Source organism: Drosophila santomea, chromosome 2L, assembly GCF_016746245.2.
Source record: "Drosophila santomea strain STO CAGO 1482 chromosome 2L, Prin_Dsan_1.1, whole genome shotgun sequence".
NCBI classification, from domain to species: Eukaryota; Metazoa; Arthropoda; class Insecta; order Diptera; family Drosophilidae; genus Drosophila; species Drosophila santomea.
The window spans coordinates 15,902,838-16,038,203 of record NC_053016.2 but is presented as its reverse complement, the minus strand read 5'-3'; the positions used below and the strand labels follow the sequence as shown (position 1 = coordinate 16,038,203).

At 46.6% G+C, this 135,366-nt stretch overlaps 15 protein-coding genes across 19 annotated transcripts; 7 read left to right on the top strand and 8 right to left on the bottom strand.

Moving 5' to 3' along the window:
* Positions 1-8,020: 8,020 nt before the first annotated feature.
* LOC120458812 (growth arrest and DNA damage-inducible protein GADD45 alpha) lies at positions 8,021-9,463 on the bottom strand. The gene has a single exon (XM_039646610.2). The coding sequence runs from the start codon at positions 9,238-9,240 to the stop codon at positions 8,749-8,751; it is 492 nt and encodes a 163-aa protein (XP_039502544.1). The 5' UTR covers positions 9,241-9,463; the 3' UTR covers positions 8,021-8,748.
* Positions 9,464-12,921: 3,458 nt separating this feature from the next.
* Positions 12,922-15,019, top strand: LOC120458316 (adenosine kinase). Its single transcript, XM_039645922.2, has 3 exons — positions 12,922-13,477; positions 13,551-13,706; positions 13,974-15,019. Exons 1-3 carry the CDS (start codon positions 13,398-13,400, stop codon positions 14,836-14,838), a joined length of 1,101 nt encoding a protein of 366 aa, XP_039501856.1. The 5' UTR covers positions 12,922-13,397; the 3' UTR covers positions 14,839-15,019.
* A 3,969-nt stretch (positions 15,020-18,988) lies between these two features.
* Positions 18,989-20,653, top strand: LOC120452240 (odorant receptor 43a). Its single transcript, XM_039636369.1, has 6 exons — positions 18,989-19,433; positions 19,616-19,886; positions 19,959-20,058; positions 20,186-20,287; positions 20,353-20,460; positions 20,549-20,653. Exons 1-6 carry the CDS (start codon positions 18,989-18,991, stop codon positions 20,651-20,653), a joined length of 1,131 nt encoding a protein of 376 aa, XP_039492303.1.
* Positions 20,654-30,396: 9,743 nt separating this feature from the next.
* On the bottom strand, positions 30,397-91,146 carry LOC120443744 (protein prickle). 5 transcript variants are annotated; one of them, XM_039623001.2, is made up of 7 exons: positions 53,938-54,266; positions 47,481-48,840; positions 36,400-36,997; positions 34,607-34,720; positions 33,204-33,332; positions 32,933-33,136; positions 30,397-32,813 (listed from the first exon to the last, which is right to left on the bottom strand). In XM_039623001.2, exons 2-7 carry the CDS (start codon positions 48,533-48,535, stop codon positions 30,966-30,968), a joined length of 3,948 nt encoding a protein of 1,315 aa, XP_039478935.1. In that variant the 5' UTR covers positions 48,536-48,840; positions 53,938-54,266; the 3' UTR covers positions 30,397-30,965. The 5 variants fall into 5 exon arrangements, with proteins under 5 accessions (XP_039478935.1, XP_039478937.1, XP_039478940.1 ...); XM_039623003.2 differs by having other exon boundaries at positions 53,979-54,266; XM_039623006.1 differs by lacking the exons at positions 47,481-48,840; positions 53,938-54,266 and adding an exon at positions 90,316-91,146.
* On the bottom strand, positions 56,154-58,412 carry LOC120443746. The gene has a single exon (XM_039623008.2). It carries the CDS (start codon positions 58,410-58,412, stop codon positions 56,289-56,291), a length of 2,124 nt encoding a protein of 707 aa, XP_039478942.1. The 3' UTR covers positions 56,154-56,288.
* Positions 58,492-60,168, bottom strand: LOC120443748. The gene has a single exon (XM_039623010.2). The coding sequence runs from the start codon at positions 60,118-60,120 to the stop codon at positions 58,492-58,494; it is 1,629 nt and encodes a 542-aa protein (XP_039478944.1). The 5' UTR covers positions 60,121-60,168.
* LOC120443745 lies at positions 60,519-63,004 on the bottom strand. The gene has a single exon (XM_039623007.2). It carries the CDS (start codon positions 62,941-62,943, stop codon positions 60,700-60,702), a length of 2,244 nt encoding a protein of 747 aa, XP_039478941.1. The 5' UTR covers positions 62,944-63,004; the 3' UTR covers positions 60,519-60,699.
* Positions 63,103-65,570, bottom strand: LOC120443747. Its single transcript, XM_039623009.2, has 2 exons — positions 64,372-65,570; positions 63,103-64,231 (listed from the first exon to the last, which is right to left on the bottom strand). Exons 1-2 carry the CDS (start codon positions 65,476-65,478, stop codon positions 63,218-63,220), a joined length of 2,121 nt encoding a protein of 706 aa, XP_039478943.1. The 5' UTR covers positions 65,479-65,570; the 3' UTR covers positions 63,103-63,217.
* LOC120443749 (alaserpin) lies at positions 84,036-85,802 on the top strand. Its single transcript, XM_039623012.2, has 3 exons — positions 84,036-84,193; positions 84,260-85,477; positions 85,543-85,802. Exons 1-3 carry the CDS (start codon positions 84,178-84,180, stop codon positions 85,716-85,718), a joined length of 1,410 nt encoding a protein of 469 aa, XP_039478946.1. The 5' UTR covers positions 84,036-84,177; the 3' UTR covers positions 85,719-85,802.
* On the top strand, positions 86,600-88,359 carry LOC120443750 (serine protease inhibitor 42Dd). Its single transcript, XM_039623013.2, has 3 exons — positions 86,600-87,824; positions 87,906-88,056; positions 88,117-88,359. Exons 1-3 carry the CDS (start codon positions 86,865-86,867, stop codon positions 88,227-88,229), a joined length of 1,224 nt encoding a protein of 407 aa, XP_039478947.1. The 5' UTR covers positions 86,600-86,864; the 3' UTR covers positions 88,230-88,359.
* Positions 88,403-90,292, top strand: LOC120443751 (serine protease inhibitor 42Dd). Its single transcript, XM_039623014.2, has 4 exons — positions 88,403-88,559; positions 88,925-89,811; positions 89,890-90,034; positions 90,103-90,292. The coding sequence occupies exons 1-4, from the start codon at positions 88,532-88,534 to the stop codon at positions 90,222-90,224; spliced, it is 1,182 nt and encodes a 393-aa protein (XP_039478948.1). The 5' UTR covers positions 88,403-88,531; the 3' UTR covers positions 90,225-90,292.
* A 926-nt stretch (positions 91,147-92,072) lies between the features above and the next one.
* LOC120458748 lies at positions 92,073-92,657 on the top strand. The gene is made up of 3 exons (XM_039646509.1): positions 92,073-92,096; positions 92,155-92,401; positions 92,466-92,657. The coding sequence occupies exons 1-3, from the start codon at positions 92,088-92,090 to the stop codon at positions 92,534-92,536; spliced, it is 327 nt and encodes a 108-aa protein (XP_039502443.1). The 5' UTR covers positions 92,073-92,087; the 3' UTR covers positions 92,537-92,657.
* On the bottom strand, positions 92,531-94,220 carry LOC120458747 (serine protease inhibitor 42Dd). The gene is made up of 4 exons (XM_039646508.1): positions 94,092-94,220; positions 93,140-94,023; positions 92,813-92,957; positions 92,531-92,750 (listed from the first exon to the last, which is right to left on the bottom strand). The coding sequence occupies exons 1-4, from the start codon at positions 94,108-94,110 to the stop codon at positions 92,626-92,628; spliced, it is 1,173 nt and encodes a 390-aa protein (XP_039502442.1). The 5' UTR covers positions 94,111-94,220; the 3' UTR covers positions 92,531-92,625.
* Positions 94,221-109,338: 15,118 nt separating this feature from the next.
* LOC120457617 (cytochrome P450 9b2) lies at positions 109,339-111,243 on the top strand. Its single transcript, XM_039645127.2, has 4 exons — positions 109,339-109,603; positions 109,669-110,176; positions 110,240-110,876; positions 110,941-111,243. Exons 1-4 carry the CDS (start codon positions 109,398-109,400, stop codon positions 111,105-111,107), a joined length of 1,518 nt encoding a protein of 505 aa, XP_039501061.1. The 5' UTR covers positions 109,339-109,397; the 3' UTR covers positions 111,108-111,243.
* A 453-nt stretch (positions 111,244-111,696) lies between these two features.
* On the bottom strand, positions 111,697-132,521 carry LOC120457609 (protein espinas). Its single transcript, XM_039645120.2, has 6 exons — positions 131,234-132,521; positions 120,338-120,914; positions 119,435-119,548; positions 118,742-118,870; positions 114,291-114,494; positions 111,697-114,105 (listed from the first exon to the last, which is right to left on the bottom strand). The coding sequence occupies exons 1-6, from the start codon at positions 132,211-132,213 to the stop codon at positions 112,681-112,683; spliced, it is 3,429 nt and encodes a 1,142-aa protein (XP_039501054.1). The 5' UTR covers positions 132,214-132,521; the 3' UTR covers positions 111,697-112,680.
* Positions 132,522-135,366: the final 2,845 nt, after the last annotated feature.

Genomic DNA, 135,366 nt, shown 5'->3' with positions numbered 1-135,366 from the left:
AAAATGCTAAAATGCGCCGCAAACTGGCACAGATGAAGATGTTATCTGATCCGCTCAAATTCGCTTCTGATCGATTCAGATCTCGGCACTTGACGCATAAATAACAAGTTGGTGTTATAAGGAATGGGTTTGGGTTTGGATTTGGGATTGGGTTTGGGGGGAACTCCAGCGGGAGAATACTCTATTCTCGCATACTTGCATTCTAAAGATGAAAGAACGGATCAGATAATACGGGAGTTTCGAGTGCAGTCGCTATAAGTCGCGGATATTTAGGTAAAGGTAAGCCTAGAATTAGAATTTTCAATGCTGCAAATAGCAAGCGATATTTGCATTTCAGCACCAAGAAAGTGTAGCCATAATTTAAAATAAGGCCGACAGTTTTCCGATCTGCATAACAAATTTGGTAACTGAATGGTGTCACACTTCTACACTTCTAGCTGTTTATACAAACTCCGCTATTGACCCTGATCAGCGATCCATATGTATGCACCTTTACCACCTCTTTAGGCCCGTTACACAAATCTCCATAAATCCGCATAAATCCTTGCGGCTCGCGTAGCGGCTTATGAAAATGCTCCTCAAATCAATTCAGAACGCCATCCACTTAGCGTCCTTACCTTACCTTATCGCAAACCAGCAATCAGCGACCAGCACAGCCGACCGTTAATCGCTGTTGAAATTGATGAAATTACCGTTCGCCACCCCTTTCCAGTCCACCTGATTAGATTTCTCCAGCGATTACGTGGCGTATGAGTAATGGGAGCGTGGCGCAGCGAAAGTGACTAATGTGGAATCGAAGATGTTCCACCCATGGCCATATATGGCATCTGATATCTAGCATCTCGCTGCGGAAACACTTGATAAGACACTTACAGAAGATGCGGTTTCAGCCGAGTCCAAAGATCACATCACCCAATATGAATCACACTTGGGCGAGGGGAACGTGGCTGATTCTGCTACTGAATCGGTCACATGATTATTTGCTGGCGCGGTTCAAAGTCTGAGCGGGAGTTTTGTGTGCCCCATCCACCCCCCCTTTTTTTGGGGCTTATCTAATGTCAATCGAATCAATAGGACTGATGGAACCATATAGAGATTTGATATGGCTGATGCAACTTTTAGCTTTGTTGGCTTTGTCCCGACTAGACAGTGTAAACGATGGAGTTACGGCCACAGCCATTCGGGCTTTGTTCGGCGGATTTGGGCCATTCCAGTTCCATGGCTAACCAAATTAAATCTGGTCAATTGCGCAGTTTCTGGACCGGCTATGTGTGCAAATTATGTCTGCGTATTTATAGAAACCGCTAAGCAAATTGGGGCGTATGTTTACAATTTGGAATGGAACAATGTACGGGGAAGTGTTTGGCCGCAACACCTTTCGAATCGAATTCCCCGAAGCAGGAAATATTTCAAATAATAATGCTTGAGCAAATAAGTACAATCCAATAAATACAAAATCTCCTGGGATTCCCGCCGTTATATATGCATAATTTGGAACTGATAGGCAGTTCCGGGAATCATGCATTAGATTCATTAGATTAGATGCTTTGCCCTCGGAAAATGCTGTTACCAAATCTGAGAACCAGATGTTTTACCATTCTTTCTTTTAGGATAACTTTTTGAATTTGGACAATTAAGAATAACAATTTTACTCTACGAGTAACGATTATAATTAGCTGCTTATATTAAATTGGCTAGTTGTTAAATTGCATTGCAATACAATTCATTACTATGTAACAATTGGTATTAAGAGAAGTCACACATATTCCCATATATATATTCCCATATATATTTCAAATGCTTCAGCCAGTGACTTTATTATTATGTGTCTAAGATATAATAGAATAATTGATTTAATTGATTTAATATCTAAAAATGTGTTAATAATGTATTAATCACCCCGTGAATAGGTTCCCCATTCAATCGGCTCTGCCAGTGCCTAATTTCGCAAGAAATTCCTTTCAAATCTCACTCAACGACCTTACCATAAATATAGTATCAGCACCCCCATTTGAGCCGTCTGTCGCCTTGGCCATAAAAGGAAATGTCAGAAATGTCCGGTAGTTCCCCCATCAAGTCGTCAAGTGGCAAGCAAACAGCGAATGGAAGTCGCAGTCTCTGTCGCCTAAACTGTGTTTTCTTTGGAAGTACTGATAACGCGGAATATGAAAAGCCAGATAAACAAACAGAACTGCTGATACAAACTTTCCAACAGCTATTTGCCTTGATATTTATGCAGAATATGTGTTATTCTTATTGTCGCTGGCAATTTCAGCAGGGCGACAGCCGGGTTATTTTTAACATTGCGGGTTATTTTTGGTCTGCGGTTAGTGCGTCGCAAACGACAATGGCAAAGAAGCACTCGTGCTCCAAAGCCAAAACCGCTGGCAATAAGCCTGCAAATACCGGACTGAATACTAGAACATCCAATTAGCGATAAGTCAAATGGGAAGATAAGGCGCTATGGTGACCGAGAAAGTGTGTCTGCTCATCAGCGGAGTTGCTCGGCAGAAGGGTTCTCCTCGGCGGACCTTGGTTTATTTTCACCCCGACACCACAGGTTGTTTTCAATACGTAACCGATAAGATACGCGTAGTATGGAATAGTAAATCGCCGTATTTAATGATCACTTATTTTTAGGTTGTTTAGTTTCCCTTCCTGAAACCGTGGGCAATGCATTCGAGTGATATTGTTGTTCCCCATGCTCCATATGTTCAAGTTTTTTTTATTATTTCCTGGCACTAATGTTTGTTGCTAGGCCACAAATTTTTGGCCAGCCACTTAGTACGAGTGTAGGCTTGTGAAAGCAAAAACGTGACATGATTGTCACATGCGTGCGATTATCACGTTTTGCGATAAAGTATTCGTATCCCATATCAAACAACTGGAGCCGTTTGGCTTGCTTTTACTGCCTCTTCATGCTGCTGGCATGGATTTCGAACATGTCGCACTTCAAGTGCACCTAGTACAATAAAATTATTAAAAATATAGATTATATGTTCTATTTTAAAGCGTCTTTTCCAAAAAGATACATGGAAATACGATTGAAAAGTCTTATAAGCTTAGCTAACTCACTAACACTTCTAGCTGTCTTCAATCATTTTCGCTCGGATTGAAAAAATGCAGTATTTGAATCAAATATAAGATTTAACATTAAAAAAACATAAACAACATACCATTAATCAGATTCAACATTAAAGCAAGTTTGTGTTTTGGACTGTGTTGTTGACTCACTCGAAAGCAGAACTTTATAGCAGCATCCACGCGTAGGAAACAACAATCTCCCAATCTCCTATGGACCTTCCACATATTTATGCCAAATGGGATTGTTATTTGCTCAGTGGGTCAGTCCGAATTTGCAGCAACCGTGTGATTTCCCGAGATTGACGTCACAAAGACGTGCGCCTTCGTCACTATTGCGGCTGCACTGACAAACACGAGCATTATTATAAAACCCAATCCAATCCCCAATCCAAAACAATCCGCCGGGCACCTTTCCTTGTGTGGGCGGCAACTCCTCCTTGATCTTGGCGCGAATGTTTGGATGTTTCCGAGCGGCGATCAAGCGATAACTTCATTACGCCCGCCTGGTGGGGATCGTTAAGAATGATTTTTTATGCCGCCATAAACTTGTATTTATAATCTGTATATATCGCTGTTTGGGATCTGAGCCGCAGTTGCAACAAGGGATAAGCCCAGATTCGGCTGACAAGATAGCGGGACTCTGGGGTTTGACTTACGTGAGAAAGTTTTACGACTTTGACGCAACTCGAGCAGCTGCCCGACGGGCGGTGGGCGGTGGGTGGTGGATTGTGTTCCAAAGGGTGCTTGGTTATCGAATCGATGCTCTGGCACAATAACGGTACTGGAGACACGCTGAGCGACGGATTGCCGTCTTACTTACGTAAGCAGGTGAAAGGGAGACGGAGGACATGGAGACCCAGAGTTCGCCAGGCATGTGGCGCAACCGCAAACTCTCTCCGCTCTTATCAATCCGAAACGTGCTCGAACACGTCGACTGTGGAACCCTTTCACCAGAACCTTGGTCGGAGCGGAGATCCCCCGCAGCTTATCTAATCAGCTTCGTTCGGCACGCTTTAGGGGGATTGTGCACTGAAAGAAATCACTTAGTATCTGTAACAAAAAATAATATCTTGAGTTAATAAATATGATTCTTTTTGAGTAAGTGTTAATAATAATTACACTGGAAGAAATCACTTAATACGAGGACGTCTAGTATCTGTACTATAAAATGATATCTTGAGTTAATAAATATGATTCTTTTTGAGTAAGTGATAATAATAATTACACTGGAAGAAATCACTTAATAAGAGGAAATATCTGTACTAATAAATGATATCTTGATTTTATAAATATAACTCTTTTTGAGTAAGTGATAATAATAATTACACTGGAAGAAATCACTTAATAAGAGGAAGTATCTGTACTAATAAATAATATTTTGAGTTTATAAATATAACTCTTTTTGAGTAAGTGATAATAATAATTACACTGGAAGAAATCACTTAGTAAGAGGAAGTATCTGTACTAATAAATGATATCTTGAGTTTATAAAAATAAATCTTTTTGAGTAAGTGATAAAAATAATCCCTTCTGTTATTATTAAAACTTTTTTGGAGAGAGTCTTCAGCAAACGAAAGAATTCACGGCGGTCTGGGTTCTTGTGAAATTCACCAAGACCGCGCTAATTTTCCCACAAACAGTGGGAGCAAAGGGGAGAGCCAATCAGTGCGCGAAAGAGATAGCACAGGCTCTGTAAGGTGGGCGTCTTCTGATAGAGAGCGGTATCAAATTCGCTTTATGGCCGCGATAAACAGTAATTAAATATTGGCGTTCGACCGTACCTGTCTATGCCGCTCAATTATAATTGTGGCGCTAATTTCGCGCCAACTTGTTTGTGTAAATACTTAACCCATTTCGGGTTAAGGGGGATGATGGCTGATGGGGGTGTGGTGCATCGGAAAGTGCAATTGCGTTTTACTTAACTTACTTAACTGTTGAATCGAACTATGTTTGGCTATCCCATTAGTTTCGCTCCGAGAAGTGCGACGTGCTCCTGCTGAAAATCGCAGATCATGTGAGGAACCAGACTGAACTGGATCAGTGGAAAAAGTCGATTACTTTAGTGGGCCACATACTTATAGGTCAAGGTTATAAGTAGATCTAAAAGAAAGTCACTATGTTTGCTATATATTTATTACTTGGTTATCTACTTATTTAGAAATCATTTTATTTGTTTTCAGTTCAGCAAACATAATTATTCGGAAATTATAATGTCTGATAGCAATTTGCTTCTCCGGAACGCAATCATATAATCCTAGCTTGACTTTTACTCTCATTTGCGGAACGTCTTTCCCTGGAACGAGGCCATAACAATCTAGAGTGGTGCACGTGATTCCGGGAAACATTTAAATCCGAGTAAATTCAAATACTCAAAACTGTTAGAATCGCGAAAGTGGGCCCCACAATCTATACCTTCTTATCAGCCCAGCCCACCGAGCTCTGCCAGATTTTGCGACATCATGCTTGATACTCATACCGAGACTGTATGTCAAACATTGTGCAATAATCACAATCAAGTGTGTAAAGCGGTTAAAGTTTATGCTGAATAGCAGGCCCGGTATATCCCGAGCACTCACTCTCCCAGTGGGGTTATTTGAGAATTGAAAAACCCCGCCGGAAAACCCGTTTTTCCACTGCGAAACCCATTCATAAGCAGGCAAGAGCTGGGTTTTCTCCGCGCACCGCAATCTAATCGCTTGACGGTGGAAAAGTTCAATGCTTTGGCTGCAAAGTGAAACGCAGTAAACAAATGTGGTGCGATGGGTTTAATGGCTCCCGAAAATGTGGAAATTCTATCTACTTATCACTCGAGTGCCGGAGATTTCCACTGCCCCAGTTTGGCGACCAAATGCGAAATGCCACGTAGTAAAGGTAACCCATGCGCAGTTGATTCTGCGTAACGCCGGGCTGATAATTCTACGCCGCATAATCCGAGGGACTGAAACTCAAAACAGAGTGATAAGCCGCTGGGATTCCGTATAGCCACCGTGTTTAGGGGGAAATCCACGTCGCTTAAAGCGCGCTTAAATGCCAGCCAACGCGTAAATCGAATTCATAATAATAACAACACTTTGTTTTCGATTCGCCCGAAGACAACATGTTTGCTTCTGATCCAGGGCAGCTACTCGTACTCCCATTTAATCGCCCATTTAATTACCAAGAAGCAAAGGGGGCGGCGTTTTCACGCAGGGCGTTCAGCACGCGCTCATGACAATCACATGTGCAGAACTTTGGCCTGCCTCGCAATTCGCGAATCCGAGACTAGTTTGCCAACAGGTTGTAAGTTGAGTGCGAGTATCTGGGGGCATTCCGAATCGATTGAGAAGCATTGAGAATTGTGATAATTTTCTCGCGGCGGGGCTAGCACCGATATAAACCGATATGAATCATATTCACCTTCGACGACATCGCCGGTGGAGGTGAATCTCTGAAGCTTCCACTCCCCGCCCTCGGAATCCCGCCAAGTCACGCTCGCCGCTCGGTTACGTAGATGAGCATGCTGGCATGTCTCGGGTCCAAACTTCCCCTTTTCCAGTTGTTCAGCTGGGTCCAAAGCACACTTCAATTGGCTATTCATCCGACTTTTAATGATTTGGCCAAATCCGAACTGGCATTGAGCAATCGGACGTTCTTTGGAATTCACGCTCGATCCGCTGGGTCGGGGTAAAGTACACGCGGCGATGATTAAGTGGGGATAGCTTGTGTAAGTAGCGCTAACTGATCACCTGGATGTTGCCGAACACCCGGCTATTAGCCCAATTGAATTTCGCACCAGGCGGCTCTAATGCACTGAGACAATAGGTAAAGTGATAATTGGAACGGCATTATTGATCTAAAACCGCCTGAAACCGATGCATTTCACCAATTGTGCAATGCACTAGTTTAATAAACAATATTCGCTTAAGTGGAACAATAAACATCTAGTAGTTTTGTATTCCAAGTATGCAATTAAAAGAAAGACTTGTATAAGTATATAGCGCACTTTATTAACAAAGAAGACTGGAAGATAAATAATAGTAAGATTCTCCGTTTGGTTCTACTACCAAGATGATTAATACTATTAGTTTCACATTTAGGTCTTAAGCAAATTATAAAGCCCTATATTGACATCTTGTTTTGGAATGACGGAAAATTTGACTTCGAAATGATCACTCCCCGATCACATCATGTCCAGACGCTCCGCCGAACTGACCTATGTCTTGGCCACATGAATCAATGCTAATGGTCCTAATCAGTGGCAAACTCTTCTCGGTGATTTTCCCACGGCACGAGCCGCTCGCATGGCAGCTTTTCCCATCCCGAGCGATGGTCTATCTATTGTCTCTGCTGGCCAGTTCATCCATTAGGCCAACGGCGCGATGTCTGGCATTGATTACATTAACATCTGTCTGGTTGGCTAAGTCAATTGCCATGATTGCGAACGTGCTGCGATTATGAGCCTCAAATGAAACAAAGTGGGTCTTGTATGAAATTACAGAATTGTCGCGTACAAAGAATATTTATGATCTGATTAGCTCGAGTGTTTTACGGTTCTTTACTTTTTCCCCCCTATAAGCATGACAGATACTTCTACCTTTACAGACCTACTTCTGAACTTTGCAAGCTGACTATTCTCACACCAGATATCTGAGTTCATAAAACTGCATACTTCGATCGTTCAGACTCCTCTGAGGGCTTCTCCCAGTCTGCCAGATGGATGGCCCCGATTTCGGTGTTTACGCGAGGTTTCAGTTCCACTGAGTTCCGAGAATTCCATTGATAAGCGGCCCAATGGGGCTGTACGAGTATATGCAAGGCACGCTCGATGGGGAAACCCCGGTCAGTTATGCAAAGATTGATGAGTCGGCATGCCGTTCCAAATCCGACAGACTTGCACCCATTGACGTCGTTTGGCAAAAAAGAAGTCAGAGAAAGTTTGGTTTTTAAACAAGATTTTTATTTTGTTGCGTTTTTTCAAAACCGTTTTTAAATTTTTAAATTTTCTGTTTGTGCTTAAGCTACATAACATTATTTTTTTGTGTTTTCATCATCTCTTAAGGGAAAAGCTAACATAACAAAACTTTAATTTATACATGCAATTGCCTGATCTCCTTTTAAGTGTAATTCACAATTTGCGGCGTACAGAATAATGGTCATTATCAGTAAATTTGCTCGACGCTTAAGGCGAAAAATTATACAAAAACAAATTGGCTATATATATGTACGAGTATATGTGTGTATGTGTGGCTCGGCAGCTGGTCACGCGCTTCAGTGTGAGGCTGCGCTCCTTGGGTGTGTGCGTGAGTCTCTCTGTGCGACTTCCGCGGGTATCTCAGCTGCAGTTTCTACCGCCTCGAAGGTCGCCTTTCAGTTTCAATTATCCGGCAAGGCGATGGCTTATCGATCTCTGCTCCCCGCCTCCATCTCCTGCTTTCAGTAGGTTAGGGTATACAGTAAGTTAGGGTATATATCCTATGTAGGTGTACAAGTGCCGGTGTGCCGTCTGATAACAGCACCACGAAACGTCGGATTCCCTCGGGAACTCTCCATGACGTTCGGGGACATCAACCCCCCCAGCAACTGGTTTCCAGTTTGGTTTAGAGTTTGTTTGCGATTTGAACCGTGTGTGGCCCACTGTGCGGACCGTTCAATATTGTGACATCTGGCTGTCCCGCTCACACGCGCCTACACAGCCGGCAGCTGGACAATGGGCTGCTGGGGGGCGTCCCAGTGGGCCTCGCAGTAGTCGACTAGCTGGTTCTCGGCCTTGGTCAGCTGCTCCTCGGGGGCGTCGGCCCAGACCTTCTGGACCAGGCAGCACGACTCCACGGAGTCCTGGCCAAGGATGCGGCTAAGCTTGGTGGCGTCGTCCACCTTGATCACGTAGATGTCGTTTTCGTAGCAGAAGGCCTCCAGCAGCACCTCGTGCATGTGGGTGGCTGAGTCGCCGTCCTTGGGCTGGGCCATCAGGCAAAAGAGGGATCCCTCCGGCGACTTGGAGAGCACGTTGATGGCGGCGGACAGGCCCACGATCACCCGGGCCTCGCTCTGGGCCCTCAGGAGGGCCGACTTGATGGTGCGTCCGATGGGAGCGCACTCCATGGCCAGATCGATGTCCAGCTCCAGGTCCAGTTCACGCTCCAGGTGGTGCATGCTGCAGTTCTCCTCGACGACCATGTTGTGGGTGTAATCCGTTTGGTTGCGACTTTGCTTTTGGTTTTGGGTAATTTTCGAGCCGTTGGCTTCCACTTTTTGGGCACTGTTTGTTGTTGCTTTTGCTTTGCTTTCGAGTGTTTTTGTTTAGCACCCGATTAACTTTTGCTTATGAAATTCTTTTCGCACTGGGTTTCTGCGTTTCTTCAACCGTTTGTCCGCGTTGTTTCAATTTTGAGTGGCGATTTCACAATGAATGCTTTCGGTTGGCGAGCGAGCGCTTTTATAGCCGCGCTCTCCGCCGCCTAAGAATTCCACTGAATTTCATCAGAAATGCGAGAGCGGGAGCTTTTTGCGTGGCTTGCTCTCGCGCTCTTTTACCCAAATCGGGTTTTTTCATTACTTTTTCGGATCCCCAATCCGAAAGATTTCCGTTGATTTGGCGGCAATTAGCGGATTGGGGGTTTCTTTCCATCACAAGCAAACTGCAGTCTGCAGTTTGGTGCGCTCCAAATGGGGTCAGGAAACTTGGCTGCCCAGGAAACTCGGCTTTCCCACTCTCGAGGGAATAGAAAGTGCCTCCCTTAAGTAAGAGCATCGCTTTTATTATCTTTCACGGAAAAAAGTGATGTGTGAACATGTTTTGAGTGTATGTATCGCCATTTGCTCATCAAAATTCGAACAAAAATCCGTAAATAAATTTCACTTGAATGGTTTTCTTAATGTTGGTGCATACATTTCGCCAGAAACTCGTGAATGGACCACTTAATGATGGCTGCTGGCTGATGGCGAGCAACAGGTCCAAGTGTGTCGCATCTCGACGACCAACGCGGCGAATACGCAACTTACGTACACTAGGCGTATGATTAACGGATGACCTTACTTACCTAAGTTAACCCGAATTTTATTTCCGACCAAATTTTGCATTAGTGTCAGTTTGCGTATATTATTATTTTTGGATTTTGCCAGACGATTGGACAAACAGAATTGAATGGCCAAACACAATGGAGGCTGCTAATCAATTTATCGCGGCATTCCAATTTCAAATTCCCCCATTCACGCTGCACAATCGGCACGTGGGAACGTGTCGGAATCGCCAGTCGAGATCGGCACCGAGTTTTATCAATTGAACCCGGGAACTACGCCATTCGGCGGAATTTGCAGCTCAAAGCTCGCGAAGGGTTCAACTACCGCACGCCGTGCGGTACTTTACTTTACTTTAATCGCCGAATCAGCATAATTGCACAATTTGTTGTTTAAGCTATAAATAGCAGCTGCAAATCGATGCCTACATATGTTTTAGTGTTTTGCAGTTGAACAAACTGCTGAGAGTGCAGCGTAAAATTGAAAACAATTCCTGGGCAATTGTGGCATGCAGCAAGACTTACTGCTGCTGCGAAGAGCATAAAATCAGAAGATTGTATAACCTAAAGGGTGCATATCTGAGTTATGTGACATATGAGGAAATATGGGGGTCCCTTAACCAATTGGCAGAACTAGTCAGCATTCAACTGAACTCATTCCAGCTAAAAGCCAAGTCATGATCATAATAAAGTATGTATGAACATATGTAGATATAATCTTCCGTTTAAAGCAGCTCCTGGGTCTTTTTATAGAAGAGTGGGCTGATTCAAATTACTGACCTATGCATGTATTCAGACCCGAAAACATAAACAACTGTCGTGCTTACGAGGGGCTTACCTGTAGTAAGTGGATCAGCCACGGAAGTGCTGAAAGGTAGAATACGTCCCGAAGTAAAATACGCCGACTCAGCTCCGAATTTGCGCGCCAAATTCGCCTCGAAAGTGGGCAATGAACCGCGGTGAGCTGGATTCGGAAATGCAGTGGCAATATGGGGGTTTTCAAGCTAGATCGCCCAATATTTTACTTTTAATTACGAAAATAGTAATAGGCACCATTATAATCAGCATATATTAATGACCTTTTCAGACCAAATTTGTTATATTCAAAAATTCAACAGCTGCTCATGACATAAACTCCTTTTTCAAAATTAAAAGCATCAAAAACTTGTAGCTTATATCCCATTATTTTTAGGTTCCAAACCTACACAATATATTTAAAGATAATTATACCAGTTTAATTTAATTTGTTTAAAAAAAAATATTAATAGTGAATTTAATAAATATTGGTAATTACTACTGAAGTAAGTACGCATTTGCACTGGCTGAAATAAAACTTTTGCCATGTGATTTTAGCCAGGAATTCGAGTCGTCACAAGTGAATGAAAGGGCTCTACAGCATTTTCTTTCTATAACTGCGACGAACGTGCGAATTAGGAGTTTTGGTTCTCAATCCAGCTTGATCCGCACGTCACAATCGAACCCATTCCCATTCCCCTGGCCAGGAATTCAGATATGTATTTTTAGCCTTTTGTGTGCCACTCCAACCAAGGGCACCTCTGCCCGCTGCGTGTGTGCCATGCCACCGTGTGGTGTGTGCAACATGCGCTCAGCACATGTGATGGCAGCACATTGAATGGTTTTCATTGCTGGCTGATTCGGGGGAATCATGGAGGCCAGCGAGTGATTGGGCATGGATCGGAGGCACTTCGTTGGCGGATGCCCCACTGCTGAGTCACGCCGGCGCAGCACTAAACTGGGCCCAAACCCAACTGCCAAGCGAAGAGCCAAGTGAGTCAAAGCCAAACAAAAAAAAGAGAGTGCGAACTGGTTTTCAAGAGTTCCCCCAAATTCGGCATTCGGTCCAAAGTCTCCACCTGTCTGAGTACCTGCAACCGGTCACCAAGCCACTAAAACCGATGAATGCCGCCCGGATCCTCACGTGCACCAGCGTCACGTTGGATAACGAGATCTATGGAGCCGGCTTGGTGGTCTCCAAGGTGCCATTATGTACATATGCATGCAGTGCAGCTATGCTGGGGGATTTCCCAGTTGCGGCTGGCTGGCTGCTGGGAAAACCCAGTTTTCAACAGAGTTCTCTGCGAAAAAACCCCGATCCGTGGTTTTTCTCACTCCATATACCAGATTATAATGCATTCTTTTATTTATCGTTGGGCTTTTGGCAAGGGGATTTCGGTTATCCGAGCGAGGTCCTTCTGCACTAAATAGGTCTTGTCTTGCATTAAATAATATTGCGAAACATTTGTCATTGCATTTCAAATAATGGCGAAATAATTGAGTTTCTTTTTTTGGGCAGAAGTACCTACATAATTCAAAGGGTTGCGCGTTGGTAAACCGGTTTAAAGAACCTGGTGAAATTAAAGAAAAGGAGTTTAAACAAATACTTAACTGAAAAGAAAGCCATAACATTTCTGCAATACAATTTATATGTACTTCGTAATATTTTCCAATTTTGATTTTCTGTACTTGTCGCATTCGTGTAAGTTTAATTTTCATAGATTTGTAATTAAACTTCCTTTTAAATGTAAAAATTGGTTCTAGGCTGCACAAGTACTAAAGTTTCTTACAGATAATTACATTTTTAAATTAGTCGCCTTCATAATTATTTTCAAAAAAAAGTTTTTTAATTTGCGCTGGATGGCAACTCTGTGGCTTACCAATCTCTCCAATCTCTCCAATCTCTCTAAGCTCTTTTTCCGACGTGTGCTTTTTAGCCGGCTGAGCTTTTCTCGCGCTCTTGCACTCATTTCTGCTTCCTCTTCCCTGTAAACAAAACAAGCGCACAGCTGTTCCCTCCGCACTTAAGTGCTGGTAAACGCGTGAATATTACACGCAATTTATGTAATACGCTAAACAATAAAGTCGCATGAATTATAAAATATGGTTATTAGGTATAGCTCGATGGCATTTCATGAGCGACGTTGAGTATCGAGTAACATTAAAACGATAGCCACGTTCTCAGTGCCAAAAGCTCTGTGTTATCGAAAACCGCAGCAAAGTCAAAAAGGGCAAAAAGACGAGCGAAATGGAAATGATTGGCAGGAAAACAATAATGAGCTGTTCTTTGTAGGCCGCTCGTCAAACAGATAGAGAAAAGAAGTTGGCCCCAACTAATTGCCCAAAATGGGAAAAAACAAACACAGTTCGCTGGCGAGAGCGAGATAAAAACACCGGGACAAACCGGCCTGAGCGTTCAGTTCGACGCCGGACAACAGAAGCTGCGGATCGCTGTTGGATTTCATGCGGAGCACTTGTAAATAGAACGCGAAAGTGGCGAACAAGCGGTAATTTTTGCATACAATGGAGTACCTGAGCTACATGTACGAGAAAATCTTTGGAGGCAATCCTCCCACGGACGACACGCAAGGGGCATTCCACACGTGAGTTGCAGCAGCAGGCACGGAAAACCCCAGCAGAAAACATTTTCCCACTTTCGGGCTTTTCCACTTTCAGGCCCCGCAAGGTCATCTGCTTCGGCAACGTCCTGCTGGACCGACTGGTTCAGCTCGAGGACCCACAACTCCTGGAGCGGTTCGGCCTGGAACTGGGCTCCAAGGGCGAACTGGACATGGAGAAACTCAACCAGCTGGCAGTAGAGGCTTCCGAGAGGTGAGCATCTCTTCTATCTTGACCTTTTTTGAGGTACGGTTTCTTCTTCTATCTGTAATGAATGGTTACGCATTGTGCAGGTAGTCTCAAGTTTTCACACCAAGAGTTTTATAAAAAGTAATAGTAATGTAATACTATTATAATAACTACCTCCTTAAAAGTCTTTGAATTGTAAAAAGATAAAGTGGAATTTGTACACCAAGTCCTATTTGTATATAAAATCCTTTAAAAAGCTATTTGTTCTAATCCAATTTATCTCTAATTCAGCTCTCAGTGCCTTACAAATCCTGGTGGCTCTGCCCTCAACACTGCCCGCATCCTGAAGCAGCTGGGCACAGACGCCCTCTTCTTTGGCGCCGTAGGAGCCGACAAGCACGCCGAGGAACTGCGCCAGATCATCAGGGATCGCGGCATCGAGGCCAGGCTGCAGACCGTTGAGGATGCACACACGGGGCAGTGCGTGTGCCTCATGTATCAGGATAACCCCACGCTGTACGCCAACATCGGCGCTTCGGCTCAGTTCCAGGTGCAGACACTGAGCCACGCTGTCAGTCACGAAGGTCAGAGCTTCCTGCGACCCGTGGAGCGCAAACAAATCCTGTACGTGGAGGGCTTCTTTGTGCCCCAGAGGAGTGATGTGTGCGACTACATAGTGCAGCATCTGGTGCGGGAGCGGAGACGACTGGCCCTTAATCTCAGTGCCCCATACATCGTGAGGAAAAATCACCGAGCTATGATGCAACTGGCCCGGGCCGCATTCTTCCTGTTCGGAAACCGTCAGGAGTTCGAGGCGCTGGCCGAGGCTGCGGGAGGGTTCCGAAACGTCGATGAACTGGCGGATCATCTCCTGCAGTCCGGTGGCACCAAGGTCATCTTCGTCACTAACGGCAGTGCCGGCGTACAGGTAATCACCAACTACGTGGAAGAGCTGGCTCCACCGGGACCCGTCAGCTTTGAGGACTACAGGGCGCAGCGCGTAGATCAGCTGGTGGATGCCACAGGTGCCGGAGATGCCTTTGTGGCCGGATTTCTGCACGCCTGGTTGGAGAAGCGCTCGCTGGGCGAGTGCATCCGAATGGCCTCCAATGTGGCCGCCAAGGTCGTCACCCAGGTGGGCTGCAATTTGCCCTAGACCGACGCCATGCATCGTCAACTGAGATAGCGCACAACAAAGCACCAAAGTAGACTTTTAGCTCGTAATTATTCCGGTAATCTCCCAAACTTTAGGCTTAGTCAATCACTTATCTACTACTTCACACAAGCAATGAACTTTGTCGTAATGTGACTTAATAAAAACAAGAGAGAACGCTAAAGTATAGGTATAATTATTTATACATCCTCCTATGAAAGATAACCGAATTGATTTCCTTTTAATAATAAGTATATACTCTTCTCAGAAGTCCAGATACTAAATTTCATAATATATTCACAGCGATGGGAATTTTATATTGTTTCTTGAACACTAAAATTTCTTTCGAAAGTTCCAATTATATAATGCTGCTATATAAGCAGTTGCTTCTTGCTTAAAAGCCAAAACAGATTTATCTAAAAATGTAACAAATACATTTATTTGTGGCCCATTGCCATTAAACATTTGCGTTGACCTTCAGAAAAGCGCACAGATAAAAAGTGAAATAGTGAAAAATGTGCTCACGTCTAATCAAGCCATGGTATGAAATCACCGGAAGACTTTTTTAATGGTTAAATATAGACTCGAGAGAACTGTGTGCTGCACAGTGGGCTGAATGATTACTAATTAATAATTCGCTGTAATGGTTTCGTAGATATACCATTCTAATTGTGTATCATTGTATGGTTGAGTTCATTAGTTAAACAAACATAAATAAATCATTTTTGACACATGCCGCCGTTATTAAGGCATACCTTTACTTGTAAAATCACGTATTAAGTATTCGCCAGAGAAATCAGAGCTTATATATGTACAGCTGCTGATTGTTCAACCTCAATGGCTTTATTAAAACGACTGTGTAATTCACTCGATCGCCTTGTTGTGTGAATCGTCATCCGAATCCGTTATCACGCACTAAATTCCCCCAGAGATCCCCAAGTACACATCTTTGTGCACATTCCTTGGGATGCTTTATTATCCGCAAAGAAGCGAGTATCGTTTCCTACGCCGGCTTACTCATACATTTTATATGGACCGCGTACATCCCACACAAGTCAGTCAATAAGTGACGACTTGGCCCAAACAGAACTCGCATGCCCCGATGCCATCAAAGCGAATTCCGCCTTTGTGCTACGGCCGTAGGGGTAGGTTGGGGTTTGGCTTGGGGTTGGGGTTTAGCTTGGGGTTGGGGCCACATGTTTGCGAATCGTTAACAAAAACTAAGCCGCATTTAACATGCTTGTGTAAGCAGGCCAAGGTCTGGGCCTAAACCAGCTGCTGCCGTAGGAGAAGTTGTACAAAAGAGAAGCCCTCGAAACAATAAAGAAGTCCGGGCTTAGGCCGAAAGCAATTCCGCACTTTAAAGGCCAATTCCCGAATCAGCGTAGTGAGCTGGCTAATTGCAAGGAGACACTTAAGCGGGCCAAGTGCCAATGGCTCTGGAACTGGAACTGGAACTGGGACTGGGAATGTGGCAAAGTCAATATTGACACACCCACCCACCCAATCGAGTGTATAGGGGTTTTGGACTCCCAAATATACATAAGTCCCAGCCCTCGCCCCTGTTAATTACTCGATATTAATTTTATACCGCCAGTCGGGCATCCGGAGCACAACTACCAACCACTCCACTTCGATCGCCTTCTATGCTGTGGCCACTGGGTTTGTCCTTTGTCGGGTCCGTGTCCGTAATTAATGTCATCGTGTGGTTTACGGGTTTAGCAGCCACTCGGGCTCCCTCACTTTGATGTCTGCGTGTGGGTAATGGCCGATTGCGGACTATGCCAAGGCTCGACTGAGATCCTCACCAGTATGTGATAATTAAATGTCCTCTTTTGCCCTGTTTAGCATTTTAATTTACAATAAATTGTGCTTCGGAAGCGGCTGCTTTCTAGGTAATCACCAAGGCGGTGCACTAAGAAAGGAGTTATCTGAAATAGTTATATATAATATTATATATTCCAGAATTATATATTCTTGAATGTTTAATTATACTATGAGATTAGGTATCGATCTCATTATAGTTTGTGTTATAATGTGTTTTCGTCTTTTAAAATAGGCTTGGCTCAGCTGAACCGGTTTCTTTCAGTGCGGCAAGTGCACAAAAGGCTTTTGCGAGCCCTTTGATTTATGTGCAACGCTGCGTATGAGCAACCAAATGGGGCAGCTGTAACTGACATTGCATATTTGTCCTCCTACTGCCGTGCCCCCCGCATCCCCCGCTCCGTAGATGCTCCGTAGATTCTGTGTGGAGCATGTTTGCACAAAATATTGCGCATACGCCGCCAGTGGCGAACCTTCTTTGCCGCTCGGCTTTGTCCTTTTGCTTTTTGCCTTTTGCGGCATAACGCGCGGTTAAGTGGCCATAATGTGTGCCTTTATGGGCTTGGCATTGGCATTGGCATTGGCATCGGACTCCTTTTTGGCTTGGTGGCATCGTGGGCCCTTGCCCCATTTTAATTCCCTTGCATTATTTGCTGAGCCAGCATTGTTGCTGAATTATGTTATGCCAGTCGGTCCGGTCGCTTGTTGATTTTTATATTGTTTTTTTTTTGTTTTTTGTTTGTGTCTGAACTGGACTGGTTCCTGTGCAGATCCTGTTCCTGTGTCCCGGACTTTCTGTTGTTGTCCTCGTTCGCATGATAAGCGACCGACCAGAATATTTGGCTTCGGCGTGTTTGCTCAGTTGTTTGCGGATAATCCGGTTTTATTGTTTAATAAGTCATGCTGGCCTGTCCAGCCTGTCCAGCCCCCCGATTTTCACAGAGTGTCTGACCGAAAACGTTAGCGGCTCGTTGGCTTTTTGACTGTCTGTGCTGCGGAGCATGGAGGCCCCCTTTTTGGACGGGGATTTCTGGAACGGGGCTCAGGGGAGCGTGGCGAAATCGATGGTCAAATTAAATGGGGATTTACATATTCGCTCAGCGACAGCTTTAGTTTGAAGGGAACTCTCGGTTGACTCATTGGTATTTGGGAGCAATATTTGTTCTTTGCTGAGAACTTTTTCCAACTCCTTTAAAGAATATCGATGACGCCACCTAAATTATATACGTTACACCAAGAATACAACCATGTTCATCAGGGTAAGATAATGCATAATCAAATCTTATACATTCTAGATTTCGTTACTCTATAAGCAAGTCGAGCATCACTTTTATAAAATTTATATAAATTTATATGCAATTCAAAACCAGCAATATTTAAATGCTTGAAGAGATGGTTTTCCCACACCACAAGATCGCTGTGAAGAAAACCAACTTGCAACAGGTGCACTTAGTATCATTAAATGTCACCGGAGCACAGACTGCTCTATGATGCTCTAATGTTGTAAACATTCTATATTTAGAATGAAATTTAATTTTTCACTTACGCCCTTTTGAAAGTGTAGGTAGTACAACCTAAATTACAGTTTCTTTTAGACTCATTTGTATATAATTGGTTCATGTATACATAGTATTCCTTTAGTTTCCTTTTTTTAAATTTTTTAAATCTATTTATTCTAAATTAAGTTTGAAAATGCTTTAACACCTTTATATGAATATTTTTTTGTTTTTCTTATCATTTTTTAAATGATCTACAAACGTTACAATGTGGGTTGTAAAATAACTTTATGTTGTCAAATTTAATGTCCTTTAACAACATTATTGACAGTAAAGCACATGTATTGTGGGAATCTAGCTCTGGTGACATAATATAATTTCCAATAAAAACGATTTAATTTGGCTTCGAATATTAGATAACCCGATTGAAGGCATTAATGAAATTTGAAATGCAAATCTCTTCGGCTGAATTTCCATCAGCCCAGCTTTGTGCCCTATGGGATTGGCAATCGCAATCGCAGTAGCACTTCAATTACATTACACTCATCATTAGCCAATTAGCTAAATTATAGGCCGCGCGACGACAAATGCCAAATGGTCCCAGTTCCCAATCCCAATTCCAATGCCCATTTCCCACTTCCCATTCCACTTGCCACTTTCATTGCGATTCGCACTCCCATTTCCCCTTATAAGTGTGAAATGCTAGCCCGCAGATTGCCCTCCTCCATGGCGACAATTGTCGCAGGATAAAGATAAAAGACATTTGCTCAGCACTTTGCGGCACAGTTGGGGAGTGGATCTGCCGGATAGCAGGTTATAGAAAGTGCGCTGCAATGGCAATCGAGGATATTGGCCTGGTGGGCATCAATGTGAGGATGTGGCGCCACTTGGCCGTGCTGTATCCCACTCCGGGCTCCAGCTGGCGCAAGTTCGCCTTCGTGCTGCCGGTGACTGCGATGAATGTGATGCAGTTCGTCTACCTGCTGCGGATGTGGGGCGACCTGCCCGCCTTTATTCTGAACATGTTCTTCTTCTCGGCCATTTTCAACGCCCTGATGCGCACATGGCTGGTCATCATCAAGCGTGGTCAGTTCGAGGAGTTCCTCGACCAGTTGTCCACACTGTTCCACTCGCTTCTCGACTCCACCGACGAGTGGGGACGTGGCATCCTGCGGAGGGCGGAGCGAGAGGCTCGAAATCTGGCCATCCTTAATCTGAGTGCCTCCTTCCTGGACATTGTGGGGGCTCTGGTCTCGCCGCTTTTCAGGGAGGAGCGAGGTTAGTACACTCGCAAAACGGGTTTGAACTAACCGTCTATGGTACTTAAGGAGTAAGGTAAAATATCTAGAAGTTATGAGACAATATGAAAGTGAAGGCATTCGTATACTTCCTAGGTTCAAAAACGCTTAATAACATGTGTTAAGCTCTTATCAAGGAATAAGTGTTAACTTTTTTTCCAGCTCATCCCTTCGGCGTTGCACTGCCAGGAGTTAGCGTGACCAGCTCGCCCGTATACGAGGTCATCTACCTGGCCCAGCTGCCCACGCCCCTGCTCCTGTCCATGATGTACATGCCCTTCGTCAGCCTCTTCGCCGGCCTGGCCATCTTCGGAAAGGCCATGCTGCAGATCCTGGTGCACAGGCTGGGCCAGATTGGCGGAGCGGAGCAGCCGGAGGAGGAGCGCCTCCACAGGCTGGCCTCCTGCATTGCGTACCACACTCAGGTGATGAGGTGAGCTCCAAGGGAGGAAGTGGTCGTGGTCGGGGCTCGAGGGGATCTCTAAGCGGCTCATTTCCATTTCAGCTATGTGTGGCAGCTCAACAAACTGGTAGCCAACATTGTGGCGGTGGAAGCAATTATTTTCGGCTCGATAATCTGCTCACTGCTCTTCTGCCTGAATATTGTAGAATACCCATTTTGAGTTTCGGGTGTCACAGAAGACCCACAAAACCAAAACTTAGTGATGGTTGTCTTCTTTGGCACTCAAAGGTCTAGGACTTGAATCTCTCTGAAAATACCTCTACTTGCAGATAACCTCACCCACCCAAGTGACCTCGATAGTGATGTACATCCTGACCATGCTTTACGTTCTCTACACCTACTACAATCGCGCCAATGAAATATGCCTCGAGGTGATCCCTGCCAGTTCCATTCAATTTGTATCCTTTTCATGACTTCCTTATACACATCCATGCAGAACAACCGGGTGGCGGAGGCCGTTTACAATGTGCCGTGGTATGAAGCAGGAACTCGCTTTCGGAAAACCCTCCTGATCTTCTTGATGCAAACACAACACCCGTTGGAGGTGGGCGGTTGCATTTCATTTGCGGAGTCATTGCGAGACTATAAGCCATTTCCATTCCGGGTGCGGTGCGCTCCATTTCATCTTGCAGATAAGAGTCGGCAACGTTTACCCCATGACTTTGGCCATGTTCCAGAGTCTGTTGAATGCCTCCTACTCCTACTTCACCATGCTGCGTGGCGTCACCGGCAAATGAGCTGAAAGACCGAAAAAACCGGGGTATCCCCTATACTCCATACTCCATACTCCATACTCCTACTGCTACAGCTTTTCCCTTTTCACTCGCCCGGCAATCCGGTTAATGCAAAAAGTTGTTGCTGGCTGTGGTCCTGGCTGCTTGTTTGGCATTTGCATATGCTTGTCGTTTGAAAGGATTTAATCGGACTGCTGGCACGGAGTCGGCATCCTGGCGCCTGGCTCCTGCATCCTGGCATGCAAATAGTTGGCTTCTTAGATTGTTACACAAAATAGATTGTAGATTGCAGCAGAATGTTGAGCTTAGAATAAAGTCAAATGAATGTGGAGTAGGTCCAAGGCATCTATTCATCCTGTTTGCTCGGGCTGCCCAAAAGTATGATAGTATAGTTCACAAACATCAAAGCATTTTACTTTTTCGAATTTGGGCAAGAACGAGTTCCACAACGATATGAATAAGTAAATATTTGGTCTTTCAGGCAATTAGCATTGATATTGATTGAGTGAAATTAGTCCTTGCTTTATTACTTTAGCACTATGCATTTTTCATTGCTCAATTTTCACTGCATACTTTCAGGCGGGGCCATCGAATTTGAATATCTAAGGGTCGCCGCCTGTGCTTTTAATTAAAATGCCCAAAAACTAGTCGTTGTCTGCTGCAATTTAATTAACATTAGTCATGTCCTTTATTATGCAAATAAACTGCTGCTACTGCTCCAGCTCCTGCGAGCAGGATCGTTTAATACCGGCCCGACAGCAATAACAACTTAATTTAAAATTCATTATAACTGACACCAACTAGTTAAACAATTGCCAGCGGCAGCAGGAACAGCAGCATAAACAACAACATCAGCATGGGACAACTAAGCAGGAGCACAACAAGGACGAAGGACGACGGACGAAGGAGGAAGGCGCGCCTGGAAAATTGAAATGAGCGGTGGCAGGCGCTCTTGAAATACGCAAATAAACTTCAAAGAAGGACGACTGCACGCTGTGTTTTCCGCTGGATGTCCTGCCGAGCGCATAAATAACACTGGAGCACGGAGCAAGGGAAGAGGAGCTCCTGGGCTTCTCCTATCGCACGGCTCGAGTGGCGTATACTTAATTTTATTATGAGGTGTCAAGTGCGGACCAGTTGACTTGCCCAGCCGAACGCCTTTTGTGTTGTACTGTTGTGCTCTGCCCCGTTATTTGTGTTGCCTGCTGCCCGCCATTTGGTGGCAGGTGAACGCCTACGCGCCCCGCCCACTGGACAGCGAGAATGTGAACTTCCTCTGGGCTTCCACTTTTTCCTCCTGCACTGGAAGAAATATATCTAAAATCATTCTATTTCCCCGTATGCAGACAACTTTTAAGGGCTTTAATTCATAAAAAGATCTCTAGAGTAATACCGAATCAAGCTCTATACAGTAACATACTTACATTTAAATGTAAAGATGCCCCTCGCGAGTGCTCTATCTTCTATGTGGCTTTTTCTTTCTGTGTACAGCACCTATAGTTCCTTGGCTGCCGCTGGCAGCAGGTCTTTTGATTTTTATTCAGGCAATATGCAAATGCCGCCGGAAATGTAAATGCGCCACTACGAATGAAGGAGAGACACCCTGGCGTATCGTATCCTCGAGTCCTCATTGTCTGCCGCATAAAATTAACAAGTTGCGCTCTCGCTTTGGCAAAAAACTGTTTCATTGGAGAACAGTTCGCGGTAGCGGTCGCCTGCCACGCCCCCTTCGACGCCCCATAGAAAGGTTACGTTGTTTTATAATTGAATTCATATGCATCAATGAAGGCGGCTCAACAAACACAACACGAGACTCGGTGGTGGCAACCGCAACATGACAAACGGGCGGAATTGGGGTGCAATTGGAGGTGGAGCGGTTTTCCGGGTTGGGTGGCCGAGTTTTTCGGCGGCATTTTCAATTTGAAATCTATTTTCAATTCTCAATTGCGGTGGCAGCGTTTTGCATAAATTGCTATAATGAGTTTATTTCGGAGCCCGCCAAGTGGCTTCGTTGGCCAGTCTCCATGTGTATGCCAATCCGGATACCATGGAACTCTACGGCTCGTGCTCATTTGCAATTGTCAACTGGCTGTCAGAGGTGACAGTCGTATTGACAGTGTGCTTTCCCTGTTAATTTCCATTTTAATTGTGGCATTCGGTGACAGTTGATGGCTGGTGGGACTTTGTTGGGTGTTTTGCGGTCGATTAAGGGAACTGAATTCGGCATCCCTCCTGGGAGTTAGAGCGGGAGTTAACTTTAAGTGCCGGAAGTTGGGTGTTGGGCGCCAGTTAAAGAGAATTGGATGCACATCCGTCGAGTGTTGTTGGTCTAACCATCACTTATGCGCAGCCAGCAACCCGACTGTCCCATCAAATATTCCATCCATTGTCTGTCGGGTCATTTGCGAAATCTCTTATAAGCAAAGCATTCATTTTCCAATTATTTATTGATGCCACTGTGTCGAACTCCCCCGCTGCAGCAACTACAACTACAACGGCATCTGCTATAAATCTCTAGAGCCTCGTCCCACGTCCTTAGTCCTTCGCACTCCTCCTCCTGCGAGTCAATGGACAACCACATTGTCTAGCTTCCTGCAGGATGTTTGTCTGGCTGCTGGTGACCGTCTGCCTCCTGGTGCCTGGTGCATGGTGCCTGCTGCCTGGAAAATATTTGCATTTTCACTTTTGATTTATTATTGCCATTGCCATGTGTAAATTGCCAAAGCAAAGGTGCAAACAACAAGGTCTACGGCAAGTATCTTCCAGGACAGCACTGCAGCTGCAGCTGGAGCAGCAGGAGCCACAGACGCCACAGGAGGAGCAACCAGCGATGACAAGGACACATTATGTTTGGCCAAACGAATGGTAATTGCGGCACTGAAACAAGTAATTGAAGTGCAAGCCAAACAGATTGCCAACTTGCCCGGCGTCGACCACATTTCGATTGCACTTGCGGGGCTGGCCCAGAAAGAGGTCATTACAGTTTTGCTAATTACAAGACCAAATTAGAGAGGCTTCCCTGGTGCTCTGTGCTCCATCTCGATGCCACTGCCAATTACTTCCGCTGCTGTGCAATTTCCGCTTGCCCAGGTTGGTAGTTGGAAGTTGGAGTTGCCTAAGCAGCTTTGCTGGAAAACGTCAAAACAGCGACAACTTTATATGGCCACAAAGGCAACAGTAATGACGCTAAAAGGAAAAGGAAAGGGCATAAGCGGATAAATACACAGGCGAGCAACTATCTCCGTGCGCTTCCCTTTTCCCGCGGCCACAAAGTAGAAAATTACAAAAAATAAAAAACCACAAGCGGAAAATTAAGAGCCAAAGCCTGCGGTCCAGAATGGCAGACTGAAGGAGAAAATGGGGAGAAAACTCCATTTGTTTGCGGCAAAACTCGTCGAAAACTTTAAGTTCATCTTCGAGTGGCTGCCGTAGGCCTGGAACTTGATCGGCCCTTTGATTATCACTGCAAATGGGAAATTCCTGTTGCCGAAAATTCCACCCGACCGACCGAGCAGCTGGGAAACTGCGGAGACATTTTCCACATTTTTGACTGTCTGCCAGTGCCTGTAAGCGAAATGCAAACACGGAGCTCAGCCCCTGCTACTTCTAGCAACCCCATCACTCCTGCCCTTTTGTCTGCCCTGCAGCCACATTTAAATATGCCGCCAAGTTGTACCTTCGCTCCGACGCCCCCTGGAAAGCCCCAAGTCCCAGACCCTCGTTATCATCGTCGCATGGCGGTGGCTGGCACTGATTTCATGCTTTATAACTTTCGATATCCGAATGGCAAACAGCGTTTAGCGCTTTGCCACGCCACCTGAAACTGGCAGAAGTGTTGCTGCGCTGCCTGGGGGCCAACACGGCGTATGCGCAATGTTTACTTTGCATTTTTCTTCCTTTTTTTCGAGCTCAGTGGTTGTTTTTTCAGGGGCTTTGCATTACCCGTCGGATGGGCTTTATAGCAGGGCCCTCATGGCATATGCATGATACATCAAATATTTAAGCGATATTTTAGCTACGCCGACAATGAGTCAAATCGGATGGAATGTCTGGGGACTGCCGACTGTGCCGAATGCGATAATAAAGTTTACAGATAAGCGGCCTGGCAATCGAATTATGCTCCCCAGCCCAGGAGATTTGATTTTATTTATGCCTAAGAAATATATTTCCACTTTAAATTTGGAATATATTCATGCAGTCTCAACTCGGATTGATTTCGGTGTGTTAAAGCGGGAGAATGAGACATTGGGAAACTTTAGAACCTGGTCGATTCGGCCAGCAAGGACCACATGATATTGTTATTCTTGTCGTAATTAAAAACCCATGAAAGCAAGGACGAGGAGCCAACAACTGTCCGCAATCGCACAAGCAAAAACAGACAGACAGCAGGACCCTGGGGTTTGCATGTGTGTGGCAAAATAAACACGAAACGAAGCGTATTGAGCGTATTGCCAGGACTCCTGCTCCCCGTCGGAAGTGGGCAAAAAGTTTCATATCAATTTTAAGCCAAAGTAATGAAAAAGTAACAACAACAGTCAAAGGAACACGGAGAACAAGGAGCAAAAAAAATGGAAACGAATGCCATAGACAAAGCATATTTGCACGCAGCGGGAAGGTCTCCATACTCCATCCTCCATCCTCCAGCCTGCATCCTGCCATCCCACCATCCAGTCGATGATGAAAATGATGATGATATCGTTGACGACGCTGCACACAAAGCAACAGCAACGCTAACGCTTTATGACAGCCGCCCGATGGGCCGCAGGAGCATCAGGATCGGAGCAGAGGAGCAGAGGAGCCCGTTTCCTGGCGTCCCTTTTGGTGGCAGCTTCTAAGGACGCTGTTTACATTCGCTGGAAAAGGACAAGCAGCGGACCATGTCTGCAGCAGCGAAATTAAAAACCAATAAAAACGCTGCGGGCAACGAAATTAAAAATTATGTTTTCCCTCTTCCAACAACAAACGGAAACAAACATTCCGCGCGGGCAAAAAGTTGTAAAACACGAATAAAATTCCCGGCTTTAAAAGTGCTGCTCATAAAACTTTTACAATTAGGCAAAACGATGCGATGGCGGCCTATGCACCACTTCGATAATTGAATATTTTAGCGAGCGGATCAGCTGCCGCCACACCAAACGCCGAATGGAAACCTAGATGAACACCCCCATCCTGGCTTGGAAAAAAATCGTAGCATACATCTGAGCGTGGAGGGTCTTTAATTGCTGCAAAGTGCTGTTCAAACTTTACGCCGACAATTCGGCGGAGTCATTTACTTAATTTACTACCTGCTACAGTGGGGCTGAGAGTGGGGCGTATCCCCCGAGTCGAACTGCATTGCCATGAATAATTTAAGTAAATCGCTGGTTGTCTGAATGTCCTCGTGTCCATTCCCCAAATCGCTCCGCTTCAGAGGAACGGGTACTACGGGTCCGCCGTTTCGTTCCGGACTGTTGTGTCTGCGTGTACGTGTCACTGGTCAGGATTAGGCGGCATTTGCATATTTTAATTATTTAGATTGTTGTGCCGAGCTACTTAGGCGCAGAGGCAGCGAAACGGAAGCGAAAGTCCCGGCTTAATTAAAAGTTCCACTCCGCCAACTCCGCTTGTCTTTTTTCTATGGCAAATGCCTTTGAAACATTCGATATGAATAGTGAGAGCATATGTCAGTGATTTAAGGAATAGTGAGAGCATATGTCAGTGATTTAAGGAAAATTGTATCAAGCTTTAAGTTGTGCTCAATTTGGAGGGAGCTCAATTTGATCACTTCCATCGTTGAAATGCACCAACTGTTTCATTTAAAGTTGATCACCAGTTTACAAATCACCTCGTGCTTGGCCAATAAACACATTGCAGCCCCGCCGATCATAAATTCATTATGAATTATGGGGCTAACCCAGGCGAAGCCAAGGAAAAGCCACGACCGAAACCGAAACAGATACAACAGATTCTGTGGCCAGACCAAGACCAAATAAACTCCTGACAGTCGGAGGAGGAAAATACGAGTATAACCACAATAAATGCGTTACAAAGTAACAAACAGACAGACCCCGGTCTGGTTTTCGGCCAGTTCTCAGCGGAGGGAGGAGAGCTGGAGCGTCTGCAACATTAGTTTTATGATTATTTGTGGCATATATTGCGGACACACTGGCTAGTTACCAACCACCTCCGCCCGGCACGATTCACGGTCATCGAGTCACGCATGGGGTTCAAATTTTCCGCCCAGTGCAGCATTAATTAGATTTGCACATTAGCCAAAGACCAAGACAGTGCGGCTAATGATAGTCGGTCGGGGCAAGTCAGATTGACATTCCACACACGGCAGTGCTTGTACAGTGGGCTTAGGTAAGTAATTAACATATTTAATGGTTATTTTAATTAATTTATTGGTTAAATGAAATAGATTTTGCACGCAAAACCTTTTAGAGGTAAAGAAGTGAGGGTCAGTCACATTTTTTTAAGCTTTCCCTACAATTAATGACTTTGCCCCACTGTGCCGACTCGGCTGTCTCTTTATGGCTGACTTGTTGGACTCGCTGGCTGCAGGAACGGCGGTGCGATAAATACCAGACGGATACAGTTGCTCGGAGAGCTCGACCAGGACATGTGTCCCACCATCCACCATCAATAACGCTTAATTTAATTCGAGCCGAGCGCAGTTAGTCCCACTTTCGCAGGACGACTGCCGCTATCTCTTTAAGTCGAGCGAGCCACTGCGTCCGCACATGATTATTATTAGTTATGATGATGTATCCCTTTAATGCCGCCGAATGGGGAGTGTGGACGTGACCGGAGGATTGGCTGCAGGGGCGGGGACTTTGGGCCAGGCGAATATTAATAATTGTTTCTTTTTTGCTGCCTGCTTTTGGGGGCTGCGAAACACGCTAAAAATTAATTAAACGTTCTAGGCGAAGGGCATAAAAATATATATACATATGTATGTATGTGTGATGTATATATTTTTTTTATTTCTGTTTTTGCCGGCCATTTCGTGGTTATTTATGCGCCAGGCCGGACCAAACCCCCGCTCTCCGGACGCACTTCACCGGACCGGATCCGGGCCTACACTTGATTCATTGTTTTTGCTGCCGGTGCTGTGTGGACCTGCTGTTTGAGTGTGAGCAGCACGCACTCATATTGCCAATTTATATTTGTATTAATTAATGGGCCAGTAAACAATTGCTGAAAGCTGCGCCATTAGTCCGTTCCAGTCGATAGTGAGTGGTGGTCCGTTGGGGGATTGGAGTTCTGCTGCCATAATAAGCTCCGACTCTGGCCACATAAATTACATATTTTTTTTATTCCATACGTTCTGCAGAAGTTAATAACATTTTCATAATCGAACTGTGCGAAACTGACGTTGGTTACTAGTAAAGTATTTCTGTATGGTGTCAGACACCATAAATTTCACTGTAAACTACGTTCTAAGCAAATCTTTTTTGGGTTTAAAAAGTAAAAGCTAAATGAAGTAGTGATATATGAGTAATAAAGTAATAATATGTGTACTCTACATTACAGTACTAGGAAGAGCTGAGAACTTACAATCATAACCATTATGTTACGCACTTCTCTGGCTTTAACTGTTAGTCCGCATAAATAAAACTTTCTTGAATCACCAACTTCAAATAATTTTATATCTCGAACACTTTCGAATTTCAGATTCTTGCTCCCATCGAATGCGATTAAAGCTGGCAATGCAAACCGCAGTTGAAAATTCGGGAAAACACGTCTGAAAAGCGCAACAAAATGCCACGAGCAGATTGTCCCATGTAGTCACGGCCCCAATAAAAGTCGCCCCACTCTCTCTCGCCCTGACTCTCGGTTGTTTCTCCACCCGGATGCTCCACTCCAAGGGAAACCTCCACTCCTGGGCAGGGGCATAAGTGCGGCAGCTGCACATTTACAATTTGCTGGCGGAGTGTATGGGCCCCAGTTTTCGTTCATGATAAAAATGAGCGTCGGAAATGCGAATATAAATTCAGCCATATCTGATGTACAAGTGTACATCTGACCGGGGGATTGGGATTGGGAATGGGAATGGGATTGGGATTGTGTAGTGTGCCCGGCAGATGGCAGTATGTGTGGCAGGATAAACATAATGGCTGCACTGCATTTGCCAGAGGCAGTGGCACTGGCGGTGGCGGTGGCAGGATGCCCGCCAGACAGGAGCAGACCAATCATCAGAAGTATGCCAGGCCGGAGGAAACGGCAGCGGAAATGACATGCAATAAAACACAAAGGCGCACGCATCGAGTGAAAGCTGGAAAGCAGGGAAAGCAGGGACAGCAGGGAGAGCAGGGAGAGCAGTGAGAGTTCGTCCTTTGTCTGCTGCCCGTCGCTGGATTATAACGAAAAATGGCATCTAACAACAAAAATCTATCTGGCAAATGCACTTGCTCCACCTCCTCTCTGGAGCAGGAGAAACTTTGCGGAATTACAATTGCAAAAGTTGCGTGCCCAGAGAGTCCTTGCTGTCCAGTGTCGCTGGAGATCTCCACTCGGAGTTAGAAGTGAGGAGTGAGGTACTCTCCGTACGTCTGTGCGTTAACGCCAAAGTCATTTGGCTTATCAATGCCAGACGCAGACTATTTCGGTGGCTTATCGGCCTTTTCCATCGCACTCCACCAGCATGCAGGTGGCATTCAAGGGGCGGATGGAGGACGGAGGATGGAGCACGGAGGAGGATGCAAACTGCCCGGGAGTGGGCGTTATTAAGTGGCCATTAGTCGGGCCTGGTGACAAACTGGACATGGAAGGGGCATAGCCACAAATTACACAGCTGTCAATGATTTGGCCAACTGGCAGTCGCACACAGTGAAAATATAACTTTATTTATGGCAGGCAATATTATTCATTGTTAAGAAAATAAAGGAAAAGGTTATTTATGCCAAAAATATGAGACTTCAGAGAAAAACCTAATAGTATTAGGAACAAGACTGTGCACGGCATACATTGTAATTAAAATTTATATTTGGTTAGAGATATTTTTAACTTTGTTTTAATTTCCGATGTATTTTAAATTGGCACATCGGTATATCAGCACTCTTGCTGGTCCGTTTAGCTTAATGGGGGTATACAACTATAAAGCAATGTTATTCCGCAGAATAATAATCTTTCTCATCCAGCACCGAGCTCTACATTTTGTTCTCAGTGCTTGGCAGCCAGCGGAATGTATGCAAACAGGCTGGGCTACAAGTTGTTGAATCTAACAATGTAAGCAGGAACAAGGGTTACACTCGCCTTGTCCACCGCGGCTCCTTGTCCACCACCAAGTAATGTGCCCCATCGGAGTGGCCGGCATTATTTGCTAATTACGCCCTGTGGCCAGCGTTGCATGCATGTGATTGCTCTCATTCGACGGGTTGCCAACTGGTGGCCCTGTGCCCAGTCCCATCTGAAACGATGCGATCCATTCCGATCCCGAGGAGCGGTGCGCCATAACTTGCCATCAACTTATTAGCCTGCCTGCCTTATTTTCGATTTTAATTTCCATGTTGCCGCCGCTGGTGGATGGCCAGCATGCCAATGCTCGACATGCGCGTAATTTGTATTCATTATCTGATGCATAATTATGCCGCACATTCGCCAGAGAAGCTATCGCACTCGCAAATACCCCTGCTATTGCAGGAAATGGCACAAAGTTGCAACTATATATATTTTAAAGTATATTTCAGTAGCCGAAGTACTATAACTACAAAACGTTTAACTGATGCAGCTGCTTCTCTATTCCCCAAAAAACACCTTGGCAGTTACTCCTTTTGAACTTTATTCTCGTGAATGTCATACAGTGATTCCGCTTAACCTAAGTTATTGTAGAGTTTCATTAGCCCAATCGTCAGCATCAGGGTTCTACTTAATTTTCTAGGCATATACTCACCGTATATGGGAAGCCTAGAATGCGATAAATATAGATAAATATAAATAAAATGTATAAATAGGGTTATCTGCAATGTATCTTCGCTACGCTACCGGTAATCAATAGTAATAATATATAGTTAAATCTTCAATTAGCTTAACTAGGGATGTGTATTTGGAACAGTGTTGGCTCTTATTGTAGGGTCTCCTCCTCCGGAGTTGCATATGTATGTTTGTGAGTGTATCTTAACTAGGCGCCTTAATGTCAAGTTGAACTTTATTTTGCTTGGTGGAGAGGCAATTGCCTTCCTTCCGAGGAATTTATGATCCCCGCGAGCGTTCTGGGCCACTTCGTTAGCCACGAGATGGAGTTGCCCGTGGCGCCACATTAATAAGATCTCGATTTGCATCTGCATCTGTACTCAAACCTGGGCTCTGATTGGAACCCTTCCGGCGGGCGGCATCACGAGATGATGCAGTTCTTGTCCTTGTCGCCGCCCATTTCACTGGGCTTCCTCTTCCGATCGTAGGCCAGTGCATCGTTGGGCACATAGCTCACGCGCACGCCGCCGTAGTGGCGCCTCTGCGGCAGCTGGTACATCATCATGTAGTCCTCCGAGCTGGAGGAGCTCGAGGAGCAGGTGGAGCACACGTCCGACTCCTCGGACTCCTCCCGTTCCCGCTCTCGCTCTCGCTCCCGTTCCCGCTCCCGCTCCCGTTCCCTCTGCTGTCCCTTGGGCAACTCGTGGACCAAGTTGGCAGCTTGTAGCAGCGATGGCGGACTTTGGTAGGACGAGGATAGGGGCTCGGCAGGCGCATAGGTGTCCGCTCGAGTGGTCGAGTGCGACCGATGGCCACTGCCGCTGCGATGGTGCGATGAGCTGCTGGAGGACTTGCGACGTCTTCGCCTTCGGGAGGAGTGGCCGTGACCATGGCGACCGCCTCCCTCCTTGTCCTTGTCCCGATCCCGATCCCGCTCCCTCTCGCCGCCGCCACTCGTTCCCGCTCCGTTGCCCGAGTAGCTGCGCGATCGGGGCAGGGTGTCCGGAATTCCCTCAAAGCGCACGCCCTTCTTCTTGGCCGGCTCCCCGCTCATCGGCGAGGAGGAGGAGGCACCGCTTAGTATGGATACCGGATGTGGGGGCGCGTGCGAGGCCGACTGCGTGGACAGGGGTGTGTTCAGGGACCTGTCGCCAGCCGAGTGGGTGGGTGAGCCCATCAGTTCGGGTGGCAGGGCGGTGGAGGCCACGCTTAGGTTGGGAGTGGGCAGATCGGGAATCTCGCCCGGCGGTGGCGGCGGCGGATGCAGGATGTCCGCGTACTCGTGCGGCTGGAACTGCTGCGAGGAGACGGCGTGCAGCTGGGACATGTGCTGCATGTGTGCAGGAGGCGCCACCAGTTTTCCCGCCAGTTCCGGCATGCTGGAAGTGTGTGGGTTCTCCAGGAGCTGTCTCTGCAGATGGTAGCTGTTGGTGGGCTTCGCTGGCCAGGCTGCGTCCAGGTTCGAGGACATCTCGTTGAAGTTGTACACTCCGTCGCGCTGCAGTTCCATGGGCTTTGGCAGAAAGTGGGTCTGGAAGTCGCCGGGCGAGTTCAGCGGCGATAGATTCTGCGAGGTGCTGGAGGCGCGACCCCCCGAAAAGTCCGTCAGATCTCCTCCGCCCATGTGTCCGCCATGTTCCAAGTCCTTCACCACGCCCGCATCCGAGTCCGAGGCGGCGTAGCTCTTGCTCTGCTCCACCAGTCCCCCCGCCGCCTCCAGCTGCTGGCTCTGCATCTGGTACATCGCTTGATTGAAGGTCGCCTGGTGCTGCTGCTGCTGCTGCGGCGACATGGGCGGCGAGCTGGAGGCGTGGCTGCTGGGGATGCGCGCCGGCAGTGGCGCCTGCGGATGGGGGCGCACTCGCTGTGTGGGCGGAGTGGGCGTGGTGTACATGCCGGTGCCAGAGCTGTCCGACGGCGTGGGCGGTTCCCCCTTGCTGCAGGCAATGGAGCAGTAGATGGCCCCTCGTCGCGGCAGGAAGGCGCGACCCAGCAGCGAGCAGCGGCACGTGTTGCAGGAGAAGCACTCGTCCGTTGCGTGCCAGTGCTGCCCGTCGTGGCTCATCTGGCCCTGGTCCACGCCAATGGCCTCCCCGCAGTAGTCGCAGTACTCGGCGAACATGGCGTCGAAGCAGTGCAGACAGTACGGTTTGCCCTCCCGCATGATGTACCGCTGCCCGCCCAGCTGCTTGTCGCACTCGTGGCAGGCGAAGTGGTTCATGTGCCACGCCCTGCCCTCCGCCTCCGTGCACTCGTCTGCCAGGATAATCTGCGGATTGAAGATCAACACCTTTTTAGCTACGGTGGTCTTAACTTAGCTATTTTTCATTCTTAGGGACAAATATATATGTACTTAGTTATAAGCAATCCCTAGTTGGGAGCACTCACCTCATCGCAGGCCGAGCAGCGGGGCTTTAGGGTCTCGGCGTGGTGGCGTCCGCAGTACATGCGCCCATCCCGGTGGAAGTAGATGAGGTCCACGAGGAGCTCGCGGCAAACGGAGCAGGCGAAGCACGCCGGATGCCAGCTGGCATTGGGACCCAGTCTCGTGGCGAAGACGGCGATGTCACCCGTGGAGATTAGGTCATCGCACTGCAAGGATCGGTGGTGAGTTAGATCGCCGATGCAGAGATGAGGGTATCGGACAGAGAGTACTTACGCCGTCGCAGGGTCGGGCGCTCATCAGCTGCCGCACGTTGCCGCGGCCCAGGGCATCGCGTTTGCGCTGCGTGGAGAAGAGCCGCAGCTCCTTGCGCTCCTCATCCGTCAGTGAGTGACAGTAACGAACCTGAAATGACAGCGAGTAACTGAAAACTGTGGCTTTCCATTCGCCCGCTTTTCCCCCGGGGTCTACTCCACCTCCTACTGCTGGGAAAAGACAGGGAAATCATATGTTCAAGTGGGACTCGACAGCAGAGAGCCGAGGAACGGTGGGCTGAACCAAGCTGAACCTGAAGCTGGCCTGAAGTGATCTTTCCAAGAAGCGCGGACAGGGAGCTGGCGAGATTGTTTGTCTCGGCGGCAGACAGGCCCACATCCCACATCCCACAAATCCAACAAATCCAACAAATCCAACAAATCCCAAAGCCCGCCAGATGACCGATGCCCGGAGAAACGCGGAGCAAACCGCAAAAGGCAAACGGTAGTCAGTAGCCCAGGCTACTACTGCCCATCAACGCTTCACCGTCACCGTCAGCCTCCTGCTGTCCACTCCATTGGCATCTCCATCTCCATCTCCATCTCTGGCCATAGCTCTGGCCAACTCCCCAGAACGGTCTGTGGTCTACGGCCAGCGTCTCGTTTGTGTGTTGTATGCAAATTTTTTCGGCTGCCCCCACTTATTTTTCGGTTTGCTCCTCTTTTTTCTCATTTCAAGTCGGCCTTCAGTGAGTGTTCTGGTCATCGTTAGCCATCCTCCAGATCTCAGACCCCAATGCCCGAAACAGTGGTGTAACTCGGCAGTTGTACATATAGTACCTACTATTCTAGCTGAACTTCAACTGAAAACATCTTTGAAGCTGCTCCAAATATACCATACATATATGTACAAAATCGACCTTCATATATGAACTTTGAACTCTCACATGCAGGTCTTGTATATTGTTAGGTACTGCAACTTGTACCTCTACCAGCACTATTCCCAGCAAGTAACTGATATCCGCTCAGCAATGCCTTGTGGTCAGCGTCTGCTCTAAATACCAAACTCCGACTGAGTCCGCACTTGTTTCCCCGATTAATTAAAGGTTACAAAACGGGAAATGGTCGGGAGGGACATACACATGCATTGCATACATCTGTGGATTGGAAAGGAGAGGAGGTGTGTGGGAAAATCGTAGCGTAATTTGACTTTGAAATGTCATAGCCCGTAATTCGAGTTGGTTTCAATCTCGATAAGCGGTGCTGCCATGCGATGCCAGCTCCTCCAGTTGGGCCAAATCCCGCAAAATTGACGGGCCCACGATCCCGAGGGGCTTGCGCTTTGGTTTTTTGGTTTGGGCTTGGGGTCAGGTTCAGGATTGGGAATGAGAATGGGATTGGGTTTGGGATTTTGACGGGACTCACCTCGTTATCATGCGGCGGAAGTTGATGGAGCAATTGTCGCACACGATACTGCTCCCCGGGACTGTTGACGTATGGCACTTTGTCGTCGGGTATCTGCGAGAAGTACAAGCGAACCTGCGGGAGAACAGAGGAGATGGTAAGTACCTTGCGGATTGGAATGGCCGAGATTACAGTTAAGGAGGCGCGGGCACAATGGGTTAAGAGCTGGGATTTTTGATTTTATTACGCTGATTTCTCGGTTCCTGCTCCTCCATCTCCAGCCTCCTTGAGAGCCAGGTTGAAAGGTGCACAACGTGCTAAGCTTACTTTATTGGCCACGCTCGCCAAGCGTTCTTTCATCGGCGGGAAGCTGCAAGCGGAAAGCTGCAAGCGGGACATGGAAATGGAAAAATGCCAGCTAGAGCGGCGGCTGACTGACACATGGCTTATGCCGCATCAACGTAAATTGCTGCCACATGGCTGTAAATAAATTTTCAATTCTGTTTGTAAAGTCACCCAGTCACCCAGCGAAAAGCGAAGCAAAACGAAGAAATGCATTGCTAGACATCTGATAGCCACGTCGGGATGGGATCGGATGGCATTGGATGGCATTGGATGGCATCGGATGGCATCCTATGGAATGGCTTTAACGGAAGTCAAAGAGTTGAACGCCATACGAAGAGGCCCCCAAAAAAAATTTCGGTTGAGAGTTCGGAGTTGGAAACTGGGCGCTTCTGCCGGGCAGATTGTGAAAGATTTATTTGGCATTGTCGCATATTTTACGCGAATAATTTACGAGTTCGTTTCGTTTTGCGGCGCCTGGCAAATAATTGAAAAAAGCACGGCACTGCCGCTTCCAGCCACAATTGAATTGGCCATTAAAGTCGCATTTGAATTGAGGAATGGCTTGTGGCCGACGGGGGAGTCCTGCTCCTCCTCCTCCTCCTCCTCGGAGCGGGCACTCATTAGCGCTATCTAAGTCCACAGACGGATGGACAAACGAAGAGCCGGTAAACTAGAATCTCGCCTAATTGACGCGCTCCAGCAGAGCCGGTCCCAATCGCCTTTGGCCGCTCCACTGGCCACTCCACTGGCCACTCCGCTGCATCATCTTCCAACTGGCGAGAGGCCGTCCTTGCCAGCAGTCGCTGATTTATGGCTCCGTCGCGTGCATTTATTTACAGCTCGCTCTGAGTGACAAAATAACGCACAATAACTCAAGTATCCCGCTTATCGCCAGCCCACAAATCTCGCCTGCCATCCTGGGTCTGCCCTTGGCACTTCGCCTCCTCACTGCAATCTGCACTATGCAGACGTCCAAGGTTCGACGTCGATATCAGAGCGTGTCTTGGAGCCGAAGATATGTGGATTTGGGTACGGCCAGTTGCTGGACATGTTCACAGCCTTAAAACAGCTTAAAACTGGGGCACCACTAAGATCTGACCTGTACATTTAAGAAACTTAATCAGGGGCACCAAACAAATGTCATCCAATTAAGTTTAAGACGGTTGTGTATATACACTTGAATATAATTTATGTTATGTTCAAAGTAATTCATAAAAAGCCCATTAGTTTAACTATATAAACTGTAAATAGTAAAATTTTAAAGTTATACGGACAGATACGGACAGGTAGCCAACGGACATGGCTGTTCAAATTGGAAGAATACCATGTAGACTCTAGTATACCCTTTGATCCTACGAGTAACAGGTATATAAATGTATAACAATTTGGTGAACTTTGACACTTTAAAGATCTGACCACATGCTAAACAAAAATCAGAGATATAGAGATAGACTTTTGAAGGCTCTCACCTGATCAGGCCGCAGTCCAGGTGGCACCCAGGTGTACTCCTCCAGAGCGCAGCCACTGTCGTCGTCCGAGTGCGACTGGCGCTGCATGTCCATGTGCGGTCCGCCCAGGAAGGGAACCTGGCCCAAGGCGGATGAAGTGCCTCCGGCGGGATGGTGCAGCAGCGACGGTGGCGAGGGTGTGGATAGAGCCGGCGAGAGCTGGTGGTGGTGGTGCGGCGGTGGCGGCAGCTGGGCATTTGAGTACTTGGGATTGCTGTACTGGGGGCCAAGGGGCGGTCCTGCTGAAGCCACCGATCCTGGTCCTGGTCCCGGTCCCGGTCCCATGCCCAATCCCATACCCACTCCTGGATGCTGTTGGTGGTGCGGCGGCAAGTACTGCTGGTGGCGCTGCAGGGGGAGCGGGGAGGTGGGCAGGATTCCGGCCGCCGTTTGGGCTGCGTAGAGGGCGCTGGCGGAGGAGCTGCTGGGCAGACCCATGCCGCCGCTGCCGAGGGCGGTGGGCGTGGCCAGGCCCTGCCCACTGGGCGAGAAGTGGCGTGGCAGCGTGGGGATCTTCTGCAGATAGGAGATCTGCGTAAGCGGAGTGCGGCTGATGGGCCTGCAAGAGGAAAAAGAGAGGAGGACGTGACTTAGCGACCAGGCTTGACTAATCAGGATTTAATTAAGGTTTAAACATTTAATTAAAATCTCTCCCGCTGGCCGGATGGTGCCGGGTTAAAGGCCGCCAGCGGAAAAGCTAAAGTAGGTGGAAAAAAAATGTGGTAATCCCTTGCCGCAAAGCCGAATCATATTGTTAATGTAATATAAAACCGCATGGAATTCATTGTATTCATTGTATTCCTTTTGTAATTCGCTGGATTTATGCGGTTTTGCACTTCCTATTTTCCGTCGAACAAGCTGTCAATTTTAGTTAGTTTTTCATGCGTTTTTTATTTCGACGGCGACACAAGTGGCAGTGGGGCAGGAAGTTTGGAGCTGTTTTTCCCAAACGTCAGAATGGAAAATATTCGCATCACAGCATTTACACAAACAAATCGACAGCTCTGCGCTGCTTTTGTTGCTATTTTGTTGTTATTTCTGTTATCTTGTTGTTGCTGCTGTTGTTGTTGTTGGGCCCGCAGGCCTGTCGCCGTTGTCATTTTCCCATTTTCAGACATTGTTATCCTAGACCGGCTTTAATGCCCTGCAACCCGTTTGCTGCGGCCTCTGCGATCCCAGCGATTTTGTGGAAAACCAGACGATCGTGACTTCTGCAGCCAAAGATTTCTGTATTATGTGGGTGCTTGAAAACCAATATAAAAAGTAAAATACAAATATTTTTGCTATTTAATAAGACATTAAAAAATATGACACATATATGGATATCACATGCTTTAATAGTGAGTAAACTGGACTGCAAGTGCTGATCAATGATAATATGCCATAAAGGGCACATTTTTTTGGATCCGGTGTTACTGATACTCTTTTAAATGTTTATAGTACATGTAGAGTAGGTTTTATATGTAAAACTTTAAAGAACTCATGAATTCAGTGTTGTATGTCAGTGTATATATATTTTTATACATATTTGCATTATACTGCACCTAAAGATACTCTTTTTTCTTTGGAGAACACACATAAATACCTAATCTGCTTTGCCCAGATTCGAGATAAAATCTAGAGCTTTTCAAAATATTTGCCATGAAGGTTAAAAGGCAGTCTCTTAAACCTTTAATTCAATTAAAGCTCTCTATTTTCCGTAGTGCACTGGCATCGGTCCTTTGACATCGGGAAATGAACACGCACCATTTCATGGCAGTTTGCTGTGTGCCATATCAAAGGATAACTGTGCATTGTAACTGCACACACGAACCCTCATCCACATCCACATATGCGAATATATATATCTGAGTGGGGCGTGGGCGTGGGCGTAGAAGGGGCGTGGCCCGGGCTGAACTGAGCTGAAGCGAACTGGAAATGCGAGTTGAGTTCATGCGGGCGTTTTATCAAAACAATGCTGTCCGCCCTTTTGTTGTTTTAGCCAGTGAATTCTTTCTTTTCGCCAGCCACATCCCGATTTAACATTTCCAATTCGAAATCCATATCTAGTTCACCAGCGGTGGTGGTAAAGGAGTGGGATTTGAGCTGCCACTTCGACTGGGACCCACTGACGTGTCAATGGAAGCGGTTTCTGCGGTTTGCAGGCAAATTAATTGCGCAGATTGCGACTGCGACTGCGACTGCGACTCAATGGGGAATATGGTCCGAAAAAACTGTTTGCCATTCGAATTTTTAAGATGCAAACGCAAGAATGCGTTGTGTATGGACTGTAGTGGATGTTTTATTCGGATGGGAGTGAGTCGGGTGACCAAAACTAAAACCGTATCCAAATCCCCCGGCATGCACGTGCAACGTGTCGCAGCTGGAGAGCCCGTTTGCATAGTTTTGCCCGCCGTCAAATCAGCCGCTTTCAAAGCAAATTACCAGTTCCCGCCTTGGGGTTCCAACAATCAGCCAGCCAGTAAGACCGCCAACCCACCAAGCAGCCAGGTGAAACTGTGTCTAAACTCTATAAATTCGCCTGGGAGCCTGTGGGTCTGGCGAATTTATTGTGCGCCCTGCATTTCTTCTAGGCCCTCTTTTTTATGTCTGTTGACTGCAGCGAATTGCGCGAAATTGGCAAGCAATTGTGGCCAGTTTCAATTGGGCACAGGTCCATAAAGTCATTAAGGCGGGAGAACAAAATGGAAAGTGCACTTGCGTGCAGCGAATGTTGCGCAACATTGTTGCCAGCCGGCCAGCAGGAGCAACAGAAGCAACAGGAGCAGCCCATGTTGCAAGAGCTGCAAGAGCAGGGAGCACTGCAGCAATAAGCCCGCCACTTTCAGGTTAGCCGGCAGCTGTGGCCGCTATTTGCATTGATCGACAATGGAGGGCTCGGGATGAGGGCTTCGACTCAATTACTTTGGCAGTCGTTGACCCAGAGAACTGGTTTGCCCCGTCTAGGCACTCTGCAAAACTAGTTCACAGCCGCAGTTGGCCCATTGAGGGTTTGCGGGGCCTGCTGCAGCTGCTCTGCTGATGCTGCCCAGCCTCAGAGATCTGCGGCAAGTGCCTATATTTAGCCAGTCCGCGCTTATCTGGCATCCAAATGAATGATCATTATGCGGCGGTCGCGTTGACAAATTGCCGCGGAGCTTGAGCGATGAGCGACGGCTCAATGCGCAGCCAAAGACAGTTTAGCAGATGGCCAAGATGTGCTGGGATCTGCGACCCCCAATCTACGGGCACAATGCCCAAAAGGTTGGCCCCAAATCACTTTGGCACTTTGTGTGCGGTTTTCTGAAGTCATTTGTGTGATTTGGGTTAATGTCGGAAGAGCGGTGGAAGAATAATCGCTCAGATATATACCTGCTAATACTTATGTGTCTGCAGCGAAAGTTACACCATGGTTTCGGCTTATTTTTACACAGAGAAAAAAGCTCTCATCGGAATATGTGAACCTTAAGTTGAGTGGGAGGGTTTTAGCTCGTTGTTCTAGGTTAAATACTCGGTTATAAACTCTTTCCAATAAAACTTTATAGTTGCTTGTATTCCTACCTATTTGTCTTATATACTGCACCCTGAAATATTATATTCCTGTGTAAGGTCGCCATGTACGAGTATGGCCTCTAGTGAGTTCGGGGACAGGTGTCGCTCCATTAAGACTTGTTTGCTTTTAGTTTTACGACGTCTCTCAGATGGACAGCAATTGTGTGGCAGGACTGTGCCCCCCTCTATCCTGTATCCTTTTATTGTTTTACTATCCCTGGCAGAGCAGCAGCAACAGCGACGAAACTTTATTAAAAAGCTTCGCCAGTTCCGTGTTCGCAGCGATTGTCATAAACGATCTTTGAACTGTCCATAAAAATGGGTGGGCAAGAGAAAGGAGCGGTGGTGAAGCTCGTAAAGGTTATACGTCCGAGAATGTCCATATTCCGCAGAATACAGAACACAGAACACAGCACATAGAACACAGAACGCAGAAGCACTTGGCATTTTTGCACTGCAGCAGCCGCAGAATCAGCACGTTTTGTTCTGTCTGCCTTGTCAACATGACATTTGCCGTGTTGACATTTTTATTGACTTTGGCAGCCGGCAAGCGGTTTTGTTCTCGCCCCGCCTGGAAGTTGATTAAGAATGCCGGTCTGGCGATGCGCATCCCACTTACCGCTTCCCCCTTCCCGCTTCCCTCTTCCCAACCGTGTGTGGTCCACTCCCAGATGCGTTTATTACGCATACGCCAAGTGGTACGGCGACTAATTAGTGGGACTGTACCTTGGCGCATGCCTGCTAGCTCGCTGTTTCAATTTGAGCATTTAGAAAGTTGCATAATGGCGTGAACTGCGTTCGCTTATCTCCCGGTCGCACTAAACCAATTAAAGATCGGGCGACTTATTAAAGATCGCAGGCGGCAAGTATGCTGCTGCTACATTGTGTTCCCCTGCTAACGGGCAGGAAAATGCTTTCCAGAGCGTGCAAATTTTCACAGCTGCAAACAGCCGTGGCATCAGCTATGCCAGCAATTTGTGTGCCAAGCGTCCAACATTGAGGTACCCCACTCCATTCCGACCATCTCGACCATCTTCCCTGGGAGCCATGGACACCGCGATGCCTCTTTGCGCTGGAACACCAGCTAGCAGCAGCAACGCCACGATCAGGTTTTCGTGCCAGAACCTCGCCTTCATAATGGATGTTAGAGAAATTGCATCATCAATGCAAATTCGGTGAGCTAAAGGCGGTGATGGGAGAAGCTCCAATTTGTTTTCACGGTAATTGATTCAAGGTACGAGTATTATTTTTATTCGAGCAACCGCCAATTAATTGCGATCTTTGTGGCTAATACATCATGGCATACGCTGGTGGAAAACGCGCGTGTTCTTCTCATGCGCCCACCATAGTGCCCAGGTAGTGCCTTCAAATCCCCTACTCCAGATACCCTCCTTCCCGATCTGCTCCCGACCTGCTCCCGATCTGCTCCCTTTCCCCCATCCGAAAAGCCACCACATAACCAGCATATGTATATCTGTGGCTGTGTGTGTTCCAAGTCGGGGCCCACGGCATTCATCCGGAGACTGGGCTGCTTCTGCGGTCGTTGTCTTTGGTCTATGAACTTGTTTTCCTGCCCCTGCCCCATCGGATCCCCCTGCTCCATCTGCCTTTTTAATTGAAGCCGTGTCTTTGGCTGTGTTTCTTCTTTCTGCTTGCCCCATGCTTTTTGTTGCTTGTCGTCTCTGGGTTTTTTCTATGACTTTTTTGATGCTTCGATTTTTATACATTAATGCTGCCTTTATTGCTGGAGTGATTATGCTCAATTTTGTTTTTGACCATAATTACATTTCGTTCTTCTCCGGACGATGCGTCCGTTAGGCTGAGTAGTTTCATCTGGGACTTGGACTGGCTTTTTATGATGATTTGGTAAACAAATTGGCATTGATTGATTTTTATTCTACTTATTCTGCGCTATGCATACACGGCGAGTGAAGGAAATCACGCATCGAGTGTTGGCACATCTACTTGAGGAACTTGCTTGAAGGTCAGCTAAGTGGGAGTTCCACTCGATAGATGGACGAAAAACGTGTGATCACAAATAGGTGCTTATCCACGGACCAAGCATTCAAAGCCAAACTGCATTTAAGGCATAATTATTAATTATTAATGACACATTCGAATGCTAAGACATGTCGACACAGAGCCGCTCCAGCCAAATCTGATTTGATTTATGTGGCTTGCATCGCAGCAAAACTGTTCACAAATTAACCGTAATAAAGCAAACTGCATAGTTGCTGCAGAAGTTGCTCCTGCCGCTCCCGCTGCACATGTTGGCTTATTTTGATTTATGGCCAACTAAAATTGGAATCTAATTTCTTGGCCATTAACAAAACCAGCAGCAAAGAAATTGTGTTCGTCTGCCTACGCAGAGTGTAAGTTGGCCAGGCCGAAACCGAGTTTGCGGACTGCCTGCGTTTCGGCCAGAACCAACCACCAATCCCATGGAGAATTGGTTCTGACTCTAAAAGGCTGGCAAGTCAAAGATTGCTTTCGGCAGGAGTAAATCAATCCTGGTATCTGCGGCTTTGCAAGCTGTAATTGCTTTATTAGAATGAGTTATGCACAGACATGGTGATCTAATCGGACAGTGTGTTTTATGGTGGGATTTTGGAAGATTAATTAAAACCATTTCTAACTATTTATATATCTATAATCGCGTAATTAGAGTTTTTAATGAAATGTTTAATACTTCTTTAAAGAAACGCTGTAGGAATACGAACATTAACACATTTACAAAATATTTTAGCTTTCGGACTTTTTGAGTTGGAAGAGTTCATAGTAAGTTATGAAAAGTATTGCACGTAGGGTATTATGTGCACCGACTTGAGGTCGCCGATAAATCTCTTGATTCGGATCGTTGTTTGACAAAAACCTAGAACGGTAAATGCACTTTTGCACTAACTGTTCTCAGAGGCTCGTTGACAACCTGGCAACAGCAACAGCAACAGCAACAGCAACATGGCAAAAATAATTAGCTGCTAATTGCGCTTTATGAGATGCCCTGACAGTGAAATGATGCAGCACATAGCGAGTTGCTAGCTGCCATCTGCAATCTGCAATCTGCGGGCTTAATAGCCGCAAAAAGGCCTTTGACTGGCAACTCCGTCGATTTGTCATCTGCCTTTCGACTTGTGTGCGAGGCGATGCAGGGGCAGATTAGCATATAAGTGCGGCTAAATTGTTATGTTTCCGCCTTCGGAGCCCCTTCTCCCGAACAATGATAATTCGCCCCCTTATCGCGGTTACTGGATCGCTAGAAACCTGCTCGGAGGCAAGTTCAAGAGCTAACGAGGCAGGAATGCAAAGAGTGTTAATGCAGGCGGAATCTTGCCACTCTGCTGAAAGTTGCCAGTTGCCAGTTGCCAGTTGCAAGCTGCAGGTTGCAAGCTGGAGGTTGTTGATTGCAAGTGGCTGTACTGTGCTTGTACTGCGGCATGCAGGCAATTTAAATGCAAAAAGTAAATCTGTCAATAAAAATTACGCGACTGCCTCTCCACTGCACTCTATTGCCGCTTTTAGCCGCATGTGTGTGAGTTAAATGTTTTATTAATTAGTCGCCAGTGGGAGGGGAATTCCGAGGAATTCGGCCGTGTTTGTCTTGATCTGTCAGTCAAGTGTCTACTTTCGGCTAAGCAAATCCAGAAAATCCCTTCAACCCAACACACTTGCTTTGACGTACCTCAAGCCAGTACCAAATATGTATAACAACATACTGATCTAAATCGCTTTGATGTGGGCGCAGACAAATCATGGGCCAACGAAAACCGAATTCAATTTCTGTCATTGTGACAGCGGCTTAAGAGGTTTAAGAACCGCCTGGCCAAAAGCCAAAAGCCAAAGGCACGGAAAAGGGGAAAGAGGGAGTGCCATTCCTCAGACACAATTAATATGCGACGCAGTTCTGCTGGCCATAAATGCGTATAAACATGGCCTGAGCCCCCGCCCATCGACCGCCCGCCACTTTGGGCAATTAGCATGGCCAACATGAGCGGAGACGCTTAATGGCCTTGGTTTATTTTCACATTACCAGCTTGGAGTCGAGTGAAAAGACTTGGAGCAAAAATGACGAAAACGAAAACAAAATCATATTTTATCGCCGTGCATAAATAAATCACAAAGGCTGTTTCGCGCCGTTGTCGCTGTAGTCTCGCACTTTGTGGCGCCGCCTGAAAGCGGAGCTAAGCGGCTCAGAGCCACAGAGCCACATAGCCAGTTGGCCAATTGTCTGGGCCAAGTCATGCAAGCCGCCGCCGCCGCCGCCGCCATCAGCGTCGCTCTGGCTGCACTTTGCTGTTGCAATTAAGTTGCATCTGCACAGCCAGCTCCCCGGACACGCCCCCAAATGCATCGGCATTTGTCAGGGGCGGAGGCATTTGCAACTCGCGGGCGAGTGCCCCTAATGGCTTTGTTAATTAAAACCAAAATCAATATGGATGGGCTGCGAGGACTTGCAACTGTGGTGGTGCCCGTGTGGCAAAGCCGCAGATGCGAAGCTAAATGCACAAGCATATGGATTGGTAAATAAATAAAACAATAAAACTTTATCGAGAGTTCTCACAAAATATTTAGTAGGAAGCTCTTATAAAGTTATTCGCAAAAAATTATGTCCAATGTAATGCCCAATGAACCTTATAAAATATTTTAAAATTATAGTTCAATCGAATTTAATGTTTTTGAAATTTAAAAGGAACCCATACCTTTTCCCATCGAAATGATAATACTTTTATTTTTGTTCCACTTAAATTATGACTACTCATATCACCACAGAATTTCAAAGTTGATGTGTACAGAAATCAATTTTTTTCCAGTCAAGTAATTGAATTTTTTGTAATCTTTAAAGTGCCTTTAATAATACAACGATGCTTTTACTTTCTAGACACTTTCTACGGTTATTGTAGCTTATATAGAGAACTAAAACAAAACTCAAATCCATCAAATCTTCTGCTTCCTGTGCCTACGGTCTAAGTAATAAGTACGGCCACATATGCTCAAGAAATGATGGCTGTAAAACCATATTTTGAGAATTTCTTCGAACGCATCCGATCGTCTTCCTTATTTCGACTGCCAAACAAGTCGTAATGTGTTCCAGCTCTATTCCGGCTTGATGGGAATCGGAGACGAGGGCCGTGACGAGGATCCCGATCCCGGTTAAGCTAGCAAGATTTATACGGCACTCGATGGCAGACAAGATTGAATTGAATGCTTAGACACGAGCTGAACACAAGTTAATTGCCAGCGCAGAATGTGAACAAACCAGAAGACATTCGTGGAAATTATTGCAGTGCAATTTTTTAATATCTTCATTAGGCGCTCTGGGGCCCAGGCAATTAAAAAGGCCAGGCGAAACCCGATTCGAAATCCGCAGTTTTGCATAGATCTGGAAACTAATGCGAATGCGGTGGGACTCTCATCGATAGCAGCCGCTGGGCTTCTGGGCTTCTGAGCTTCTGGGCGAGAATCGAGATTCAAGAATCGAGATGGAAGAATGAAGAATCGCGTGTGGCTACCGGATTGCAGACAGATCGAGTTGAAGCCGTGTCAGAGGCACATCAAAACGGCGTCTGTTATTATTATTAATTATGCTTTGATTGCCTTCTTGCTGGAATCGCTTTGGATCGCTTGGAATAGCTGGCGGTTCCTGTTAGCAGGCCGTTTGGCAATGCAGCTCCCTAGCTTGGCTTTGCTCTCTAATTTGTGGTTGCCAAAGTTGATCGTCGTCATCGTCATCGCCATCGCCATCAGCAGTGCCATGATGAGCTTGGCCAGCAACTAATTGAGTTGTGCCTCTTCCCCAACTCGGTTTCCCAAGTCGGGCAAGTTCGTTGCCTAAGTCTTTTGTTTGCTACCAAAGGCTGCATACTAAATCAGAGCCCTAAATGTCCATGGAAATATATGCCAATATTGTTTTTCCAACCCACCACCACAGGTAAGATACCCATTCCCTGGCAGAATGAAAAGGAGGAAATGTCATGCGGCTGAGGGAAAACAATCGCGACCATATTTCATAAGCTGCGTGCCTGCCATCCGCAAAACACAATAACTTAGGCTCAGGGCCCGATATTTGCATGGCATTATGCAAAGTCATGACATGAAAGCGGAGCTCGCCAAAGCAGAGCTCTAAAATTGCGCTAGCTCCACTCGCTTATTCCACCGCTTCCAGCGTATTTCACTATGCACACTATATAAGCCGCTGCAACCGATCTGCCGAAAGATCTGGACCCGCGAGGGGCGCACAAAGGCCCCTGGTAAATCACACTTTGGCAGTTGTCGTTTGTGCCGCCGGCCCAGAGGCACTGCGTCGTATGCGTAACCCGAGTATGCCCGCGTAAGTGGAGACCCAGAGCCCCTTCGCCGCAGTGAGTGATGCGTACGAGCAAAAGGGGTCCTCCCCTCCGCAGCAGAGTGCAACACAGCGCAACGAAAGCAGACTGGCGATCAAGACACACTGGGGCAAAGTGGCTCTAAAACTTGTTCTGACTACTATACATTATATATCCATATATATATATTAGCGAGATAAGCAATAAAACATCGGTAGTTTAAGAGTGAATGGAAAATACATTATCAGCGGAAAGAAGTTGAAGAATTTTGTAAGTGGTTATAGGTACAGAAGGTGTACAGAGTTTTTAATAGCTCATATGCCTTTAAAATTTTATTATATTTTTCAAACACATTTATAATAAAAGAGCAATACAGCACGTCCTTTTCAGCGGAATGAATTATTTTAAAGAATTTTGTAGGTGGCTATAGGTAGTATTATTATAGGTATAGTTATTTTCAAGAATTTTGTAGGTGGTAATAGGTACAGAATAGGTTAAAAGCTCATACATTTCTACGTCTTTAAAACTGTATTATATTTTTCAAAAAGGTTTACAATAAAAGAGCAATATGTCAGAGCAGCACGTCTTATTTTGCAAAAATAAACTTAATTCCAATTTTCATTTCGCAAGGCAGTGTGCACGAATAGAATTTTAAGGTCCAATTGAGATTTTCTGATGAAACGCAATATGTTCAATAAGGTTATTATAGTTATATGAGAAAGTACCTTGCGAACACCAATAAGGTTTTGCAATTGATATTACAATAAATGCCATGGATGAGCTCACTTCTAACACTAACGTAGAAATTTCTTTAGAGTTCTCTCTTTCAATTGATTTTTTAAGGCATGTCCCACTGTCCCGCAGTTTTGGTTTCAGGCTGTCAAGACAAAAACAAGTTGCCGGAGTAGCTGATTTTGCTGGCTGTAGCTTGTTGCGTGCATTTTGCGGTCGCATTTTGCGTTGGTCGCAGAACACGCAATGTGTGTTCATTGACTCCTGCCTCGGCAACGTCTTGCACAACAAGTTGCTGTCGCAGCTCGTCCTGAACTTGGGGCTTCTGGTAATCAATCACGGGAACAAAACTTATGCATTTAAATTGTCAGCAGCAGCATGGAGAAAAGGCGGCTGCCAAGGGCGGCCAACAGACCAAATTGCATCTGACAAATGGACTGGCTGGAAATAGCTACTCACTCATTTGACTCCTGCTGGGCGGCTCCTGTGGCTCCTGTGGCTCCTGTGGCCACTTCCGGTGCGGCGCTCGTGTCCAGTTCGTTGAAAGTGAAACTGATATCGTGGGCATCCTTAAACGGCTTCATGCTGCGCGGTAAACTCCTCTGCCGCAGGCTCAAGTTTAGAAACTGTAGATCGCCGGCGGTCAGAGGTTGCAGGGGCACTTGTGGTGCTGCAGGTTGCACTCCTCGGTCCTGGGTGACCCGGTTCACTGGTGGTGGTGGCAATGGAGGCACCGGACGCTGCTGCTTTTGCTTGGGCGGTAGGGCGGGCTTGGGAGCTTCCTGCTCCGAAGACTCCTCCTCCTGCTCGATGATCTCCAGCACCTGGGCCGTGGCCTCCTGCTCCGCGACGTCCAGTGGACTGTACCGCTTGCCCCGCACCACGAGATCGCCCAGGTGATCGGCGTCGATGCCGAATAGAAAGGGGTCGTCGAGTACGGTCACCCTGGCATTCCGCTGGGTCACCTCGCTGGACTCGTTGGCCGTCGCAGTGTCGTTCTTCGGCAGCTTCTTCTCGCGCACATGGGCTCGCAAGGATCTCAGGAGCTTCTTGCTGCGCCGCGGCGGGGAGGAGAGCGGGAAGAGTGGACGGCCCGCCGGTACCGCTGCTCCCTTCGTGGTCGCCAAGTGATCGCCCAGATCGATGCCATCGTCCGCTTCCTCGCCGGCATCTAATTGCCCGGCGATAAGATCGCAGTCCACGGTGTCGTACTCCCGATCGCGGGCATTGTCGGGCTCCTGATTAGCGTCCGCCAGCCGCTGGGCCGCCGCCTTGCTATAGAGCTGTCGATAATATTTCTGCTGGTCCCCGTACAAGAAGCAGACGCGCCACCATTGTTTGCATGCCAGCAAATTGGCGGTACGTGGCACCATCGCCGGCTCCATGTTGCCAGTGGCCGTTACTGTTGCCTGTCCAACAGCAGGAGCAGCGGCAGCATCATCTGCTTCCCCCGATCCTCCGCTGGAGCCTCCTGCTCCTCCTCCTCCTCCTCCTCTGGTTGACAGGCTGCTCATGTTGCTTATTATTATTGTTCTGGGCCGTAATTATTTTTCAGTTCTCGTTGTCTTTTCTTGTCGGCAATGTCATTCTTTTCTTGTAGCTGCTTTTTTGGTTGCTTTTGTTTTAAAGCTTAGTCGTAAATTTACTTTCAAGTGGAATTTTAATTACATGATTGTAGTTTTTTGTACACTTTTTTTTTGTTTAAATTTGGTGTTTTGTGCGGGGAGTTTTCAGAATTTTGTACTCTTTCGTTTAATAAGATTTCTAGAAGTATTTCTGTGGCATTCGCTTTTGGAATGTTGTGTATTTTGTGCTGTCACTGCATTGATTAGGAATTAGTTAATCTATATTGCTTTATAAAAATATCATTTATAGGCGCATTGTCCTAGTTTTATATTTCCGTTTAATAACACGTTATTTAATTCAGATACAGATGCCCAGCCCGAGGAAAACTCAACTTTCTCGACTGGAAATTGGAGGCTAGACAATTACCTAGCCCACAGTCTTGTGATCGATTGTCTATAATTTACTTTCGAACAAGATGAAAACCGCCTTGGCACTAACATAACACTTTCCCCAAACCGCACACGGAAGCCGCCTGCCCAGAAGGAAACTTAATCAAATTTGTGTAGACACTGCGAATTGGCAGCCTGAGCCCTTAATAGTGATTGGATGTAAGGCAAATAGCGAAGCGAACGCGCTTACCACTGCTAATGGCTAAAAGCGAAGATGGTGATGGTGATGGCCATTGGACCATTGGACGGACACCCTGGCATCGGGAATAAGCCATAAGGCATCGGCCATCAGGCATCAGGCATCGAGGCGATTGGTTACGCCTCTAATAAAGACAGCAGACACGTAGAGGCGTAGAGGCAGGTATCGGTGGAAAACGTGGAAAACAGCTCCGCTAAGTGCGAGCCACTGCAGTTTCCATCGCGGCGATGCCCTTGTCAGATAATAATAACTTCATCTTCATCTTCATCATCATCACCATCAGCGGTGACTGCCGCAGCTGCTTGAGTGGTAGCCAAATGCCTTGGCGGCAATTGCAGCTTACCGTCATCCACGTACCACATGTATCCTGAGTGTGTGCTTTCCATCTGTATCTGTGTCTCTATCTCTATCTCTATCTCTATCTCTATCTCTAGCTGCGAGTATCCAGGCATCCCACAGTGCATTAAGCTGTTTTTAGCTTCGTGCTCGCAGACCCCTTAATGGAGTCGACAAAAAGCGGGGCCTCGGCTCATATTTATGAGATCAATGTTAGGGAAGAGCTGCCAATCACGAGCAGAGGCAATATTTATCAGATTACCAAAGAGTTCGAGATCAAAGATCACGGTACAAGCCCACAGCTTAAAAACGGAATGACAGCCGTTTGGAATTGACAAATCAATTTAATGTTAAACGGTCAATGGAACTATTTTCAATGCTAAACTACCGACAAACGAAAACTGTCATTTCAAGATGAATTCGAGTGAAGCTCAATGTAATACTTTGAGTATATTCCGAACCATATAATGATTTAATCAACATTTCAATTTCAAATTTGATCTTTGATTATTTGCAGAAAATTCTTTAATTCGTCTTTATCCAAACGAAAATATGTAAAAAGGATGAATGTTCAAAGTTTTAAATTAATAAGTGGTAGTTAATGTTAGAGTGCCATAAATAGATCAGTTTTTGAATTAATTAATTCCAAATAGAGAAATTATAGCGTTTTCTCTGCATGCATCGCAAGCAGCGTAGGCACACATTCCACCCAGAAGACTCGACATTTGCGCGGAAGAATTCTAGGCTCGGAACGAAGGAGGACTGTAATTGAATTATAAACAAAAAGAATCGCAATCATAGCCGCCCGAGTGGAGCAACTGGCTTCCGGCTAGCACAGAAATTGAAGATGATTTCCAACCGCAACAAAGTCGGGGCCGCAGCACGCGATCCCGGCCAGATTTGCAGTTAGACAGCGGGTGTGATTAGAGCCCAATGAGTGGGTAAGTGGGGAAAACCGGTCTTCGAATGGGAAAAGCGGCACTTGCGCATGATTCACATGTGCCACAAAGAGCTCTTCCCCGATGCGATTAAAACGCGATCACACAATAATCATAAGAAAAACTGGAGCCGCCCGGCCAGCGAATGCCCAAACAAAGACTTCCGGCGGTTGGTCCAAGGCAGAAGATGGAAAGCTGTAGATCCCAGATCCAAGATGCCATATGCCAGATAGAGTGGCGCACTTTGGATGTCGATGTGGAGTTGATGCCGCGAGGCCCCGTTAGTATTTATTGATGGCGGTTGTTCGACATGTGTAAGTGACGCCATCGATGCCTGTCGCGTAATTTATCCGATGCCAAATTGCCGGCGTTAATATCTGATAATGCCTGACCCATTGGCAGCGGCTGCTTGAAATCGCACTAGGCCAACGGGGCGTATGCGCGTTTGCACACACCTCAGCATTGCACTGCTGTTAACTGCAATTCTCCATTCGACTCTGCTTTAGTTTGAGTGGCTGGCGGCTCTGTCATCAATCCCCACTAGGAATTACCCAGTTGACCAGTGCTGTTTCCCCTTGCATACGGCATAAACTCAAGTATGGTAGCTTTATGGTGCCGGGGTTCAAGTTTTCATAGCCGGCGGCTGGGAAACTGCGTGGAAAATGGCCTGTCTGGCGCAATTAATATTATGACTATTTATGTAGATTTTTCTCGGAGTGTAATAGACAGAAATGCAGGTTAAAAAGTCAATTGCTTTGTCTTGGTTTACTTTCCCAACTCGCAGCTAAGCCGTTCACCGCAGCACTCAACCTTTTGTGTTTTGTGTGTTGTGTTGCGCCCACTTGAGCCGCATTTCCCCGAGAAGTCTTTATTGAACGGGTTGAAATAGTGTTATCAAGTTATCAAGAATCCCATTCAGCAGCACAGAATCCGACATATCTATGGACTTATAGCTGCCTACCTAAGTGGTTTAGAAAGCCGCAGACGTGACAACTCATTCAGCGCGGCGGCAACTGTAAAATTTCATAATTTATTATGCAGTCTGATGTTCCTATGCAGCTGGCACATTTTCCGAAATTACCATACGAATCCCGCCAGGCAGACAATATAAACAATAAGATATATGCACCTAATAGCGGTATGGGGAGTTGGGTTCTTTCCGGTTCTGTTTGGCAGTCAGGCGAGATGTCTCACTCGCTAATGGATTAACTTGTTTGTCTATTTACGGCCGAACTATAATTTTAGCCTCTCGAAGTTACGGCTGGGCCATGCCGTAATAATTACAAAGTTTAGGCCTGCCAGCCAAACTAGTTTGGGCGAAAGCCAAGCGATCTAATGAGCCATTGTCTGGGCCTCATATTTCAGAGGTTCGGATAATAATCTCACGCCTGACTTATCGGTGGAGCGGGGTGCTAAAGGCCTTTGTCCCCATCGAAATTGATTGCTCTGAGCAGAAATGGAATTCCTTCTCGAATTTTTATTGCGCTCGCATAAAACTCGATCGCAGCCAGCCTGAAAATCGTTCGACTCTACGGGGCTCCGGTCGCGGAAAACGAAGTGAAATGAAAATCGAGCCGACACGCCTCCAAAATGAAAACCATGTGGGCGGTAGGCGGTAGTGGCAAGTCTAATCTGCAGCGCACTCGTGTTAAATGTCAAACACAATCAAATACAACAACAATTTGGGTGAGAGGAAACGAGCGGACCAGCTAACGTTGCTCCAATTTCTGGGGAACCCGTTCTTATCTGCCTGGAAGATGGTTGGGAAACTAACGCGAACTGACAGGATGACAGTTCGAATTGGCGTTTGCATACGTCCATCGACGGATTTAATACTTATTAATGACTTCCCGCCTTAAAAGCTCATAACGCGGCCTAATTAAAGCATACGGACCGAAATTCGCTTGCCAATGATGAATAGCTGGGAAATGGTTCGTAAATTGCGTCTTTAAATGGACGTGAGACATGTGTAATATGCAAATAGTGGAAAACAGACGAGATTGACATAACGAAGGTTAGGTTGTTGACCCACTCGGACCTTTGTTATGCTAACAACACCAAGACGATAACTGTAAAGTGGCCAATCTATTCCGAGGCGGGATTCTTTGGCTGCTTTGTATCTAAGATTCCGATAGCCAGAGCATCTTGGCTTCATGCTCCGGCAATTGTGTGGCTAGATGGCTGCGTGCGGAGTAAACTAACCAACAAATTAACACGCCAGTTAGTTAGTCAGTTAGAGGCGTCGATTGGGGTTAAGCAGCCGTGGCAGTTGGCCCAAAGTGAGGGAGAAAGTTGATGCAGCAGAGCCATAATTGAGCCAACTAGTTGCCGCAACTCGGCCATAAAGCACAGTTTTATTTCAAACCGCCGCCGGCCGACGCTACATAATTATGAAGAATTTCTCAATAAAGCCCGGAATCGAGCCAGCAGTAGTGCGAAAATTGATTAAGTTGGACCGGACGGGCCATACAAAAGCAGAGCGAATTGCAGTGTTCGTTTTATGGCCACCCTGGCCGGGCTATAAACCGCGGCCGAGCCGGAGAGCTATCGGTGAGCTTTAGATTTAAATTGGCATGTCAGGCAATTAGAAATCGGAGATAAATTTCAACCCCGGCCCACACACACGTGCAGTTCGAGTCAAATGTCTCTTGTCAATAAGGTGTTTTCAGCTGCATACCCCTGTTCGAAGCCCACACACTCACACACTCACACACTTGGCTGAAAAGCAATTGCTAACAAGCCATTGTTGACACATTGCCGCCATGTAAGCCCGTTTCATTGCACTTCTGTGGGTGGCAGCTGCTTCGATTGCCCAGGTCCTCAGCTACATATATCTGCACTGTGGCCCACCGAAAAGCAATTGGATCAAGCGGCGGAGAAAGCCAAGAGGAGTGCGCGGTAATCAAATTATTTTCGGGCTTTGGCAAGTGTTTTTATGGCTAGACAAGTCGTGTTTTATGTGCTGGAGCAGGTCGTAAGCCTATTTGGTTATGACTTCATTCCGCGAGGCTGCAGCCAGTTGGTGAAAGTGCGCTGCGAATGGCGATTAAAACCTAACGCATCTAAATAAATCAAGCTGAGCACTTTAGTTGACGTGTAATGTGCATAAGCTTATGAAAGCCATTATTCCGGTGAGCTGGCTATGTCCGAAGTTCGTTGCCCAAGTCTTTCGTTTGCCAAGTACCAGCAACACACCTTGGCTAATAGATTCTCGACCTTCGATAATGCCATAAAAATATTGTGCTAGGGCAGTCGGCTCGAAGTCTGTGCCTCGCATATCAATCGGCATCGAGTTTTTTAATTTGATTTTTAATGTTATTTTATTGTCGGCTGTATCTGTATCTGAATACGAAAGCGTTTGTAGCAGGGGAAGGAGTATCCGCTGGTATCGGTTTGGTACGAAGGCGAAAACATGGCTTAAATCACACCTCACTTGGCCGTTTGCGAATAGTTGGTTGCACAAACTCACTTGGCCCCACGAAGGAGCACTCTGCCCGATGGATATAGCCTGCCCTGGTAGGGACCACACTAAATTATGGATTGCACTTCACGTCACAAATTATCGATTGTTGCCAATTCAATCAGGAGCTATTCGATGGTGGTTTTTGTGCACTTTGCACCGATCTGGCTGAAAACGGTAAATGACAGATCTGGCGCAAGATAACGTGCACCGAAATCGACATCGCAGAAGACCGCGCGATCGATCGATCGATCAGGCGGATTACTCGACGAAAAGCCGCACCTGTCGCCAAGTGTAAACCGCTCGCAACTGACGCTGCTTTCAGACTGATCGAACCTGCGGAACCTGTGGATCTCTGTGTGGTTTGATCCCTGCCTGTGGATCGTGTTCGATAGGGTGTACATACGATTGCTTAATTCTTCTTTTAACGAACTGCTTAATATACAATGCCTATCACGTGTAGTTAACTAAAGTACAATAGCTAGTAGTTTTTGGTTGCATATTTCGTCCTTTAAATTGTTAATATTTATATAAAGAATGTATGTGAAAGCTGCAACGCAACCCGCATCTGCAACTCCAAACTTGTTTGAAGCACCCTTGATCATACTGCCATCCCAAAAGTATGCTTCGTTTCTAAGCATTTCCAGAGTCATTTACATATGTATATAAGTATGTAGATTTGCGTGTAAGAATCTCTGTAGAATCCTAGCTTAAAAATAAAACAACTTAGTTTCTACATAGAATACCACTTGTTTATAAATAATTGCGTAATATACTTCTTTAAAGGTGTAAACATGTAGTAGTTGGAAATCGAACCGTAATATTATGGTGGCGCTGTTCAAAACAAAAATAAGTTGCTTTATCAATAAATGCCTTTTAAAGTAACTGTGGTCACAGTAGAGTGTGCAATGCTGACTAATATATGTAATATATACACGAAGAAATATATATTGAACTGAATTCCATAATTTAAAAGTAACATGAGAGAACGCTATAGTCGTGTTTCTCGACTATGAGATACCCGTTACTCAGCTAGTGGGAGTGCAAATCGGCATACAGATAGATATTTAAATAAACTTTGAGCTGCGACTAAGTCTCTAGAATCTTTATGCTCAGTCTATCAAACTTCCTTCTACCTGTTACATACATTTCAAAGATTCTAGTTTACCCATTGGCTCTGTAAGTAAGTGGTATAAAGATACCAAAAGGGTCCTTAAAATTAGAATGCAACATGAAAGTAGAATACGATTTGGCCAATCCCTTTTTTAGTGCTGGTTTTTATAAAAGCAAAAATATTTCCGAGCAATCGTACGATCTGGACTTGAAGTGACAATAAGTGCGGTGTCAACCGTGTTGTGCATCTGACGAGTTCAAGGTTGATTTGCAGCTGACCATGTTAGTTGGTCACCATCATTGCTCGCCGACTGGAGATCATTAGGCCGCACATTAGTGGCATCTCAGCGCAGGCTAATTACAAGTTGAGTGTGAACGGAAACAATGCGTTTCTGCGTGCCGCTTTTTGCTGCACAGCCTGCGATGCCCCAATGATGCATGATTAATGGCATTTTGCATTGTGGATCGACGGCGTGTGAAGCTCCCGAGGGGCCGGCCATCAAAGACTTACAATGCGTATACTTAGCATTGACTTACCTGAAACCAGGCAATCGCTAAGTCTAATGAGGACCCAAATAAATGTGTTCTACAAGCTGAGTATAAGAATGGGGATTATAGTAGGCTTAGTAGCATTGACGCTATCAAAAAATCAATTTGGATATTTGCAAGCATAACGGCCTCGTTCGTTGCCACATTTCATCAGACACCGTTTCCAAAAGGCAACGTCAAAAGAGCAGCCAACAAGGCGCAGACAACTTTTTGACACGCCAACTCTGTTAAGGGGCTGGACGTGGTTCGTTTATTAGTGGAATCGAATGAGCCCCAAAGTGTCATCAAATCAATGCAAACTAGCTGAAATCGAAGTCAGCCCCAAACTTTTCCGGCCAACATTTGCGCGCCATTAAGCATTATAGAAGTTGCGTTGGGTGTGGGCCCCACATTCCTCCCCTGAAATGGACAATTTTGTTGGCCCATAAGGGGCCATCGTAATGGGAAAAGTTGGCGCCACATTGGGGGCACAGGTGTGTCCCCAGGCAGGGAAATAGTTTCCCACCCGGCACTGCTAATAGATTTCCAAGCCAATAGACCATCCCCGGGGAGTTTTTCTTTATTTCTTTGCGAGACTTTTGGCAACTTCTTACTATTTCTGAGCCGTATTAAATTTGGACGTTAAACATGTAACCGAACTGCAAAAAGCAGTTTACTTTAGGCGTTCTTAGTGCTTTCGATAACGGAAACCACGTTTTCGGCCATGTCACAAAGGTGCGAGTATGTCTGAACGTAGAGGCTGTCCCTGTATGCTTTCCGCGATCGTAATTTTTTCAGGAGATACTGATAGGGGTTCTCCTTACGCAGCTGCTGCATCCATGGCTTTTCCTCCGATCCTTTGCCACCATAATCGGCCCCATCTAATGGGGTCTTCCCATTTTCTTCTTGTTGCCGAAAGTGACTTATCTCCAGCCTGAAGGCACTCAGTTCCATCGATGCCATCATCTCCTCCCACTCCTGGATGCCATTGCCTATACACCCCTTCACATAGATGAACTTGGAACGAATCCTCTCGTTATGCTGACTGAAATGCGTAGGGAAATCACTGCCTCTGCACAGCTTTAGTTCCTCTTGAACTTTGACTAGTTTTGCGAAGTACAACTTTCGTTTATTGGAGTCCGGGAACCGCAGGATTACCCTACGAACCGTCTCCAGTCGCAGATCCCAAGGGGGCTCCCTTGGTTTCTTAAGAGTTTCGTATAGTGATTTCAATGTCTCAAGGTCGTCAAACCGCACGCACCTGTATCCAGGATTCTCTACATTAAACACCTCCCTTTCGTCCAACACCCGCTCATAAGGACACATTACTTCGGGCGGATGCAAGAGGGGCACTATGGACGCCTGGTACTTGTTCAGGTCATTGGCCATTTTCTTCTTGGACTTGTCCGTAAGCAGTTGCTGGTGCCGCCGAAGCTTGGCCGTGTACTCCGGAGCCGGGATGCAGCGTCCCGTTAGACGGACCAAGAAAATACCGCGCACGGAGCCGATTACGTTGGGGAAAATGCGGAGCTCATATCGCTGCTTCAGCAGGTAGCATCCACGTGGTCGGTAGAGCGCTCGGCACACGTGCACCTCACCTGGGAAAACGGTGAAGCTGGCCTGCGACATTAGGAAGATCTGGCACTGGGCAGGGCTTTTGGGGGCACGCTTGCAGTCCACAGTCGCCCACTGGCAGGTGAGCACCTGGCCACCGACGTTCTCCACGCGCGCCACCTCCTTGACCACGTTCTGGAACGGGTGGCACTCGAAAAAAACGTTCGCGATCTCCGGCAAAAGGATGCGCTTTCCTGAGTTCACATACAGCGTACCGTTGATGATAACGGCTGCACGGGAAACGACAGATTCCTGATTTTTTGCCGGGTCAGGATCTGCCTTGTGGTGTTCCTCACCTTTTTCCTCCTCGTCGGCCATTAACTGAGAAGTGCCGCTCACGGTGAAAATAGAGTCACAAGACACCCGCTCGAGCCGACTAAGTTCTCCGTTGGTGAACTCCTGCTGCACGGAGCCACCCACCACCTCCAGTCTGTCCAGATTCGGGAAGAACGAGATGACGCGCCTGATGTCGCTGCTCTTGTTCTCGATACGATTCTCCAGCACGCGTGACTTCTGCCACGGGGTGGGCATCTCGGGCCGCTGGTACGCCCTGCCCAGGATCTCCTGTTTGGTGGCACGGGTTAGGCCAGTGATCTCCAGCTCCGCCCGACCGGACTGCTCGGCACGTGGAAGCGTCTCCTGCAGCTCGGGTAGAAGTTGGCATTGGCTGGTAAACAAGGCGCGAAGAGTGGCAGGTTTCTTTTGGAACAAGCTGGTGGGATTTATGCGGCCGGCAAGGTCGAGCAGCCGCTCCACGTTACCCCGATCCCTGGGAGCTACAGTGCTGCCGACGTTGATGAGCATTTCGTCGGGACGGCGGCCGAGCTTCCTCTGGATCTTCGCCTGCACGGCCGCACGGTTCTGGAGCGTGCTATACCACAGCTTCAGGCGAGGGTCCATGCTCAGGGATTCTCGCATATCCTCCTGCAGCGAACTGTCCGATTCAGACAGTGTGATGGTACCCCGCTTCTTGTCGAACATGTCCTGGATAATCTCCTCCACTACCTGCTTGCCATCCCGTTCGGAAACCGCCTTCAGCTGGTTGTGCTTACGGAACTTGAGGGTTGTGGAGTCTGACTTTATTTCCATCTCGTTCTTCTGGGAATCGGGTTCCTCCCTGATGAAGGACTGCAACCACGAGCGGTGCCTGGAGCCGGGCCCTAGTCCAAGTTCGTTTCTCTTATTCATTTTTATTTTTTTTTATTTTTTTTTTTCAAGTGTGATGTGTTTGGGTGCTTTGATGTGTATAGAGTCTGCTCGAAAGCCACTAAATCTGAGCTGTGCTTTCGATCACCGACGCAATATCCTCCACCGCGCTGCACATCAATGCGTACAACTGGATACAGATTGAGTCTATGAATAACTTGGAACGTGGAATCTTATTGGCCACCTGCAAGCTGGTACTACTCGTAGTATCTCGGTTGGCGACTCTCACTCCAAGGAGATGCACCTTTTGCTCCCATTCTTCCAGTACACTACCCAGTATTCCACGCACATAAATCATTTTTGAGTGATCGCGTTCCCACAGCCTATTAACTGAGTCCGCTCTATTCAGTGGCACTGTAGATGTTCTTCGCCAGCCGTCTAGCAAGTTGGTCAGTTCCGAAAAGTGTGCAATGCGCTGCCGTATGTCCCGACTATTACACACCAGGTGGATTAGCGAGTGCACACTGTAGTCCCAGGAGGAAGTACCTGAATTTCCAGGCCTCACCCGCTTGTAGAACGCCATGAGGCGCGCAAAATCTTCGTGAGTTGGGCACTGGAAGCTTCTGTTGCGGCAGTTGAATGCCTCGCGCTCCTCCAGGTGCCGTTCATATGGACAGAGGGTCAATGTCCGCTGCTGCAGATGCACCCGCGCCTCATAGGACATCACCTGAAGCTTCTCCAGTTTCAGGCGGTCCAAGTATTCTTTGGGCGGAGTGCAGCGACCGTTCAAGTTCAATGTGAAACCAGAGGGACGACAGAAGAAGATGCGTGGACTGGTCAATAGCAGCCAGCGCTGCTTCACAATGGCCACGTGGCGCGGCTGATAGAGAACCGTAACATCTCGGATCTCGCCCGGTAGAAGCACAAATGGGGCCACATCGAAAAGGAAGTCATCAAGATCGGCTTCCATAAGAGTATTGTTGTTCGAGAAGAAGTTGACCTTCTTCCAATAAAGGCGCAGCTCTCGGTGTCCAATGTTTTCGATGCGTATAATGGGGCGCAGGTATCGTTGAAAGGGTTGACTGGCAAAGGTTCGGTCAATGGTGGGCGAGAACTCTGGATTATGTGGCCAGAAATTGATGCCATTAATGCGAACGCCTGGTCCGCTAACCGCCTGCTGGATCGTCCCTGCAGATTGGGTCACCTCGACTGCGCCACTGGCGCCTAAAGAAGCCTCTGAACGATTGGACACCTTTATGTTATGACCCAGAACCTCCTGACACTCCTTGCACTTCTTGCCCACCACCTCCAAACTACGGATTTGTGGTGCTGGCTCTGGCATAGTATCCACATCCTCTTTTATTAGCTGATCACACCCCAACATTTCAGCAGCTGAATAGCTGGGCAGTCCTACGGTCTCCAAGCAGTCCCCTATCGAGCGTCTCACTACTTTTCTCTGGTGATTTTGGATCATAAGCTCCGGAGTCCTGCCCAATTGGCTGCGTAGTCTCTTTTGCAAGGCACGTCGTTGAATGAGCATGTTCTTCCAGTAATCTAGACGACTATCGATTTTACTCTTGCGATTCGGCAAAGAACCGGAGGACACACTGAAGGATGACTCATGGTGAAGTCCTCGTTCAGAATAATTGTTGAAAATCCCTTTTATAAGGTCATTGGCTAAGCCATCTGGGTGAATGGATGTGTCGGATGTGTCCTCCTCGGTTAGCACATTTTTCTGGCTTGAACGCATTTATAATTTTATTCGATTTAAAGGTGTAAATTGTAAGCATTTACGTGAATGTTTTGACTTAAAGCTCTAGAGCCTGCTCACCAGAACAGTTTAAGAACCCTAAGAAGGAATGGTCCCCATGAAGCATATCAGTTATCGATCGGAATCAATAATCCAAAGGATCCATAGCCGTATCATTATCGAGATCTTGGCAACTGGTATTATACAGATGCCGTTCTAAAAAAACTAAACTGGCTAAACTTCATGACATACTTTTTTGACGAAAAAGAAAAATGATAGGTATCGACTACTCGATACGCGATACATATCTAAAAGTTTGTCGATAGTTCGATATCGATGAGCAAAACAAAATTAGTTAAATTGTGGTGTTGAAGGAAGAATAAATGGCAAGTAGGCCATAATAAAAATCTGTCGGAATCAGTGATTCTGATCAAGAATATACTTAGGTCTAAATCGTTTCCTGTTACTCTCTTGATTTTCTCTAGCAGTGAATATACCTTTCATAAATACATCATGTAATGTGAAAACAAATGATTTGTGCAGGATTATTTTAAAACAGCATGCGGCTTATAGTTCTCCCTAGGTAGGTACTATTTCTGTACTCTCTATGACGGACACAATGTCCTCTGACATGTTGCACAGATGTGAGTAAGTTTGGATGTACAGCGCGTCCCGGAAATATTTTGACCGATACAATTTGCGGATCACCGCCGTCCGGATCTTCTTCTCGTCCAACTGCGTTTCGCCCAAAATTTCCATTAGTTTCTCCATGTCGATGGGTGTCATTGGCTTTGGCTGCTCTGGTTCTTCTCCGTATTTCTCCTCATCACCCTCTTCGGAGTCTCCCAACAAGCTGTGGTAGTACCGCTGTAGCTCTGGCTTGAAAAATGAGTCTTCCACGTTGAACATGAGGTCCTCCCACTCGGCGATTCCATTGCAGATTACACCGCGCACATATATGAACCTCGACCGCTGTTTTTGCTCATCCTGCTTGGTAGACTTGGCATTCGATGATACGCCGCCTAGCAGAGGAGCTAGGAGTTTGTTAAATTCGGAAAATATCGACTCTCGCTCCAGCAATCCCTTGGTCCGCATTATGTAGTCCTTGATCGTTGACAGGCGCAGGTCCCAGAGCGGCTCCCGCGGCTTCTTTAGGCGCTGATGGAACGCACGAAGCACCTCCAGGTCATCAAAGCGGGCACAACTATAGCCCGGATTTAGGGCGTTGAACGCCTGCCGGTCGTCCAGCGGACGCTCATAAGGGCAGCAAGCCGGAGGAGGCACCACCATGGGAGCTAGGGCGCCCAAGTGGGTGGTCAGCTTATCAATGGCCACTGCATCCGACTTGCAGATGCAGACGCACTGGCACTCGAGTAGTTTGGCCATGTAGTCCGCTGGCGGAGTACAGCGTCCGTAGAGGCGGAGCAGTAGGGACTCCTGGCGACCGCAAAAGATGCGCGGCTCCACCTGAAGCAGCCACAACTCCACCGCCATCGCCACTTTTCGGGGCTGGTAGAGCACCGCCACATTTCGAGTCTCCCCGTGCGAAAGCCTGAAGCCCTCCAGATCGAAGTGAAACTCGTTGTCCTGGGCCAGCAACAGGGATCCCCTGTTGTAGTAGTAGGTGCTCTGTTTCCAGGAGAAGGAGAGCGACTGCTTGCCAATGTTGGTCAGCTGCAGAACGCGCTTAAAGCGACGCCGGAACGGATCGCAGGAGAACCGGGCAACGATTTCGTAGCAGTCCTTTAATCCGCCGCCACCTTCCTCGCACGGAATGTAGTTCACACCATTAACCCGTAATCCCACATCAGGAATGGGCGGTGGGGCTCCTGACGATTTCTCCTCCGTTTCGCCACACGACTCGCAGACGCACTCCTCGGAGCAGATCGGCGAGCTGTCACTTTGGGTCACCGTGTGCATGGAATCCACATCCACTAGGACCGGCTTTGGTGATCGCTTGAGCTTGCTGATGGCAGTGCCCTCCACCTGCAGGGCGTCCACATCGGGAAAGAACTGCACAACGTTCTGGATGTCGGGAAAGCGTTGCTCCAGCCGTTTGTCCAGGAACTCCGATTGCAGCCAGCCAGGTGGCGGGATTTGATGCAAGGCCTCTTTGCCCAAGAGCTCCCTTTGGCAGACCCCAGGCAAGCCAATGACCTCTACATCCTTGTAGCCCACCCTTTCTGCCTTCGGTGTCGTGGCCTCCAGGCCGGGAATCACTTGGCACGTGCAGGGATCCACTTGGTCTGCCAGCTTGGAAATGGGCGCGCTCATCAGACGCTCGCACTTCATGCGTTCCGCGTAGTCCAGCACCTGCTTCACCGTCTGCCCCTCCCGGTTGTCCAGCGTGGAGCGGCGGTTGAAGAGCACTTCACTGGCCAGCTTGCCCGTTTCCCGCTGGACGCGCTGCTGCATCTTCTTGCGCTGGTGAAGCACCTCCTTCCAGTACCGCAGGCGCTTGTCCACGTGCGGTTCCCGCTCATCAAATGACCACGCCATATCAGCCGCGTGACAGGAGGACGAGGTCTCCGGATAGTCCCCCCGTCGCTCCTTGAAAATCTCGGACAGAATGTCCTCCACCATGCGCTCCGTGTACTTGCCCATGGGCGAGGCGGCATTCAGCTGGGCCTGCGCATTCCAACGGGTCGTGGGTTCGGTCAGGGAGGATGGTAGCGACACCATGTTGGCCAGTGTAAATTTCGAAAAGTTTTCAGACTCGTTGGTTTTGGGGGTAAGCGTGGATTCCGTCATGTTGAACGTTTGGCACTCAAGGGCCAGAGGAGACTTCACCGTCTGCCGCTTTTTCTCTACTATGTTCTCCATTTTTTAAGCGGCTTCGAGTTTGGGGTTCGAGTTAACTTGAATAGTAATAAAATATATATTGACATACGGTATATGGAACCCTGACTCGAATGGAAAAGACTTAATTCCAAGCTAGCTGTATAATCATATTCCCACTCGCTGTAATCAAAATCAAGTGCGTTGGGGAGTAGATTAGGTAGATTTTTTTTTCTTTTAATTGGGTGTTGCCACTTAAAAAATAGATAACCAAAACTTGGAAAGGTTATATCGATCGGTACTATCAGTGGTATGATTGCTAGTCGGCGGTGCTCTCGATTACGGAGACGATGACCTCGACAGCATCACATAGCAGACTGTAGGTGTGCATGTAGAGGGAGTCCTTGAGGTACTTGCTCGCCTTGACTCTCTTCGAAACCTTCTCCACGATCTGAAGTTCGTCGTTTTCATCTGGAGCCTGCTGGCGGTTCTTCTGGGTTAGTTCGGCGGCGATCGGAATAGAAGCACTCTCGCCCAGATAGCGAAGGAGCTCCAGCTTGAAGAACTGTTCATCCAGGCCAGAAGCCATTGCTTCCCATTCGTCGATGGTGCTGCTGATGGTGCCGCGCACGTAGATGAAGCGAGATCTATCCCGCTCCGTGTTGTGCTCCAGGAAGGCATAGGATGAGCACCTGTTGCACTTCATCGGCTGGAGCAAGGCGATCAGTTGGTTGTGGAGATTCTCGCGCAGAAGACGACTCTCCTGCTTGCCAATAAAACGACGCAGGGTCTCGATGCTCAAATCCCAAGGTCTGTCGCGTGGCTTCTTGGCCAGTTGATACAAGTCCTTAAGCGCCTCCAGATCCTCGTATCGCTGGCATCGATAGGAGAAGTTCTGGGCATTGAAGACCTCGCGTTCGTCAAGGGGTCTTTGGTAGGGACACAATGGTCGCGGATTCTCGATAATGGGCGCCAAGCTGGCCTGCATTTGGAGGAGGCCCTGGGCCTGCAATTGTTGCTGCTTATCTAGGGGCACCTGTCTGTGACCCTCGAGACGTCTCTGGAACGGAGTGGGCATGGTGCACTGACCCTGGAGAACGACGTCCAGCCGACGGGTGCCACAGAAGGGCGACTTTTGGAAGTTCACGTGCCATCGCTGCGTGTACAGGCCCACCTTCTTCGGCTGAAACATCACCCGGATGAGGCGGCGACCCTGCGGCTCCAGTATGAACTCGCTGCGGTCGAATACCAGCTCGGAGTTCAAGGGCAGCCGGTCGGAGCGCAAGCGGTTCTTGCTCAGCCAAAAGACGTGCACCAGCTTCGGACTCAGATTCTGCAGGAAGTCATTATGTTAGCGAGCACTATTATCCTTGCACTATTATTTACTAAAGCCGAAAGCAGAAAGGGTACAGGATGACCAGCTAAAGAAGATGGAGGTCTCGAAAAACGGACCCCAGTTTGACCCCAGATTACCTGAATGTCCAATAGCATCTTCACCACGCGCTCATATGGTTCACATTGGAGCAGCATGCTGATGCTTTTGCTTATGGCGCCGACAGGATTGCGGTAATCAATGAGCACGCCGTTGATCATCAGACCGTGTATGTCCTTGGCGTCATCCATGTCCAGACTCTCGACAATTCCCTTTGTTATTTCCTCGAGTGCCGGCTCCGGATCGCCATCGCTCTCCTCCCCCTCTATGGACAGCAGATCCGACTCCGAATCCTCCTCCTCTTCCGGAGTGGAGTTCCCGGAGATTTTAGACAAGGAAGTGTCGTCGACTTTGATGATTGGCAGAGTCTTCGTGGATGAGCCCACCAATGCCGGCGTTACCTGCAGTCCCTTCAGGTCGGGCGCAAAGTCAAGCACCTGTCGAATGGAGTGTTTCTTGTCCTCAAGACGTTCGCTCAGGACCTGGGAGCGCTGCCACTGGCTCTCGATCTCGTTGGGTGTCAGGCGGGTGGCAGCCAGCTCCTTTTGGGTGACCTGCGGTAGGCCAACGAACTCCACCTCCTGCAACTGCGGCTTCACGGCGTACAGCGCCTTAATCTCGCGGCACAGATGGGGATCACAGCGCGGCTTCAGCGAGCTCAGGGTAACGTTGTCCTTGAGGCGAGCAAGAGGACGCGACCGGTCTGCGGTGTCAAGGACGCGCAGGATCATCCGCTTGTTGGCCTCGTCGATGGTTGCCGAGCGGTTGAAGAGCACGTCCTCGGCCCGCTTTCCCGTCTGCCGCGCGATCCGATCCTGCAGTCGCCTTCGCTCCTCCAGGACGCGGTTCCAGCTGCGCAGTCGCGGGTCCATGTCCAAATCCTCGTCCAGCGGCAGGTCCCTGGACTTCTCCGACCGGCAGAACTGATCTAGGATGCTGTCTGACGGTTTTTGCTGGAAGTTCTGCATGCACAGGACCTCATTGAGAATGTCCTCCACGGTCTGGGTGGCCAAGAACATATGCTCAGGCTGCTGTTCCTCTTGTTCCATGTCCATGAAGTTCTGTTTGTTGGAGTGCGAACCGTTGATCGATAGGCTCCCAATCTTCTTGCCCACGGAGTTTATGACGGAGTGCTGCGTGGGCCTCATTTTTGTTATATGTTATGTTTGGACTCGATGCGCTTGGCTTAATGTATGATACAGCTGTGTAAAGGTGACATATATGTAAATAAAACTCCTTTTTTTGGCAGAACACGCTTAGTTCAGCCTGATTTGAAACCGTTGAAGTTTAAGTTATAGTTATTTCCAAGTAAATTGCAATTTATGAGCCTGCCTGTTGTGTTAATTTGCTAACAATCCCCATCGAAAAATTCCAAAAAGCTAATAGAAAAACCTGGCTCGTGTGACAAGTCATCGTAATTTTCGCTCAAGCAGTTGGCCCGGCTTCCAATTGGGGTTCCCCATTTGAATTTCCTTCGCCTTTTACCTTAAGTCCCAATGACATTGACGTGCCGCCTTCACACAATTCAAAAAGTTTCTGTAAGTTGTTGTTGATGTTGATGTTGCCATTGTGACTGACACGGCCAACGAAGAGAAAGGAGTCGCCTGGCTGTCGTATATCAACTTACCTGAAACGGAAAGAAGAGAAATATTAAATTGATTTATACACAGGTCATGTGCATCGTACGCAATAACTGAATATGAACTATTCCGCATTTATGGACGGTTCAAAGGCTCATTAATTATGTCATCTGCCGTTTGGCAGTAGGTCGGAAGCGGCTCTTTGGGGCGGCTTGTTGTATTCAGGGATTTACCCCGCCTTCGGGAAGAAGAAGTGAAATGAAGTTTCTCGACTGGTGGCTTTTCATACGAAGAACAAACTTTCTGCTTAACAAAGGGGAAAAACAGCCGTGCGAAGCAAAGCTATATCAATTACCCTGGCAACGAACCGCACAGAAGTATAAAGTAATTTGGCCCGAACCGCTAAGGGAGGGATCCTGGCCAGAACAAAAGCGACCAGACCGCAGAAAAGGAAGCCGAGTAGGGACTGATAGTGGAAGAGGCAGTGGGTAGTGGGGCCCGGAGCTACGGAAATGTACTGCATTGTTGGCAATTTCGATACTCATCATTATTATGGCGGCTGGAAGCCGTGGAGTGCATGTGTTCCGTCTACGTGCCGGTGAAATGCAATCAACATATTGTAATACAGAAATGCATATTGAGAACGTGCAAAAGATACTCGTACTTGCAACAATGCCGTGCAGCATTTGCACTTAACGGCCCGGCAGAGAAAAACAAAACGAAGCCATGCCGAAACGGGGGACATTGTTATTGCCGCTTCAAGTGCATCCAGCAAAAAATCTCGCAGCGTTTGCATTTTGATTTCCCATCTCGCATTCTCCCGAGCAACGCATTTATTATTTACCAGCCAGCAACAGGCAGCCAGCAACAGTAAACAGCGTGCTGCAACAGCAACAGCAACTTAATTCCGCAGACTCATGCTGCAGTTGTCAACGACTGCGACGGAGGCACTCTTGCCCCCACGATCCCACTGCTCCTCCTTCCGCGCTGCCGCATGTTGCATACCTCTTGGTGTTGACAGTGAGACAACAGCAGCAACTCAAGACCCAGACGCCAACTGTGGCGCTCGTTGAGTGAAGTTGGACGGACAGACAAACAGACGGACAGACAGACATACGGACAGACAGACATACGGACGGACTGACATACGGACGGACTGACATACGGACGAACTGATCTCTGTCGCGGCAGACAAATAGGTCCAGACAAAAAGTTTCATGTAAGCAAGTTCAAGGAATCCGCTGGTAATCAAATAAATTGCATTTTTAGACGCCCATCTATTATACATTATTATTTAGAGTTTACAAATTATTTTTAAATCGCCAAGGTGGCTGCTATTATTTGGTTTAAAGAAAACATGACTTAGCTTAACCTAAACTTTTTAAAAGCTAATTGTATTCGAATAGATATTGTACACTATCTGACATTATCCGGCAGGTTCTCTCTACGAGTATTATAGATATTTCGCAGTATTAATGTTTCAGCTTAAACAAACATAGATCAACCAATCATATAAAAAAAGGAAGAATTTAGACCAATCTTGAAGCAACTTATCATGGTGCTTACAGATTACTCTAAAATGTAATGTGGATCTGGAATTAAAATTAAACACGAATTTAATTTCGATTTTTAATCTGTGAAATGATATTTTCATCGCCTAAAAACTCTTTTAAGATCAAAAAATGATTTGATTCACGAAGCTAATACTCTCGCTGACATATAAAAATGTAGGGTATTCAAAGCACTAAATCAAATTTATATGCATTCGGTTAGTTTCCGCTCAACATGCAAATACTGCCCGCCACACTTGATGACGCCCATAAAAATCAAATTTTTATTGAATGAATTGCAGCGGTTAAGACGCAAAAATTATTTGTCAAGCGCCGAGGCCAAATCCATTGAGATTTCCATAGCCCGGCCACGGGACTTGTTCGGGCGGTTCCAATCGAGGCGAGGGTTCGCATCGCATGTGTGGCCATAAAAAGTGCGTTACAAATAACTGCACTTTTATTGGATAGTGCTGTGGCGGCAAGTGCCTCACTGCCGCTGCCTTGGACCGCTAGAGAGGTCCGCTGTACAATCGAGTCTTAGGATTGCGTTGAGCCAGTGCGAAAAAGTGTATTGAGTTCCGAACAGAAATCGTGATATATTCATCACAATAAAATAAATTTGCATTCGTATATGCAAGATTTAAAAGTATATAATATATATATTTGATATTGCTGTGACATATTTAAGTGTCCAAGGATGAATCGATATTTTCGCTCTTTTTTTGAGAAAACGGAAAGATGTCATTTGATATTACATTTCTGAAGCAACAAATGGAACTGAATGCAAAGTATGACCACCCCTCATTGGCATCAAGATCAAGTGTTACACAGTATTTTTCTCAGTGCAGACTCTAACTCGAAGTCTGAGACTCGAAAAGAGTTGATTCGAGTTAATTGCCGTGCAATTTGTGACCAGCAAATGGAATGCGCTGTCAAATCAAACCAGAAGCACTTAATTAAACTTATTGAAGGCAGTCGCCAAATGTAGCGTTGGCAATTGCACTCCTAATTGCATAAGCATGTTGCTGGTGTCGCGATGTTGCTGCCACACTGATGGATGTGGCCTGCAGCACGCAGCACGCAGCATGCAGCATATCCTTGCTTGGACTCATTCGCTTGTTTACCTGACTTCGGCGGACTTGATAATGGCCTTTGGGGGCGCATCCCAATAGTGGGGGGCGGGCGGCACCCACTGGCGCAGCACCTGGTAGTTGCCCTCCAGCAGCGCCATGCCCTCGATGACCTCCTCGTCGGAGTCGCCGTCGTTATTGGGACCATCGTTGGTGTTGGTGTTGGTGCTTGTGTTTGTGTTGCAGCTGCCATTGTTGTTGCTGACTCGACTATCGCAATCGGCATGCAAATTATCGGGCGAATCGTTCATTGTTTCGGCCGGAAAGGCAGAAGAAAAGCACTAGACTTAGATTTTGGCGCCGCTTTCACTGACACTTCTCCGCTATGAGAGCCTTGGATTTTGCGGGTAAACAAAGATGCGCATTGCCATTTGCGCTGACTCACAGACACAGATACGCACTCACACAATGGCAGACTCCCACACACACACGAGTACAAACACAAAAAACTATTCCCCCCCAGAAAAAGAAGCGCCGGCGAACAATAACAAAGACGACCGGCGAAAGATGTTAAGGAAAACTCGAGTGGTATTCTATCTCGCTGACACAGATTCCGCGAAATCGCGATAACCACTGGACTTCGATTCCAGTTAATGAATAATTATAGCTAATTGTGGCAATCGCGGGATTGTTATCAGCAGCGGGATAAGTCGGAAAACACGAGGAGTCGGCGGATCCGTCCGCTCGCGTTGCACTCACGGATGGTTCTTGCTTCTAATCGGCGAAAATGTTCGTTGCGTTTGTTTTGGCACGACGGGATTGACAAGCACGGCGAAAACGCAAACACGGCGCACAAAGGCTCACCAATACTGCGCCACTGACACACACACACACACACACACCTCTGCCGCACACTCGCACACATACATCCACCAGAGGGTTAATATCTGGCACTCGCTTTTGCATCCCTTGTCGATGCCAGAGAACTCGCACCCCGCGTCCACCCCGCGTCTTGTGTCCTGCGATTTCTCCGCTTCAGTTTCAGTTTCAGTTTCGGTTTCGGCTGTTTCGCCTTCAAATCGCCCGCTTTTCCTCCTCTTTTTAGTGTGCGAGCAAAATAAGGGTTTGCAATGTAATGTTTTTATGTCTGATTTCGTTTTCCTAGCTTGTGGTGGTGCAAGTGGTGTGGGGAGGGTGAGGGGGGTGGTGCACGTTCAATACTCGCATATTGTTGAAATTATGTAGCGAGGTGTGCAAAAGGGGGTTGAGGCCGTGTGAGACCGGCAAAAAGTGCTCCAGAGAGAGCTTAAAGTTCAAAAAACGTTTTCGAACTGTGGTGCCAGCCCTCGCGAGAGAGGAGAACCAATAATAATGCACCGATACTAGCTGGTATGTACATTAAATAATTATTATAATCTACATGGAATAGATAACTGATAACTGATCGTTGAATAATAACTTCTGCGGAAATGATCTGTTCAAAGCAATTAAATGTATCACAACTAAATAAATACCTAATAACCTGCGTCTGAATCAAATCTATTTAAGGATCTATATACTAGCATGGATCCTTTGTACAACTTCCAAATAAATATTTACATTTTTATTATTGCAACATTTGTTTCTTATTTTTATTTAATATCCTTCCACTTCCTACTGGTCTCGAACCACTGTGCTCAGCTAAAACTTATAACCGTAAATGTCTGGCAGCCACGATCCCCGTGACCTCTCACGCACACTCCCGCACAGTGCTCTTGCCGCTCACACACACACACTCACATGGAAAGGAAGCGAAGGCAACAAACCCCACAAACATTGGCCAAAGGACGCAAACAAAGGACGAAAGGAAAGGAAGCGAGCGCTCGAACTTATGCTCATATTTTGCTGCAAACGCACTTCGCTGAGAGGAACAGAGACTCTCTCCCAAGTTGAATTCTCAGACTCTCTCGCTCTTGGCAGGACCTCTGCTGATTGCCAGGTTTTTTAATTCACTCACCCAATTTGAATGTCGTTTGGCTGCCGGCTGATGTTGCTGCTATTGTAGCTGCACTGTAGTATTCACCCCTAAGCGTCTTCACGGTAATTTGAACACGTGCCGAACAGCTGAGCGAGTTGAGTGGTAGGGGTAGGGGTGGGGGTTGGGAGGTGGTTGGGTGGCATTTGGTCACCCTGAAGCCACCCCCGTTGGCAGAACCAGCCAGACACTCTGGCGATCGTTAAATTTTATGATTTCATATGCCGCCCATTCTCCGAACAGGACAAACAGACATCCTTTCCGTTCAGTTGGAGCAGAAGAGCTTTCGTCGCAATTAACCATTCTGAAGAGTTGACCGAAAGCAACTGTACTTTCTATGCAGGCCAAAACAATCAACTTGGCAACACCTACGAGGCCCCAGGGAACAAATGCACAAATGTGCACTGGGAGAAAAATTATAAAGTTACTTACAAGTATCCGGGTGTAGATGCTGTTTTCCATGCTCATATGTAGCGGAGACTGCATGAGTGTTTGTATGAGTGTTTTAAATAAAATGAAATATAAACTAATTGGATTTATTAGCCAATTAATAAGACAATCAAGATAATATACGAAGAAATGTAGGAGTGCTTTAATCGCTTTATTGTGTAAATTTTTATTCTTTTCAACATGAGTATGGTAATCCCTATTGTTCCTTAAGACACCATTAATCTACTTTTTTTTTTAGAATATAATAGATTATTCACTCTGCAGCTAAGTATAACAGTATAGATGTGCAAGAGCACGGTGTTCTTCGCTTACCTTTCATTACCAACGACATAATATTTGTTTAAACATTTCTCTGTCTGCCAGCGCAGGAAAAGTGAAAGCTCGCTGGGCTGCGCCGAGGTATTTAATGTGCAAACATCCCGACACCCACTGACTGACCCACCATGCTGCCATGTCGCAAACAACAACAAATTGCGTCGTTTGCCAAATCAACCCTGCAGACAGGACAACAAACATACAAGGACACCCGTCTACGGAGTGGGTGGATCGTGGATGGCGGTGGCAATAACAACCGACACTTCAACAGCCGCACACAATTTCCGTTCTGGATACAGGACTTTAGATTAAAGCGAGCCCTCCTTCAGGATTTTAATTAAAATGCATCTGCTTGGTTGGCGAGGTGTGAGTCCTGGCTGTCATTAGCAACATGTTGCTGGGCTCAGCTCTCGCATCAGCAACCAGCAACATCACAGCCAATCGCATTTGCGTAATTTAATTTTATTCATTGCATAACTCACATAGTTAGCAAGTCGAAAAGTTTAGTCAAGAGAAAAGGGCTAACGCTGACACATCCCCTGGAGGCAAGAACACACTGGGAAAATTACCATATATACAACATATGGTTTTCTGATAAGCATTATCTATTCTAAGCATTACATTTCCTAGAGCATACCTTTCAATAGAACTAGGAATGCTGCAACTGTGATCCATTTTAAGATTTTAAATTTATGTAAATAGTCAGAATAACAGAGAGTGATTTAGGAATTTTTCTTCGTGTACATACACACGTTCCACTTCAGTTATGAGAGTCGGCATAAAAATAATTACATAAACTTTATGCCCTGTCCGTCTGGCGTTCTTCGATGGGTCTTTCCACCCTCGATAATGTCGCAATACGCCCACGCAACCCTTGCTGCACCACCGCCCTATTCCACCCACCGCCAACTCCACCTCCACCTCCACCTCCACTTCAGACAGACCGCACAGTTTTGAAAACAGCCAAACCGAGAGCGGTGTAAACATTCTGCCCGCCGGCAACATTCTCCCCAACTAGACACACACACACCCACGGTCCGGTCCTCTGGGTCGGCTTTAACATGATTTGTTGGATTTGGCGAAAAGATTTCCTAATTCCATTTGCTAGACAGGTCTACGTCTACGTTCTACGTACTGCGGTCTGTGACTAGTTTCGGATTTTCGGGGTGGCTAACCAAGTTTGGCCGGGCTTTGTGGCATTGCAATTTAGATTTTTGGATCGCTGCACTAGTAATCGATTAAATTAATTTTAAGCATGTGCTTTCCTTCATATATGTCCCTATCCACTGGTTATCTCAGTTAATTACATTAATGTAAATATTTTTTCAATCAAGTATGGTTTTTGCAAATAAATTATTAAGCACTTTGACACATTTAGAAAACGGTTCGTGAACAATTTATAAAAGTGCACAGAGCCAAGCCATCTTGAAGTTCAATATCTGAAGCGACAATACCGCTGTTGTTTCCCATCTTTATCAAAAAGGCCAACCGAGCTAGGCCCGAAATCAGGGCCATAGGAACCAGCGCAATTACAATTACATTAGTCAGTCACTTTATGGTTTCTAGTCTGGGCGAAACTGTTCAGTTGAGTATTTTTCATTAGTGGGTTGACTGATATTTCTTAACACTTCATTACGGAGCGCTATTACTTGTCGCAGTGACTTTGATATGCCCATTGTTGTGTCTTCCTCACATTGGCCCCTGTCTGAAGTGGTGGGAACCCGCTGGAGTTGAGGGGCCCACACAGAATAAAACCGAGCAGAGAGAGAGCTCCAAGCAGTTGGCGGTAACTACTCCACTTTTTTGGTCTGTGGTCCCCCCCCCACCCAAGTGGGGCAGAGTAAGCTGATCTTGGGTCGTTACTCCCGTTGCCAAAAAAAGAGGCAGCACTTGAAAGTGCGGACGAGCATATGCAAATGTGGAGCATATTGTTTGGCAACTTCCTAGACCCAGTCATGTTGTTGTTTATTTAAAGACTTCCACGGCCGGTTGGCCGGAGCCACATGTTGACGAAATCCGTGGCCAGGGAACCACATCAAAGTAGCTGCGAACACAAATGAAAGCGAGCATTTCGAAATGGGAAGCCATGTGTAAGTTCCAGTTAAACGTTCTATTCTTGAGGCGGTGTACTGAGAACACATATATGTATATGCTTTGGTGAGTATCCATATAGACTCAGTCATCGCCGGCGGCCAAGACCAAAACTCAAATAGATTAGTACATTTGATGCCTATTTGTGTTTGTGCTCGTGTTTGTTTATTATTAAAATCAGCTTATTTGCACTTATTTCGACTGCGGAGCACAGCCCACAGGCCATTCGGAATGGGTTTGGTTCCTGGCCAGGGAAAGGGAGAAAGGAGAAAGGGCTGGAGAGTACAAGTTCCGGATTTGGGTTCATAAATATGCAAGTCATTAATAGAAATATGATTTACCCGAGGCAATCGACCGTCCTATTCGTCCTGTCCGCCCCATCAAAGTCAGCAGACTAGAGCTACCCTCTGAAAGTACGGATGTTGGTGGACTCGGTGATGGAATGACAGGCTAAGCGATCCACTGGGACTGGGTGAGTTAACTGGGGAAACCGCCTGCAGTCCTACACACACACACCCACATAAATTGAGTCGAAATTATGCTTCATTTGATTTAACACAATCGGTTTGACTCCGCTTTCTGGTTGCTGTTGTGTTGATGCGATGTCAAGGCATTTGAAGTTACCTCCCAGTGTTCCAAATATCGTTTGCTCTCGGCCCTTTCAGCGACAATTGGATTAGACCCAGGATGGCATTGATTTGCCCTGTTTGGGGTGACATGTAATCGAGAACACTTCAGGCACTGGGAGTTCCGGATCGCCCCGAGGCACAGGATGAGGTTTGGAACTCAAGCAGAAGAAGGATTGTCAAGGACTGAGCGACCCACGAAATACCATTGGTGATCTTGTTAAAGATTCGAGAGACGAGAAAATCAAGTTTAATAAATAAATTATCCATCCACGTCGACTTCACTCTACTTGAAAGTACTTTCCATATTCTGCATGATATCAACGCCATTATTCCGCACCCCGGCCAATCTATCCATGACCCGATGTGCCCGCGGCCAACTTCAATAATAAACACATTGTCTTTTGCGGGCCAAGGGGCTTTTCTTGGAGTTTACCAGCCCGCACCCACCCCTTTGATGATGATCGGGCGGTAAACGCTAATATTTCCGCTATAGCAGCGATTTCTTTCACTTAACCGCGGGCCAATGCAACTTGCAGCTTGCACATGCTTTTTCCACCGCCGCACTTTGCTTTCAGCATGCTTTTCGATTTTCATCCATTTTCCCCACGGCCTATCTGTTTTGTGTTTTTATTGACAGGCTGCTGCTCGCCAGCGGCTGAAGTTGCAACATCCGCACATGTGGCCGGAGCCACCAGATCTACTTCTGCTCGGCTTTCCTGTTTTCCTTGCAACACAGCAGCCGCAGAAGCAGCAGCAGCATCAGCAAAGCATTGTTATTGTTTATTGATGCACTACTTTGCGCTATTTTCGTGTGGCAACTGAAAATGCAACTTCAGCAGATGGCGATGGCATGCTGTGGGCGTTCGTTCGAGTCGGAGCACAACGTCCAGAATCTAGTCCAGAAACCAGAAACCAGAAACCACAAACCAGAAGCCGAGGAGCAGTTGCTATATTCCGTGGCCAGCTCTTAAAATACTCGTATATAAATCGTTTTCCAACCACATAGCAGATGCAGATTTAACGAACTTCCAAAAAAAAAAGGAACGGAAGGCGACTTTCAATTAGCGGGCTTGTGTTTTGACATTGCTCAAATTATACAACGATGGCGGCACAAAGCTGATTATTAGACTTTATTGAATTGTCAAGTTACTGTACTCCGTGCAGTGCCACCGATGTGGATGCCGTGGCAACTTCAACTGCTGCCTTTCCAGCCAATTACTGCTCCTTCTACTGCTCCTTCTACTGCTGCTTCTGCTGCTGCTGCAGCCGCTGTTGTTTGCCAATTTCCAGATACTTTTTCTTCAATTACGTATACGACCTGGATGCTTAGATCCCCAAGCCCCCGCCGGCGCCCAGCGAACTTTGGGCCGTTTCTTTCATTTTATGTCGCATGTAATTAGTCACGATGTTGGCAGCAGACACACTGCAGGCCAAGCTGGCTTTGGGTGCCATTCCCTGCACTCGATTCTTGAGCCAGGCGACTTGCGACTTGCAACTGCCAACTTGCAACTTGCAACTAGAGACTTGCAGCTTGCAGCTTGCGATGGCGACTCTTGAATCTCAAACTGTCGACTGTCGACTGTCGAAGCCGCCTGCCTTTGTTGTTTGCCGTTGATGTGGCTGCTGGTGCAAGTTGGCCCGGCACAGCATCATCAACGAACTGTGGGCCAATCGCGGAAGTGTGAATTGCCAGCTTCTGCGGGCGACCCGGCTGCTTTTAATGCCGTCCTCAGAGCAAACTGCGGCGTAATTAGGCCAATTAGTTGATAAAAGTGCTCATAAATTACACAAAAACTCCTGCAATTTGCTGCAGCCATCCTGGTCGACCCCATTTGACACATTGGAGGAGAGCAACAGACGGAGGAACTTCTATAAAAGACGGGCACATGCAGTGCTGGAATAATCGAGTATTAATCAAAGCACAGTTAATTTTCAAATTGGTAAAAATTATTCACTGCTCGGGGAAAATAGAAACTGGTTTCCAGGCCCCTGCCCAAAACTTCTGCTAACTCATCACGCGCCGACATCCAATCAAATACGAAACAGAAAACATCTCGCTTTCAGAGTTATGGAGTTCGTGTTTCTTTTTCTGTGGGCACTCGAAAACTTGTATTGCTGTGTAATGCTGCCAAGTACAACCAAACGGCTTGGGTAAGGTTTTTTTGAAAACAGTCTCCATCGCCTCGTTGTTTAATTTTGCTATCTCTCGATGAGTTCGCCCCGCACTCGAGACTCTCCATATCGCGCACCTGAATCTGTTACGCAAATGTGCGTAATGAGCACGAATTCAGATGGATAAATCCAGGGGATATACTTGTATCTCTACGTACACATTCATACCTTTAATCGAGTGATGGCTAAAGAGCGAGAAACGGTAACAGAATGCAAAGAGACCTTCAGCCGATTTTGAGGCGCGTGGGCCTTGACAACAACTCAAAGTGAGGAACTTGAGCTACCTACCACCAGCAAGAAAAACCCAAACAACATTAGCAACAACCTGAACGCCACCGAAAACTTGGTCGAAAACTTCAAGTGCCTTCCGAGTGGTCAAAGGGAAATAAATGTTACAAAATGTTGGCCATAAAGCTGAGTTTAGAAACCATTTACAACGTGTTCGTCGCGCTCTGCGCCTGTAAAGCACACCCAATAAAAACGTAGGAACTCTGAAACTCTGGAACTCGCCCATGCACTCACCATGGGTAATAGATCAGCAGACAATGACCTTTGACATTCGACAATTAGCCTTGTTTTCTTGCCACAGTCTGAAGTCCGATAGCATTCTTTAGAACAGTGAGAAGCTGGAATCATTGGAATGATTTTCTAGAAAATATACTCTGATCAATTATCACAACTATTCCGCAAAATCAGTGTCTCAAATCGAGGGAAACTCTTATACTTATGCTGTGTTTATCGGGAATTACTATGACTTTATATATATATGTTGATAAAGCTGCAACTGAGTAACCCGAGAACTTATACAGTCACCATTCTGAGAACTGATTGAAATTTTAAATAACTGGATCCTAGACCCATTTTCACTGGTATTATAATGTATGGTGTGAAAGAAACTTCAAAAATAGTTTTTTCAAATTTTTTTTGTATAAAGATATTATAGTCTTTTTAAAGAATTTTTCTACTTAGGGCTATAACGTTTTCTGCATTTTTTAAATCCTATTCCTATTGATATGCCCCAATTTAGTTTTGACACGCCCCAGTGCTTTGATTCAAATATTTTTTCAACCAACTTCGATATGCCATGTTACTCCCTCTAGTTGAGTAACGGGTATCTGATAGTCGAGTAAATCGAGTGTAACGTTCTCTCATATTTATACCCGTTACTCGTAGAGTAAAAGGGTATACTAGATTCGTTGAAAAGTATGTAACAGGCAGAAGGAAGCGTTTCCGACCATATAAAGTATATATATTCTTGATCAGGATCAATAGCCGAGTCGATTTGGCCATGTCCGTCTGTCCGTCCGTCTGTCCGTCTGTCCGTCTGTCTGTCCGTATGAACGTCGAGATCTCAGGAACTACAAAAGCTAGAAAGTTGAGATTAAGCATACAGACTCCAGGGACATAGACGCAGCGCAAGTTTGTCGAATCATGCTGCCACGCCCACTCTAACGCCCACAAGCCGCCCAAAACTGCCACGCCCACACTTTTGAAAAATGTTTTGATATTTTTTCATTTTTGTATTGGTGTTGTAAATTTCTATCGATTTGTCAAAAAAAATTTTGCCACGCCCACTCTAACGCCCACAAACCTGCACTTCTACTAGCTGAGTAACGGGTATCAGATAGTCGGGGAACTCGACTATAGCGTTCTCTCTTGTTTTTCTTCTACTCCCGAGTTTGAAGCATAAACTCGTATTTCGATTAACGACCATGAGGAATGGCCATAGGGAATTACATATTTATGTGATATTAATGATCCAAATGCATAACACATAAGCGTAACATGAAAAGCCGCCACAAATCAAAGTTTTGATTGCCACAAGCGGCGGAATGCGGAACCAGCTGGAATTGAGATTCTTCCGTGAAGATTCGATTCCCCCATCCGGATCCCGAAGCTCCTATCCATTCCTATCCAGATCCCAGATGATTTGAGCTGAGTGCACTGACCGCAAGAAGTCTGGGCCTCGAATTGCCGTCAATTGGAGATCATGTTATGAAATCAATTTCGATTGTCAAGTTGACGATGGAGCACAGAAGGGAGCACGTTGCTTACCCTGACGAATGCACTGAGACAAAAGCCTAGGTTATTTACAAAATTAGCCAAGTAATGCGGCCAACTGCGAACGGAGGGCAAGTACATAAATTCAATTTACGTGGAGCGGAGCCCGCTGTCACACAATTTGCAATCAGTCCAGCCAGCCAGCCAGCCAGCCAGCTCTTGGCCAAGATCCCCTCGACATTGGCTGTGGCCACGAAGTGCAACATGTTGGGTAATTTGGAGAATTTATGACAGGCATTATGGCAACACTGGCTCACGCTGATCGCTATAGTAGGTATTACGACTGGATGTCTGTGTGCGTGTAATTCTTAGAGCGGCCCAAAACCACAAACCAGTTTCATTATTGCGTACAGTTTTTCCTACTTTTCCGATTGCGCCTTTCGATATTTATGCAACGCGCTCCGCTTTCCGATTACTCACGCGGCAAGAACCGCTCGCCGATCGCCGATCGCGAATTTTCCAGCCAGCCAGCTACCAACTTGCGGCTATCAAGCAGCTCCATAATAAGTCACTTTTGCAGGAGATTCCAGCAAAAAATTAGAGATGCCAATTATACAAATGGTCAGACGTCCGAATGCGAATGCGAATCCGAATACGAATCAGAATCGGAATCCGACTTAGGCTTGGGCTTCAACTTCGAAGGCGAGTTTGATTCCGAGACCGAGCTGGTGGTAAATTGTCAAAACGGCTGGGCGATTGCTCTTGGCCAGTTTTCCAGTTTGACAGGCCGACAAAGCTTTGCAAAGGTGCGGCTCCAGAGGTGGAGAGCGATCGAGTCTTGGCTTGGATTGGATTATGGCAGCCAGCGAGCCGAAACAAAAACGAATCGGCTGAGACTCTTAAGACTTAAGACTCAAGTCTCAAGGCTCAGGTTCCCGACGCTTTGAAATTGGTTTTTCCGCTGGCTTGCCAGCTGCTTAAATGTCAAATGCAATTGTCTTGGGTGGATCCGCCAGCGAGGCTTTGGCGCTGGGCGTTGCATTCGGTGCATTCGGTGCACTCCGTGGATTCGGTGCACTCGGTGGACTCCACAAGTTTAACTTTAATTGCGAGACGGGAATGAATAGCTGGGCTCTCTGGCGAAATGCTAAAGGTGAAGCCTCCTCCTGGGTGTGTCTGAATATTCCAAGGGAGTTAAGTAGGCGTTCTTTATGCATCTAAGGTCGATCTATTGGACGGCTGGCTGGCTGTGCGTGCAGAATGCGAAATGCAAATGAGAACGCCGAACGGCGAGGAACGAGCTGGAATTGCGTATTCGAAGCGTTGGAAGCCGGCACCACCCCACAGCCCAATTCAATTAAGTTGTTCGGAAAATTGGCCGGGCCTACGTGTTGGATTTCCTACTCTCCGCCAACACTGAGAAAAAGTTAAAGAACGTTGAGCCCTAAGGCAGCTCCAATTTAAAAACAATTTCCTAGAATATTTAGAAACGAGCGGTCAGAAGTTTTTAGAAAATTTGCCAATATGCCTAGGTCTCATTTCAACAAAAATTCCATACAGATTTTTAATAGGACTTTAGTTCATATAACCTATTTTAATAAATTGTTCCACATGTGTGCCACGTCCCTTCCATTAACAAATTGTAAATATACCCGTTACTCGTAGAATAAAAGGGTATACTAGATTTGTCGAAAAGTATGTAACAGGCAGAAGAAAGCGTTTCCGAGCATATAAAGTATATATATTCTGGATCAGGATCAATAGCCCAGTCGATCTGGCCATGTCCGTCTGTCTGTCCGTTTGTCCATCCGTATGAACGTGCAGATCTCTGGAACTATAAAAGCTAGAAAGTTGAGACTTAACAAGTAGATTCCAGAGAAATAGACGCAGCAAGTTTGTTGACCCATGATACCAGATAGTCGGGGAACTCGACTATAGCGTTTTCTCCTGTTTTTTTTAATTATATGCGAAATCTAGGGCTATTCAAGCCTACTCTGTCCCCTTTTTCGCAACGTGTAATATTCTTGGGCTTTGCAATGCAAATAAATCATCGTGTCGATGCATTTTGAGCTTGACTCTGCGATGCCGAGGAGTACGTGATACCAGCGCACCTTCGTGTCTGGCGGCCCGGCCAATTACATATTTGCTTTGGGTCTGGGCCAGGCTAGGGTCCGATTCTCCGATTCCCCGACATTCTGGCTTTCTGACTTTCTGGCTTTATTGGCCTGGCCTTCTTCGTGCGCAAGTGCTCCAGTTTCCCGTTTCCTATGTGGTTCTGGGCCCTCTCCTCGGCGTGTAACAGTGCGATAATACCGCAATTCATCATTATTGTCTCGTTGGCGATGTTCGCTTTAGTTTTCCTCTAATGAAAGGGTTCCGCTCGTTTTCCCCAACCCGCTGCCTCTGATGTATTGGCAAGTCAAGTAGTAAAAACATCGAATTAAACAAAATGCCATAGTGGTTGGCTGGTACTATGTACATAGCAGTTAGCTTAGCGGTTCTTATGGCAGATCTGTGTGTTCCGATTCCCCGATCCCCATTCTATTCCCATTGCAAGAGCAACTTGAAAGGGGCGTGGTGCGACCCCAATTAAGCATTAACTGATTACAACAGCTGATTCAACAGCGGACCATGGGCCGCCAGCTAAGATCGTCGAGCCAAAGATTTCGTCTCATTAGTCGGGCATAAATATACGAGGAAATTACAGCAATTGGCCCGCAAATGCCCGCCAATAGGCGGCATCTAATGCTAATGCCAATTCCAGAGCCAGAGCCAGCGGAATGCCAGCGATAAGCGGTCACAAAATCCACCGAAAAAGAGCCACAAATTCGCAAGCAGAAAATTTAGATCAATAGAGAACACGCAGAGTGCAGCAGGCCCAACCCAAAAAAGGAGTTTGAACAATGGCCGCAACCAACAACTGCCGGCTGCTGACCTCAACTTTCTGTGGGTGTGGGTGTAAGTGTGCGTTGGCGTGTGTGTGTGTGTGTGTTAGCCCATTATGGCGCCTAACATACGAATGGAGAGTGGGGAGTGGAGGAGCAGGCAGGCAGGAGAACCGGCACTGGTCTCTCTGACATTCAGAATGATTGTATCACGAAGTACAAATTTAAACTGCGATTACCCCGCCCCCAAACTTCAGCCACGGATGTCCATTCTTCAGAGATACAGAGTACAAAATGAGAGATATGACTTTATGGAACCACTGAGTCCTTTAGACTACATTTTAGTACTACAACAAGTTGGCTCAGAGAACAAGATACATTTTAAGACATTTGTCGGGGAAGTAATTTACAAACATATTTTAAAAATGCAGATGGGTTAATAAGTGCGCCAGAGTTTCTTCGAGTGCATCGCAGCTATAAACAAGGAAAGGGGGAGTTTGTGGGCTGGCAATTTCTATAAACGCTGCTAAATGCATGAGCTGTGCTGCAAAAGGAAGGGAAAGAAGGGAAGGATGTGAGTGAAAAGAATGCCGACTATGATTAGGCCACATGGAAATTACAAGTTTCCTTAATGTCGCTTTAATTGATGCTGCCCCGGATGCCGATTCCTGGCCTTTCGCTCAGCTCGCTAGCCACATGCTGTCAGATGCGGAGCAACTCGGATGCAAATTGCATGTGTAAATATTGTGATGGCCAAGCGGCGGATTATGATTTACTCGCTATAATATTATATGCAAATCAGACAAATCGCGCTGCCAACGCGCCACTTAATGCGATTTCGGTGTACGCCGCCCACGGACAGCAATCGCTCCTCATTTACCACCTCCGCTGCACTGCACTCCGTGGCGTCCAAGCTGATCCCACGGATGGCCACCTGACTCTCCGGGTGATTTCCACTCGCTTTAACGACTGGCTGCAAAAGTCGGCGGCGAGCTGTTCCTGCGCTCGTGTTGCACCAGCAACATGTTGCCACTAATTGAGGCATCGCCCCGGTGACAACTTGCAATATTTGCATGCGGTTTCTGTCACCAGCTACGGTGCGGAGGTGTCTGGGTAATTGGTCGGGTAATTGAAGCAAATTGGGTGCAATAGTTTTGGAAACACGGGCAATAAGTTGCTTTTATGAAGATCACATCACATGTTGCATTCAGCTAAAATAATTCCTTTTTATACCCGTTACTTGTAGATTAAATGAGTATACTAGATTCGTTGAAAAGTATGTAATATATATATATATACCGTTCAGGACTTATAGACGAGTCGATCTGGTTATGTCCGTATGAACGTCGAGTTCTTAGCAACTATAAATTATGGTACGACTTGTATAATTCGTGAAACTGTTCTTAAGTCTAGTGATTTGAGATGTTTCTGAATGAAACGGAGTAAACCAAAAACAGAGACTGACTCAAAAAAAAAAGAAAAATTACTTAAGAATTTGTTATTTATATTAGGAATATGGATAAGCCATAATAAGCACGTAAGTGGAATTCGAAAGCAGAATTTAAAACCAGTGCAAATAAAAAGTTTAAAATATATAATGTTAATGCCTAATCTATAGAATACTATCAAATCATACTATCAAATCCAATGCATAAACACATCCAATATATTTTTATATAATTAGTAAAAAGTTTAGTTCTAAACTTGTGAATAGCACATACATTTATTACTTAATGTAATCGTTACTGATTCCTGTTTAAAGTTTATGTATTGCTTAAGTTGATAAAGCTTTCCTGATGACAACTTTAAGTGGTTCTAGGAAATTCCCCTAAATGCAGCTGGGGTACAATGAGTGCTCCGGTGCTCGGAAACTACTGTCGTTCACACGGCTAGATCAATTTGGAGTGGAGGGTGCAGACGCCTCCGAAACCCCCGCGATAAGTCGGAGGCCAGGCTTTGTTTAATCGGGCAAAACACTAGACGTCATATCATATCAGCCGGAACAAACACGGGCGGGAGAGCTGAATGGAATGGAAGCGGAATGAGCCGAGCTGAGCCCACCTGGTGGTGCAGCGCAATTAACCAAACTGCTCCCCAAACCCAACTGCTCCTCCACTTATCGATTGCATTCTTGCCCGGTACTCGTACTCGTACTCGTACTCGTACTCGCAGTCATATCAGCGATGCACTCCGTCGTGCCCCAGTTTCCAGTGGGCGGCGGTGGAGGAGGAGGAGGAGGAGGAGGAGGAGGGGCGTGGCACAGCACTCTAATTGGAGTAAATTATGTTTACACATTCGGCCGCCTGCAATTGGGTCACCGTAAACCAGATTGGAGGAATGGGGAATGGGGATGGGGAAAAGTGCTGATATGAAATGCATTTCGTGTGCGGCTTTACATAATTAGGCATGCAGGGAATCTGAGGCTGTGGGGTCTTATCCGGGAGATAGGAAGATCGGAGGCTCTCTCCGGCCACCGGGGAATAGTTAAATAGTTCTCGCCGTCTTTATGGGCTGGTTATGTAAAATGGAAAAGTTACTTAATGTCAGCAGGAAATTCAGGGGTTATGAGTAGATGCAGCGGCCAAGATAGTGCATTTATAAATAAATAAATAAACTGAAAACTAAACTGGTTTCTTTCACCAAACCCCCAGTGGTGGTGAGTCACATCCTTAGCTATATGGGAATGGCAGCTAGAACGGCAAGCCTCGCGATTCGGGCTAAGAAATGAAGCTTCGCCAAATACTACGTTCATATTGCATATGCCATGTGTTTTCCTTTGTGTAATTGTAATCGTGACCGGGCTTTTCCCATTCGAGAAGAGAGGCTTCCCTGCGCAGGAGAGTCAGTTGCACAGAACTCGATGCGATTTGATAATCGAACGCTTCTCCGTAGCACAGCAGATATGGTTCCAGACCGGTTCTCTCTTCCAATCGCCGTATAGCTCGGATCTGCTCTGCTGCTGGAGATCGGTTTCGCAACGATCAGTTTTGTAGCACAGCTGAAATCGAGCTGATCGGCTGATCGGCGGACCGGAAGAATAAATCCATTCAGAAGGGAAATTCATTCCGCAAGAAATTACAGCTAAGAATTATGGCGAGCAAAGCCAGTGAGTTGTGTGAAAGCCACCCAAGAATCGCCCATCAGAAGCTACAATGTTTTGATATTTCCACAGCGATCCTTCTCCTGCTGACCACCTACGGCCACCTTCTGGCTGCTCAGGAGTACCATGGCTGGTCACGGCCACCACAACAGCAGCAGCCACGTAGCTCCAGACCGGAGCTGGGCCTCCGGGCGCAGAACACCAACCCGAGGACACAGGACAATCAGCATCCCATAAGCGATGTGGTGGCGGTGGACCTCACCCAACCTGAGCCAACCAATGCGCCGCCCACTCGTCCGCCGCCCGCCTACAGCTACATGGACCGCTTCAGCGCCGAGCTCTTCAAGCAGATCATGAAGTCGCAGAGCCAGCAGAACGTAGTGTTTTCGCCCTTCTCCGTACACGCCCTGCTGGCCCTCATCTACGGGGCATCGGCCGGAAAAACGTTCCGGGAACTGCAGAAGGCGGGGGAGTTTAGCAAGAATGCCATGGCCGTTGCCCATGACTTCGAGAACGTGATCAAGTACAAGATGCACTTGGAGGGCACCGATCTGACCCTGGCCACGAAGGTCTACTACAACCAGGAGCTGGGTGGCATCAACCACAGCTACGATGCGTACGCCAAGTTCTATTTCAGCGCTGACACGGAGGCCGTCGACATGCAGAACGGCAAGGATACGGCGGCCAAGATCAACGCCTGGGTTATGGACAAGACGCGGAGTAAGATCCGTGAACTGGTCACGCCAGGCGACATGGACCCACAGACGCAGGCGCTGCTCGTGAACGCAGTGTACTTCCAGGGTCGCTGGGAGCACGAATTTGCCACCATGGACACTTTGCCCTACGACTTCCACCACTCCAACGGCCGAACCTCCAAGGTGGCCATGATGTACAACGACGATGTGTACGGCCTGGCCGAGCTGCCCGAGCTGGGCGCCACCGCCTTGGAGCTGGCCTACAAGGACAGCGCTACCAGCATGCTGATCCTGCTGCCCAATCAGACCAACGGACTGGCCAAAATGATGCAGCAGCTCTCCCGCCCGGAATTCGATCTCAACCGAGTCGCCCACCGCCTGCGCCGCCAGTCGGTCGCTGTGCGCCTGCCCAAGTTCCAGTTCGAGTTCGAGCAGGACATGACCCAGCCCCTGAAGGACCTGGGCATCCACCAGATGTTCACGCCCAACTCGCAGGTCAACAAGTTGCTGGACCACCCGGTGCGCGTGAGCAAGATCCTGCAGAAGGCCTACATCAATGTGGGCGAGGCGGGCACAGAGGCCTCGGCAGCTTCATGTAAGTTCGGAAAACCATCAAACTCTAAATCGAGTGAGTAATTATCTCCCAATTATCTTTCCCAGATGCCAAGTTTGTACCACTTTCGCTGCCGCCCAAGCCCACGCAGTTCGTCGCCAACCGGCCATTCGTATTCGCCATCCGCACACCCACCGCAGTTCTGTTCATAGGTCAGGTGGAGCATCCCACGCCCATGAGCGTGAGAAATCCAGAACCATATTCGGACAATTACAGGAATTAGAATTCCATTTCCGAGTAGAGCCTTGCCCGCTGCATTTGTGAAAAAGTGCGAGTATAATAAAGTGTAACGCTGTATTTATGAAAACTGAACTTCGATAACCTCGTCGCGCTGATAAGACCGACCAATGCTATTTCCACTTACACGGCGATCCGGAGCAGCAGCTTTTGTGCATTTTCCCAGTTGTTTGCCGGGGCTGCTCGCTATTCTGGATTTCCAGCGAATGGTTTTTGCCCGCTTCTGTAAGTTGGCAAACCCGTTTGGGAGCCGTAAATCAGAGGCGGATTTCTCAATCATTTTTCAAAACGAGGGGGGAGACTTCCTCATGCGCACTAGATCTGACTTCGGGGGATCTGAGTGCAGGGGAAAGCATTTCGGGGGAGCAGCGAGGCTGAGAATTTTAAGACTGCGGGATGAGTAATTGAAATACCCGCTGAAAGCTGTTCATAATTAATGTCTCTCACTCAAGGTTGTGTACACTCAACCAAACTTTCTAGTTCTTTATATTTGTAGTTCTGTGAAAAATTGGTAGGTGTAATAGTTTCAACTCGCTAAAAACGGAACAATCTTCAGATATCAAAACGGATGTGTATTTCTGTAAGATACACTATCTGTTCAAGCTGAGTAACAACTGTGTGTAAAATACATTATATAGTTCAAGGCCATCTCTTCTATTCAAACTTACTAAATTGCAACAATAAGCAAATGCAATTTGGCGAAGTAAACTATACATATTTCCCTTGAGTACATGTATTTTGTTGTTATCATTAAAATGCGTATTATAAAAGAACATATGAGGAGTCCACTGTTTGCTTCTTTTGTGTTGCAGTGTCGAACTGAGAGTGAGTTAGCATCCGAACTTGAAATTTGCTCAAGCGCGAAACGATAGATTCCAGAAACTGGATAGAATCTATTGTTGCCTCTCGCAGTGAATCTCTCAGAGAATTTTGGAGCTCTCCGACTCTCGAGTCGTAACGTATCTCTAAAGACCTTCAATGCCGAGTTCTGACTTTGGCCGGACCTCTCCAATCAATGACCTCAATGTCTCAATATAATTAGAATTTTCATGAATGAGCGCGTAGCCTAGTTGTGTGTAAGCCACTGGATCATTAGCATTAGCATTAGTCGAAGCTCGGCATTTCCCAAAACATGATCCACTGGCGACTACTTTCCGCCCTGCTGCTGGGCCTGGCTATAGCTTTACCGTTACCAGTCGACGGAGAGCTCTCGGCCAGATCGCAAGTCAGTGTCTCGAATCACCGCTTCGGCCTACGACTAACTACCAAGTTGGGACTAACCCAGCCGGATGCCAATGTGGTGGTTTCCCCCTTGCTGATTCAGGCGGCACTCAGCCTGCTGTATTCGAAGAGTTCCTTGGGACTCGATAGCCCACTCCGCCAGGCTCTGGAGCTGACCGACGCCAGTCACCCGAAGCTGGCGGTGCAGGACTTCGAGACGCTATTGTCGGACCTTAAGCAGTCGGCAGCTATTGGCTGTCGCTTGAGATTGCTGAGTGACCTCTACGCCCAGCAGCGCTTCACCTTCAACTTCCGCGATGAGTTCGAGTCGTCGGCCGCCCGATTGGGAGTCGGCTGCCACCGTTTGTCCTGGGAGAGTGCGTCGAACGCGGCCCAGGACATCAACTACGCCTTTCTTAGCCGCAGCAACTTCAGCCTGGGGGAGCTCGTCAGTGCCCCCCAACTGGAGTCCTTGGCCGAGCACAACACGCCCTTCTTACACGTCTCGGGAGTCACCTTCCGCGCACCTTGGTCTTGGGCCTTCGATCCCACCGAGACGCAGAGCATAAACTTCTTCTCCGGGGGAAAACGCGCCCGGCTAGTGGATGCCATGTTTGGACAGCACCGCTACAGGTACGCTGAAGTGCCCGCTCTGGACGCCCAGCTCATTGAGGTGCCCTTCGCCACTGCGGACCTGAGAATGCTCATTGTGTTCCCAAATCGGGCGGATGGGCTGGCGCAGCTGGAGAGGAAGCTTGCGCAGTCCGATCTCCACCAGCTAAGGTCCCAGCTGGAGGAGCGCAAGGTGGCCCTCACCCTGCCCAAGCTCAGGGTGCTTGTCCAGTCCGACCTGAAGCGGGTGCTCGAGGAGGTGGGTTAACAACTGTATCTCTGATTTATCATGGAACTCTGAAAGTATTCCTGCTAATATTCAACATGACTTCTCTTGCAGCTGGGACTGGGGAAACTGTTCACATCGGAGGTCCAGCTGAGCGAGGTATTCAGCTCCATCCTGGCCAGTTCGGCTCCACCCCTGGGAGCAGTGGTGCAGAGTGGCCTCCTGGAGCTGCAGGAGGAAGGCGGCAACGCCGAAGACTCGTTCTGTAAGTGATCACGCCAATCTTAGCCCAAGAAGCTGCGTAACCAACCAGCTGTTCTTCCAGCCTTCGGGGATCTGTTCCGACGAGCCCTGCCCCTGGTCATCAATCACCCATTCTTCTACGCCATCGGCAATGACAAAGCCCTGCTGCTGTCCGGCCACATCGTCGACATCTGAGTCGCTCTCTCTAGGCATATATAATTCTCTATTTCAATGCTAGCCCAAGCCAGGTTATCGCCTTATCAGCCGCACTAATAAACAGAATCACCCGTGGCCAGCCAAAGGTGACAAATGATTTGTAAACAGACTCGATCGGTATTTGTTTTTGGGACCCGAGAGTTGCGTTTCGCGCTCTAATCCGACTTGGATCAACCTCCAAAGGCGCTCGGCGATCGCCGAGATTTCAGTTCACATTGCGACGAGCTCAAGTGCGAATCAAGCGGAGCCGGAGACGCCCATCAACAATTTATGTGACGACCATGGCTGTCATCATCAGCTGCCTATTACGTAAGCCCCAATTAAGCGACTTGGTTTGTGCACAGTACAAAATTTAACTTACTTCTATATTCAATTGATATTCAACTTTAATATGAAGTAATACTTGTTAGCCACAGTTTTTATTTTGGAGATCAAGAAAAATTGAATCTTGACTTTATCACGATTTTCTAAAGCTAGTGCAAGAACAACTATTCTGTTGGTTTTAAAAGACTTTGTGCAAATCAAATCAAAAGTAAATCATTTCATGCGAAAAATAAGTGCAGAAGAATGTGATGAACTGTCTAGTTACATTTGTTTTCTCTAAGTGTGCTTTAGCGGGGCGGAGCCACCAAGCGAATTGCGACTAATGCCATGTTTCGCATCGATTCTTTTAGTTCTCCTCGCGACAGTGTCGCAGTCCAAGACCGTGGGTTACGATGCGGACGCCGATCGCAATTTGCTGGCTGCCGATCTCTACAACGCCGTGGGCGCCGATCACCTGAACGAGAATGTGGTCATCTCGCCGGCGACCATACAGAGCTCCATGGCGCTGCTCTTCGTGGGGGCGAAGGGTCAGACGGCAACGGAATTGCAGCAGGGACTGCGCTTGGGTCCAGGGGATGCGGATGCGGTGAGCCAGCGCAGTGGTAGTTACCAGCAGGCCCTGACCCGGGACAACAATTTCCGGCTGGCCAATAACATCTACATCAACGAGAACCTGGAGTTCAAGGGCTCCTTCCGGGACGTGGCCCAGCGCCAGTTCGACTCGAACATCGACAAGCTGGACTTCCACCCGCCGTACAACAAGCGCACGGCGGACGGCATCAACCGGGCGGTGGCCACCAAGACCAACGGCAAGATCACCGACATCCTCCGCCCCGAGCTGCTCAACGATCGCACCGAGGGAGTGATCGTGAACGGGGTTGCCTACTCCGCCGCGTGGCAAAAGGCCTTCCGGCTGGACAAGACCGAGAAGCGCTCCTTTCGCACTGCAAGCGGGCAGTCCGTGAAGGTGGACACCATGTGGACGCAGCAGAACTTCAACTACGCCGAGGTCAGCTCCCTGGACGCCAAGGTGGTGGAGCTGCCCTACCAGAACCCCGACTTCTCGATGCTGCTGCTCCTGCCCAATCGCAAGGATGGCCTGAGATCCCTGCAGCAGTCGCTGTCCGGCAAGAATCTGCTGGCCGAGATCGGCGCGATGAGCCAGCAGAAAGTGGAGGTGTTGCTGCCCAAGTTTAGCGTCACCTTTGGCTTGGGTTTGGAGGCACCATTCAAGAAGGTGAGTGGGAATACATTTAAGTGAATTTAGTTTAGCTTTATATAAGTAAAGAGTGATTGCAACACGTTCGTCAACTAGCTGGGTGTGCACACAATGTTCTCGAGGGATGGCGACTTTGGCAACATGTACCGCATGTTCGTTAGCCATTTCATCAACGCCGTGGAGCACAAGGCCCATGTGGAGGTCACGGAAGCTGGCCTGGAGCAGCCCCTGGAAACTGGATGTAAGTAGACACCCAAATGCAGTATAAGATCCCAGTTAAGCTACTAACTTTTTACCCGCGAAATACAGTGCTAAAGGGACTCTTCTCGCGCTCCAAGAAGTTCGAGGCGGATCATCCGTTCGTGTTCGCCATCAAGTACAAGGACTCAATCGCCCTTATTGGTCACATTGCGAACTATGCCTATGTCTAAACAGAAGTGCTGATCATTTTGTTATAAATTCCAAATAAATACACGCAAAGTGAACATCTTTTACGAAACTGGATTGAACATTGGCACTCACCTTTCTAGCTCAACGGGCATTTGATTTGGCGTATCCATGTTTGCCGAGCGGAGAGTGTATCCGGAGTTCTTGGGACTGGCGGTATATGGACTGATGATGTCTTTTCTGTTTCTTTGTCGCTTGATTGGCATGCAGAGGTAATTCACTGGTGACACCGTGGGGAGGGGGCGGTGGCGGGGGAGTTGCCTTTCGGCATTACTTATATTTATTAATCTTATTCTCGGTCGGACGACTGACTGCTATGCGTTGTTTCCTTTAATCGCGCACATAAATCAACAAAAGCCGAGCCAGCTGACAACAATTTGAGCTTAGGCGTATTTAATATAAATTTCTTGGCGCGTTCGTGAAAAAATCGCGGAGTGCCGCCTGTCGATAAACTGGTTCGCGCACCGAATTAACTTTGGCTCCACCAAATGGCTCAGGCCCGAACTTGCGGCCTAATTGTATTTATGCATGTGCTCGTGGTGGGTGAGGGGGGTGGACACTGCGCAGGGTGTGGGTGAGGGGGTGGCAACTGGCGGCTGGCGGCTGGCCATTTAAAATAATTGATGCACATTTCCCGGCCGCTCGAGAAAAACACAACAGCCGCACTGCACTGCCACCGACTGTGGGCATTTCATTATTTTTTTTCGCAAACTCCTTTTCCTGGCTCCTGGCCACTCTGCACGCGACAGCTGCCCGATTTGTGGGACTCCCGTTCACCGATTCCCGGCACTAGATAAGCGCAAAAACGCGGGGGCCGTCGTTGATCCGTTCCGTTTTCATACGTTCCGTTCCGTTACGTTACGTTCCGTTCGCGCACGCGCACATCCGCGAGTTCGCTGTTCGTGCGAGGCGCGCAGCAGACTAAAGGCACTGTCGATCATCGGGGCCAAAGACGAACTCCAAAAACGCCGAACTCCAGCCTGCGCTCTCGCTCCTCCCGCTCTCTCGCTCTTTGGGGGCTCTCCCTCTCTTGCCGAATACCGGTTATCTCGGATAATAGTGGGCACAGATGGGGCCGATATCATTCTCCCTCCCAAAAGTTCGCGACTGCTCTTCCCTTTGTTAGAATGTTCGGCTGCCCCGACAAGTTTCTTTGTTTCTGCGCCTTGTGAGCGGAATCCTAAAGAGCCCATCCCCCATCACCCATCGAAAAAGTGCAGCAGGTGCATGTGCATGGTGCATGGTGCATGCCACAAGTGCTGCCCCTTCCAACTGCAACTCGAGAGCAGTGGAAACTAGTTTCACCGCCCAAAACTGACAGTTCATTTAGCTAATCCTAGATCCCTATACCATGCGATCTTGTGCAGGCTGCTTTTAAACATGGTGTTATAAGCATCCTGTTTTCATCAGGATTATATTATATATACTTTAGAGTTATCATTTAGTTAGTCATTAAGAGATTGCTTAAATATGACTTGGTTTAAAAGTGAATATGAATATGTTTCAAGTGTCAAGCCCCCCATGTTACCCATTAATTGTAAGGTAATGTAAGGTGCTGCAGTGCATCCAGTGGTCGTTGATTATTTTCGGTTATTTTCTCCAGCTTTTTCTGGCTAATTTTGGGGTCGCACGTTCTGTTTGTCGTTTTCGAGTTAAATATTGCAATTGTCATCGGCGATTTTGGGTTTTATGTGTACCTTGCTGCAGTGTTTATTTTTGGCTTGATCGCTGACAGACCACCAAGCTGCAGTTCGTATTATAAGATATCTCCCTGTACTTAACAGGTTCTCTGTGACTTGCATATCTGATGCCCGAATACACCCATAATTGGATTTTTACACCGTATAATGCATTCGGTTCGCCTTCAAATAGGAGAGATATTTCAAAAGTGTGTACTCATTCCCACTTCCTTAGCGTTTCAAATCGGTCGATAGTAAAATGAAGAACCTTTTGGCAGAGTTCTTGGTCGTGGCACTAGTTGCTCTACCCCAATTGCCAGGAGTTACAGCCCCAAGCGTGGAACTTCTGTCCCATTGTATCGCCTGCCAGGACGAATTCAGAGGCAAGTTGGTCTGCGCTTTCATCAATGGGTGCTACTTGAACATAGAGTACTGCTCCATGCTGGTCTTCAATTGCGGACGCCAGCAGCACCACAAACACCGTGAGAATTATCACCAAATCGAATGGTCAAAAGACACCATTTAACTCGACTTTTTTTTTTTTAGTGTTCCTGGTGGTAAACGAGGGCAAGTGCCAGCCAACTCGGGGATTCAAGTGCGAGACCATGGACTTTTAAATTTTGACACATTTATTTATTGGTGCAATGATGATTACATTTGAAGAGGTTAATCTAAGTGAAATGTGTGACAATGTGCTTAAATGTGATTAAAACTTGACAATGTGTCCGGTGAAATAGACAGCGTGCTTGTCGCGAATGATGAACGCAAATGGATGATCGGCCACGAAGGTCTTGGGGTCCAGGGGCAGGGACATGGGCACTCCGGCAGCATCTGAAAGACCCAAAAAATAAGTGGCGTCTACTTGAAATACCTCGATAAACTATAAGACTTACAGCTAGCTCCTGCCGCCTCACAACCGATCTCGTTTACATCGATGAAGGTCTTGTGCTGCACCTGTGTGATCCGCGTGCCGATGGGCGAGTCCTGGAATATGTTACTAAAGTCGGCTGCATCCGAGAACATGGCACTGATTCCCATCTGAAAGCAGAAGTTTCGACAAAAATCCCCCTTCATTAGAAACCAAAAGTAAACGGCTTGAAAACTACACTCATGTTAATGGTTTACCCGTCAGACCCACGAATAGTTTATAACCCTGTCTTCCTACCGCTGAGATCTTATCTCTCCCTGGAATATCATTATGGTGACCCCTCACCCCTCACCTTGTGCAGCGTGGGTCGGAGGTCCGTGTCGAACTCGAACTTGAACTTGGGCAGGTAGACGGAGACACTCTGCCACTGCCAGAGATCCTCGAGCCGGTTGAAGTCGACGCCCTTGAGCTTCTGCTCCAGAGCCTGCAGTCCGGATCGCTGGTTGGGCAGGATGAACCACATGGTCAGGTTGATGTTCTCGAAGAACAGCTCGATGGCCTTGGCGTCCAGTTCCGGGTAGTCGGCGTAGTAGTACCAGTTGTCGGCGAACATGGTGGGCACCTGGATGGACTGACTATCACTCAGCCAGAACTCTCGATTCCGGGTGTCCTCGTCGTTGAAGGGTCGTGCCCAGCGAGCCTTGAAGTAGATGGCGTTGACCAGGGCCACATTGGTATCCGGCTCCAGGCTGTCCACCACCCGTTCGATCTTGTTCTGCGTCTGCTGCTTAACCCACCGGTTGATCCGCTCCACGGCCTCTGTTTCGCGACTAAAGTCCAGGGGCTCCACCTCGGAGTCGAAGTACTTCTGTGCCACCTCACGGAAGTGGCTCGATACTGTGAGATTTTGCCGGGTGTACACCTTGTTGGCGATTTCCAGCACGGTCTTGGATTTGATATACGAGTGCAGCAGGTTGTGGTAGCTCTCGGCCAGCCCATCCTTGCTCTCCTTGGCGGAGGCGTGGAGGGTCTTCTGCAGCTCCGCCGCGGTCCTGCCCTCAGCTCCGTAGTAGGCCAACCCGAGGGCCAGCTGAATGGACACCGGCGAGATGATCACGTTTTCATCCTGGCGATCTGTGGCCAGGGTTTGGAAGAGTTCGGTGGCAAAGAGATTCCGCTCCTTGATCGTGTTGCCAAGGCCTCCAGGTGCCGAGATCCACACCCCAAGAAATATTACTATATATGAGAATTGAATGGGATTAGTTTTCTGTTGGGCTTTAGGTATCTTCAGTTCGGGTGCTCACTGCTCAGCCAATGGTTCATTGCGCCTTCGTCGACACCTCCAGACTAAAAGTGAAATGGCCCAGCCACTTGTCATTTATAGCCGCGAGTTGGCCAGGAATCGAGACAAAGCCACGCCAAGAACGACGTCGACTGCAACAGCGACTGATGCGCTTTGCATTACAAGCAGCGCCAGAGAAAAGCATTCAAAGCGAAAGGGTTCCTCCCCAGATCGAGTCTTTGAATACCCTTGCCAAACTCATGGAAACTCATGGAAACTCATGGAAGGTGTTTGCTCGAACTCTAATGCATTTTACGTTGTAGCGTTTACCTTATATAAGTTTATTCTATTAATACAAGAATTTTAGAATAGGTAAATATTTTTTTAAATATTAGTGTTTAAAAGTGTGCACAACAATTGATTCATAGTGAAATTGATTCCCTATTAATTATTAATTTTAGCACAGCTCAAGCCGCTGATCATAGTGCAAGTGCCCACTGTAAGTGGACAGTGAGTAAAGGAGGAAAGAAAGGAACCTTTAGGTGGATTAGGTTCTTAACCCGAGCACCTGGTAATACTGGGAACAGCTACAGCAGATCTCCCCCTATGGGAACACTGATTTATATCTTTCTCCAGCGCACGTCCGCTCTCTCCCACTCTCCCACTCTCCAACTCTCCGGTGCACTTGGGGCTCTGTTGCTCTCTCTCACCTTCTGCACTTGTTGTTGCTCTCGCCTCGAGTGGCCGCTGCTGCTTGGGGTTTACGCTGCTGTCAAATTATTTACATGCATGCTTGGACCCAATGCTCTATGCCAAGAGGGGGGCGGGGGGCCGCCCTGAGATCAGGATTGCATTAACTCTAATTTCTCGTTTACGAACACGAACCAAAATGTTCAGGTTTTATGGCCTTTGCATTTAATGAGTTATTTTCGTATTTGTTTAGATAATGCGTCCATAAACAAAAGGCAGCGGGGAAAACAAACAGCATTGCGCATAAATTGTTTATCGGGCTTGCAGTTACCACCCCCCATCCCCCATCCCATATTCCAATTAACGGCATCACGCACACACAAACTTACGAAATTCAGATACCTCAGAAGGAAGGCCAACATCCAATCGAATTCCCAGCGGGCTCAAAAGAGGGCTCAAAGACCCCAAAACGATAGCCAATATTTTGTTTGGGCCATCAAAGACCTGTAACGGGGACCTTTGCCGGTTCTCCTGCTGATTTGGCAAAGTCCCGAAATTCGCCGCGGTTATTTATGCACGTTTTGTGTGAAATGCTAATAAATTTTAATGGAATTTTAAAAACATGCTTTATGGACCCAGCCCGAAAACAAGCCAGAAAGTCCTCCTCTTCGGGTGTCATAAATTGGCAGCTTCCGTGGGTTATTGTGGTCTTGCTGCTGTTTTGACTGATGGGCAGCGCTTCCTTTGGCCCGCTGATCTTGCATAAATACGATATAGATATAAGGCCGGGAATCGAGCAGCCAGCCGATGGCAGCATTACAAAGCACAAAAACGCTTCGCTCATAACACTTTCAATCGGTGGCTGGGGGACGGGGAAGGGGGAACGGGGAAGGGGGAACGGGCGGGCTGCCTTAAATGCACAAAACCAGATACGGCTTAGCCTTATATAATTCACAACCACCAGTGCAGCACCACTAGTGAGCTGCGTGTGAGTGTGTCCTGTCTCCTGTCTCCTGGCAACAGAGGACAGTGGACTGAGGACGGAGCGGAGCTGGTGCTGACCGTTCTGATTGAATGATTTCACTGATCGAGACAAAACATGTTAAAGATCGTGAGATGCCGGGCCGCAAGGCTCTTGCCTCTGCAGATACACACGACTGCCGGGGTTTTGGATCGGAAAAGGGCTCGAGCGGGAGGCACACTGAGCGAAAATGGGCAGGGAAAGAAGCACACAACTCACCTGCACTTCTAACTTCATCAGTGATAGTTGGCGAGCCCCATTTAAGGGCACTTCTGTTTTACACTACTGAATATTACCTCCCTTAGAAATGCATCCTTAGTCTGGTATATCTATACAAACCATAATAAGAAACTAGGTACGAAATACATTACAAAATATATTATGTACATATATTACATCTTATATTATTATATATTATAACTGCGGAATCTCAACTTTCTAGCTTTTATTGTTCCTGAGATCTCGACGTTCATACGGACGGACAGACTCGACGGACAGACTCGACGGACAGACAGACGGACGGACTGACGGACGAGTCAGATCGACTCAGCTATTATCCTTATCAACAATATACATACATATTATTATATGATCGAAAACGCTTTCTTCTACCTGTTACAATATTTTCAACGAATCTAGTATACCCTAGAAGAGTAAAAACAAGCAATTAAAGCAGCTTGGAATGAAAGACTCGCTGCCAAAGCACAACACTTGAAATGTAAATGGAGGACTTGCAATTTCTCTCCGTGTACCCATCATGCAACAGCAGCAAAATGCTGCTGCTGCCGCCGCTGATAAAAATAAACTTGGCAGAACGTCTTGCTCCCGCGGGGGAGGGGGCGGGCTGCCCCGCTTCTTGGAGCTCGATCCTCGACGCGGCTTGGAAAACCATAAGAATGATGAGGCAGCAACACGAATTATGTGATCGCTGTTGCATCTTGGCTCGCTTGAGCTTGGGCTTTGGCTTGGACTTGGGCTGGGAGTTGGAGTTGGGCTTGGGCTTGGGCTTTCCTGCTGTCTGTGTGCGTGCGAGTAACCAAAAACCAGTTGGCGATAGAGCAGATCGCAAAACCTCCCCAAGCAGCACCAAAAAATAAATAAATAAATACACAAGAAGCAAAAACAATGGCAGCAATCGCTCTTCTCCTGCTTCTGCCTTTGTTCCCACTGCTGTGCTTTTTATAAACAATAAATTTGCACATAACTAAAACAGAACCCTCGGCATTTGCATAGTATCGAAGATGTATCCCCGGGGGATTCGTTTGGCCTGTGCGTGTCCTCCCATGAGGTAAACAATTCGGAACGGGGTTTGTTATAATACTTCGATCGAGATGGTGCGGGAGTCAAATGAGTGGAAGCTCTTTTCTAGCCTGGTTTCATCTTACTTGCTGTCATCGTGTTTGATTTTCCAAATGGGAATGGGAATGGGAATGGGATAGGAAAGACAAACAATCAAGCAACCTACTAGTGTTCAATTATAATCTTGCCTCCATCATCCAACTAAAGATCGGGAAATATATGTACAAAATTGGGTTTCTCCTGAATATTCATTTCAAGTAAGCGAAACTTCGCCTTTTATAAACTTCAGTAAGAGCTACATAAGTCTTCTCTTCACATAAATATAGAATGGATTTGGCATTAATACATTTAGCTATTCTTATATATTTTACTATTATTTATTTTAGGCGGATTAAATTAAACAAGACTATTGTAATTGGGAAAATATCTCCTTTTCACATGCTAGCCCATCTTTATTTTGTAGTGGCATTGTAAAATATTCTACTTTATTGAATTAGCCACAAGCATCAATCAATATTAATAAAATTTCATAACAGCTTTTCACGGCTAGACCAGTCTGCATGGAAACACCCTGGTGAAAACACTTGCAAGTGCGGTCATAACAATACTCGTAAAGATAAATATACTTAATGGTCACCAATTCTAATAAATATCAAGCAAACGAAAGTCATCCGCGAATGAAGGTCCAAGCTGAGCACCTGTCATCTCCGAAGCGGTTTCGACTCCACTCCACTCACCCCCATCACCCGCATCCCCTGGCCTGGGGACAAGTTGTCCACAAGTGCGGTAATTAGCTAAATGCCGCTGCCCAATCTAATCGACAGCTCCAGCGAGGCACTTTAGTGAAAACTGAGAGGCGTTGGTCGTCGCGATTTAGTCTGCCGCCATCGGAAAACTTTCATTCAATTGCGGCAGCAGCTTCAACGGCGCAGCAAATCAAGCGAGGCGCATATGCAAATGGACTTCTCAACTTGCCACACTCTGAACGAACACTGAAATGCAATCTTTCCTAAATTCCATTTCCAAAATATGAATATAATGAAATATAGGTTAAGTACTATAAATGCATTCAGAAGAATAAATACAATTCATATATTCTTTTCGCCTTGAGAACTGTGTGCAAATGGTATTTAAGATGCAATATTTAGATTTGCAGGAATAGCTTTATGTAAGTTGCAAGTAAGTAAGTTCTGAAGGAAAGTATTTAAGCAGCATCCTAAATATTAGTCAGTGCTCTCAAAGTCTAGGCACATCATTCTTTAGAAGTTTGAAGGAATGCACTGCCACCCTGGTTTCAGTGGACTTTTCGAGACCAACTTCAAAGTCCGGCCAGGCGACAGACAAACGCAATGCAACAACCACCAGAACAGCAACAACTCCAACTGCTGCAACATGGATGACACGTCAATCTCGAGCTGCCCACTAGGAGCATGTGCATGCAACATGGAACTGGAACTGGAACTGGATTTGCCATTCGAGAAGTCTCAGCCGCGACAAATTAAGCTGCAACGACCAGAACGACTCCTTGTACTTCCCATTAATTAGCTCTAAAATAAACGAACCCGGGGCGAGCGGTCCACACCGCCGCCTTTCGTTTTCTACGAAATCACGAACATCTATCAGCGGCAACATGCCACACCACGTTGTACACTGTCCGTTAAGGCATCTGACAGCCGCCTAAGCAGTCAATTGATATGCCCAAAGTGGGCACAACCAACATCCGATCCATCCAGCTGGCATCCAGCTTTATAGAAGGGCACCGATCCACCGATCCACCGATCCAACTCGATCCGAATGAAATCCAATTGAAGATGATACAGAATATGACGAAGAACGCTTCGATATGATGAACAACATATCAATTTGGCGTGGTGGTGCATGGCCTTCACCCAGTACACTGCGATAGGAATTTAGAAATCAATCAACATTATTCCTAAACTTAATAGAAGCTTAACTCAAGTCAAGCTATACTTGAAAAAGTTAAAACCTGAGTTCAGTTCAACGATAATGTTTCTTTGATACAAAAGTTCCAATACTTGACTTTAAAAGCAATTTAATACCTACTACCTATTTCCTTCAAGTGCAGCCGCTCAGCGCTATTTTGGCAACCTTCGACATTTATTTGTCTATCGCACAGAAATGTGTCCATCATAAAACGTCAATTAGCTGATTGAAATCAGCGCATGTGCTCATCAATTATTTCAATTTATGGCCAACAGGAAATTGCGGCAACTGCCACCGCGCAGAACAAATGACATGATCAAGATGCCATTGCGGATTGGGCCCGAGATTTGGGCTCGGATGCGGTCTAGGACCGCGGGCTCCAGATCCACCCCGGACCAGCTTTCCTTCTATTCGCCTCCTATTTCGATGGCGTAGTTTATGTAACGATCGCCGTTTGGGGCAGCGGCTGCAACAAATGTTGCAACTTTGCAATGCAAATTCCCGGGCGGAGATGCATTCGGAATGAAAATGTTTGGCCAAAGCACACTCCCAGCGGGAATCACCACGATGCCGATAATGATGATGATACTATGTTCCCATTGGCAACCGGCGAACTGCTGCGATCGCCCTGCAGGAAAATGTGCCTGTCCAGCTCCAGAAGCTCAGCGAGTTCTCCTCCCGCTCCTTTTGTTTTTCAAGCGTTTTCGAGTATGCTAATTTGGTTGTCAAAATGACACATCCATTTCTGGGGAAGGTGCAACGAAGGTTTCACAAATCCGCTGGCTCGCTTGTCGCGATTTCGAGCGACAGCCTAAAGATATGCAACGCTTTTGTTCTCACGATGACAGCCAATTAAAAGCAAGAAGGGGATAGAAAATATCGCATGCGATAAAAGCTGCAGTACACTGAAAAGTATGTTTGTTCCCAGCATTTAAAGTGTAGTTCTGCTATTAAGTACAAATTAATAAAGGATTTTTCAACTAAAAGGTTGTATGTAAAAATATGAATGTCATTCCACAAACTTTCAAAGTCTGTCAGAGTATATACAAATTATTTCTGCTACATAAAAACCTGCATCCAAAAAGATCCTGCGTTTAAAACCAGCATAACTGACGGCAAAAAAGCATCGCCACATCCAGCAGCAACAGCAAAAGATGTTGCAACAGCAGCAGTTGCAACAATAGCGTGCGCAAAATTGAACTGTCTGTCAGTTTTTGTGCACTTTTGCACAGCAAGTACTTTCAGCCAACTCATTGGCGTTTGGACCCGGCCTAAAGGCGTGAGGATGGCAACAGATGTTTAGGGCTTTGTTTTTCACACACACACATACTCCTTTTATGTAAATGCTCGCGATTTCCCCACACACACTTTTTGGCGTTTTTAAAGCGGATTTTTCCGCAGTTTTGTACGATCTGAGAGCAGGGCTTAGGACTATTTCGGGGTTCTACTAAGAGGCGGATGGGGTTGTCAGTAGCTAAATTTACTGCCCGACACGCCCTGCGAAAATAGTTTTAGAGAGTGCGTATTATGTGACCCACACAGACAGTGGCGCCACACGAAAATGTGTTAATGTGCGAGATTCCGATTCGGATTAGGATTGCGATTGGGATTGGGATTGGGATTGGAGCTGGGCCTGAAGTTCGCCGTGCACACTGAGCCCACAAAGTGACTAAAGTGACATTTAAATGGGACCGCCCTAAAGTATGCAGTGACATGTGGACTGGGAGTGGAGACTTAAGAGTGGTGACTTCGGAGTGGGGACTTTAGTGTGGGGACTTCAGAGTGGGTGAGGAATGGCGGGTGGGATGAGGACAGTGAGTGGGTTGTCGGTGGCTAGAACGCGGCTAAACAATTGCAAGAGTGTAAAATGCGTTAAGCCAACTGAAATGAGAAACGCTCGACCTCCTTGCCGCACCACCCACCACCACCCACCACGGATCCCCGGCTTAGCAACTTTTGATGATGCCCCAACTGCGACTTAGTTTCTAGATGGATGTGAAGCTCGTTGTTGTCGGCGAGCACAGAGAAAACGAACAATGGAATTTCCTTTAATTATAAATTTAACAAAACTGAGCAAATACAAATCAACCAATAAATAAATGCTCATTCAAATAAAGTGAATAAAATAAAGTAAAATAGTTTTAAAAGTTCCATATATTCAAGAGTACAGTTTTATACAACTTTGTTTTTTCAGAGTGTAAAAGTGCTTTGTATGTGTTTGAGTGCAAATGTATTTGTGCCGGATTTATTTGTGGCAACACAAAGATTTTTTAATGGCATCTTTTGTAGCAATTTTTTACACACTCCCCTGGCTCAGCCCAATCCCAATCCCAATCCCATCCCCAGCCAAAGCCATTTCATAAGCACCCCATGTGTGTGAGTGTGTGGGTGGGTGTATTTTTGAAGGACGGGGGGTTTAAGTCGGAGAAACTCTTTTTAGCACAAATAAACTTGGCTACATTGTTGCCCGGCTTTGGCCATCCCCCCTTCCCTCTAAGAGGGGACCCTCTTAACAGGGAGGAAATGGAATGCGAGTGTGTGCGAATGCCTTTGAGTGTGTGCACTCAGGCAAGGTGTTTGCCTGTTAAATTATATAACAATGCAATGAACTGTAAAATACGCAGCTAAGTGCTGCTCCTTAGAGCTCTCGCTGCACCCCCTCCCCCGCCCCCTGAGTATGTGACTAGGATGGAGAGAAAATGGATTGGCCGCAAAAAACTAGAATGATTCATAATTGGACGGAGGTGACTGGAAAACCTTTAACTCGCTTAATTAGAGCATGCCAAAATAAATGGGCAAATTATGGAAATATCCGGAATATATGAAAAATGTTATACAAAATTAGATATGTTGTGATATAAGTGAACGTTTATATACTTTCACTTAATTAAAATATTTTTTTATATTAATATTTATTAAGTGAAGAATCCGTACATATATTGTATCTTAAATCACAGAGTGGAGAAATATTCGTAAGAATTACCAATTTTAAAATATTGAAGTAATGAATTCAGAAGATTGAAGAATGTTGTTAAAGGTTGTGCCAAGTAAGATTTATATGCTTTTACCTCAAGGCCAACCGTTTCCCAGAATCTACTTTCATTTCGGCACGCCACGAGCTGCGTTTAATAATGGAAAACTAAATTAAACATTAAGATAAAATTGAAATGGGAAAATTATACAGCGCCAACAGTTATTTTATAAAACAAACACGCGTGGAATTCGGCAGTCGGGCACGCTAATGTGGGCTAAATATGAATTACCGCGTAAATGTATAGTGCACAGTTAATTAAATCATAATGAGCTCTTCACATGCAGCTGAGTTTTACTCATAGCATTCTCATAGGCGAAATCAATTAAAGTTGGCATACTTTTGGGGTGCCGCCGAAGTTAAGTGTGCGTGTATTGGTGTTTCGTCCTTACACAAACACACGAAGCGAAACTTTTGCAGTTTGTGGTAAACGCTTTAATATGAGAACAAAGCCGAAGGCCATTTAAATTCAAATCAAACCCAAATGACTTTACTTATATGCGAAATTGAAGACGACTTCGATAATGGAAAGTTGGAAGGGCAGGGAAGCGAAGCTACCCTCGTGGAAATGCAAAAGAAATAAGCACGGCGACCCTTAATTTAAAGATTACATATCCCCCCATTTGGTCCTGTTTGCTTTCAATTGTTTTTATCAGTTTACATTCGAAAGTAAGAAAACAAAAATAGCAGAAAAACTCCCAACGACAAACAAATAAAACTCATCTACCGAGGGAGACGAGAGATTTAGCTGTGATTTAGTTGGGGAATCGCTGAAAAGCACATAAGCTTCTTGCTCCCCATTGGCCATGGACTTTATTGGCATTGCTGTCAGCGGAACTCAGGCATTGTATTCTATTTGTTTCGATTTGTTTGAGGAGCAGCTGAGACTGGAGCTGCTGAAAGCTTCGATTTAATTGAAACTTTGCCCATTAAATGGCTGAGTGGAGAAATGAAAAGTTTCCCCACATTTTGCATACTCCTGTGGCGCAGCATAAGAGCATTACTCATATTTTCCGGGGGAGGCGAATGGAATGGAATGCAGACAGGGTTTCCCAAGACATTGCAAATGAAATATAATAAATGATGTCACACAAGGCGATGAACGGCAGCTTGTCAAAAACACATGTGTCTGAATGAGACGCGACTAGCAGGGTGGGGTGCACTGCACAAAATTGTTAGTTTCTTTAGAAAGATCATTAAAATGCTTTTTTTTAAGTCCACTTTTGAACCTGGGCTTATAAATCTGGTGTTCTCAAAGCTAGATTTTGAATATAAGAACTGGATATTGGAATTTGGAAACTTATAGTTACGCTACGACTACTTATAGTTTTCGGGCTTACAAGTCTTTGGAATGCAGGGGAGCTTCCTAGCTAATTTCTCTCGGTGAAAGAGGAGATGAAGCCCTCAGAAATAGACAACAATAATGATTGTTTCGCTGGAGCAGTGAAAACTTCTGCTCGAGCAACGTGCCACTTCAGATCCATTGTTATACGATGCATACGGCTCCGTTCTGTTCTGTTACATTTACGCTGACTGATGCGACAATTTGTCATTTGTCGCAGACGCGACTCAGGAATCCAAGCGGGGCAGGGACACAGGCAAGTTGACACAGGCTGAGGGGAAACTAGTCCAGAGGTATAGCAACTCTGCAACTGGGACTGCCACCAAAAGCTGCATCATCTGGCCGGAGAGTAATCATAATTTCCCAGCAAGTGAAAGTGAGGACCAGATATGCAAATACCCAACAGCTTTAAGGACAAAGGACGACTGACCAAATAGCTCCTGGCCCGGACGCAAAGAACAAAGTGCGATTATCAGGGAAAAGGCCGGCTATGAATAATTATTAAAAATTTAAGAGCGCACGCACTTCATTCATGAGCATAAAATAAAAATTTAATGGCATTTAAGTGGCCCCCGGCATGTCCTCCTCAATGTGCCGGGAGGACACATCCCATCCCCCACAATCTGAAAAAAAATATATTTTCTGGCAGGCACAATTAATATTATGGCGTGCCAGCCAAAGTTGATGTGGCACCTTGCTCAGTCCCCAGGATAAAAAAGCGCAGGAAGCACTTAGCGTCGCAACATGCGAAATAAAAAATTGTGTTGCCGGCTTTTCAGTGGAAAACCCAGAGGGCAGGGTGACTTCCACTGGAGTCGAGCCATTGAACCTGTTTCGGTTGGCTGGCAAAGGTCGAGGAGGAGTCGGAGTCGCAAAAATGAAACGCCAAATAAATAAATCGGGGCAGAGCAGAGCAGTAAAAATGCTCATAAGTGCCGGGCCGTAACTCAAACTCAAACTCAAACTGTGTGCTCTGTCCAATTACCTTGTCTCGGCACAATTGCCCGCTGCCTTTGTTCGTCCTTATCGTCGCGCTTATCGGGGGCATACTGTCGGACCGGTCCTAATTGAGCTAATTTCCAGGCGCATCCGGGCTAGAGAGCTAGAGCCACATTCCTTACGCTCTCGGCATCCATCATCCGCTTCGGAGTTGCGAACTTATGCAAAATAAAGATGGAGCGTGTACGTGACCAAGTGCGTAATATGCAAAAATTGTAGCCACCTACCACGCTCTTCGAATCCGCAACTGAATGTCAGCCAAAGGACGAAGTCGCACAATTTATACGTATTCTACATGTGTATCCTGCATAGCAAGGACTCGGAGCTTGTCAGACAAGTCATGGCCATGTAGGATCACCGGAGCCACGCCATTTGAATTCCTAAGCAGGCAAACAAGCAGCAGTAGTCGCGGACCGAGCTGGGGGAAAGTAAAAGTTTTCCTTTAATTTCGGACAATTTATTTTAATTTGCCGGAAAAGGCAGCTGGCATTCTCACTTGTAAATCATATGGCGCACAATTAAGCGACGCTTTCATTAACAACAAAGGCGAATCGCAAGGAAGTTGAATGCAGTGACATGGAGACCGGCTCTGTCATCGTCCCGACTCCCAACTGGATCTGCCAGGAGTCATTTCCCCTGCTGAACACGGTGCGTATGATTGATGCAGACTACCAGACGCCGCAAATGTAATTTGCGAATGCTCACAGCGCTCTGGCTCCCTGGGAATTCAGTTGACAGATGAAGTTTTGCATAGTTATCTGCAAGACCAAAATTTTCTGTAGTGTTAAGAAAGCAGTTTTGCCAAGGAAAATCTCAGATTTTTAGTATATTGTTCTACCAGAGAACTATCAACGCATCAAATATTTAGCAGGCCAAAATCAGTTGAAAAGTAATCCCTGGAATACTTAGCGACTGAGAAAAGAAGTAACGAGAGATAAAGTCCCTACAGAAGCTATTTTTTGAAACCCATAAAGAACCGCACTACGTCTAATATTTATTTGTAGTAAAGTATTCGCTTATTAAAGCGGCATCGATCTTTGTTTTGGGCGAGGTAAATTCAATCAAGTTCTGCCATTTGCAAGCCAAATTGAAAACATATGTTTCAGCCTTGGCATTTTACTTGGACTTCAGACAAACAGAGACTACGAGGCTACGAAACCTACTTAAAAATGTTGCACACGTACGGCCAATTGTGAGGCAAACAGTTCGGAGGAGGAAAACCGGCAGTGGAGTCAAGGAACTTTGCCGACACATCCCAAATTCCCCTGACAGGCTGGCGCAGGCAGCTTCATCAGGCATCCGCATCCGCATCCACATCCACTTCCAGCCTCGTCCACATCGTCATCATCATCGGGCACATCATGAGGCTCATCAGCATCAACTTGTCTGTCCCTACATCGCCCCAAGAGCTACTAAATTTCACGCAATCACGACCACACACACAGAGTCCTTCGTCCTTCTTCAATCCTCCGTCGCTTTTTTGTGTGCTCGCAACTGCCTAATAAAATATTTAGTTGCTGGGAGTCATTGACAAGTTTGCAGACAAGGTTCTTCGGTCTTGTGGTCTCTTTATGCTCCTTGATGAGACAGATACGATGCTGTCAGGTGAGTTGTGCCTGTATTTCACCTATTTCCCCGGCCACCTCAGCACTGAGAAAAATACACCAATCTTCAAGTTATATATCATACCTAGTTGTACCTATTTATGCTACATTTTATTCTTCAACATTGCACTTAAGCAAAATAAAACTAAACAATAAAAAGTAAGTTTCGAAACTAGATAAAATTCAGCAGATTAAGACTAAGAAGATCTCATGGATAGTGGCATTTAATTTTCCTTTAATGTTATTTCAAAGTTTTTTCTCAGTATACCCTCGTTTGCAACCCCAGTTTTTACGATACCACAAACGTATTAAACCGTCATTGAAAGCGTTTTGTTCCACGAAATAATGAAAAATTCAGTAACCAATATTTAAAAAGCCATCAAATCAAAGGAAGTGCAACAATGTGTGATCCCAAATCGGGAGCCGTACCCCCGGTTTTTGGGTATCCTTTCAACGTTTAATATCTCATCAAGTGTTACGCTTTACGACTACTTAAAACCCCATAAAAACGAAACAAAATAAAACTGTGGCAAGGAACTGGCAACAGAATTCGAAACAAAATCAACGCCCAAAGCCGTAAATTTCCCTCCGTCGCTTTCAGACGGGTTTTCCGAGGAAAGCTGCTGAAAGGAAAGCGAAAGGAAATGCAAAAGGCGAAATAGCACAGCAGCAATAGCTAAAAAAGCAGCAATAGCTACAAAAGCAGCGACAGCACCCACATTTAATGATGCAGCATGATTTGCGCATAAAAAGAAGCGAAATAGAATGGAGTGAAATGAAATGAAATCGAAGGGCGGCGGGGGGCGGTGGGCGTGGCAGGACGTCGGGAACTGCTGGGCAAGCTTTGATAAAATGCAGCTCTTCCGTCCACAATCACTTACATCCTCGCAGGCTGAATATGTTTGGACACACATATTTATACATCCTAACACTTTAGTCGCGCATAAAATGTTAAAGGACCTTCATGTGCGACGACACAGCAGGGACTTTCAGGATATGTATACATATGTATATACGGGATTTTGAGTGCATGCCTGCTGCAAAGGGGTGAATAAACCCGTGCGAACTCGGGGAAAAGCTAGTGGATAGGATCCTGGATAGGATCCTAGGAAAGGATTAGGAATTCGCAAATTCAATACATTTTCTGAACGTCATGCATATAAAGTAATTCCCAAAACGAACAAAAAAACAAGAGAGAACGCTATAGTCGAGTTCCCCGACTATCTGATACCCGTTACTCAGCTAGTGGAAGTGCGAAGGAGAGTCTTAAACACAGTTTTTGGCGGTTTGTAGGCGTTATAGTGGGCGTGGCAGAAAGTTTTTTGGCAAATCGGTAGAAATTTACAAGACTAATACAAAAATGAAAAAATATCAAAACATTTTTCAAAAGTGTGGGCGTAGCAGCTTTGGGCGGTTTGTGGGCGTTATAGTGGGCGTGGCAGAAAGTTTTTTGGCAAATCGATAGAAATTTAGAAGACTAATACAAAAATGAAAAAATATCAAAACATTTTTCAAAAGTGTGGGCGTGGCAGTTTTGGGCGGTTTGTGGGCGTTAGAGTGGGCGTGGCAACATGAATCGACAAACTTGCGCTGCTTCTATGTCTCTGGAGTCTGTATGCTTAATCTCAACTTTCTAGCTTTTGTAGTTCCTGAGATCACAGCGTTCATACGGACGGACAGACAGACAGACGGACAGACGGACAGACAGACGGACGGACAGACGGAATGCCAGATCGACTCGGCTATTGATCTGATCAAGAATATATATTTATATGGTCGGAAACGCTTCCTTCTGCCTGTTACATACTTTTCAACGAATCTAGTATACCCTTTTACTCTACGAGTAACGGGTATAATTATAGAATATATATTATTGCATTTTGTTTGTTTTTTCAGATTTTCTAGTCATAAAGCAGTTTATAATATGTTCACATATTACATATTCCATATTATCGGTACAAGATGTTGCTTAGCAAAATTTATAAGAAATATGAATTTTGAAAATATTATAGAGTTTTCCGTGTTACACTTATGATATTATCTTAACTTCTTTACTTATATAGCCGCGAAGTTTGTTGACATATAGTTTGCATGTACTTTCTTCTTTCTTCTTCGATCGCCCTTTCATAAATATTTTGTTTGGTTACAAAGTTTCTAAGCCCGACAAAAGACAAGCAGAAAAGAAAACACAACTTGGCTCGGTAACAAAACCGTCTAAATATTTAATTATATTTCTTCCATTGCGCTTGCGGCTAAACTGGTGTTTTAACCGTTTGCTCGTTATAATGCTTTTGTTGGTGGCCTCAACCTTCCGTCAATATGTTAAATATTCAAACTGCGGGCCGCAACATCAACAAAACTATGAGTCAAACCCGTCTTGGGCCAGGTTTACATCACATCCAGTGGTTGTGACATGATAAACTGGAGTTCTAGTGGAGTGACATAAGCACTGGACGATGGAGAAAGCGAAATGTTTGCGCGAACTAATCCAGCTAAAATCTAACACATAGCTTTTCCTTCTATGGGAAGAACTCGATGAAAGCTTTAGCCTTATTTCATCAGCCAGGTCTAAATCACGCACCCGTATCAATATTTGAGAGTTCCATTTGACAACAAGTCCAAATGGGCAATGAAATGCAATACATGAATATCGAAATACTTACCCTTGCCACAGGAGGCCAGTTCTTGAAAGGAAATAAGTTATCTGCTATTTGGGTTTTTTTTTTCGATCGTAGAGTAAAATGGTATACTAAATTCGTTGATCAGTATGTAACAGGCAGAAACCATATAGAGTATATATATTCTTGATCAGGAACAATAGTCGATCTGGTCATGTCCGTCTGCCTGTCCGTCTGTCCGTCCGTCCGTTTGTCCGTCCGTATGAACGACGAGATCTCAGGATCATTCATATTTTATTGATATGAAACAAATTTCTGCTGTATCAATCCTAATTTCGTATTGTTTTTCAGTGTTTACAAATGCGACTATACTCACATTTCGTTGCTTTGTGTAGTTATTCGTTGTCACAGATTAGATTGCCGTATATGGGCATTTGATTAGACTTTCAGAGAGAGAAGAGTATCTTTAAAGCACTCTCGTTGAAAGTACTCGTAGATAGCACCAAACAAAAAGACAACAATAGGTGCAAACAGTTTGCTGTAGTCCCGCAAAGATTTAGCAGGGAGAGCGGGCTATGAGCTTAGTGATCTATGTCTGAGTTCGCAAAAACCTGGCTGAATAAATGCTCGAAACCTGTCGTGAGCGTATTTACTTCTAACCATATCTATACACATGTATATTTGATAGCAGCCTGTATAAATTGGCGTGTCGGGTAATTGCGAAAATCAGTGTGCAGTGGTTTGCATTGGAATAGGTGGTAGAACGAATATTGCCCAAAAATGGCACTGCTAGAAATTTGTCTTGCCCTTGTGGTCATCGGTTATCTGATCTACAAATGGAGCACGGCCACCTTCAAAACCTTTGAGGAGAGGAACCTCTACTTCGAAAAGCCGTACCCGTTTGTGGGTAATGTGGGTGCATCAGCCTTGCAGAGGGCCTCCTTCCAGAAACAACTCACCGAGTTCTACGAACGCACTCGTCAACAGTGAGTAGTTTGCGACTGACCTCAAGTTATTCAATCGGGACTCACTGCTCCTCATCGAAATGCAGCAAACTGGTAGGCTTCTTCAATCTGCGCACTCCCATGATCACGCTCAACGATCCGGAACTGATCAAGAAGATCTGCGTCAAGGACTTTGACCACTTCCCCAACCACCAGCTCTTCATCATCTCCAAGGAGCGCCTGATCAACGACATGCTCAGCGTGATGCGGGATCAGCGGTGGAAGCACATGAGGAACACCCTCACTCCGGTCTTCACGGCGGCCAAGATGCGCAACATGTTCACCCTGATGAACGAGAGCTTCGCGGAGTGCCTGCAGCACCTGGACACCTCTGCGAAAACGCTTCCCGGCAGAAAGGGATTCGAGGTGGACATGAAGGTGCTGTGCAACAAGCTTTCCAACGACATCATTGCCACCACCGCATTCGGACTGAAGGTGAACTCGTACGACAACCCGGAAAATGAGTTCTACGAGATCGGGCAGTCTCTGGTTTTCTCCCGGGGGCTTCAGTTCTTTAAATTCATGCTGTCCTCCTTGGTGCCCAAGATTTTTAGCGTGAGTTTTCCAATACTCGTTGTGCACTGAGAAGATTATATATTCAAGCTTTTCCCTCTCCAGTTCTTCAAACTAACTATCTTCGACTCCGCCAAGGTGGATTACTTCGTTCGCCTGGTAGTGGATGCCATTCGGTACCGGGAGAAACACAATATCACCAGGCCCGACATGATCCAGCTTCTGATGGAGGCCAAGAAGGAGTCGGAGGATAACTGGACTGACGATGAGATCGTTGCCCAGTGCTTCATCTTCTTCTTCGCCGCCTTCGAAAACAACTCCAATCTGATCTGCACCACCACCTACGAACTGCTCCACAATCCCGATATCCAGGAGCGCTTGTACGAGGATATAATCGAGACCAAGGAGGCTCTGAATGGTGCACCTCTTCATTACGACGCCGTGCAGAAGATGACCTACATGGACATGGTCATCTCCGAGTCCCTGCGAAAGTGGACTTTGGCCGCCGCCACCGATCGCTTCTGCTCCAAGGACTACACACTCACGGATGATGATGGCACCAAGCTGTTCGACTTCAAAGTGGGCGACCGCGTCAACATTCCCATTTCCGGGTTGCACTGGGATGATCGCTACTTCCCGGAACCCAGAAAGTTTGACCCGGAGCGATTTAGCGATGAGCGAAAGGCCGACATAGTGCCCTACACCTACTTGCCCTTTGGCGTGGGACCCAGGAATTGCATAGGTGAGTTAGCCAATGGGTTACGACATGGAGGAGAAAAGCTTAAGGATAAACATTTGCATTGCAGGAAATCGATATGCCTTGATGCAGGTCAAGGGTATGCTATACAATCTACTGCTGCATTACAAGATCGAGGCTTCCCCGAAGACCACCAAGGATCTGTGGGGATCGGCGCGTGGATTCAACTTTACTCCTAGGTCCGGATTTTGGATGCACTTGGTGCCGCGTAAATAAGTTACCTGATGGGTTACTTGCTCATAAATATACATATTTGACTGCTTATAATGACTTATACCTACTTTTTAATATTATAAAATAAAATATGTAACAAAATTACAAACAAAATATATATTACAATTACTAATATCAATCACGAGTACGATAAATGCCACTTTAGGTGATAAATAATCGTAATCTTCGTTTCTACTCCATGATGGGTAAAGGGAAAGGGAAAGCAAAAACCAAGTTGTTTACCGCCAAAAACTTGTAGCAACATTCATCAGATAGCAAAATAAATAAACAAATCGATGAGAGCTTTGTTCTCACTAGCTTTTTCGCCACTCAAAATCCAAAGAGAGCGATTGATAAGATTTCAGTGTGTGGAACGCTACAGGCGGGTTCCTCGACTATCAGATACCCTCTACTTAGCTAGTGGGAATGTATGGGAGAAATAAAAATTTCTTTTAAGTTGCACGTGGCAAGGTTTTGTGGAAGTGCGGATTATGAATGCAGCAGGTTCCTTGAAAATGGGTTAATGAAAAGACAGGTCAATTGTTAAGGATAAAATACACAGACATATATTTTACTTTTGATTATGTTTCCATACACACTTGTTGATATAGCATAGCTTAGAAATAAGATTTCGTTTAACTCTCACTGGTGCACAAAAGTATTCTGGACACATGCTTTTAGATAACAATTTCGCTTTTACTCCGCGGAGAAAGCACGCAAATTACATAAAACGTTTGACTTGCAAACAAAAGAATCGATTTGATTAACCAAATATCCGAAGAAACGAAACCGCAAATGTGGCAAATGCTAATGGCTTTTCATCTCTCGGTTTGCCTTTTGCAGTTGGAAGAGCTTATTTAGCGTTTTGCGCTGCCATTTTAAATTATTGCACGTTTGGCTAAGATCTGAAACAAATAATACTTTCACTCTTTCGGAGATTCTTTTGTTGGCCATCGATAGGATTTCGTTGGAGTTTATTGTTCGTTGATTGCGTTGATTGTGGTCTCTACTTTTCGTTTGTTTTGTTCGCCTAATCTAGCTCTAGAATACCTATGTATATACCTATACCTATGGTAATGCCCCCCAACCGGGCATGTTGTATATGAATATGCAAATATGATATAGTTTTAGCTTTGTACAACGATTTCTCTCAAATCTGAACTCATATGTGCCTTCTTATTGGGTGTATTATACATGACGATATGTTATTTACAGCCACGGTTGCCATCAAATAGATATTTAAAAACTCGCCTCATCCTATCCTTATATACATTTTTAAAAATTTTCCGTAATCCACGCCTAACTTTTTTTTAGTTAGGGAAGAACCTTAGTTGGCAACCGTGCTAAAAACCTCACTCTTTTAAACCTCACTCCACTGCTATACGCTGTATAGCCTTCCGTTGCTGCTGTGCTGGGAGTTGGAGTGTCGGGGCTTGCCCAGCCCGAAGAAGTTCCACACTCTCCTCAGGCAGCCGGGCTTCTTTTCCGGCTGCATCAGACTCTGCTCCTCCAGGATCGTGTCCAGGATGTAGTAGCTGCTCAGGTTGAAGGGCGGTGGCGGCAGCATGGGGGGTGGTCAGGAAATCGTGCAGTTCTTGCTCTCGTGCATGATGGCCGGTGCCCCGCCCACGGATGCACTGCCTCCGCCGGCGGCCAGGGACGAGTCCTGGGCCATCTTCTTCTTGCGCTCGTAGGCGAGTGCATCATTGGGCACGTATGCTACTCTTACGCCGCCGTAGTGTTTTCGCGCAGGCAGGCGGTACACGTAGTCGTCCATGTCGCTCGAGGAGCTGGAGGAGCAGGTGGAGCAGATGCTGGCCACGTCACAGTTGTCCAGGTTGTTCAGCAGATTCAGGGGCGTCGTTCCCACCTGGGTCTGGGCGTTGTGCAGGCGGAGGTTCGTCTGGTTGATCTGCATCTCCGAGGAGCTGCGCGACTGGTTGCGACGCCTCCTCCGCCGCCGGGCATTGGAGTTATCCGTGTAGCTCTTGGAGCGCGACATAGTGTCTTGGACGCTGTGGAAGCGCACCTCCTTCAGAGGTCGGTTGTCCAACTGCTCGTCGTCCAGTTCCTGTTTGGCCGGGTGTTCCTGGTTGCGATTGTTGGTGAAAAGCTGCTCGTAGCCATCGTGGGGCAGCTCCCGCACCGACTCGTTGTCCAGCTCCAGCTCGTTGGCCAGTTCCTGGGTGCTCTGCGTCAGATCGGAGTTGCTGGGCGAGTTCAGGTTGATCTTGTCGATGCTCTGGTAACTGTGTGAGTCGTCCGCCTTGGAGAGCAGCATGTCGGGCATGGAGTTGGTCAGCGTTTGGGTGTCGCCGAAGATGGACTTGTCGCCGGCACAAATGTTGTCCAGGCTGATGCCCAGCTCGGTGAGGTCAATGGGCGGTGGATGGGCCGGGCGTGGCATGCCGGGAACCCCTCCTCCGAGCAGTAAGTCCGCCACTCCTGCGGCCTCCATGCGCTGCCTCTCCTGACGCTCAAGCAGATCACCGGCACTACCCGTGGCCTTGGGATGGCCGTGGTGAGCCTTCCGTCCCGGATCCCGCTCCCGCTCCCGCTCTCCCCCTCTCCGCGGGGATCTTGCTATTTGGCTGGAGGTGGAGGCCCGGTGAGTGGGTCTCAGCTGTGGGCCCGAACTCGTGTCCGACGGCGTGGGTGGCTCACCCTTGCTGCAGGCTATCGAGCAGTAGATGGTGCCTCTCCTGGGCAGGAACGGCCTTCCCAGCAGCGAGCAGCGACAGGTGCAGCAGCTGAAGCACTGGTCCGTCGCATGCCAGTGCTGCCCATCGTGGCTCATCTGGCCCTGGTCCACTCCGATCACCTCGCCGCAGTAGTCGCAGTACTCGGCGAACATCGTGTCGAAGCAGGCCAGACAGTACGGTTTGCCCTCCCGCATGATGTACCGCTGCCCGCCCAGCTGGTGCTCGCACTCCTGGCAGGCGAAGTGCTTCATGTGCCACGTCCTGCCCTCCGCCTCCGTGCACTCGTCCGAGAAGATGATCTGGAAGGAGTGGAGAGGAAGCGGATAGTATCTTGTTAGCGAAGCGTACTGGATGCGTAGTTATTCAGTGCACACAGGGTGGCCTAAAGTGCTTTAATTTCTTTTCTACAGAAGTAAAACCTTTTTAGGTTTACCTAAAGGCTTTCTTTCTAAAGTCTTCCCCCAGAAATTGAAGGAGTACTCACCTCATCGCAGGCGGAGCAGCGCGGCTTCTGGGTTTCGGCGTGGTGCCGACCGCAGTAGAGGTTCCCTTCCCGCTGGAAGTAGATGAGGTCCACCAGGAGCTCCTTGCAGACGCTGCACACAAAGCAGCCCGGATGCCAGCACAACTGGGCGCCCAGCCGCTGGGCGAAAACCACAATGTCACCGCCGGACAAGGACTCCTCGCACTGAAAGTAGACAGCAGGGAAGCAGAAAATCAGGAGTGAGTTAGGTAAATTGTACGAACTGGTGGAATATGCTCAACTTCTTCGAGCGATACAAATCTGCAGCGTCTGGTTGCTGCTGGGTCAGAAATATTTAAGCGACTATAAATGCTAAATAACGGTAATAAAACGCTTAAGCTCAACGCCCCACAACTGGGAAAACCAACCAGGAAAAGCCGCCAGCAAGAAAATGTCCTGGCTCCGTGTCCCCCCCTCTGCGATTCCCCCCTCTCGAATTTTCCAAGGCGGAAATCATGCAAAAATAGCTGCCGGGCATGTGTCCGTGTCAGCCCGGTGCGCTTCTTTCCACCTTCCTCCCCAGAAGTGCTCCTCTGTGGGGCTAGCTTTAAGCTGGGAGCTGGCTGCTGAGAAATTTCTGAATACTAAAAGCTGAGAACTGGGAAATGCGGGCAGGAAGTGCCGATTTTAATGACTCCTGGCAAGCCACGCAGCTTGAAACTCGTTAAGTTTAAACGCGCTCGCATAATGAACTTGCTTCGCCCAAAAGGATTCGCAACCACAGGCCAATGTCGGGTGACGTTTCTATGTCCCTAAATTAAGGATCTAATTGAGTTCGCTCAGAGGTCAGACGGTTGAGAAGGATAATTCCAAGCTAACTGCTCGGCTATGGAAATATTTTAGTGTATATAAAATTATAACTAGACAGCAGGGAATCTAAAAAGCAGAATTTCGAAAACCGCTGCCTTATGTGTATTCCATTGAATTGGGTAGATTCTTTTCGGTTTTCCAAAGCCTTAAAGTAGTTACGTTGCTATGCTTTAAATGTGTGAGTGTGCTTAATAGATTATTCTTCCGCTCATATACTGACTTATTCATATAGTATTCAAATATTTTTAAAAATTGTACAAAACGTATAATTAAAGCCATTTAGTTTACTTTTACAAAGAACTCTTCTTCGTTCACACTATTCCAATAGCTTTTCACACCTGTCTGCAGCTCGTGGCTTCTTCGGCATAAAGCAATTAGCCCGTTCACCTTACTAAATGCACAATCACCTAGCAAGCGACACATGGAGTTACTAGGAACCGTTGGCAAGCCCTAGTTCCCTGGCAATTCGCACCCTCCATTTGGACACTTCTCGAGATTGCTCTACTACGTCTCCGTTTTTGGTTTTGGTTTCAGAAGCCGTTCTGGCGCAGGCAAATTACGCAACCCCTCCACAACAGCGCCACCGCAAAAGATTCAGGATCCAGAACGCCAATGCCAATGCCATTGCCATTGCCAGTCAGGCAGTCAGGCAGTCAGGCAGTATCCTGGAAAAGGAGCTGCTGTTTAACTTTCCAGGCTATTAAACCTCGGCGCGGGCGATGCTCCCGCTCCGTGGGATGCGTCCCGTCCTGGAACCCCCTGATCCGCCGAGTTGCCGCAATCAGCATTTACTTTTGCAAGCCATTAAGCATTGACAGGCGAGTACCCGTGGCCCCGACTGTGCGGCGGGGTTGATAATTTCCCGGGGCGTTAGTGGCTCCCTCTATGCGTCGTTAATTGTTTGGCAACTGCAAAAATTTATCGCCTCGGGCCACGAAAATCATAAAAACCTCGGAGCTGCGCAGGGCACACTTTAATTAGGCAGTTCCCCCTTTCCCACTTTCCTTTAAGCGGGCTAATGACGCATTGAGGATGGAATAGACTTGTCCTTGCACTCTGGCGTGGCTAACCCCAGAAACTTCTCGGGAAACTTTTCCAGCAGGAAGCTCTTTAAGTAGTTTCTGCGGTGGGCACGAAGTACTAAAGTTTTCACGGATGGACCCCAGATCCGATCCCCCAAATCCAACCAATTTCGACCCTAAGCTTCAGTCCGCCCCCGCCATTGATTAGTTTGTCTGTGAAATCTGTGCACTTAAAATGACATTTTTCATTGGACCCATTTTCATAGTCAGCCCGGCTAAATGTCATGTAAATAACAGCAATCGCTGCTCATTTATCTTATCAATCCAATTAATCCCAGTTGGCTGTTGGATGTTCGCTGTTGGCTGTTGGCTGCCGCTTGTTTGCAGGCACTCTGCGCCAGACAATTATGCTATTGACAAATTGTTGTCGGCGGAGCCATCGCAGCGCACCTAGCTGAACTCGGATGACCCGGGGGGCGAGCAGTGTCCTTGCTAACCCATTTCGAGTCCGGAGTCCGGACTAATCCCACTCGGAGCGACAGACGGGCAAGACAGTATCCTGCCCCAAACCCGCTACACTTCCACCCCCAAACTCCCCCAAAAGGCAACTCAAATTATTAATGACGCTCGTTATCATGCCCTTTTCAGTACATAAACTTTTCGCTTAACAGCCACTGCGCTTTACCTTCGTTTGCTGGTTGTTCTTATGGTTCTGCTCTTGCCACCTAGCTGCACTGAACACAAATCCACTATACTTTTCAAATTTTAAGACTAAACAGGAAAGAAAATTCCACTCTTAGTAATCGAATCGAATTTAATTTAATGTTATTAATTAAAACTAGGAATTACTGCAATCTTTCAAGCCTTTTTTTCCTCTGTGCTCTGATATATAAATATTTCTTGACATAAAGTGCCGAGCCTGAGATGGTTTTTCTTGTAATTATTTCATTGTTGCCAGGACGACCTTTAGTGTCACATCCTTGTCAAAACTTTAGCTTCCGCTCGTTGCTGTTCGTGCGGAAAATCTGTCATGAAGAGAGCTCCTCCTTCCGCCGCTCGATTCCATTATTTTGGCCAAAATCATTGCCAGTTGGATGTGAGACACGTTTGCGGCCCACGTTGCTACTCATTTACGCCTGACTGACTGCGAAAGCTTCCTCCCTTTGTGGATCCAGGATTCAAGATTCGGGATTCAGGATCATTGAACTGTTTCATAAATTTTCCCTCATAATTTCCCATGCTTTCCACGCCATTCAATTGGATGACTTCGGGTTGAGGCCTTTGTTCGCATTTTAACGTCCGTTTAGCAAGTCAGTTATGGTGTGTGAATTTTAAGCACTTTTTCAGACTGGTGCTAGCTACGATTTTCGAATTACTTTAAAGTTGATCAGTTTCCACATGACAACGAAGTGCAAAGTTTGGTGAAAACGACCACACGATTTAATGTGTGTAGCACATTAATTAGTTGATACAAATAACATTCAATTTTTGCATTTAATAATTTATTTTATAAACAAATATTATTTGTATAAATATTGTATTAATTAATATGCATAACGCTGAAAGTAGCCAAAAGCAGTTCGAATAAATATTCCAAAGCAATCTAACGTGGCCAAGATTGTGTCTATGAGTTTGGCAAAGTTTCGGGCCCTCTCACCTGACTACGTTACACTGATAACTCGGGACTCTAATGAACTCTAACCTCAGGGAAGTGTGGTCAAAGTTGGGCCACAGTCATAATAAGCCCGAGTCGTCTGCCAATTTGGACATGCCACATGAAATCAGACACACGCACACGAGACTCCGGGCTAGTCCCTATCCGGCGGGTTCTCATTTGGAGGGGCACGTAGCAGACGGATTCAAGGACCAGAGGTTTCAGAACGGCCAAGAGGATCCGACCAGCTCCCAGACACGCAGCATGCGGCACAAAGTTTTTAATAAGTTTTACGAGTGGCGAGTGTGAGCACAATAAAATCGAGCTGCCAACTACAACAACGCAGGAGGCACTGTGGGTGCCACCTCTGCCACTATTTTACTCTATGCCACTCTGCCATTGTGCTTTAATGCCATTTCATTGCGTCTTTGGTCGGCAACTCCATTCGGTTGCCGCGCGAGGAAAACTTTGGAAAAGGGGAAAAGCTGCGAGTATTAGTGCCACTGTCAGTGCGACTCTCTTAGCCTTTATGTTGTCAGAGCCAAGTCAGTGCAATTGTTTTTGCAACAACGTTTTTCATTTTTCCTCGCCAGCTGAAAGTGTACTTAATGAAATCTTTTTGTCATCTTTTACTCCGAGACGTTTGAAAGTTGCCAACACCGGTCGCCCCGCAACCCGCACCCCGCACCCCGCATCCCATCCACCTTTTATCCCATTGTTTTTCCGGGCCATTGTCAATTTTTTCCCCCTTTGCGAGCGGGCCAAGAAGGAATCTCTGGCGCAAAACTTCGCCCGGCCTGGCGCACAAATGAAATCGAAACGACTCCTCATCTTCATAATAAAATGCAAATTTCTGCAACAATTATGTCCGCAGTGGGAGGAGTGCAAATAGAAAAGAAGGCAGTAAAAATTGTTGCCAAACTTACCCCCTTGCAGGGTCGCTCGTCGGACAGCAGGCGGACCGCTCCTCGGCCGAGGGCCTCCCGCTTCCTTTGGGCCGAGAAGATGCGCAGCTCCTTGCGCTCCTCGTCGCTCAGCGAGTGGCAGTAGCGCACCTGCAACAGACACGTAAATGTAGACATAGACGAAAAAAGTTAGCAGGAAAGTAAGTAGTCAGCTTTTTGAGTCAGGTTCCTGAATTTTAATTAAGGCGACTCAAAAGGCGGTGGCAAGTTTTTTAATCTCGCCGGGCCTTTTGAAGGGAGCCCTCCTTTATATTGTACACTCAATGCCCGCGCCGGGGTAATTATACATTTTGTCACAACGAGTTGCTTGGAACGTCCTTTTCAACAAACACTTTGGAAATCAAGTTTTTTAAAGGAAATAAGTTAACTTTAATTCTAAATTTAATTAATAATACTCCGCCTATTAAAATATTCTTACTTCTTGAGTGAAACATCCCAAAAGCATTTTTAATTGAAGAGTTATCTGACAAGTCTTGAATCAATGCAAAAATGAATATATATTTAGTTACTCTAAATAAACGCCTTTTAAATAACGAAAGTGGCGCAAGTGGTCCATTGGCTATTCTTTTACAACTAAAGTTCTTTTTCAACTACTATTAAAGTGGCCATTGTGTTCATTTTTGTTCTTTTAGCCAGGCCAAAAGCAATACTCACTTCGTTATCCTGCGGCGGCAGCTGGTGCAGCAACTGCTTGACACGATACTTTTCGCCGGGACTGTTGACGTAGGGCACTTTGTCGTCTGGCAGTTGACTGAAGTACAAGCGGACCTGGAAGTGGAAAATGCAAACCGGAAAGGGTGATTAGCTCCCGATTAAACTCAAACTTACTGATATGCGGTATATTAAATTTGTCAAGAAATAGCGAGGCAATGGAACGCCTGTTAAAGTGGATTCACGCCCACAAAATCGTGCAAGTGGAAAGTGTCGCAATGCTCATGGGAAAATGAATCGAGGAAAAGGAAAATTGGATGCCGACTTCGGCTTTTACCAGTAGCTTTTATGTAAGCCTCCGCCCCGAAAAAATATCGACAGGCATTTCAAGCTGTAATTGCCGCCAAATGTATCGGCAATTTAATTACAAAACGCTTTCGCTTTCCACCAGATACAAATACCGATGGCGATTCGGGAGCAAACATTTTTTGCGTTTTTAGCGTAAAATTAAAGTGGCGTCCAACCGATTTCCTTAAACTCTCAAGTGGCCAACGGCCAGGCCTGAACTGGATTTGGTTTTGGTTTTGGCTTGGGAACACCATACGATTGGGAGACCGTGGAAAATCGATGGAAAGCAAAAGCTGGCAGCGGGTGGCCTGCGGCCCCAAAAAGGCCACCACCTCGGAACACATCGCCCGAGATTTCACTTAATTTGTTGCGACAAATCGGAACACATGTATACTGGGCTTGTTTCGGTTCAAGCACTCAAAAAAACTTTGTTTATAATTATAATATATAATATAAATATTATTATAAATAAATAAATCTTGCTTTGATATAAATACAGCCGAATAAGAAAACAAGGAGTAGCCATAACTTTTGTCATGAGCTGGGGGCATGTCTTACCTGATCTGGCCGCAGACCCGGCGGCACCCAAGTGTACTCCTCGAGGGCGCAGCCGCTGTCGTCGTCCGACTGCGAGTTCCGCTGGAAGTCCAGCTGCTGGTGGTGGCTGTGGTGGAAGCCATGGCCCGCGACCGCCGCCGCCGACTTGTAGCTGGCGGTGCGGAGCGGGGAGGCCACCGAGCTCAGCGGCAGGTGGCTGGGCGGCTGGCAGTGGCGTCGCTGCAGAGGGGAAACAAAGCGACTTGCTGATTCCGGGGCTTCACTGACTCCACTGCCCCCGCTGCCCCCGCTGCCGCTGGAGGCGGCCGAGGGCACGTCCAGGTGGGCGGTGCATGCCACCTGGCTGACCGCCGACTCGGGGCGTTGCGAGTGGGAGGCGAAGGTCAGGCCCGTGCCGCCCGCCTCAATCTGCAGCAGCTCGCTTTCGGTTTGCGTGTAGTAGCTGCTGCTGGCCTGATGGTGCTGCTGTGGATGTGGATGTGGATGTGGATGTGGCTGCGGTGCCTGCTGCATGTTGCCGGAGGAGCGGGGTGCCGGTGTGGGCTTGAATTTCCCGATTACTTGGTTGCACTGGCTGCTGCAGAAGATATATAAAACGAAAGGGAAAGCATTATGAGGTGCCCAGATTACGAAACAATCATTGGATATGGTTTCTAGTTCGCTGAAGTGCTTAAATCTAGTCAAAAGAAAGCGAGACTGAACTGTAAAGTTAATACTCCATGAATTTGGACTAGCTTATATATGGGCATGGTGGGAACACAATTTTATAGACTTTGTTTCATGGTTGTTACTTTATCTATTGATAACTCGATTAAAAGTACGTTTAAGTTAAAAACCTGTTTGAATTGGGTTAGAATTGGGTTTTTGTTTTTCCTCTGAGTTGAAATGAGCTGATTTTTTTTAGCAACACCACTTATATCTCATTCTTACGTGTACTGAATGCCATTCTGTCTGTCATGCCGCTAAATCATATCTGACTCCATCTGCCCGACTCATTTGCAATTAGACGGCTGGACTAGCGGAATACGTATTCGTTTTGAGAGCCCGCGGGTATTTCGAATGACTTTTGAGTGCAATTACGGCGCAGCTGCATGCGTGCAATTGTCCAATCAAAAAACCGAGCTCCGAACCCCAAACCCCATTTGCAATCATAAGGTTTGCTGCCACTCGCTTGACCGCTGCCCACTGTGGCATCTTCTTCGCGCCGCTTTCTGCGGTACTTTCACTCGGTTTGTGGCACGCCGCGCGATTACGCAGCCAAGCAGAGACGGCCGACAGATTCCTGGTCATGTTTCAGCTCAATTCGGCCTACCTTTTTCCTACCATATTTGTTTGTGTGGCAATTAAAGTCATTTGTTTGGCTCAGAGTCGAGCGAGTGTGATTGCTGTGTGAAATATTAAACGTTTCATTCACAAACGCCCTGCATATCGAATTGCGCAACATTCGGAGCATGAATAGCAGCCATACGAAACCATTAGGCCTTCCAGCATTTTTATCTACTAATCAACGTGAGAAGAAGCCAAGACCAACTTGCCATTCCACCGAAAGAGACCGTGTAAGCGGCTGGTTTATGCAAATCGAAGACATCTCATCAAAATCGGAGTTTAGCCTTCTGCTAATGAAGCTAAACCTACGGAAAGTGAATGCCACTCCGGGTGGCGAGGTATTCGTGGCATGAAGGTACATTAGCTACTCTCCATGTGTGCATTAGTGCCACACAGATGACCAGGAGCCATTAACACCTCCATACGGATGGTTCGGCGTGGAGAAAGTTTACGGCCACTCATTTCTTTCTCTGTGGCTGGCAATGCAAATTTTATTTGCTTGGCGGGTAGGCTCGGTGCCAAAAGCTGATCGATCACAGGGTACTTTCTAAACCAAAACCAAAGCCAAAACCCAAACCAAATGCCACCGGCCAGGGCGTAATCTGTCACCCGATGAATTGGTAACTGTCCGATTGAAACTGGCGATTGACTTTGATAGCAGAAAACAGCGGCCAAGCGCCGGGCCAAAAACTAAGAGCCACGCCAGATCAGATCAATTCCAATCCAATCCCAGTTCCAGCTGCCGAATATGGCCAACAGTTGTTGTTTGGCTGCCACATTTCGGCCTAGACGCGTTCCGGATTTCGGTTTTCTCTTTTCGGCCAGAGAAACCTGTTGACCATTTTCTACACGGCTGCATGCGATTTCTGCACTAAGCGCCAGTTTGCGAGGCGCAAAGTACGAAAAATACGCAAAAATGCCGCATGACCAACTACGGATGGCGGCCTGGACATATACATAAATTTGGGTTAAGAAGATTTTGAGTTTATTTGGTTTGATGTCTGTCATTTCCTTGATGGCCTGTCGCCATTGCGCACGTCTGAGGATAATTAAAAGTAAATTGTTTTTGGCACTCCAATCGCATGAAAATGGCCAAAGAAACTTGGCTCTGCGATCTGCAACTGGCAATCCGGTCTTTTTGCTTGGCCAACACTGAATGGGGCATCATTTTGGGTATTTTGAAGACACTTTTGGGAATTAAATGCGATTACCCGTTTTCTAAATTTGAGTGCAGAAAAGTGCACAGAATGTGACCACAGGTGTTATGGATAATTGGCTGGTATATATACTTTTCAATACAATAAACACTTCAAAAATAAAAAATTAAGTTTTCCCTCTTCTGGTAATTATAATTTAATTATCTTCTCAATACTAATAACAACATCTTATTTCTATGTTTTTACACTTTCTAAGCCTATTTAAAAAGTTAAATTCCAAATCGATTTCCTAATATTACGAGGCTTAGCTGCGATCTGGTCTAACCCAATTTAATCCCATTCGCTGCTTATTATTGGACTTTTTTTTTTAGCAATTTTTATCACGCTTTGTGTTGCACAAATGCCAAATCGCAGCCGTAATAATATCTCAATTTAGTGCAACACTACAATATCGATGGCATTGCTATTCGTTCCACCGATTGCCGCAGCCGTAGTGTTTCCACGATTTCATTACATTTTAGACACGCAGTTTCCCCAGAAAAATCCGCAGCAGGAACACGTAACTGGTTCAAAAGCATCAGAAAACCCGTTTCTTCCAGTGGGGCTCCTATTCTGGGAAACGCTAAATGCACTACGACACAGAGGAGGCAATTGAGTGCAATTGAAGCAGCAGCGAACCAGGACTCGAAATTAATACGTAACATGCAATTCTTAATAATTGAAAAGAGTCGAGGCAGCGAATCCGCATTGGATTACTTTCACAATTGGCCGAAAGATAAACGCCGTCTCGACCGGGTTAAGCCGGGTATTAGGCCTAGTAATGCTTGATTATCCATGACCAGCACACGATCTCCGATCTCCGATCTGCGATCTCAGATCTCCGATCTGCAATCACCGATCGAGCAGCCCATTTATATATGGCCAGGGGGCGTGGCAATGCGGAGCAGTTCAGGGTAGGGCCCATTACGAAATCTCGTTCATTGGCCCCCCAACTCGTGACCTTGTTGCGTTGCGTGTTTCATTGTCTGGCCCAAACGACTCCCAAACGACTCGCCGGAATGCCGCAATTTATTCCCCTATGCAGCCGAGTTTCGGGTTAAACTCCAACGTTTGACTGCCTTTACGTCACACAAATACCCATAGCCAACATGGCCCCAACTCCAAACCCATTGGATACGAAAGCGGGCCGTAAAGCAAACAAAAAGTCCGTACATGCAATCGCGTCATATGTTGCACGTGTTGCTGTCGCTCAGCATTTTTATGCATTTCGACTTGTTTTCCCTCAGCTTCTTCGCTTTCTTTATGGCTTTTTGTCCGAGCATGAGCACATTTTGTGTGCCTCGAACCTCGCCTGGAGTCACCTGGAGTCACCTGGAATCGGGACCTGGCCGGGGATAACAGTGGCTCTGGGATTGGGTCTATGCTGAGTTTGGCGGCCAGTTGGGCCCGTTGCACGAGTTCCCCGGATTGCGATGTGTGTGTGTGCTGCAACGCCTATTTAAGTACCGCCTGGTGATTTAGTGCAGCGTTACCGTTAGACGGTACACGTTATTCGCCACTCCACTCCACTCCAGAACCCCGGCTAGTGATAAGCCAGAAGCAAAGAAGCAGAAGCAGTGGCGTAGGCGCAAGATATTTTCGGGGGATCATAGAAATGAGGCAGACCCATATTACATATATTTATAGATTATAGGCATGCTAATAGGATGATTGCATCAAGGGATTATTTAAACCATAATAAAAAGGTTCATAGATATTGACTAAATTCCTATCGGGGAGTCCCAAGCCCCCGAGGCCCCTTTCCGCGGATGCCACTCCCATTTATTGATGGCCAAGTCAAACAAGAGCATCGTAGTCAACGGCTCAGCATCTGGATCTTAGTTTTCAGCAGCGGCTAAGATGCATAATTAATCGGAGGGGCCAAAAGGAGGAGAAATGCACTTGGGCAGCCCACACTAGCAGTTGCGATTTGGGAGCAAGTTGCTGATGCTGATGCTGTTGCCGCTAATGTCGCGGCATTGCTAGTTGCATGTTGCTAGTTGCATGCCGCATGTGAGGCGAAACCCAACTCCACTCCACTCCAGTCAGGTTTGAGTCGGGTTTTGAGCCGCGTTTTGCGTTCGTCATTAACAGCTTTTGCTTAATTTTATGCAGCAAACCGCCCCCCTCCCTTCCACTCCCCTTACCCACTTGGCGTGCCACCAGCCTTCCAACGTCCTTCTTGCCACGCTGTCAACAACATTGGACACGTTTCAGCGATTTCCATGTTGCATGGCTCGCTCTAATTTATGCAAAATTTTGTTCTTTTTCTGTAATTCGCTTCGTGTATTCGATCGCTACTTGTTCACTCTTTTTGAGGCGTCTGCTCGGAGGTATTTTTCAGTTTTCTGTTTTCAGTTTTCAGCGAACTTCAATACCTCAATAGCCAACTAGTTGGCTGGCATCATTAGGCTGCCACGTTGATGGCCAAGTTTTTGTAGGCTTAGTTTGCCGCCTTATTGATTTCCCTGACAAAATGCTACTCTGTTGCCGGACTTTCATGTGTTTTGTTTTAATTGCTTTCGGGCTGGAGAAGCTTCATATGGATGCGATTTTTGAGGGATTGTACGAGCTGGGTTCCGTTGTTCTGAACTCGTTCCCAGCATACAATTGAACCATTTAGTTAGCTGTGAATTCTTAGCCCAAAGATTACTTGCCAATGATACGAAGCTCCCACAGGTCTTAGACATAAATTAAATATCTCCTCTAATTTGATGTACTCCGCTTAATGATGATGATGATGATTGAAGTCGGTGATAAATGTAATTGCTTCTTGGCAACAATCTCTTCTTCGTGTCTCTCCCACCAAATTAAGGCACATCAAAGCAAAGATTACATTTGGGAATCGGAGAAGGCTTTGGGGCACAAAGGTGCCCACAATAAGTTGATTAAATTAAAGTGCGTTAAAATCCTACAAAATAATTGACGCGGCCCAAGTCTCTTTTCGCAGAAGCCCAGTGAAATTGGAGGAGCTCAAAGAAGTCAGAACAAAGAAACCAGCCCAAAAACGAAAAAGCAGAGTATAATTTATTGTCTGTGTTCGTATGACAGCTGAGCTCAAACTCAGCTCAAACCGAGCGTGAAACGCGAGCAGAGTTCCAAAAGATATATGAGTTGCTTAATGGATGGACGACCAACAGGTGGGCAGAGTTCTGGCTTCGTTCCTGTTGGAACGTGGGAATCTTGTCTGTCGGCTGCGACAACCCCGGTATGGCCAAAAGCAATTACCGAAAATAATGCAACAGTCCAAACACTCCCTCGGGCGGAGGGAGTGGTTGTCTTTCCTGCGGTTGCAATGCACTGCATTCACCCGAGTCACCTCGGTCACCTCAGTCACCTGGTTCCCCTGATTCAGCTGGCCGTGACCGCAGCGATGGAGCAAGTGCAGCCGTCTATGACCGCTCTGGTTCTACTCTCTGCTCCGATGATCAGCAAAAAGGCCGAAAGGATGTTTGGTCCCATAATTAATGATGGCATACACAAATCGTTGTTCAAAACGTTGAACTGTTTTCTCACGCACTACGAGCTTTCAATTTCCAACTTCAAATTGGAATCCCATTGGGGTGTAAATGGATTATCTTTGCATGCGTTTGATCGGCCGCCGAGACTTCCTTCGTGAAACACGCGGACTTACGGACAAGGGGACTTGCGGACAGGGGAACTTGTAGACAAACGGACAAACGGACATACGGACAAACATGGCTAACTGTAACTGCATTGGCAATGGCAATCGCCATACCAATGCTAAAATCGTGTAGGTCCCCGCTCAGAACATGACAACTGACAAAAGCAACAAGCATTTGACAGACAGGCGACAGGGAGGGAGACGATGATACGGAAAGATACAGGGACGGTGTGGAAACTGGCAAACAAACATCGGAATCAGCATCTGCATCAGCAGGCAGCAACAACAACATTTCAATTAACAAAGAAGCAACCAGGGGCGGCGGGCTGGACGGCTGGGAAAGTCGTCTTCTAATCGCCGCCTGTCAAAATAAAGTTGTGTAGTGCATCACTGGGGAGCCTCCTTAGGCAACAAGACAGAATACACCGATGGAAACTGACCCCTACTCTTATAAATACAGTCTTGTGCTAGTTTTAAGCTTCAATGCAATTAAATGAGAATGATATAAAATGTCTCAACGTTTTACTATTGAAATGGGAGAGTAGACTAGATGTAAACTTTTCCCATTTATTTGAAGTGCTTTAAAGTTTCTTTTAGTGCACTGTCAAGTGGCCAGCGTTCTCTAGGCGCATTCATGTGTAGCTGCTAAAATGCGCAATTAAGTCATCAAATGTTTCGCCTGAGTGTCCAAGCAACTTGACATTGCCACAACCACCACACAGCCATCCCAGACCAAGACCAAGTTCGCATTAGACTAATGCATTTGGGTGCAACCAGGAAGCCAGCATCACCATCACCATCACCATCCAGTCCGGTCTGCATTCTGGTCTTCTGGAAATTGGCCAAGTGGGAAAGCCCCGCTGCCGACTTTTACTGCCTCTGCCTCTGCCTGTGCTAATGAAGCCTGAATGGTCGAGGCCGCGAACAGGATCTTGTTAGAGCGTCTGGGCTAAGAACGTCCACAGATCCACAGATCCACAAATCCGTTAGGAGCTGGGTCCAATTTATCAGTTGCCATTTGCAGGGCTGGCCGAAGAGCATGGCCAAGAGCCCATCGGCGTCTCATTAACGCTTCCAGTCGCGTAGGCGGCGCGACATGTGTGGATTCGTTGAAACCGCCGCGGATTGATGCTGACGATTGTGTGTGAGCTGACCCAACTCACGTCCTATGCACTGGGAGAAACGATTTAATCTGGGCACTATTTGTGCTGGGTTACCATCCCTTCAAGAAACAAACACGTTCTCTAATCTCATCATGGGCACTCAGATCAGTTTCTTATTAATAGTATGCACTCAGATCAGTTTCTTTCTAATAGTATGCAGTTTAATAGTTCCGTTTTGGAATGTATTAAGCTTAAAATTAAACTATTTATTCATTTTTCCTGATGTAGAGTATGCGGTGGGTGAATGTGCCAAGCTGACAACACGTGTTTTTTCAGCTAAATTGGTATCTGAAATCGGAGGAGTGGAAATGCATCCATCTGCGAGCCGGCTTTCTCCGCAAAGTGCCGCACAGATGGGGGGCGAAATTAATTTGCGGAAATCTCGACGCTCGAGTGGCTAAAATATTTCAAGCAAATCACGATTATCAACTTGAATTCCAGCTTCAGATCTGTGCGGGCGATTCGGCCAGACACTTTCACAAGCTTTTCGGCCAAGTGACATTTGTGCCAGTTTGCTACTTGGCTCAATTTACATTTGTTTCTCATTAAGACACCACCGCCTGATTGATGGCAATTTCTAAGGTTTGTACTCTTAGAGCTCCCATGGAAATCAATGCGTTGTGTGGGCGACTGGAGATCTAGGCAATGCCACTTGGTAGTTGTCCAGGTCCAGGTCTAGACCCAAGTTGCCACAATTTGGCCACAATTTGTAAGGGGCATGACAGCACAAAACGGCTTTTATATTCGCTTCCCACCTACCTGTATTTGGCCAACAAAGTGATGGCCATTAAATTAATTACACGGCCTGCGCTCTCCTCCGATTTCAATTAAAAGTAAATTTGGAAAATTAAACGCCATTATGCGGCAAACTGGTTATCGACTTGGAGCTAGAATGCTTCACTTGGCTTACACACGCTCCCAACCAACCCAACCTCTGACTTATGGCCACTAAATTGACTTCAAACTGATACTGAGCTCCTGAGCTCCTCAGATGTACATATGTACCGCACGGGCCATCCGAGGAGAAAAGATAATCATAATCGGCCGGCTGAACAGGAAATATAATGAGCTTGCAAAGAAACGCCCTTCAATTTAGCCAGCCCTCCCCTTTCCACTTTGGCCAATTTTATTTGCGGTTTTCGATTTTATTTCATAAGTACATTTTCTGCTTTACAAAATACTTAGCTTCTTCTCCTTCGAGCCGCGACTTTTTGATTATAAATTGAATTTGCCCCAACCCGAGGGGAAATCAATCAACTCTTCTGTCTTCTTCCTCATTCACTTGTAAATCTGGCGTTTGGTTAATGCGTTTTATGGATTCACGATTAGGTGTTGAATCAATAAAACGCGGGTTCTGACTTCCCATCCACTTTGAGACAAAGACCGGGTCCATCAAGATGGCTTATACAACATTTCGGGCTGAGATTGTGTCACACATTATGGGTGGCTGAACTTTTTACAGAACGAGTTGTGGTTTTGATTGGCTTCGTTCGCTGACAGCCAAAGAAATTGGCCAAAACACCCCGCAAAAAAAATAATTTCAACATTTTTCGCTGAAGAAAGGCCAAAGAAAATCAGCTCCACTTCACTGGAGCGCTGAGCACTGAAAGGGGCGTTACTTGATGTGTCCGCGAATCAGTAAAAGTCAGATTAAGGCCCAGACCCTCTTGACCATGCCCCCTCCCTTCACGATTGTAGGCCTTTTGCCATTTCAATTAAAATGCCATATATCACGGCCAAATGGCTTTGGCTCCAACTCCAGCTCCATTCCACTCTCGCCGCTCCCAACTACTGCGCACATCGAATGCAATTAAAATCAAATGCGTAGCTCATTTTGAAATCAAAGCAAATCGTAGACCGATAAGTCCGGAGTGGACCTCTCGGGTGGTCCATGGACATGGTCCGCGGACTAGCCCCTTGCTTCTGGCCAACTTCAATTAGCCAGGCTGGAAAAAGAGGGCCGCCGGCGAACCCTACTTATTTACTTTATTGTTGAGGTTCCTATGCAAAGTGCCCGGTCGGCAAGGCGCTTAATTACGCTTTAAGTAGCCGCCAGTCAATATTGGATTTGGTTTATTTAAACTGCGAATTTAATAGCCTCACTGATTGTGAAAAACTCGAGAGGATGTGCGTCTCAAATTACAAAGTTCTGTTCCAGGGAATTTGATGGCTCCTTCCAGCAATATTTAATGGCTGCACCCAAAACAAAAATGAATTAACACTTTGCGTAGATTTATGAACAGAAGTCCATGCAAATGAAGTCTGCACGCGGAATGCAGAGAATACAAAAGATGGCAAAGATGGCAAAGATGCCGAAGATACGAAAGATACGAAAGATCTGGAAGATACAGAATACCTTTCCGATGAAGGGCACTCAGTGAGGCGGCAAAGAGAACTCAATTTATGAAGTCGACGGATGGAATTTATGAGGCTGCAGGATGCAAACGCAAGGTGACGGGCGGAGGAGGAGGAGAAGGACCTCGAGAGGATGGGCTCAGTGGAACTGAAGTTCTGCCGGCTTTATTTAACCGCTGCTGTTGCCACTTAGCTGCATGCAATTCATTTTGCAGTTAACAAAACTGGACAGAAGGAGCAAAAACTCGAAGGAGGAGCACGTGCTGGCCACAAAGTTGATAAATAACTTACCGGTGCCAGTTTGCAAATAGTCGGGCATTAATAACACCTTCTTAGCGAGCCCAGAAAGTCGCCTTCAGCTGACAGAGCCTCTTATGGCGGATTATTTGTGCCATTATTCGAGGGCGACCTGTAGGATTTGTACTTTCAGTACAATTGAAACTGATACGCGTAGCCAACAAAGGCTGTTGATCAGGTGCAAATTATAAACTGCTGGATTCCTTAAGAAGTTTCACTCGAATTAATTTATCGAAAAATCTATTAAAGGTATGAAGCGATGGAGACAAACATGAGTCGTGTTCGATATGATCCACTTATTTCTAATTCTAGTGGTTTCAGTTGTTACCAAGCAAAGGCCGAAATACAACACTATTGTCCATTAGTTTATTGTCTTTTCAGCAATTGCAATTGTAGTCGGTTAATTGTTTGGCATTCGTATTTCTCTTTCAATAGTTGTAAAAACAACATGGGTAGAAAGTTGCAGACCCACATTTTCAAAGCCAACTAAAAGGTATTAAATTACCCAACACGAAAGCGGGCATTTTCAATATTATTAACTCAACGTAAGGCAGAAATCTATAAACATGTCAGCTTGCCAACCCATTTTAATGTGATCTGCCTTGGCTATAACCTGGGATAGCCTATTTCATTTAAAGAACCATAAAGTATGATTCCAGTGATTAGGAAACGAATCCTCCAGAACCCAACTGCTGCCCCATTCGGACCAGGAATTCGGCTCATATAAAGCTATTAAGCAATCATCAAATTGGGCTGTAAACTGACGACTGCGTCGCCCGTTTTATAGTCACTTAAATTGGAAAATGCAAAGCTCATCAAATGGATTTCAAATTAGTTGGCCACATTCCCGCCGCCAGCTTCGATTTCCCCTCGCCAAGTTATCGCCGAGAGTTATGGCCATTAGAGATAGAGATGGCCGGTGGAGGAGACTTACATTTTGGAAGCTGTCGCTGCCGGCGGTGGCGGCCTCTTTGAGTGGCCATCAAACCTGGCCAATTGTTCTTCAATATCGCTGAGCTGGATATCGTCGGCAATGGCCTTGTTGGAGTAGCAGTGGGCCTCCCTCCTTCGCCTGTCCACCTCCAGGAGCTGCTCCGTATCCTTGGGATTTAGCCAAACGGCGTTCCTGTTGCGGCAGCGGTTCAGGTTCCTCAGGTCGCCAAATGGGAGGACCTGCTGCACCTGGATCCTGGCCATCTGGGAGGGCGTTAGGCTGCCGGTCAGCATGGCCACCTCCACATCGTCGTCGGTCTCCCCGTTGCAGGAGATGCCCGAGGAGTGGAACTGCTCCTCGCTGCTCAGCTTCCTCTGCACGCAACCGGCAGATTGGCTCACTGCCATGGCCAAAGTGGGAGCAGGGGATTCGTTGGGCAGCTCCAGGGCTATTTCGTAGGGTGCCAGGGTGATCGTGGCCTTTGGCTTGGTCTTGGTTCGCACCGCCGACTTGATGATGCACTTCGCAGGGGGATGAGTCCTATTTTTGGAACACGTGGACTTGCCCAGTTTCCTGGGCGTCAGTTTGGTCACCGTCGATAGCTGCGACTGCTGGCCAGCTCGTATCTGCGGCATTTTCGGTGGCTGAACCTGCTCCTCCAGCCGCTCCCGGCTGGCCAGGCGCTCCCTTTCCGCCGACACAGCCCGGCGGCGACTCCGCCGTATGCTGGGCATGTTCCGGGGGAAGAGCTTGCCCGCCTCCGCCTGGGAGCTCTTGGAGAGACTGTCGCAGCTCCGGTGGCGGGTGGGACTGCCGCTGCTGGCGGTGGTGGTGGTGGAACTATCGCTAATTGTGGTGGCCGTGTTGGCCAGAACCGAGGAGCACTCGCTCAGATTGACGATGTCCCGGTAGTTCCTCGACTGATCCTGCTTGCCCACCTGCGGCAGCCGGATCTTCCACCAGCGCTTCTTCGAGAGCATCGCGTCAATCACTGGTCGCGGGCCAATCAATCAATTGACACATTAACGAACGGGGAACACCTCGAGCAGTTGGCAGGTATGCGGCGGCCTGCAATTACCGTCGTCAGCAATTAACGGCGATCCGCTTGCTCCAATTACGTGCACTCGCGCTCGGATTGATATACGTATCGGATTGGATCCTATCTGGGGATTCCTGGTTCACGGAAGAGCAGCCTATCGCTTCGCACCGATCGCTTCGGGGCTGCTTAAACAACTGAAGATGGTAGAAAGTAGCTGCTGGCCGAAAGGCGGGTTTTGGCCAGGTTGGTGCAGGTCATACTCACCACCGCCGAGATGATCGCCGGCCAGCTCCAGCCAACTCACCACAGCTCTCTTTCTCTCTATCTCTTCCTCTCTTTCTCTCTTGTGGCCAAAACAAGTGCAGGCAAAACAGGTGGCACAGGTGAGTGGAGTGGTTTTCGGTTGAGTGCTTCTGGTTCGAGCCAGAATGTGGTCGCGTTTATTAGCCAGTCATTGAAGTGGCAGCTTCTGGTAGCTGCAACTGGTTGGTGCAACTAACTTCGGGCCATTTGACACATTTCAGGCCGTTTAGCGATTGACCCATTTCAATCACGGCCAACCAGGGAGCGTTTCCGCCAGCGTCCCTTGGGCGTTCTGTTACCACATTAGCGGCGCACTCATAGGTGGTCATTAGACTGCGGGCCAGGTGAAAATGTGGTAATCGGGTGCAGACCCTCTAATGAAATCCATCCGCTTTCCCCGGCCAGATAGTCGGCGAATAAACCAATCAGTGGAAATCACTGGGCTTGTGGCTTCCCTTTGCTGCACGGGACTCTCATTTTGTGGCAGCTGGTGCGTATGGGAATGGAGTCGACACCAACTTCACATATTATTCAATTAACACGCTGCTACTGGTTCATTGCAATTGAGGATTTACTTTGAAAATCGTGCTACTAACCAATGAAATCATGTCCTGTTAAAGCAATATGTAGTGACTTGTTACTACAACAAACTAACACATTTAATTTTCATATCCAAATATTTTGGGTAATTGGTTTTAAGTTTTTCTATAAGTAAAGAGGTGATTTCAATATTTGACCTACTAGATTAAACAGCGAGCACACATTAACGATATCAAATATAAGATTATCATAAAAAAAAAAAACAATTGCAATAAAATGGCTTTTTTTCTGAAGAAATTAGAGCCGCAAGTTTATTACTACAAACTCCTACCGGTTTGTTAACAAACTTATATATTAAAGGATACAGTTAAGTTTGAACTTACTTTTAAAACTCTCCCAGATGAGTTGCCATTGCCAAGTTTGCGTTTTAAGAAATTGTTTCACCAACTGCAATGAAAGACGAAAGTAAATAAATTCATTTTCCCATTTAATGTTAAATATTTGCACTCTTTATCGACACTCAAAGAGTGAAGGGCGAAATTGCCCAACTAATTGGGAGCCCGGCCAGGAGAGAACAGTCAACATGAAGCGGCAAAAGGCAACGAAATAAGCAAGTGACGGCCAAAAGTATTTTAATTGCCCGGAGTTTTCCGAGTTGAGGGGCGTCAAAACTTTATTTGACAGTTGGAACAACTGTACAATTCATGAAACAATTTTGATTAAAACTGAGACACACGGTCTGCAGCTAGAGAAATGTCAGCAAAAGCAGTTGGCAGTTGGCAGTTGGCAGCAGCAGGTGAAAATTGGTGCACTGAGAACAGTTATCAAAGTACATAATTATGTAATTTATTTATTTATTATTTATTTATTATTTATTTATTTATTTATTTATTATTATTTATTTATTTATTTTTTTTTTTTTTATTTATTTATTTATTTATTTATTTATTTATTTATTTATTTATTTATTTATTTATTTTTTATTTATTTATTTATTTATTTATTTTTTGTTTGTTTGTTTGTTTCTTTCTTTTTTTATTTATTAATTAATTTATTTGTTTGTTTATTTCATTCTTTCTTTCTTTTTTATTTATTAATTTATTGATTTATTTAGTTAGTTAGTTATTTAATTTATTCTTTATTTCTTTATAAATTTATTAATTTACCTAGTTAATTAGTTGATTCATTCTTTCTTTCTTTATTTATTTATTTATTGATTTATTTAGTTATTCTCATAAAAGTAAGCATAGGTTAAATTATCTGACATATTAAACGATGTGCAATACATTCTCGTACCACTTTTTGAAGAAGAAGGTTGTGACTGATTTATAGAAAGGCTCCTGAATAAAATTTTGACAATTTTTCCGAGTGCAGCCCTTTTCCCACTTTGGCCACAGCCAACAGGTAAAAGTCATTGCAGGAGCGCAAAAAAACAACAAGTCCGAAAGTGACGCTAGTAAAACAACGACCATAATATCCTGCAGAGGTCGTAAAAGTTGAGATTTGAACGTGCAGCGTACACGTGTAAGTAAAAAGTTGCTCCCGAGTGGTGGGCGGAGGAGGGGCGTGGATGTTTGGCGCAGCTGCCGCCAATACGCGACCCAAGATGGCGCTGCGTAGCACTAAAAAGTATTAAAACAATTTACACTTTGTAAAAAAGCTACAACGGGGCAATAACAGCAACTGTTGTGCGGCTTGTAGCACGTGTCGCGAGGGGTTGGGTGTGGAGGTTGTAGGGGGTAACTGGGTAGTTTTTTAATAATATGTTTTCACTTGGCCCAAACAACATGGTGTCTGTCATAATCATAACTGTATCTCAGCGGAGAAGACAGCGGGAAAATGGGAGCAAAAAATAAGGAAATAAAATGAAATCACGGCTGCTGTTGACAATCGCGTTATCATAATTCTCTTCTGCTAAACTCAAATAGCGTTTTCGTCTATTTGCATAAACAATGTGAAAGTCGTAAAATGAAAAATTGCAAAATATATATAAAACACACGAGAGAGTGGGAAAAGGCAGGGCAAAGAGAAGGGCAGGGACGAAAGCGCTTCAAAAGGGGCGGATTGCCATGGAGCGCCATAAATGTAAAGCTGCAATTGCTCGCTGAACAGTAAAGGCACAGTGGATCGAATCAGCGAGGTCAAAATTGAAGAAGTTAGGCGCCATAATGTTAAAAAATATATTTAAATCAATTACAACTAATTACAATTATTAACTAATGTGTGTTGAATTATAAAGGTATTTGCTTTC

Excerpts from the sequence above, each read along its gene's own strand:
- LOC120443744 (XM_039623001.2), bottom strand. The coding sequence starts at position 48,535 with ATGAGCAGCCTGTCAACCAGAGGAGGAGGAGGAGGAGGAGCAGGAGGC. Across the intron at positions 33,333-34,606 it reads TTCCGCCGCATGATAACGAG|GTTCGTTACTGTCACTCACT; the intron begins GTGAGTCCCGTC and ends CTGTCATTTCAG. Across the intron at positions 33,137-33,203 it reads GCGCCCGACCCTGCGACGGC|TGCGATGACCTAATCTCCAC; the intron begins GTAAGTACTCTC and ends CGATCCTTGCAG.
- LOC120443749 (XM_039623012.2), top strand. Across the intron at positions 85,478-85,542 it reads AGAGGCCTCGGCAGCTTCAT|ATGCCAAGTTTGTACCACTT; the intron begins GTAAGTTCGGAA and ends TATCTTTCCCAG.
- LOC120457609 (XM_039645120.2), bottom strand. The coding sequence starts at position 132,213 with ATGCTCTCGAAGAAGCGCTGGTGGAAGATCCGGCTGCCGCAGGTGGGC. Across the intron at positions 114,495-118,741 it reads ACGAGCGACCCTGCAAGGGG|TGCGAGGAGTCCTTGTCCGG; the intron begins GTAAGTTTGGCA and ends GTCTACTTTCAG. Across the intron at positions 114,106-114,290 it reads GCTGCTCCGCCTGCGATGAG|ATCATCTTCTCGGACGAGTG; the intron begins GTGAGTACTCCT and ends CACTCCTTCCAG.
- LOC120458747 (XM_039646508.1), bottom strand. Across the intron at positions 92,958-93,139 it reads TCCGACCCACGCTGCACAAG|ATGGGAATCAGTGCCATGTT; the intron begins GTGAGGGGTGAG and ends TTCTGCTTTCAG. Across the intron at positions 92,751-92,812 it reads TGAGGCGGCAGGAGCTAGCT|ATGCTGCCGGAGTGCCCATG; the intron begins GTAAGTCTTATA and ends TGGGTCTTTCAG.
- LOC120443748 (XM_039623010.2), bottom strand. The coding sequence starts at position 60,120 with ATGCGTTCAAGCCAGAAAAATGTGCTAACCGAGGAGGACACATCCGAC.
- LOC120443747 (XM_039623009.2), bottom strand. The coding sequence starts at position 65,478 with ATGAGGCCCACGCAGCACTCCGTCATAAACTCCGTGGGCAAGAAGATT. Across the intron at positions 64,232-64,371 it reads AGATGCTATTGGACATTCAG|AATCTGAGTCCGAAGCTGGT; the intron begins GTAATCTGGGGT and ends GACTTCCTGCAG.
- LOC120443750 (XM_039623013.2), top strand. The coding sequence starts at position 86,865 with ATGATCCACTGGCGACTACTTTCCGCCCTGCTGCTGGGCCTGGCTATA. Across the intron at positions 87,825-87,905 it reads TGAAGCGGGTGCTCGAGGAG|CTGGGACTGGGGAAACTGTT; the intron begins GTGGGTTAACAA and ends CTTCTCTTGCAG. Across the intron at positions 88,057-88,116 it reads CAACGCCGAAGACTCGTTCT|CCTTCGGGGATCTGTTCCGA; the intron begins GTAAGTGATCAC and ends CTGTTCTTCCAG.
- LOC120458316 (XM_039645922.2), top strand. The coding sequence starts at position 13,398 with ATGGAGTACCTGAGCTACATGTACGAGAAAATCTTTGGAGGCAATCCT. Across the intron at positions 13,478-13,550 it reads ACGCAAGGGGCATTCCACAC|GCCCCGCAAGGTCATCTGCT; the intron begins GTGAGTTGCAGC and ends TTCCACTTTCAG. Across the intron at positions 13,707-13,973 it reads GCAGTAGAGGCTTCCGAGAG|CTCTCAGTGCCTTACAAATC; the intron begins GTGAGCATCTCT and ends TCTCTAATTCAG.
- LOC120457617 (XM_039645127.2), top strand. The coding sequence starts at position 109,398 with ATGGCACTGCTAGAAATTTGTCTTGCCCTTGTGGTCATCGGTTATCTG. Across the intron at positions 109,604-109,668 it reads TACGAACGCACTCGTCAACA|CAAACTGGTAGGCTTCTTCA; the intron begins GTGAGTAGTTTG and ends ATCGAAATGCAG. Across the intron at positions 110,177-110,239 it reads TGGTGCCCAAGATTTTTAGC|TTCTTCAAACTAACTATCTT; the intron begins GTGAGTTTTCCA and ends TTCCCTCTCCAG.
- LOC120443746 (XM_039623008.2), bottom strand. The coding sequence starts at position 58,412 with ATGAATAAGAGAAACGAACTTGGACTAGGGCCCGGCTCCAGGCACCGC.
- LOC120458812 (XM_039646610.2), bottom strand. The coding sequence starts at position 9,240 with ATGGTCGTCGAGGAGAACTGCAGCATGCACCACCTGGAGCGTGAACTG.
- LOC120458748 (XM_039646509.1), top strand. Across the intron at positions 92,402-92,465 it reads CCAGCAGCACCACAAACACC|TGTTCCTGGTGGTAAACGAG; the intron begins GTGAGAATTATC and ends TTTTTTTTTTAG.
- LOC120443751 (XM_039623014.2), top strand. The coding sequence starts at position 88,532 with ATGGCTGTCATCATCAGCTGCCTATTAC. Across the intron at positions 88,560-88,924 it reads CATCATCAGCTGCCTATTAC|TTCTCCTCGCGACAGTGTCG; the intron begins GTAAGCCCCAAT and ends CGATTCTTTTAG. Across the intron at positions 90,035-90,102 it reads GCAGCCCCTGGAAACTGGAT|TGCTAAAGGGACTCTTCTCG; the intron begins GTAAGTAGACAC and ends CGCGAAATACAG.
- LOC120452240 (XM_039636369.1), top strand. The coding sequence starts at position 18,989 with ATGGCAATCGAGGATATTGGCCTGGTGGGCATCAATGTGAGGATGTGG. Across the intron at positions 19,434-19,615 it reads GCTTTTCAGGGAGGAGCGAG|CTCATCCCTTCGGCGTTGCA; the intron begins GTTAGTACACTC and ends CTTTTTTTCCAG. Across the intron at positions 20,288-20,352 it reads CCAATGAAATATGCCTCGAG|AACAACCGGGTGGCGGAGGC; the intron begins GTGATCCCTGCC and ends ACATCCATGCAG.
- LOC120443745 (XM_039623007.2), bottom strand. The coding sequence starts at position 62,943 with ATGGAGAACATAGTAGAGAAAAAGCGGCAGACGGTGAAGTCTCCTCTG.